General features: G+C 48.9%; 4 protein-coding genes across 15 annotated transcripts in view; 3 read left to right on the top strand and 1 right to left on the bottom strand.

Annotated features, from left to right (window-relative positions):
- Positions 1-16,269: 16,269 nt before the first annotated feature.
- Positions 16,270-59,576, bottom strand: DIPK1C (divergent protein kinase domain 1C). Its single transcript, XM_057698220.1, has 8 exons — positions 59,534-59,576; positions 58,408-59,342; positions 58,210-58,262; positions 54,467-54,528; positions 31,725-32,071; positions 23,535-24,215; positions 20,653-20,817; positions 16,270-16,567 (listed from the first exon to the last, which is right to left on the bottom strand). Exons 1-8 carry the CDS (start codon positions 59,574-59,576, stop codon positions 16,367-16,369), a joined length of 2,487 nt encoding a protein of 828 aa, XP_057554203.1. The 3' UTR covers positions 16,270-16,366.
- CNDP2 (carnosine dipeptidase 2) lies at positions 58,649-74,834 on the top strand. Of its 3 annotated transcripts, none has more exons than XM_057698447.1 (12): positions 58,649-58,705; positions 61,179-61,269; positions 62,394-62,537; positions 66,144-66,306; positions 68,301-68,389; positions 68,944-69,144; positions 69,389-69,473; positions 70,193-70,353; positions 72,161-72,325; positions 73,278-73,419; positions 73,645-73,792; positions 74,181-74,834. In XM_057698447.1, the coding sequence occupies exons 2-12, from the start codon at positions 61,210-61,212 to the stop codon at positions 74,248-74,250; spliced, it is 1,428 nt and encodes a 475-aa protein (XP_057554430.1). In that variant the 5' UTR covers positions 58,649-58,705; positions 61,179-61,209; the 3' UTR covers positions 74,251-74,834. The 3 variants fall into 3 exon arrangements, with proteins under 3 accessions (XP_057554430.1, XP_057554429.1, XP_057554431.1); XM_057698446.1 differs by lacking the exon at positions 58,649-58,705 and adding an exon at positions 59,345-60,797; XM_057698448.1 differs by lacking the exon at positions 58,649-58,705 and adding an exon at positions 59,345-59,766.
- Positions 74,835-76,197: 1,363 nt separating this feature from the next.
- On the top strand, positions 76,198-112,721 carry CNDP1 (carnosine dipeptidase 1). 5 transcript variants are annotated; one of them, XM_057698441.1, is made up of 14 exons: positions 76,198-76,304; positions 77,684-77,745; positions 90,359-90,481; positions 91,641-91,790; positions 92,453-92,615; positions 93,310-93,398; positions 97,177-97,377; positions 99,309-99,393; positions 103,280-103,440; positions 104,527-104,691; positions 106,098-106,239; positions 110,958-111,105; positions 111,291-111,362; positions 111,950-112,721. In XM_057698441.1, exons 1-13 carry the CDS (start codon positions 76,253-76,255, stop codon positions 111,355-111,357), a joined length of 1,608 nt encoding a protein of 535 aa, XP_057554424.1. In that variant the 5' UTR covers positions 76,198-76,252; the 3' UTR covers positions 111,358-111,362; positions 111,950-112,721. The 5 variants fall into 5 exon arrangements, with proteins under 5 accessions (XP_057554424.1, XP_057554425.1, XP_057554426.1 ...); XM_057698442.1 differs by having other exon boundaries at positions 76,207-76,304; positions 77,690-77,745; XM_057698443.1 differs by lacking the exons at positions 76,198-76,304; positions 77,684-77,745 and adding an exon at positions 87,004-87,191.
- A 7,493-nt stretch (positions 112,722-120,214) lies between these two features.
- ZNF407 (zinc finger protein 407) overlaps positions 120,215-140,971 on the top strand; it is a 409,125-nt gene continuing 388,368 nt past the window's right edge. For 4 of the 6 annotated variants that reach the window (XM_057698831.1, XM_057698835.1, XM_057698836.1 and 1 more), the window contains exon 1: positions 120,215-120,474. The gene's annotated coding sequence lies outside the window, so the exon portion shown is untranslated. Of the gene's footprint in view, positions 120,475-120,794; positions 121,282-132,838; positions 132,911-140,971 lie in introns of those variants that run through there. The other 2 variants (XM_057698832.1, XM_057698833.1) reach the window with 2 other exon arrangements.

Below are 140,971 nucleotides of genomic sequence, written 5' to 3' on the forward strand. Positions count from 1 at the left end.
CCTTGGAGTGGGGGTTCATCTGCAGAGGGTGGCGCACACGGCAGAATGAAGGGAAGGTTTGTGGGGGGCGTCCTTCGCCGGCAGACCCTGCCTCTGCTCACTAGTGTAAGGCCGGCCGCCAGCCTCCGTGAAGGACAGCACCAAGAACACTTTGAACAGACCAGTGCCGGCCCGTTTTTAAAGATGTCCCACTGGATTGGTTTTCTCTACCAACATTTGGCGAGCAAACCTAGCTGACCATCAGAATCACACGGGGAAGCTTTAAAAAAGGTCTTGGGGCGGGGGGTAGGATTCCAGAGTCGCTGCCAGAGATTCTGATTTAGAAGGTTTGGGGTGCAGCCTGTGCATTTGCCGTCTTGGAGAGTCTCACGCTCGGCCAGTTTGGGGAAACACTGCTGCGCGTGCCAATGTTCCTTCCTCTGAGAGCATTGCCTCACTCTATTTTTATAGCGAACTGTGCATCTGCTGCTTTCCCAGATCAGATAATATTTAAGAAACCGTTTAGTCACTGCTGAACCCCCTGCCCTTCTAGCGCTCAGGAAGTGTGTGTTGAGTCGCACCCTCCTCCAGAGACCAGATTGCCTCCAGAGGCTGGTGAGGGTCGCGGCAGGGAAACACTTCGTCACGCTCAGCTACGTTCCCTGTTCTTTCGTTTGTCTGGCTCATTCATCCAAGGTGTTTCCTGAGCACCTGTTACTTGCCAGGAACTAGGAGTATGAACGTGAACTAAACACATACAAATCCCTGCCCTTTACTCCACATGGGGCCATCCCATCCCGTCACCACCGGTCTGAAAGGCCCCCTAAAGGGTGACCATTGCGTCTGATTTCTCCTCTCCAGTATGAGGAAACCCAATCCATCCTTTTAAGCTTCGACCATCTTCCAGTCCAGCTCTGACCCCAGGGCACCCCTCAACCTTATGGCTCTTGCCTGCACCCCCTCCAAGTTCCCCTTCTTCCTGCGGGAGCAGGTGGAGCATAGAGGATGTCTGGGGCCGTGAAGCTGCTCTGTGTGATACCGTGAGAGCATATACATATCATTGTACACGTGTCAGCACCCATGGAGTGAACCCTAATGGAAACTGCGGATTTTGGTTATACTGATGAGAGGATGCTGTCTGTCAGTTATAACAAGAGTACCCCTCTGCTGGGGGGATGTTGACCATGGCAGAGACTGTGCTTTTGTGGGGCAGGGATATATGGGAACTCTCTGTCCTTTCTGCTCAGTTTTACTGTGAACTTAAAACTGCTCCGAGAAATAAAGTCTTTTTTTTTTTTTTTTTTTTTGGATGGCATGGCTTGGTGCAGAGCTAGCGTGATGTACCTCAGTGCAGACAAGCTCCAGCAGCTCACACTAACCCACGTTATCCAGCCAGCACTTGGACTTTTTCTAGAGGCAATGCGGATTTTAAAGCAAAAAAATGGTGAGATCATTAGTGGGTTTTAGGAAGATGGTTGAGTGGAGATTCGCTGAGCTAGCAAGGAATCCAGGGACCCATCAGGACTGCGTGGAGCAGGCCTCCCCCTGCCTCACTGCTCCCAGATCATCTCCCTCAGAAACATGCAGGACCAGCAGAACTCCTTCCCAGGCCCAAGGAAAACTCCAGTCTACTTTCTCTTATCCCTGAGTGTTGCCATAACAGATTCTAGGCAACCTCCTTTTGAGAGCCGAGGAAGCACCTTGCCAGTACTGGGTTAATAACATAGGTGGGTTCCACCCATGAGTTAGTGAACTCAGGTAGAGCTGACATGCATGGTGAAGCCCCCATGTAAGACCGGTAGAGATACTTGGCCATCCCCTTAGGAGTGAGGGATAAGCTCCAATCATGCTATTAATACTTCAGGCATCCAGAAAGACTGCTGGTCTTTCTCTATGGCATGCTCCTCTTTGCCTGCTCAAATGTCTGTCTCCACCACTGTTCATTTACTTTTTTAGTTTTTCTTTTCCCAACCAATCTCTTTGTTTAAGTCTCATTGAGTCTTCTGTATTGATTCCCATTTATTTCTTCCAAGGAATCAGAACGTTTAATGTCAATTTCAATTTCCAAACCTGGGAGCAATTGAGAAAAGTGCTTTCTTCAGATCAATACTTCCTCCTGACTTGACATTGAGCTATTAATGATTACTTGGTGTATGATTTCACTGGGAAAAAATAGGAGCCACTAGAACTGCAATCCATGGATATAAAACTAGCTGGTTTTCCCTGAGATAGGTTGTACAGAGAGCCGCAAATGCTCAAAAGAAGCAGAAAGCTACTCTAGTTCACTGCACTCCCATTATCCACGAAGCCTGTTATCACAGCCAGAAATTAGGTCCATTTGGCAACAGCCCCTTCAGGACTTGTTCTGCCAACTGTGTGTGGACATCTCTTTTCCTCCCTGTGATTTCAGAGGGATGTCTTTACTGGCCATGTCAGTGATTTATTCAGCAATTATAAGTTGCAGTCACTTATCGACTTGTTGGGGTCCCTTCTTAGTGGACCGGAAAGGTTTCCCGTGTTTCCACTCTAGGCGTGGAGTTGCGTTATTCCTTCAGGTGTGCCCCCAGGTCCTTCTGCGGCTGCTCCTCCGTGGGCACCCCCTCCATCCTCAGCTCTGTCTCCAGAACTCCCTTCCTACACTTGAGGACACCACACGCTCCTCTCCCAGGCAAAGCAGAGGGAGACGCTGGCCCTCTCCCCTGCCTCTCCGCCCCAGCCCCATTCTGCACACCACCACCTGTGAAGTTGCGGAAGCTTCTTCTGAAGGGTTTAGAACAACAACTAAAGGGAATTACACAGTCGAAGAAGGAGATTTTTAACAGTACAAGGTGGCATCACCTCCACAGGTCCAGGGGAAGAGCAACCTTCACAGGCTAAGACCTCCACAGGCTCACCCCTTCTCTCGCCTGCAGGGCTCCCCCAGCTGCAGAGCCGGCCCGCACCCCAGGGGTACCTGTCCCTCTGCTAGAGTTTGCCTTCAGAACATACCCTGAGGGTGTCATTGATAGAAGAACAGGCTACACTGGCAGTGCCCCTCAGTGGCCCCCTCAAGGTCTCCTCATCCTTTCCTTCCAAACATCAAGCTGGTACCAGCTGGTACAACGTACAGACACACAACCACATGCACACACGCTCCCAAGTTCAACCTCAGGAGCAACAGAGGCAAGTCCAAACAGAGGAATGCAAGCATTTTCCTAAGAACCCCACAGTTTGCAAGGCCGTGCTGCCATCAGAGGGGTGGGTGCATTCCTGCATCTTGTCTTAATGGGATTGCGTACCCCGCACACCCCACACCTTTTCACATTATGCTTCCTCGGGCTGGAGAAATGAGCCCAGTTCTTACAAAGGTGCAGGGGGCTGGGCCATCCTCTTCAGCTGGGGAAGAGGGGAGGGAAGTGGGAGATGGAGGGCGCATGTGATTTGTTCTTTCACATATACAGGGAGGGTTTGCATTTTAAAAGGAAACTTCCGAGATGGGGAGAGGGCTCAGGGAGGACCTCACCCCTGTTGCCCTGACTCTTCTGTGTCTCAGGAACGCCGAGGGCTCTGCAAGCGCGTTGGCTGAAAGCCTCCACCAGCGTTGATGAGGACTTAGCGCCCAACTGTGAAAGGTTTCCAGTTCCCCTGCTGATCTGTCATTTATACCTTCAGTTTCTCTGTGGATTTTGTTTCCCCAAAATAGTACCATTCACTTAATATTTTCATTTCTTCTGAACAAGCTATTTTTTAAGGAAAGAATACCATAAGTACAGCGGATGGATAGATGATAGATAGATATAGACAGATAGATAGATAGATAGATAGATAGATAGATAGATAGATAGATAGATAGATAGATAGATAGATGATAAATAGATATAGATAGATGATAGATATAAATGATGGATGGATCAGTGGATCAATGGATAGCTAAGATAATAACTTCTCTCTCCACATCTAACACATTCCAGCCTTTTCCTTAGAGCAGGCACCTAAATCTTCTGGCTGTTTATTAGTTGAAAATGGGCCTCCCATTTTAATCTTCAGACTCAGCTGAAGAGGAGCCTTAGTGAAGCTGGACAGGAGATGGCTGCATTGACAGCTTCATCAGGGATCTCAGGCCTACATGTTCCCAGGAAAACCCCTGTTAGAATTTATTACGAGCCCATGTGGACCCTGGGAAGCAGCAGCAGGAACATACGGTGCTTCCTGTCCTCCCGTGAGCCCCTCCCATAATGGTCCCCCATGGGGAGGTTCCAGTCCCGGGAAGCCTTGGAAAACAGAGTCACAAAGATGGATCCAAGAACGAAGGTGTGGCCAAGACGCAGATGTGCTGGTGCTCATTTCCAACAGACTCCTGCACACCAGCTAATGCTGGACCCAAACAGATGTGCTTAGTCAGCCCTCTCCCCCGTCCAGAAAGTGTTTCAGAGGTCACTATGGTACAGCCTTTGGGCTTGGAAGGAAATATATTTTCTCAAGAATCTTTAAGCAGAAGAATCAAAAACCAAACCAAAGCAAAATAAGGTATCAAAGGCCCCAAAGATTCTTTTGGTGAATTACCTTCAAAGTTTTACAAACCTGCTTTCTTTGTCTGCCATGTCTGGTTTTTTCTCCCCGAATCTAGAAAATTTTAAGAAAAGGCTTCATGACACCAATGCCCTTGATCAATTATGTTATAGCAGCAATCAGAAATTTGCTCCATCTTTGTGGGGAGAGAGGGATTTTAAAGGGGAGTCATTTATCTCTACTTATATTTAGGTATATAGTCTACTTGTTCCTCCAAAACAAAATAGATTAATTACTTCAGAAAACTGCAAAACAAACAACAAAAAAAGGCAATATCAGGAATCGAATTCCATCCAGTCAACATAGCTGAGTAAATAGTCCCTTGAATTTTAAAGCATTTCAGGAATGAACAGTCAGTTTGAATAATGCAGATTTCTCTCAGACTATGAGCATAGCCTATCATAGATGCTGTGTTTATGTAGGATTGTATTCATAAGTATAAATTCTAAGTTTCAGAAAACTTGAAAGCAACCCCCTTCCGTGGAAACAAGTACCCGCGTACCCCTTATGTTATTCAGATAGGTAGCACATACTCTGAGTGTGAGAGCAGAGTTGCTTTGCTTCCCAACACACAGAACAATTCTGTACTAAGGATCTGAGCAAAAATAACCTTGATTTTTATAGACTTGTATTTTTTTCCAAGGCCTTGGCCCATAATCTTATTAAATTTAACAGTTCAAAATAAGTTTCCCTGGGAAACTTTGAAAACTGACTCTTGGAAAACTTTGAATACCTTGACTTTTAAAACATATTTATTATTAATTTTTTATTACCAAAATTGATTATTACTGGGACTTCCTGATGGCGCAGTGGTTAAGAACCTGCCTGCCGATGTAGGGGACATGGGTTTGAGCCCTGCTCCGGGAAGACCCCACGTGCCTCGGAGCAGCTAAGCCCGTGTGCCACAACTATTGAGCCTGTGCTCTAGAGCCCGTGCGCCACAACTACTAAGCCCATGTGCTGTAGCTACTGAAGCCCACGCACCTAGAGACATGGCTCCACAACAAAAGAAGCCACCACAATGAGGAGCCTATGCACCACAACAAAGAGTAGTTCCTGCTTGCAGTCCCCACTCGCAGCAAGTAGAGAAAGTCTGTATGCAGCAATGAGGAGTCAGTGCAGCCAGTAAATGAATAAAATTAATTTAAAAAAAGATATTATTACCAAAGAAGCAGAAATAATGCAGAAGGCTATAATTGAAGAAGTGAATAATCTCTTCCTCCCACCATCGGGAATAATTGCAATCAGTAATTCTGTGTGTTCACTTTTACAGTTTTAGATGCATATATCTGTATACACGTATATTCTCAAATATACGTATATACACACATGCACACAGATGTGCTCTTTTTTCTTTAACAGAAGTTGAATTGTACGCTAAGAGACTAGATCTTAATTGTTCCCACCACAAAAAATAAATGGTGATTATGTAACATAATAGAAGTGTTAGCTAACACTACGGTGGTGATCACATGCGATATATAAATGCATCGAATCAGCGTGTTGTTTACCTGAAACTTAACGTTATATGACAATTATATTTCAATTTTAAAAATGAAAAAAATTGGATTGTAATCTGCCAGCTGTCCTGCAGCTGGCTGTTGTCCTGTCAGGATCTATCAAGGCCATCTCTGCTGGGTGGTGGAGGGCAGGCCAGGCGGTGAGCACTGCAGGCTCCACCGCGGAGGGAACAGGCCGTGGGGTCACCAGAGGCATTTGCTGCAGACACTGGCCTGAGGACGCGCTCTCTTTCCAGAGGCTGCTGGAAGTTCTCATGCCCCGGTCCAGCTGGGCCCTGCTGTCCCCTGGGCCTGCTCCGGAGCAAGGAAGGGGCACGCATGTGCCCTCAGCAAACCGGTTGTAAATACCCCCAGTGACCCAGATGACTCAGCTTTTAAAGGTACGCATTGTTATGCTATTAAAGAAGAGAGTTTGGCCATTTTCCCTCCAAGAGGCTGCATAAACTACTTCTTTATGGAAAGCAGAGCACTGTGATTTGTTTTCCAGGCTACAGCCTTTCTTGGTGGAGATGCTGCATTTGCTTCACGCCCTGGTCTTCTGGGGTGTTTGCAGCCCTCATGACTCAGGCCAACCATGCTTCAGGCCTTTGCAGATAGCTTTGCCTCTTTGCCCTTTCACCGCTGTCTGTGGTAGCTAAAGCCTCCTGGTCTAAACGATTGTGGCGCCCTCACTAATGAGTAGGGGGGAATCGATTGTTCTTTCAAAGAAGGCATCTCCTCCAGAATTAGACAGAACTCCACCTGTGCTGGGCATCCCCTCCCCCATTTCTCTCAGACTCTTCCAAACAGAGCCTGGGAGTGGGGGGCCCGTCATGTACCCTGTGTTCCCCCCAACACAGAAGCCCGCGGCCGTGCTCCTGCTCCCACTGTCCATCCTTCAGGATCTTTCAAAACCCTCTTGGAGTGGTGATGCTTCTCCACCCCAGAAGAACAAACCGGCAGCCCAGCCCCAGTGCACCACTTGGGGAGGCGCGGCCCTCACCCTGCAACCTTATGCTGCAGCGCCGGGCTATGTGCTTTGTCCTACACCCTGAACTCCCATGGCCACAGTCCCTTCTTACTGACCTGGTACCAGGATCACAACGCCTAATTGTGTCCTGTCCTCGGTGTCCCCCCTCCTGGCCGGAGGGGCAGGGCCGGAAGCAACTGAAGACGCAGTGGTGAGAGGGGCGGTGTTGCACAGCGGCAGCAAGAGAACGCCCCAGGCTTCAGAGAGCGCGGAGAGGCCCCTAGAAGCCCCGCCTCCGCGGGAGAGGACCGAGAACCAGAATCACTTGTCGCTACAGTTATGCACACTGCCTGGGGTTCTTCCTGCCAGCTGAGTCCGGGGGAGCCAGCATCGCACACCGTGGAGCTCTCAGTCCTTGATGTGGGCCAGTCACACCTGGGCCTGTCACTCCTTTGTTTTCTGATGAGAAGGTCGAACCCCGTCATCACAGGAGCAGCATCTGGCAGTGACTGCTGTTCGGTCCGGAAGCTGTGGAGCTGGACAGCCCGGGGCCCAGGCACCTGCCCCATCATGTACGAGCTGCGGGAGTTCAGGCAAGGTATTGGCCTTTCTACGCCCTAGGCTGCAACTCTGGGTTACATGCACATGAGTCATCCATCCCCATTAAATTGAGAGGATTAAGTGACATGGCACATGGGAGGTGTTTACTTAATGCCTGGCCCATAGTTAGCGCTGAAACAACATCAGGCACTGTTGCTGCTATGACGTTTGCTTCCTAAGAACCGATGATGCTGTGAGTGGCTGCAGAGAACTTGGTGATGCCAGTGGGATAAAAGGGGTTAAGCACGCCGGTTGTGAGGGAGCCCGTGTCCTACAGACACACCCCTGGGTCACGCATGCCACTGGGCCGTCCCTGCAGGGCTATTCTGGGGTCTTCACTCTCCGCCAGCCCCCCCCTCCCAGCACAGCCTGGTGGCCGACCCGAGCCTGCATCCTAGACCTCCTAGGAGTTTGGGTTCATCAACAGTGCTCCTAGCGCCCTGTGCACGCTAAACGTCCTGGAGCTGCCGAGAGATTCTGCTGGGCCCCCTGCAAGAAGGGCCCCTGAGAGAAGTTTATTTGCAGTCAGCTCAGAGGCCCCTGGAGCTCTCTGAAGTTGGCCCCACACATGACGTGTAGGTGGGTTTTGATGAAGCATTTTATCTCTGTCCAGTGGAGGCGAAGGTCAAACGACCAGGGTTTTCCGCCTTGGGTGGAATTCAGATTTGACCTCACATGTTGTTTTCTCATCTCTGACATGAGCTCGTTCCAGCCTCAGTGCTGTGGTGAGAGCACTCACGTGTCCAGGGCCCTGCTCTACAGTGTGTGTGTAGGGGGGGCGGGGGGCGGGCACAGGAGTTACTGCCGTGTGCACAGCACCCGCCTGCCGGGTCCACACTGCCTCAGCCGAGCAACCCCAGAGCAGGCCCAAGTCTCAGTGTGCAAACGGAAGTGGTCACACAACATCGCAGTGTGCGTAATGCCACTGACCCCCTGACAATGGTAAATGTTATGTATATTTACCACAAGAAAAAAACCATGGGGTGCATCGACTTGTCAAGTGTGAGACACAGTCCTACTCTTTGCCTCTTTCTTTTTTTTTTTAATAAATTATTTATTTTTGGCTGTGTTGGGTCTTTGTTGCTGCATGTGGGCTTTCTCTAGTTGTGGTGAGCGGGGGCTACTCTTCATTGCAGTGCGCGGGCTTCTCACTGCAGTGGCTCTCCTTGTTGCGGAGCACGGGCTATAGGGGTGTGGGCTTCAGTAGTTGAATGCAAGGACTCAGTAGTTGTGGCTCGCAGGCTCTAGAGCGCAGGCTCAGTAGTTGTGGTACAGAGCTTAGTTGCTCCGTGGCATGTACGATCTTCCTGGACCAGGGATTGAACCCGTGTCCCCTGCATTGACAGGTGGATTCTCAACCACTGCACCACCAGGGAAGCCCACCTCTTTCTTTCTCAAGTGTTGCTATAGAAATTGGCTCCCTTGTAGGAAACCGGGTGGGCAAGGTCCCATGTATGCAGAACTCCACAAAATGTGTGTGAAAGAAATGCAATAAATCAGAATTGCCAGTGAAAGCTTCCTAGTTTCCCTTCTTAGAACTGAAAGCCTCCAATGTTAATACCCACGGAACAAGGGCGCTCTGCAAGAAAGGGGTCAGGAGGCCCCTCAGCGCCCCCCCCCCCCCGCCCCACTGCTGCAGGCACCCTGGTCCCGTGCAGCTGCTCTTGTGGATGTGCTCTCCCCTCGGGAGGAACCCAGCCCTCACCACCCACGGAGAGGCTGCTCCTCACGGGGCAGCCCCCCGGGGCCACCCTGGTCTCTGCACAGCAGGGCACCCACAGGGCCCAGGTCCTGCTGCAACCTGGGGAAAGCCCGGCTTGCAGGGGGTTCAGCCAAACGTTTTCAGAGGAAGTAGCAAAAGTAAAGATGTGGCAGGTGAAGAAGGTAGGCGGGAGTTTTTTAATAGCGAGTCAATGCATTGATTAAAAAAGCACTAATCGGGGGGATTTTGCAGCTTTCTCAGAATGACACAACTCCGTTAGACCTATCCAGCTTCGTCTCCCTGCCTGCAGAGGTCTGTAGGAGGCTAGAGAGGAGAAACGGAAAAGCGATTAGAGAGAAGGAAAGTAGTAGCAAGAATGAAGATTTGAAGTGCCGAGAGTCTGAAGACAGGAGGTCTGGGGAGGACATGCTGCCTTCTGGGCAGGGAGCAGCGTGAGGACAGTGCTGATGAGCAAGCCCAGCGCGCTCTCTCCGCTCTCTGAAGCTGTGTGGTGCCTGCAAGACGTGGTTTGAAGGAAGGTGGGGAGCCGGGCCAGCCAGGTCCTCCCCAGATAAGCAGATAGGTCTAAAACGCCCACAGGTGTGCCCTGCTCAGACAAGGAACAGGACAGAAGGGATGAGGGGCCCTGAGTTTCTCTTCCTCATCATTGGAAAACCAGATCAAAACACCCACAGTCTTCAGAAACGTGAGGGAGGAAACGTGGTCCTGCTGAGAAGGAGGGGAGCAAAAGCATCTTCTTCTTTCATCCCAAGGAAAACCCCCCCGTAGCCACTGGAAATGGCCGTGCAGCTTCCTGAGATGTGCTCTTAACTGTGACAGCTGCTGAGTGTCCTAGACTCTGCTTGCCCCAGACCAGAGACTTCTTTCAGGGCACATGAAGCTTTGGCAACCAAGGTGGAGTGAGAGAGAGTGAATGAGTTAGAATGATCTCAGTGGAGTTGGGGGACCCTTTCTCCATTACCAATCTCACACGGAGTGGGTGACTGCATATTTCCTGTCCGTGCCCTGCGCGAAGGGCATTCTCTTAGGACTGTGAGAGGGAGGGAGCAAGGAGTGGTCAGAAGGGGTGCTTCCCAACAAACTGGGGACACAGTGGCACTTCCTCTGCTAGGACAGCAGCTGAGGGTAGGGCAGCGATGCTCCTGGACCACCAGTCGGGAGTTTGATAAACGGGCTGGTGATGGTTGATGTTAAGGAGTACAGGTTGGAAGGACAGAAGTCGTGCCTTCATGTCTGTCAGTCAGCAGGCCATGATTTTATGTAAAGATGACCCTTTATAGAAAAACCGACTCAATGCGCTGTAGCTCAGAAGAGTAGGCGTCGCAAGGCCACCGGAAGCCAACTGGTAACGGCCTCCACAGTATAGAAAATAGAAGCTGTCCTCAAGTTGTGGGGGGCACCAGAAATCATGGAGGTTGGGGGCAGCCTCAGCCCCAGAAACACTGATGCCAAAGCCGGGAATTTTCACTTTGAAGACGCCTCCAGATAATTCTGGGACAACTCACGGATAATCACTGCTGCACAGCTTCCTGTTAGTCCTTTTTTTTTCAGGTGGAGCTGCCGTGATGGCAAAGTTTCCAAGGTCTCTGCCAGCTCCAAGTTTGTGACCCAGACCCTGCTCTGTGCCAGACTGGGTCCAAAGTAGCATTCTTCCCTCCAAGACAGCTGTTACAGTACGAGTGGCCTTTGTAGACATTGTAACAGTGATGGAATCACGCTGGCAACCAGCGACACTTTCAGCGTGTCTTCTGCGAGCCAGGCCTTACTCTTGACACAAGAGAGAGTTCTTTCAGTTGGAAACTGAAAAGATGAGAGAAAGGCTGACTTTGGGGAGTTTAAAAAACAGCGGTAAGTAGAGATGCTTTCTATGGCTATCCAGGAATGAATGCCTTTCCCGGCTCTGCCAGACCCACAAAGGGCCACATGCAGCAGACCCCAGGGCCCCCACCCCTTTCTGCTCTATCCTTGCTCTTTGGGGAGCCCCCTTCAGCAGCACGGGGCAGAAAGGGATTGATTTAAAGGGGTAAAGTGGATTAAAATGCACATATTTTAAAGGGAAACATTTGCATTTGTGAATTAACCCCCTGCCAAGTTCACAGCCTCTTTTCACCTACTTTATCTCACTCAACTCCCTGAAGAACAATTATGTCACATTTTGCAGGTGAGAAAATGAAGGCAGAGCTCATTGCCTCATCTAAAGTTACACAGCTATTTAGCGTGAGAACCAGAACCTGAACCCCAGGCTTCTGGCTCCACATTCGGGAGCCTTCCAATAAGCACATACTTACTGTAATTCAAACGCCAGGTCAGTTTGTACGTCCTGACACACAGCAATAAAATAAAGCTGGGACTAAAGGGAGAAAATAACTTAAAGTGGCTAAGAGAACATTCACTCCTCTCGTGAAAACCTATCCGGATGACAAGCTGCTTTGGAACAACAACAAAATGTTGCTCATAGTGCTTTTCTCCAGAAAGTTCCCTAAATGTGCTTTGTTTCTTTGCTCTCGAGAAATGTGCTGACCAATCCCCTTGCAGTTGCCAAGGCAGTTGTAATTTCCAGGAAATATATCCCTTTCCATAAAACAGTCGGTAAGTGCTTTAAGTGTGTGCTTTTCATGTGAGTTCATTCTAAACATCAGAACTGACCATTTGTCCTGACTCTTGCTTGATAACTACGGTGCATACCATTCTCCTCCTCTCGGGTTTCTATTGAGGAAAATAAAGGACAAAGCAATCAAGTGAGCCCAAGTACCCCAATGTGGTTTCTTTTTTAAAAAATTTTTATTGGAGTATAGTTGATTTACAATGTTGTGTTAGTTTCTGCTGCATAGCAAAGTGAATCCGTTATACATATACATATATCCACTCTTTTTTAGATTCTTTTCCCATGTAGGTTATTACAGAGTGTTGAGTAGAGTTCCCTGTGCTGTACAGTAGGTCCTTGCTAGTTTTCCATTCTATATGTAGTAGTGTGTATATGTCAGTCCACAGCTAAGTGCCACAGGCATCTCCCTGATCCCTGCACATGGTCCTGGCTACAGTGTCTTTCTGAAGCATTAACGAGCTCAGGGCATTGAGAGCAGACAAAAGCGGCAGGAAAGCAGCTTCGCAAGGAGGGTCCGAGCAGACAGTAGCTGGGAGTCCGCGCTGTCTTCACGGGGATGTGGGGCCTAGGAGGTGAGAGAGAGACTGTTGCCGCAGACAAAGCTCCCACCGGTTCAGACTTACTGGGAGCAGCAGGCTCCTTTCTTCACGGCCAATGACATTCCCAGCAAGTTGCTGCCAGCTCTGCCCACGAGGCACCCTGGGTGCTCAGAGGTAAGTGGAAGTCGGTGACGCTGGCAGTCCCGGCATTGCTCCGCTCACACCCCGGCATGCTCTCTGCCACGCACTTCTGCACTGCTGAGCCCATTGCTCTCAGGCAAGGTCAGGGCAGGGTCAAGGACAAGGTCCAGGGCAGGGACATTCTCTTAGTAAGCTCAGGCTGCTATAACAAAATGCCTTAGACTCGTGGGAAATACAGTGGATGCTGGCAGTTTTGGAAGAGGAAAGAGAGAAAAGCTGAACCCAGACCACGAGGAAGAAGCAAAGAGAAGGGTGGGCGTGTTTCTGAAACCAGGAAACTTCTCCCCAAAGACAGGAAGAAAAACTGGAACTCCTCATCAGTCAGGTGCCCCACCAAGAAACTCAGAGTGGGCCCAGCAAACACATGTGCTCTTACTGTTAGCATTTCTCATGAATCTTCACTTCAGCGATTTGTAAGAGGAATGAATTACAGTCTACTGGAAAAACTCAAAGAGCAGGCTTAAGGCCAAAGTCAAATATCAAGACCTTCAACACAGGTTTCAGAACCCAAAAGGTGGGAGAGATCATGTACGTGATGGAGCCAGAGTGGCATTTGTTCACCTGCACTGCAGGCAGTAGCACAGTACACGTTACCATTTCTTCATACGGTCATTGGTTTCAGAAATGTCCAGCCTAACTCTCCCACCTCAATTGCTCAAAAAACAGCCTCCAAGTCAAGTTTTTAAAATAGCTGCTCTTCCAATAATTTAAATGGACATCATGGGCTTTCATTCTGGGTGTCCCCTGATGGCTGGTGCCTAAACATGGGGGCGGACCCATGGGAGGCAAGCCTAGAGGACTTGGGGGGAGGGGCACATCTGTGAACTGCTTGCTACTCACTTCCTGTGAGGAGGCGAGAACTGAGAGGGTTAGAAACGTTTGTGGCCACTTGGCATTGGCACTGGCGTCCACTCCTCGTGGACCAGCTCAGGTAGCATGCGGTCATAGCATGAGGCCTGAGCTGCCTACAAGTTCTGTGCAGTTAAGGTTTCTCACCTGTAATCCAGCAGGGCATAAAATCTGGAATCATTTCATCAAAAGATAATTGTAACTATAATTTACTAAGATAAATTGTGAAAATTGACTTCTGATGAGGGATTATAGATAAATAAAGCACTTGCTTTAATTTGGATAAAACTTTAAAAATAAATTATTTATTTATTTACTGGCTGTGTTGGGTCTTCATTGCTGTGTGTGGGCTTTCTCTAGCTGCTGCAAGCGGGGGCTACTCTTCGTTGCGGTGTGCAGGCTTCTCAGTGCAGTGGCTTCTTTTGTTGCACAGCACAGCACGAGCTCTAGGTGCGCAAGCTTCAGTAGTTGTGTCACGCAGGCTCAGTAGCTGTGGTGCATGGGCTTAGTTGCTTGGAGGCATGTGGGATCTTCCCAGATCAGGGATCGAAAACCCATGTCCCCTGCACTGGCAAGCGGATTCTTAACCACTGTGCCACCAGGGAAGTCCCTGGATAAAACTTTAAAAGGAATAACCTGTACTTGCTGAGCTTACTTTATTATCTCCTCTTCAAGTCCCATCCACACACCACTGAGCGTGTTTTGTCTACTATGCATGTTATTAAAACAAAACATAGAAATATTTAGGCAGACATTTTCCCCTACAAGTAGGCTGGCTGTTCAATCAGATAAACAAGAAACAATCTCGTCACATTAAAATATTAAATACAGATAATGTTTGTTTATTGTATTATACGAAAGTATTATTTTGCAAGGGTTTGAAAGTTGAAAAAACAAAAACAAAAACTGAACTTCACTACAGTCTAAGAGACACTGCCACAGAGGGAATTCTCCAGGTGGGATGGGAAAGGGGCGTGTGTGTGCGTGTGTGTGTGCACCCGTGCGTGTGTGTGAGGTGAGATGGGTGGTCAGGCACAGGGGAAGGGATAGACTGCTCTTTTCAGCACTAAAACACTATTGTGTTGGGTAATTACATATTGCACAGCCTCCAAGACAAACAAAAACACTGGGTTCCATTCCGGTTGAAGCGAAAAGGAACGTTTTCCCTCTGCGGCCTGGACGGTTAGCTCAGACCAAGGCCAAGGAAGGGCTGTGACCCCAGAGCAACCGCAGGAGACCCATGTGCCCCCACAGTGCAAAAGCCGGCTGCTTGAGGGCACAGCCCGCAAAGCCCCTGCGCCGCCCTCCCTCCCTCGCCCTCTGTTTGACACTGTCTTCATGGGAACCTTTGGCTCAGAAAGAGAACCTGCCCCGAGGGTCCCGAGGATCAGTGGGTCCCTCACCACTGCAGCCACGACCTCGGGTGAGATGAGCCTCCACTTGGTGTACCAAAGCCAATTCTCTTTTCTTTTAGAATCTACTAATCCAGGGCCTGTGCTCAAACTTTAGTCTTAATTTACTTCTACCTCAAACGTGACCATCATGGATTTTTTTCCTCCTGCCAAAGAATACTAGACAGGGTGAGTGGTTCACACATGTGATTAGAGGGGACCCTTGATGAGATGCAGAATCATGTGGGAAATGCCAGCGGTGATGAGGGAGGGGAGAGGGCCTTGCAACCAGAGTGTGAGGAGTCACGGACAGAACTAGGGGGCCTTAGACTACACCCCCCACGCCCCAGCATCCTTCCTCAGGGTGAGCACAGGTGCAGCCCAGTCAGCTACACAGGCAATTCCCCTTTGCCTCCTCAGAAGGGGGCTGGGTAAGGAAAAGAGAAATACTTGGAATTTGTTAATTTGTGACCTTTTAAAACTTCACCTTAATTTGTCTCGTCCTGTTTGTAAACCATCAGCAGAATTCCTTCTCCTCTCTTGGCGTCTTTCTGGGTTTACCTTGAGGGTGGCCTGTGCTTGTTTGCTGAGCGCTCACCGTCCCCGGAATGTGGACTACAACCGTGTCTCCCCTGGGTGGACAGACGTCTGGCCGGCTCCTCAAGGTCCACCTGCCCGACCCGTGGAGTGACCAGCAGGTGGTTTCCTCCCGCTTGGTCTCTGGCAGCAGAGCGGCGGCGGGAATCCACCCACCGGCAGCAATTCTTACAACAGGTGGGGTGGGGCCTGCGGCCGGGCCCTCACAGCAGCGGCAGCGAGGCGCTGGGTCACAGACTGCCGCTGAGCACAGGCCACCTGGCCCCGGCTCGGCCTTGAGGTCACCAAGCAGCAACCCCTGCTCCAGGGAGGATGCACTGGGGTAAGAGAGCGCGTGCTCCCGAAAATCAGATTTTACAATCCGGAACATCCATGCATTCCTCGAAATGAAAAATACTGTAAACTGTGTTTTCACGCGCTCGCCAGTACAAACCACGGCTCCCAGAGATGACACTTGTGTTTTTTATTGTTTTCAATTCCAAAAGGAAGGGGACTCTTCTCTGCCAGCGAGGCCCGCGGTCCCAGCGGACACGCGAGAGAAAGCAGCTTCCCCGGCCGGAGGCGCACACGCCCCCCACACCCACCCGCGCCCACACGTCCACACCCCTGCACGGCTCTCACGGCCACGTGCACACTCACCCTCGCGCGCGCACGCGCGCGCACACCGTGACGCGGGGGCCCTTGCTCCTGCACAGCCGAGCCCCCACCCCCTACCCCCCCCCCCCCCGAGAGCCCGGCCGGGACCCCCTCCCACGTGTCCCTGCCGAAGGGCGGACGCGGGCCGAGGCCAGGATGGGGTCTTGGCAGCGGAGGGCGGAGGCGGCTGCGGGACGGAGCGGCGCCGTGGGCGCGGGGGCCGCGGCTGCTACGGGTCCTCCCGCAGCTCCCGCATCGCGGCCTGCAGCAGGCGCCGCAGCTTGGCGAGCACGCGGGGCGCCGCGCCCGGGGCCCCCGGGGCCGCGCACTCGAGCACCGCCGCCCGCAGCTGCCGCCGCAGCGGGGCCGACACGGCGGGGCCGCCGCGGGCCGAGGAGAACCAGTGGCGGAATATCTTGTCGCAGACGACCTGGGGGAGAGGGGACAGGGGGCCGTCAGCTCAGGCCCGGGGGGTGCCGCCTCCCGCGCCCGTCCTCCCCGGAGGGGCCCCGCCTGGACCCTGACCCGCCCAGCGGGGAGAAGGCCACCCCAGCTGCGGTGGGGACGCTCCGGGTGACACTCAGGTAGGACGGAGGACACTGCTGCAGAAAGTTGCAGGCGGAACCGCTGCGTAAGGAGTGGGCCTTGGGCACGCCGAAGGCTGCCAGCCCCGCGGTCACTGCTCCCCTGAGGGCGCACTTTCTCATCCACAGGTCGGTCACGGTGACAGTCATCGCCACCTGGCAGGGCTGTCCTGAAGGCCACAGGACACTTTGGTGACAAGGGGTATGGGAATGTGATAGAACTTTGAGGCTCACTGAAAAAAAGGTGTATTGGAAGGGAAAGGCTGCAGACTCTTTTAGGGAGCCTTTGAGATGTGTTTAGGAGAAGTAAAAATTAAGCCACTATGTCACGGCCTTTCATTCTTCTTGGATATGAAATTCACTGAGGCTGAAGATCTCTTTAAATTCTCCATTTAAACTCCCTGTCTGTTTTACAGGCTTCGTGGTTTCCTCCCGGTTGAATGGAGCACTGCGTAATTAATATTCTGCTCTGTTTTTCTACATCACACTTTATATTCCTCATTTAACAAAAGCCTCAGTTTTACAGAGCTGCTGTTTCATAGAGGCAAATAATTTTGACTTCTGTTTCCCAACCCCTGCAAGGGTGAGGATTCTATTTAAAAACAAATTATTTCTCTTTTACGTTGATAATACATTTTCAGGTGCAAACATTGAAAATGTCCCAAAAGATAGGCTGTAATCTTAGTCTCCATCCTACTCCTGGCAACCAAACACAGCTCCTGGCTCTGAGAGGCAACCACGCCCCTGAGTGTTCTTCTAGAGAGTTTATACATATACATGCACTTCCCTTTGCTTTTACTTTACACGGATGGGAGTATATTGCACACACTGTTCTATAGCTCCCGTCCCCATTTAACCAAATATCAGAGAGAGCCTTCCAAATCAGCCCTTATAAGGATATTCCATTTGTTTTAATGGCTGTACCTCAAATGCCTATCATAAATTATTTAGCTCATTCCCTATTGATGGAAATTCAGGTTGTTCACTAACTTTTGTTATTATGAAAAATGCGACAATACATATCTTGAAGATATTTCTTTTTCAATTGGCACATGACTAAATTTCTGGAAGTGAAATTTCTGGGCCAAGGGGTATGCACATTTTTTGTTTTGACAGATATTGCCAAATTGACCCCATAAAAGCTGTACCGAGTTACACTCTTATGGCAATGTACAAGAATGCCCTCAACAACACGTTGTCTTTCATCTTTGTCAACTGATGAATAAAAATAGTTTAATTTGTATTGTTCTTCTTATCAGTCAGGTTGAAAGTATTTGTGCTTCCTTTCCACTGGTCAAGTGGATATTCTTTGCCCACATTTCCATCAGATTGTTGACCTTTTTCATATTGATATGTAAATGTTCTTTATATATTAAGGACATTAGCCCCCTGCTTAGATTGGTTTCCTGGGGAGAAGACTGTACGGTGTGGAGGTTTGCATGTGGAGATTTATTGAGGGGTGTTCTCAGGATCCATCTTTCCAAGGAACTAAGGGAGGAGGTAAACTTCTGGTGCCGGGATGGCCTACAGTTTTTCCTTACAGAGCCCAGGGGGCTGGGCTTTGCATTCTCCCCTCCCCACTGACCAGTCACTAGACACTGCCCCTGGGATGTGGGGTAACCGTGGTGAAGAATCGCTGGTGGGCCAAGGGTGATCCTCTGAGTCTCAGCAGCTGGGGGATGACAGCCGCCTCTGTCCTCTACTCTCCTCAACTGTAAGAGCAGTTGCAAATATTTTGCCAGTTTTCTCATTTATCTTTTAAACTTGCTCATATTTTTTGTAACTTTGTTTTGTTTTTGCCATGTGGATTTTTTTTAAGATGGTTAAATATGTCAGTTGTTCCTCTTATAGCCTCTGAGCTTTGTTCTGTACTTAGAAAGGCCTTCCAAACTCTAGGATAATACTTTAAATTCTCCCAGTTTTTTCCTGAAACAGTTAAGATTCTGTTTGTTAGGTGTAAGTATTTGAGCCACCTGGAGTTTAGTTTGATATAAGGAGTGAAACAGGAGTTAACGGGATGCTTGAAACACTCACTTTACCAGCACCATCCACTGTATAACCCAGCTTCCCTCCCGTGGCCTGAGAGGCTGCCTCTGCCACATGCTAAATGCCCATATGTCATTAGGGCTACTTCTGCAGTTTTAAAACATTCTGTTCCTTTGATCTGTCAATCAATTGATGCAGGGCAGGGATTTTTTTTTTGTTTTTGAATAAAAGTTTACGTTAGAAAAGTAATACACACCACTGTAGAAAATTTATAAAATATACGGGAAAAGGAAGAAAACACAAATTCTCTGTAATCCTATCATCCGTAAATAATTGCTTTTGACATTCAGATATCTTTTTTCCCAATCATATACTATTTAACAAAAATGAGAGCATGTGGTGTAAATACCGATTTGTAACTTGCATTTTTTTCATTTAATGAATGCTTCATATTTTCTTCCTTTCTTTCTTCCTTTCTGGCTGCATTGAGTCTTAGTTGCTGCACACGGGCTTTCTCTAGTTTTGGAGAGCAAGCGGGGGCTACTCTTCGTTGTGGTGCACGCGCTTCCCAGTGTGGTGGCTTCTCATTGTGGAGCACGGGCTTTAGGCGCATGGGCTTCAGTAGTTGTGGCACGTGGGCTCAGTGGTTGCTCTGTAGCATGTGGGATCTTCCCAGACCAGGGATCGAACCCATGTCCCCTGCATTGGCAGGTGGATTCTTAACCATTGTGTCACCAGGGAAGTCCCTCTTATATCCTTAAAGGAAGCGTAATTTCTCTCCTAGGTCTTTATTCAAAGGCAGTAATCAGAAAAGGTGCACAAATGAAATTGCTCAGTTGAAGAGAGTGAATATTTCAAACAGTCATGAGCCCTCCAGAGGGATGTAGAATTTTACAATCACGTTAACAATACAGATGCTTATCTAGAGCTGTGTATATAGTAAGGATATAGCCCTAGTCTGCTGTTATGCTGCAGAGGGCCGGCCTTAGTTTCCACTTGTGGTTTGAGGTCACAGGGTCGACACCCGAGTGAAAGCATCTTGTTCCCACAGCTGAAGAAGAACGATTGCAGTGCAGACCCACGGAGGGTATGCGTCCACGTTAAGTTGAAGAGGCTGCGATGGAGAGGCTGCTGGCCCAGGGCCTTGTCTGGCCTGGTCCAGGACCGCCAGGTTAACTACACAGCTGCCAGGCCTCCCCAGGTCAGTCTTCCGTGCTGGCGTGACTCGGCCCCAGGCTCCGGCCACATCGCCAGGTGTGCATCGGGGTTATATGGGCCTTACGGGTTGGGGGACTCTAGGGAGGAAGAGACTGCAGTGGAGGTGAGATGGGGGAGTGGACCAGACAGGAGGATGAAAAAGTAGGACAGCTGAGGCTAGAGCACAGATCAGTGGCGGAGGTGAGCCCAGCTTCCCCGCTGTGACCTCTTCCTGGTGTGATCAACACCTGTGAGCCTAGGCTCACCCACACCCACCTGAGGGCCTGGAGCAGACGGCTTCTGCCCCAAGAAGGGAGCTGTCTTCCCACTGCTGGGGTCTCCAGCCCCACAGCTGGGTCTCCCTCACTCTAGGCCAGATCTGAGAGCCGGGAGCCAGGATGGGTTCCTATTTAGCAGGGGTCTCCTGGACGTGGGACTCATGTGTTTCTCCCTCTGTTAACCACCGGCAGGCCTAACCCCTCGCCTGTGAGGACTGTGGTGTCGCCCAGCCTCTCGGGTTTGGCCAGTTTTCAGGACTGTTTTGTCCTCTTTGCAGTCTTCTCCTTGGCGAATTAGCCTCTGGGTGTGTGTGTGTGTGTGTGTGTGTGTGTGTGTGTGTGTGTGTATGTGTAGATGCAGAAATCAGACCCAGAGAGAACAGGCTCCCCCCCCCCCCCCGAGAGGCCACCCCCCCCACCCCCCGCCGTGAGGCCACGGTCCCCGCCTCCCGGGCAGCAGCCTGGCTCACCTGCAGGTTGCTGTTGGTTCTCTGGGCTCCACACCTGTGCACTCGCAAATCACACTTTGAAAAACAGTCAAAGAAATTGCAGTCTTCATCTCCCGTGCAGTTCTGCTCAAGAATTTCCCTCATTTTAGGCTCAAAAAAGGCCATGTCCACGTCAATAGCCACCACCTGTAATTGAAACAGCACACGGCTATCAAGACCCCCAAGGGCTCAGCACAGAGGGAGCCCTGCAGGGCCCCCACCCCACGCCTGTTTGTGGGTGCAGGTGTCACAGACTTCGGGGGTCACAGAACTCTGCCAGCAGGGAGGAGGAGTCAGGCCAGGCTGGGGACACACAAGCCACCGGCACAGATGGAATCGCAAGGCTTTCACTGCAGAAAGGACCTTTGTGGTCACCAGTGAAAGCCTAGAGTGTGCAACGAGTATCACTTTTCATCTGTAAAAGTTTTCTCAGATTTAAAAGTTGAATCTCTGAAACATCTTCAAGATGAATTGATTCCCCCTCTGTTGCTTTATCACTTTGGTTTCTGATATTCAAGGCTCAGGAACATAAAAACTGTGAGACACAGATCATATATCCCTATGAATATAACCAACAAAAGAAAACTACATTCAAAGGGCAGGTCGAAGGTGTGATGGTGAGACTGGGGGGTGGGGGTACAGACGTCCTCTGTTTAGGGCCTGTCTGTCACCTGAGTCCACTGGTTTCCAATTGCTGGGGGGAAGGGGGAGTAGTGGCAAAGCCAAAGTTCTCAAATTAGGGTCGATACATATGGACCCTGATCCAACAGCATCAAAAACTAAGTCCCACTGTCAGCGTGAAAATGTGATGAGCCCCTGGAATTTCAGATTTATCTTCCTGGCTTCAACCCAAATAGGCTTCAAAACCAGAAGAAGAATAACATCTAAATTATGCAGATTTTCCTCCACCACTTGAATTAAAAGAAAAAAAAAGATGAGCTCAAATCTGAGAAAACCTGGACTCTGCCCAAATCAACAGTGTATAGCTTCAAGGTATTAAAGAGCTATTAGAAGACTTGATGAGGTTGATGGAGTCTGTGGCATTTCACAAGCCTTCACAGGTCACCCTCAGCCTAGCAGCCTTCTCCCTTCGGTGGCATCTCAAAAAAGGGTTCATTTTCTCCTTAATTCTGTGCAAAGTCAGGAGGCACATTCCCAGGTGGTTGTTTCTGTTCTTCCTTCGAGATTGATGCCAGAAGGCAGTAAAGCTTCTTGGGGATTATTGAGTAAAACAGAGGAGGGAAAATAATTTATTTCAAAATATGTGGAGAATAATGAAAATAAAGAACAAGGAACTTTCCCTATTTAAGAGCTTTGCGTAATTACTAATTCAGGCACTGCAAACAGAAATTATCATTTTAATCAATTTTCCTATCTCATTATTTAGCCAAAAGAAATAGCTCATTTCATTATTTATAGTGGTTAATACACTAAAAATATATTAGGCTATGCTAATGAGTCTGTTGTCGCCCATCATTTATTTTGGGGGACTACAAGGCCCTTCTCTTCTTTTGATAGTTCCCGGCCATCTCCCCAGCTTCCCCGGGGCCCCTGGTGGAATATCAGCTCCCTGGTACTCCTATCTTCCAGCTCTGATTGTTGCCTTCTCATCTCCCAGGAAAAGCCAGATTTATTTTCTAATCTTTAGTGTATGCTGTAGAATGGGTTCCAGCAGCTGGAAGCATAATTCTATGCACCTAAAATAAGGACGGTAACAAAATGAACAGGAAAACCTGCATGAGGTTTCTCAGATAATGCCATGAGAATCATAAAATTCTTCCTGCACAAAATTACCTAACTTGCATCGTCTTCAGACTTCCTCCTGGCATCAGACTAGAAAGGACTGATGAGGGTTATTTCGTTCTCCACTGAAAAGTGTGCCTCTAGAGTAGGAAACATCATCTGTTTGAAAAGAGCACTTGCTGGCAGTAGCTGGGGAGCAAGCAGTAAAGATGTTTTCCTAGTTCGTTTGCGACCACTGGACACATTCCCAAGACCTGCAAGGGGGACCTGGAGAAGGTGAATGACTGTGAGTCATCAGTCCTTACATGTCACCTGAGGGACAGCCCTGCTTCCACCTGGGCGACACTGCAACATGGGCCGCAGCGGGCACCCACCTGTTGGTCCCTTAGCTCGCTGGCTCTCACACTGAGCGCACATCAGGATCACCGGGAGGGCCTGCTTGTAAAACGTAGTCGGCCTCGTCCCCCACCCCCACCCGGAGCCTCAGTCCTCCAGCTGTTGCTTCTCTGTGCACACCTGCACTGCCTGGAGTGGGGCGTAGAATTCACCGTCCTTCTGCAGAGCAGTGGGGAGGCTGCCGCGTCCACGTGGGCAGGATTTTCTCTTGTGTGAGGCACCCTGACTCCACTTGTGCCTCTAGAAGTCTCACCCACGGAAGGGAAACTAAATCCTCTCCAGAAGAAAGTATTAGAAAACGTTGCCCGCCATCATAAAGCACGGACAGCCGGAAAACAGCCTCCCCCTACTGAGCCTTTGTAAAAAGCCCCGAGGCCGTCCTTCCTCATCTGAGGCTCCTCATCTCCTGAAGACTGTTTTCTGCACCGTTTTGCTTGCTTTCAGATTAGCCCTAAGAAGGCGCTGGGCTGCTCTGGAGAAACCGCAGCAGCCCTTAAGGAGGACGTAGGCGGCTTTCATCACAGTTCCGCTCCGGGGGTGCCAGGTGCCTCGGTTCTTTAAATTCTCTCCTTCCCACCCGGAAGGTCTGGCAGGTTGGAGGCTGCCCTGGCTGGAAGGTCGCGCGCCCCTGCGGGCTCTCCCGGGGCTCCAGCCACCCCCTGGTTTAGGCCCACCCGGACCAGAGTCGGCCCTCCGCGTGAGAAACGCGCAGCCGGCCTACTCACCGTGAAGTCGCTCCTGATGGCGAAGTTCTCGGGCTTGACGTCGCAGAGGTGCAGGCGGTGGGAGAAGTCGTGCTCGAAGTGGCGGACCATGTCCAGGAAGCTGAGCGCCACGCCGCTGAGCGCGCGCGCCCGGCCGCGGCCCCCGCGGGCCGCGCCGTCCAGGGGGAAGAGGGCCCGGTGGCGCGGGCTGCCGGCCGCCAGGTGCTCCACCGCGTAGAAGTGGCCGCACGAGCCCAGCACGGGCGGCGCGTGCGGGCTGCGGCCTCGCAGCAGGCTGAGCAGGACGAACTCCTCCTGCTGCAGCAGCGCCCACAGGCTGGCCAGCTGGCCCCGCCGCCGGGGGCCCCGCCGCCCCAGCCCCAGCCCCAGCCGCCCCAGGCCGCCCGCCGGCGGCTCCAGGCCCAGCGCGCTCCTGACCTCCCCGGCCGCCAGCAGCAGCAGCTCCGCCTCCGGGACGTCCTGGCCGCCGGCCTCGGGCTGCTCGTCCGGGAGGCCGAGCGGCGGGAGGCTGGGGAAGGCCTCCTGCTTGGACTTGAGGACCACGGGCCGGCCGCGCCAGTCGGCCTGCAGCACCTTCTTGCCCCGCTCGTAGTACAGGCAGCGCCGGTACCGCAGCCGCCCCGCCACGCACAGGTCCTCGCACAGGTCTCCCCCGAGCGCGCCGCCCCGGTAGTCCTGGCACTGCAAGGAAGGGCACCGCCGGTCACGCGGCGGAGGGGCACCGGGCCGGCCCCCGCGCCCCGCAGCCTCCTGACAGCCGCCGAGAGAAGGAACCTTTACGAATGTGAACCACAGGGCGGCTCGGGTCAGACAGGAAGCACGAAGGGAAGGACGTGGCAGCGTCTCAGGTTTGTTACTTTCTCCATCAGGCCCAGGCCTCAGGAAGCGGGTCTCCCGTCCCCCAGCTGGGTGATGCTAGCAGAGGCCTTTTGCACCTGGGCTCAGTTTCCTCCGCTGTCAGTGGTTCTCAGCTCCCAGCCTCCCGTCAGGGTCTCCCAGAGAGCTTTCAACCCCCAGCCACGTACAGGTCAGCCAGACCCCGGGAGGTGGGGCCCTGGCGACCCCACGCATGACCCTTCCTGTGGAACTGCTCCCTGAGCCGTTGGTTTCAACAGGAAGGGGTGTGGCTGTAAGGCCAGCAGGCTCTGGGAGGACTGCGGGCGTTCAGAGAACACACTGCAGGAGACAGGAGTCCGAACAGGCCTAGGGCGGGTGGTGTCAGCGGGGCTGGACCGGGGAGGCGCCGCGGCGCACGCGGAAGGGAAGCCCCGCGGGCTAAATTCTGCAAGTGGAGAGGTGTCGGGTCCTGGGGGTGCTGAGGAAGGCGCTCAGGAGCCCTCAGACGGGGAGTTTCTCCTAAACGTCAAGGCTCTTAGGCCCTCCTGGCACATGAGGGACCTGGTAACCCCCCAACACCACCACACTACAAACATCCCTCCTAAAGATGGCAGTCCAGCCAGGCCCTGCCCTTTAGACCTGCTAGAGGGGGGTTGGGAGACACTGGTGTGAAAGTGATTGAAAGGGAGGATTACTATTCTGTTCTCTTTCTCTTCATCTCTTTCAGGAACCTGAACCTCTGGACCCACTTTTATTAGGGGTTGAGACTATTTTCTAACTCCACCTGTCTCCCCCACAATGCATCTTCCTTCCGCGTGGGCAAAGGCAGGTCGGGTATGTAACCTGTCCAGACTCTCTGGTTGTTCTGTGCTGCTCTGCTTGATCAAACCCCAAGTAGATCACATACAGCTCCTGCAAGTCGGAAAATATACCTCCGATGCCTGGATACGTGAATAATCCCCAAACAAAAACGAAACTCTGAAAACTATAAGTTTTTCATGACTCACCCACCCTCATGGAGTGTCAAACCCAACTGAAAAGATGAGAGGCTATTTATGGTCTGAATGTATTTGACCTGTGACTTTGCATATACTTTGCTGCAGAATTATTAATTAGTAGAATTTGATTATTTGTGCCGCCTCATAGGCCAAACAGAAGGTACATATGTGCTCCACATTACCCAACACCCAAAACAGTGTGAATTCCAAAACAGGCCTGGCCGCAGAGCGTTGGATAAAGGATTGTGGATCTTTATAACACTCTCAGCTAATTGTTCAAAGCATGTGACCAAAATGCTTGTTAAACAGATATAGTCCCAATTCTTAAAACAAGTATCTGGATTTTAGGGACCATTTCAGGCAGTAGCTGGACAACAGCCCAAAAGGCTGAACCCAAGCCATCTGACCTGACCTTACCCCACCCTGCCCCCCAGCTTCCTGCTGAGGGGGCTCCTGCAGGCCGATCCTCCTTTGCTGGCATTAGATCTCAGTATACCGTATTGGGGGGTGCGGCGCCACACTTGCCAAATTCAAAGATGCAAGTGATGGAGACCTGTAGATAAAGTCATGGACCTGATCCTGGAGCTTGGGAACACCCCCTGTTTGCCTGGGGCTGGCTTTCTGTTTGGAAAACAACCATAATGCAGCTGTATTAATGAACACCCAGGAAACTGTTTTAATACACTTGATGCTGTGTACATCTTGCAGTTTAACTTAACACAATTTTGGTCAAATGTGATCCTTCTACTTTTCATCCTCATAGCTCCTTCCAAGGCTTGGGGTCATGAGAAGAGTGTCAAAGGGATCAGACCCTCTGAGTGACTGTCTTTGCTTGAAATTCCTTCCATATCACCTCTTGTAAGAAAGCAGCTGGTTCCGGTTCCTCTGAGACCTTTCAGGATAATCTTAGATGGAAGGGGATGAAAGGGTTAAGTGATTGAGAGACCCAAGAGTAAAAAGATGTGGATGACAGAAATAGTAGGGGGTGCTTATTTTACTAGTTGCAGCTGTTTTTCTACTTTATCTGCTATTTGCAGAGTTTCACATCTCTGTAATAAGCCTGATGAGAAAAGGCCACATTTTTTTTTCTTGAGTGCCTTATAAAGCCCCCAAACCCTGCGTATGATATCCAAAATGGTTTAATTCAATTTCATAATCATTTTTAGAGTCATCAAATTTGTAGTTTAATCAAAGGTGCTTTTGTATAAAGGATGAAACAGAACTGGAAAAGAAAGAAAAGCAGGTGATAGAACTGAATTTGGTAGGAGCAGGTAGGTCCTGAGTGGCCCGAGCTTCAGAATCCCACAGTGCTGAGCGGAAGGGAGAGAGGAGGCCGAGGAGAGATGTGGGGAAGGAGAGACATGGGGCGGGCCCTGTGAAGGTCAACCAAGGTTGTGGGTACAGAGGATCTGGTGTCTCTGAATTCCAGTTCCCTCCCAGTCTTGGTCATTAGAAGGCAAGGGACCTGGGAGGCTTCTTCCTGGAGAGAAGCCCCTGAACCCAGTTTTGAAAGATGAATTGCAAGTCTGTCTAGCAGACCAGGAGGGAGAGGGCAACGAATGACCTGCACAGGGACCTTTAGTTGCAAAGTCGCTTGGGTGTTCAGAGAACCAGACAGCTTGGGAGCGGAGGGCAAGGTTAGAGCAAGCGCCAGTGCGTGAGGGCCTGGGCCGTCCTGCTAAAAACACAACTTGCTGTGTTTCCAGCTGACAAAATGCTTCCCCCTGCAAGGGTCAGATTCCCCTTCCCGGAGAGGCTGCCCCACCTGCCAGTGGGGATGCTTGTCTCCTCTGCCCCAGGTTCCATTAAATAACCCCCGTGAGTTCACCATGCCATCACCCACCCCCACTGGCTCCCCACAGCACGGTGTTTCCTACAAAACTGTACTGTGTCGATGCAATCAAATTCAAATCAAATCTATATGAGATTTGCCCCTGCAAATTTAGAAGGCAATTCCAGACAGGATTTGCAAGGAAATTTGGCATTTGGCCTACTGATTTTGGAAGGGAACGTTAATTTTGGCTGTTTTCTGAAGATCAGCACATTGAGGTATAAGCGTGCCTCCCAGATGGCTGGCTGGAGGCTTGTAGGGAAGCTATGAATCAGGAAGGGCAGGAGGTGGGGCTGGGTGCCCAGAGCCCCTCCGGGCCACCAGCTAATGGAGGTGATGTCCTAGGTTTCTGACCTAACTTTCGGTGCCCCAGGTACCTCGTCTGTCACAGGAGATAGTTTACACTAAAGTGAAGTATACACAAGGGCACTTGGTGCGGAGCTGTCCTTTGTCATCATCCTTTGTGATGAAATCTTTTTGGCAGATTAGTTCCTACTCTTCTGATACAGAATGTACAACCCACCCACCATGGCTCTGCTGCTTCCCAGGTTTCAGTGAGCCTGTACGATCTTTCTGCATGCCTGTGCTTGCTCAGCTCAGAGAAAGACTTAGCTCAGCATTTAAAAACCGGTAAACTTACAGATTACAAGTTTACAAGCTAATTAAAAATTGCCATCATGTTATAGACAAGAGTGAAATTATCTTATTAGCAGCATGTCCTATTGAGGTAGCTAATTTTATAAACTCAACAGAATTCGTTTATATACTTTCACTCCATTTAAAAAATCACTTTCCTCTGAATATAAGGAGGCCCTAACTGCCAGCTTGAGCAGGTAAATTTCTGTACCCAAATGTGTGTGCATACCAAACCACAGGTTTCAGATTTTAAGATAAGCTAGAAAAAAACCAAGTTAACTAAGACTCATTGTAGTTAACTGGCATTTTTTTAAATTAATGAAACTCACAGTGAATTCATATTTCTTATAGATTGTCTGCAAACGTGCAAATGCATACTCCCAGCAGCCCCAGTTCTTGTAGGAAGCATTCTCAGCGGTGGTTACTTAGAACCTCCCTCTCTGGCTTGTAACTCGGATCTCAGGCAAAATCAAAACCTGTCCCCTCTAGTCTGGGAAACTGGTGACAGGATCTCAGAGGTCATGCCTAAGGGCTGGTTTTTCTTTTGTGTTTGTTTTTGTTTTTAAGGAGAATTAAGTTCCTGTGCAGTTAGCAGCATTCATATCTCACGATGGAATTCCTCCACGGAGCAGCTACGCTGTGCATTGCAGGATCGGAGAGCAATTAGCCAGGCCACTCTGCAACCCCTCTTGACCCCTGGACAGCTTAGGAGATAGACATTACAAACATGGCCAAAGCACTCAGGAAAGTAGTCATTCCCTGCTAGAAAATTTTTCTGGGTACGGGCCCTGGATGCTGTAGTCCAACTGGGGCCTTGGGTTTCTCTCAGAGCAAAGGAAGATTAAAAAGAAATCCCAGATGTAGGCAACTAAATTAAGTCACATGAAGACCGAACTAGCTGAAAAGGGACTTAAACCTTCTGAATAACGGAGTCTGTGGGAATCCTTTGAGATGCTTTGAAAGTGATGTGCTATGGAGGGGTTAAGTATGCCCCATTGTTACCTATGGTTTTCAATATTGGAGGAGCCAATTCTGTCCCGGGGCCTTTACTATCAGAAGCACATCCCAGCTCCACGACATAGTAACTGTGTGAATCGGGACAAGTTACTTCACCTCTCTGGGGCTTGGTTTTGCCATCTGTGAAATGGGGGAGTAAAAGCACATACGTCCCAGAGGTTGAGATTAGATGAAATAATATGTGTAAAGCTACTTGGCACAGAGCCTGCCCCGCACGAGCGTCTGTGGGCACCCACCGCACACACCCCACCAGCCTGGGAAGCGCTCTGCCTGCGGAACCGGAAGCCGGGCCTGTACATTTTGGTCAGAACCGATGCTATGCAACCTGGCACAGCCTCCTGACACGGTTCCCTGGGAAAGTGGGGCTCTAGAAACCTCAGAGATGTCTTGATTGTGGGATGTGCTGAAAAGCTGCAATAAAAAGGAGGGCTGCTCTCTGACTAGCAAATTCCAAAGCTGGAAGACGCGGGCTCGACTTTGGAACCATTCCAGTTGGCTCTTCCAATGCTCCCTCTTGAGACTGGAGTATGGTGGGCCCCCTCCAGAGCTGGGGTGAGGCTCTGGGAGCACCAGCTCCCATGTCTCCCAGCTCCTAACCAGCCCCTCAGCTTCCTCCACAGACTCCCGGCAGGCCAGCAGCCGCACCTGCCTGGCGGGAGGGCCCAGCAACTGCTCAGGGGTTCACAGCGCCCTTGGCTCCGCCCCAGAGAAAGGGGCTGCCTCTGGCTCAGCCGCAGCTATTCCTTTGGCGCTCTGGGATTCAGAGTGAAAGCTAATGAGAGTCTGGAGGCCAGTCAGAAAAATCACAGCCAGTTTTATTATTAAGGATAAAAGCCAGGCAGAATGAATCGAAAGGGCCGGGGGAGCCAAGAGACAGAGGCTCGATTCAGTCCTGGGAGGCTCCGGTGCCACAGTGCCAGCCTCTGCGAGGCCGCCAGGGCCCGGCAGAGTCTGGGATGTGGAGACTGGGGTCCCATCCACACCGCAGTGTAGTTTGCGAAAGGGAGCCACGGTGCCGTGTGGGGCTCCGTCAGCAAATCCGCAATGGAGAGGGCAGAAGGGAAAGTCAGGTCCTGAGCAGAGCATGAGAAACAGCAGCCTCAAAGAGGGGGATTCTAAATGACCCTCCCCCAACATCGGGTCACTGAGAGCAGGTCAGACAGACGACATGGTATTGCAAATTGTCCTTTTGGCAACAGGAAAGAGTGCGGGCCTTCAGAGGCAGAACCTATCTCTTCAGATTAAAAAAGACTCTGTATGGCTGCCACAGGAGATATATTGGTTCAGTCTCCAAACAGAATTTTCTAATTTATGAGCTGGGATGCTGGGAAAATTATGATTAGCAATTACTTAAGTTATACTAGACTATTTAATTTCCATGAGGCCTTCTCTCACTTAACCAAAGGTAAAGAAATGAAAAATAGTTTGTTTTTTTATTTTAATCTAAAAGACCATTATATTATTTTTGTAGATGAGTATTTCATCCTGGCCAAACTACTAATTTTTTACTATAATTAGGCAATCGGTCTCCCCAAAACAGAGGGAAAAAAATCTTTATCAGTGAAAGAAATTTTTAGATGAGTTATTGAGAAAGTCAATGAGCTCTTGCAACTTAAAGCTTGATAGAACTTCAGTGTAACAGTGAATAGATTGATAGATGATAGATGAATGACAGATAGGATGGAGGGTCTTGGTGAGTATCTCACCAAGGAGATGATCAATTCATGAGGACACTTCAAACTCAATTAGGGAAAATGATTTGGTTTCGCTTGTCCATTTCACCTCATGTCTTTAGTTCTTCCAATCTCACTTTAAAAAAAAATTTATTTGAAAGCCTTTATGCTACCACGCTTTGAAAACCTAGTCTCAAAAGGTTCACCCATATGTAAGCAATTGGACTGAAAACTTCCCATGCATTTCTTGAAGATTTCTTAGAAAACAGATCACTTTTCACATCAAATACTTAGATGGTAACTATTTTAGGACGTGAATAATCACTTAATCAATGTAACAACAGCTGCTGTTACCTCCATCTTTCTAGGCCTTCCTTTTAGGGATTCCTACTTTTATCCAAATCTCCTAATGCGCAAAATCTTCCGAACCAAACAGAGAGACCAAGGAGGAGCCAACTTTTGGAATCAACAAATGCGCTTCTGGGGCCCAGTGCGCGCAACAGCCTGCAAGCGAAGGCGACTCCTTCTCTTCCTAATTGCCAGGCTCAGCTAAGGAGCGCCTAGACCTTCCCCTGATAGGAGACTGCGGTCGGGACCCCAGGACCAGGGTCCAGCAGCGTCCAAGCCGCCCTCCTCGCGCTCTGCTCGCCTGCACGCGCTCTGTCTTGGGCCCCGCAGACCGCGCCGGGGAGAGCCGCGGCTCTGGGGCGCAGGGAGGCGGGGGCCCTGCTAGCTGTCTGCACCGGGCTCTGCGAGGTGCAGCCCAGGCTGGACTCGGAGCAGCGGCTGAGCGACAGGAGGGGCAGGGGCGTGGTCCCCGCGCGCCCCGAGCCCTCGCCGGCCCGCGCCCCGAGCCCCGCTGTCCGAGTTAGGAGACTGGGAGCAGACCCGCAAACTTTCCTTAGGAGCGCGGGCTGGAGACGGCGGGAGAGCCCTCGGGCAGGCAGACTATCTTGGGACAAAGGACCAATTTGGGCGACATGGGGCAAGACATCCCCGCACGCGCACGTAGGACTCCCGGGCAGAGTCCCACGCTGGAGACCGGGTGGTGCGCGTCGGGCAGTCCACGCACCGTGACCGGACTCCCTCCCCGTGGGTCTACCGCCGCGCCCGAGTCCCCGGTCCCGGGGCCCGCGGAGGGTGTCCCACCCCTGCCCCCGGGGCGCCCGGCGCGGGGCAGTGCGGCGGCGGCACCTACCAGCGCGGCCAGGATGCGCCGGCTCTTCTCGTCGGTGCAGCGCTCGGAGAGGACGCCCGGGTGCGCGCGGAGCAGCAGCGCGGCCGCCAGCACCCAGCCTGCGGTCCACGCGGCGCAGGCCAGCAGCGTGCCCCGCCCGCAGCGCCCGCGCAGCCCGCAGCGCCCGCGCCGGCCCCGCGCGCCCGCCGTCCGCGCCCGCGCCATGGCCAGCCCGCCGCGCCCGTGCCCGCCCCGCGCCCGGCGCCCCGCGCTCGCGTCTGGGCTCCGCGGCTCGGCCGCCGCGCGGGGGAGGGGCAGCGCGAGAGGAGGGGAGGGGAGGGCACCGGGTCGCGGGCGCCCGGCCCGTCCTGGGGGTGGGGTGGGGTGGGGTGCCCCGCGGCCACAACCCGCGCCCGCGCGAGCACAGGGTGTCCGCGCGCAGGAGGCCCTGCTCCACCCGCAGCACCCCGCCACCATTTCCACTTTTCCTTTTTTTGCACCTTTTCCCCAAGAAGACCAGCTCCCTTGTACAGAATCCGCGGAGATTCAGGCTCCCCCCGGTTTAGACTCCTGGCTCCTCTGAAGACACCGCTTTCATTCGGACAAGCTCTCGCTCCTCCTCCGGGCGGCTGCTCAGTGCCCCGCACTCTTTTCTGTGTGCAGACCGCCCCCCCCCCCCCTTTAGACCCCTGGGTGCTCCCAGCTGCAGTTCTGTCCCCCCACCCACTTTTACGCCTCTACTAGGCTCCTCGCTCCTCGGAGTCGGCCCCTACTTGGGTCTCCTCCGAGCACTCCCCGGGGTGAGATGCCGAGTTGGGGGTCCAGGACAGTCTGGAAATGTCGTGGCGACCCCCGCCCGCCCTTCCCAGGCAGCTCCTGAATCCCCCGCCGTCCCCCAGGCTGCCAAAAACTCCAGGGCGTCCTTTTCGGGGGTAAAAAAGCGCCGCACTCTTTAAACGTTTCCCTTACCCCTGGCGAGGAGAAATTGTCCACTGAATGTTTCTAAATCTGTGTTTATGTGTATTTGCAACGTCCTCTGGGGAGCAGGCTTCGCTGCTCAGTCGCAGTCCTTGTATACAGTAGGCGGCAGACTCGGCCTTCAGAGCTGCCCCTGGTTCTTGCCCGCCCTCCGCGACCCCGCCCGGCTGCTCTCCGCTCCCTGAAAGCGTTTCTCCCCTAAGCAGAGAGTCCTGGGCGGGTGAAGTGTCACAGCCGAAGGCCTCTGAAAGCTGCCCCGCCCCGGAGGCTCCTGCATTCACTCAACAAAAGCTTATTCAACGCCTATTGTACAGCCAGCCCATCCCTGTGGGTCAGGCCCTACCTGACCGCCCTGCGCCTGAATTTCACCTGTTCCCACCCCCAGTGAGAGGATAACAGGAGTGACTCTCGCCCTGATGAAGTATCCTGCCATTATCCCCAGGAACTGGCTTCCCAACCTTGTCTATTCTGCAACTGCTGGTTTAGTTTTCAGTTTCATGGCTCACTGGTGAAGTCTCCGGGAATTATGAAACATCCAATTACCAACGCTCAGCCTTAAGGAACAGTTTGGGTACACCGCAACTATTCCCTAACGCAACAGACACTGGGGATTTGGGGAATCACTCTGCTGGTAGCCGTAGTGCCTGTTGGAGTTCCTTCTGTGTGCCCAGTTCTCCAACCTCCACCCTCCACCCCCCACCCCCAGGGCACACCCACCAGAAGAACCACTTGAGAATATTTCCCTAGGCCGGCTGTATCAAAACGTGGTCTCTTCTTTTAAAATAGTTGTGGAGCAAAGGAGGCATCCTAGGACACTGCTTTAAAATCTTGACTTGATGGTGTAAAGTTGATTCCCTTTCCCAAGAACTTTATTGGTGTGGGGGTGGGGGGTGGGGGGTGGGGGGGAGGGCTAGGAAGAGGAATGAGATAAAGAAGTGTTAACACTTATCCTTTAACCCCTAGGAATGAAAACCACAGGGGAAAAGCAGAACATGAAACCAAAATTAACATTGGGATGTGCAAGGTAAGTTCCACTTTCGTAAGTTTTAAAAATACATTAGGAATAATACTTCTTTTGGCGTTTTATACTGAAAAGGATACCAAAGAAAAGAAAACAATGATCCCACAGTAAAGAGAGCCTTTAAACTTTCAGCACTTTTTAATTGAAATATAGTTGACATACATGAGCGTCGTTTTAATACAGAAGTTATAATACTCTCTAGAGCCAAAACAAAATGCTTAGAATACAGAAGCAATGCCGGCTGCCACCCCGTTGTTCAGCTTGCACACTGCACAAAGCCGTGGAGGTGTGGAAGGGACCGAAGTCCACCAGAGCTCAGGCCACCAGGCCCTTTTTCTGGGAACCCGATCTGACCAGAGGGGATGCTTTTCTAAATGATTTGTGCAAAGGGGGCTTTTTTGGAGAGGCCACCTTTACCCTTGGTACTAGATATTCCCCTAGAGCAGCAAACAACTAAACAAATAATTACATTAACAATAGAACATGAAGCTTTGGCTTAACAAGCAAGGAAAAACGAGTTTGGTCTCATCTCCCAGGAGCCCTCGTGCTGGTAGCACCAGAGCCTAATTCCCACTGACCACTGACTGGCAGCTGGGGGGGGGGGGTTGCTGGCAAGGGGCCTCGGGTCAGGATTAGAGGACCGGCAGAGCGGGGAGTGTGGCTTGGCCCAGTGCAGTCTTCACATCAAGTTGATCTGAATAGTCTTTGACTCCTTAAAAAAATTGTATGAAATCCAAGAACCACTTTCCTGGACTCCCTTACCCAAACTATGAAAACTGAAGTCATAACATTAGAAATGGCTTGAGTGCGATGATCCTGCCAGTCATACTCTGTTCACACAGAAATTCACAAAGTAGTTTTTCTTTGTCTTGAAGGAGATGGAAATGTGTCTTTTTATACCCACAGGAGGCAAAAAGTCCTCGGAGCTGATGAAAGGGGCCCGGGGTTCCGGGGCCCTGTACCCACACCCAGGCACCCTCCACAGCCCAGCAGAGGGAGTGAACGCTGCAGGCAGGGTGTGTCTGCTTTAATAAACACTTAGACCAAACTGTATTTGTTCACTGTTTCTCCCATTAGACCAGAGGCTACTTGAGGGTAAGGATATCCCAGCACCTAAGGAGGTATCCCAGCACCTAAGGAGGTATCCCAGCACCAAATCTGGTACCTGAATCAAAGGAGGTCCTTAAAGACCTGCTAAAAAAATGAGTGGAATATGTATCCCTGCTTTTCCTCTGGAAGATCAGAAAACTTTGAGCACCCTGTGGGCTCTTTCTTGAGAAAGTGATTTTATCACATAAATATTTCTTTCTGGTTTCCCAAAGCTAAATGAAGCAGTCCAGACACGTCACAGGGTTAGGAATACGTTTGAACATATCCTTTGGGTTCTGAACTGATCTATTGACAGTTGAATTTGTCACTGAGAACAGAATATGAATATTTTGCTTATAGGCCTTTCCTGGAGGAAAAAGTAAAATTCTATAGTTTCAACTCTGATTATACTAGACAAACAGGTTTATTAGTGCTCAATTCTGCTACATTTCTTTCTGTGAGCTCATAAAGGTATTTTTCTTTCTAAAAGGACTTTCACAACAGTAAGCTTACCTATATTTGTAAAGTACTTGATGTTTTCCCATACCCTAACTCACAATTCTCCCAGCAACCTGGCAGGGTGGATTGAGTGAACGTTGTTGTCTAATATCTCACAGAAACGAGTAATGGCCTTTTTTTTTTTTTTTAATACGATCTGTGAGTGGGAGTGACAGGGCTAGAGGCTGACTCACCTGCTTCTAGGTGTGATATTCTAATGCCTGTTTCCTTGTTGGAATCGCCCACTTTAGAAGTGAGCAGGTGAATGTTCTATACATCTCACAGTCATTTATTGATGTATCCTGCCTCAGGCCAAGGAAGTTTCAAACAGGTATCCATTTTACCAGTCATTTGCAAAATGACAGTGGGAACAGGATTTTAGCTCTCGCCCAGCTTTGCCACAGTCTCTGTTGCCCCGTCCCAGCGGGGTGACCATGTTTGCACAGTGGTCAAATTGTAGGGAAGGGGAGGCCACCTTTTGGAAGGGGGCGAGTTTCTGATCACCTGTGGGGTTATGGGGTGAGGGAGGCTATGCCTGAAGAAAATGAGGGCCAGCCAGACTTCCCTCCGCACTCAAAACATTCCCCCTCAAACTCACCCCACACTTCAGAAAGCTCAGCTGCAGCACCATTGGGGTGTTCCTTTATCCAGGTACTTATCTTGCATTCCTCCGAAGTGAGACCAGCCCCGTTTTAAAGTCAGAGTTCCGTTCGGAAAGGAAGGAGACCAGCCTGGGGCTGGGGTGGAGGATCTGGGTATAAGTCTTACTGGGAGCCTTTCCAACCAGAAGCCTGGGTTCCGAGAGATGAGGAGGCAGGATCTTCGAATGGTTAGAGAAAAAAGTGGGGCTTCTCTTGCAGGTTTGCCTAAAGTCCCAGAATCATCTAGTTCATAAAGTTCAATAACTGCTTTACCCTTGATCTGGCAGAATTAAGAATAGCTGAAGGATACAGGCAACAGTGTCATGTGGGGATTTTCTTTACAGCAGGGTTTATAATAGCAACACCTGGAAGCTACCTCAAGGTGTATCCTAGGGGTTGGGTTTTTAAACCTCAGTCATCCACTGGTGGAACCGTGTGTACCGTCACCAGAGATTGGACATGAAGCCTGTGTTGATAGGAAAGGTGTTATTGGAGAAGTGGTCCTTTTTCCTCACCCCGCACCCTTCTCTTCTCAGCGCACACCCCACGTTTTCTTAGAGAAACACGTCTCACGCTCAGTCCCTGTGGTTTGTCTGGAAATGCAGGGGGCGGGAGGGCTGGTGAGAAAGCCCACTGAGGAAAAGAGAGTGGCAGTCTCCCAACGGCAGGGTTGGTCCAGGGCCCCCAGCAGGCCAGCAGGAGAGAAGAGACTGAATTCTCAGCTTTGGTGGAACCATTGGGAAAGGGGAGGCTTCTTTCTCCTGACAATGCTGGGCTCCGAGGATGTGGGGGCCCAGGGGCCACACAAGGATCTGCTGGCGAATGAGGGCAACCTTGAAAAAGGAGTGGGCTGGGGGACAAGATTCCTCGGGACTTCATGTGAGCGCCTGACTTTTCAATTACCCGACGGATAGATTCCCTTTGTGGCTGAAGTCAACTGGGGTTGGGTTTCTGACATTTACAATGGACAGTCTTGGTCAGTACTCACTCATGATACGTCATTGAGTGAAAAAGCAAGTTTCAGAGCAATATGTTCCATCCTAGTTTTTGAAAGCATACCATATACTTATTTATAGACACAAAAAATCTTGGAAAGAGACATCAAAATGTTTATAGTGTTATCTCTAGCTGGAGGGATGACAGGTGATATTTATTTTATTCTCTTATGTAAATTTTCTACTTTTATGTAAGACAAGAATGCATTATTTGTGTAATGAAAAAGCATTTTTATTTACAGATGAATTAGGGGAAGAGAAACAGACATCAGGGCTCTGAGATCAGTGGCGTCTGGTCTCAAGAGCTGCTGTGACACTGGCTGTCTGAGAGGCAGCCCGTGGCACCCTGGACCACTTGGTAAGGGCTAGTTTGTCTTCTGTGGTCTCTCAGACTTGTTCATTGTTCTGTGATGATGCTAGCATGGTGGGAGCTCACTCACTCGCTCACTAGCTCTGAGCGCCGCTGCTCTGGTGTCACAGATGTTGCTGTGAGTGGCACAGGATCTCAGCCCTCCTTTGCTGGGAGCAGATACTCTACAGCCTGGAACTCCCTGCAGAAGGATCTGCTGTATCTCTGCCCCTCTCTGTTCCCTCTCTGTTCCCTCCTGCCCCCCATGGCCCAGCCCACAGCCCCTCCCCGCCCCGGGATGCTGCCAAAGGACAGGTCTGCGGTTGCCATTGCCAGACCTCTGCTGGTCCCAGGACCACCTGCGAGGCCTTGCACTGCACAAGTACACAGGGACCCCGAAAGGACTGGAGTGGGAGCCCCTGTGGGGGAGGGGCCGTGGGCCGGGCCATGCCATTATAGAGGTTCTCCTCTCATCCTGTCGTCTTCCAGGGGCCAGAGAGACCTCTTGCCATCTGCCCGGAAACTCAGGGACGGCTCCTGCCCCTCCCAACTGCTGCCTGTAAGATGAGGGGACACAATTCCCCCCTTTCTAAGGGCTGGTGGCCTCCTAGATCAGAGACCCTCCACACCTTAGGTGTTCAGATTATAGGATCGTCCTTAGTTTGAACAGATTTATTGAAGCATAATTTACGAACCGTAAAATTTCCTCCATTTTATGTCTACAATTCAGTCATTTTTTAGCGAATTTACAGGGTGGCGCACCCATGGCCACCAGCCAGTTTGGGTACATTTCTGTCATCCCAGAAGCATCTCTCGTGCATCTGCATTTGCTCCCGGTTCCCGCCCCCAGCCCCAGGCCACCCCTAATCTGTCTCCATAGGTTTGCTTTTTTTTGGACTTTCATATAAATAGGATCATACAACCGGTGTCTTTTGCATCTGTCTTCTTTCCCTCAATTTCATGTTTTTGAGGTTCATCCACGCGGTAAGGGTATCGATCGTTCGTTCCTTTTGTATTACTGTGTAGCATCCCATCGTGTGGAGAAGTCACGTGCTGTTATCCAGTCATCAGCTGACGGACATTCAGCTATTGTGAATACTGCTCTTATGAACTTTTATGTACATGTCTTTATGCGAACATATGTTTTTATTTTTCTTGAATCCCTAGGGATGAAATTGCTGGGTCTTATGGTAAATTTACGTCTAACTTAAGAAATGGTCAAACTGTTCCAAAGCGCTTGCCCCATTTTATACTCCCAGCAGCGCTTACACGGATTCCCGTTTCCCCACATCCTTGCCGGCACCCAGTATGCTGGTTATGGTGAATGTAAAGCGGCTTTTCATTGTGACTTTAAAGTGCATTTTCCTCATGAAAGTCGTCAGTTTATTTTTAATGTTCAGAAGCAGCCCCACAAGTCCTGTGGTCGTTCTTTCCTTGTCCTGCGATTAGGTCCTTTGATGACAGAACGGCTTCTCAGGGCCTTCAGTGCAGCTCCTTGTCCTTCTGTCTGGCGTGCCAGTGGTGCTGGTGAAGGTCCGTGAGGTAGAGGCTGGCAGGCACCCGGCGTGAGTCCCTGTACTGTCCTGAACGTGAGACTCTAGAACCACCTGCTGCCGTCTTTGCTGTGCTGTTTTGCTGGTGCCTTTGCTGTGTGTTGAGGTTGGCCTGAAATCTTTGTGCAGAACGAATTACTGTGTTCCTTGCAGGGTTCACCTTGGTCTATAAGCCTCTGGGGTTTCCTAACCACCCACACAGTTGCACTGCATTGTTTGGGACAAACTTTAGGAAATCTCTAACCTTTTTTTGGCCTCCTTCCCTGCATTTTCATTTCAACTCAAGACACAGCTGCTGGTTGGGATTCCCCTGCAGCAGGAGGGGAGAGATGGGAGTGATCACACCTCCTCCCTCTCACCCGGCGACCCTGCTCCAGCCCACGCCGTGTGCGGTGCCATGCGTGCATGGGAGAGATTGGTATCACGCCCATTCCATTCATGTGAAAGCATCTCGGGGTGGGGAACATCATGCGATTTGGCCTTGAGACTCTTACAAAAGGGCTCTTAGAAGAGGGTGACATTCCAGAATTTGTTTCCGTCTTGGCGAATGACATGCCTCTCTGCGGGGAGAGGCGTGCCTGAAACAGTCGGCAGGCTGTTAGGCCGGTCGCCGTCACCAGCAGGTGAAAGCAGAAGACCCTCAGCTCTGGTGGGTCCAGGTCGCTCTAGTCGGGAGAGCCTAATGCCTTTACCAAATACACGTCCTGAAAATACGGATAGTTCTGGAATGAGATTCTTCTCACCAGGTTATTGGATGTCAGCCTACGAGAAGACATCCCCTCTCCCCACTAACCTTGGCCCTCCAAGTGCTGCTGAGAGACAGTGGTGGCCTCGTGAGTGAAAGGATCGCATCACTACATCCAGGTTGTGCCACCTGAGCCCTGCTCTCCCAGCCTTCACCTCCTCAGACATTGTCCACCTCCTCAGAGCCGCGGGCTGGACGCCAGGAATTCAAGATGAAGAGACACTGCTGTCCCCAGTGAGTGGGAGAACAAGGTTTGTAAACCGCCCCCCTCCAGGTGTTCAGACAGCGGCAGGTGGTCCTGGAGGTGAGTCTTGAGGGCTGAGCTGGGGCCACCAGGAATGAAGGTGGATTCGGGGCTCCACAGTAAAGACATGGAGGTGCAGATGGAGGGCCTGGGGAAGGGCCCGTGCAGGAGGGGACAGGATGGCCCGGCAGGCAGCGCATCCCAGGGCATGGCAGTCGGCTTCCTTGTCCAAAAAATAACTCAGCTCCATTGATGTGGGACTGGAGGCAGCCTTTGGGGAGAGGAAGGGCTGGAAGGATGTACGTGAGGCTTGAGAGGGCCAGCTAAGACCTTGAGAGGCCCCCAAAGCACTGAAAGAGTGGTGGTCCCCCCCCCCTCAACTAAATCAGCATAAAAATAACCCTCAGCCATAAGTTAACTGCATGGAAGTCTAACAAATTTAGCTCTCCCCGTGATGAGTATTCCATTGCTTCTCATGAAATATCCAAAATAAAATTAAATACTTTCAATACATCTTTTGAGTTTTCATGCCATGCATGTGTTCTAAGCATGTGCTCACAATCCCTACTGAAAATGCACTCAACGTTATGTGTCCTCAGGGGACTGCAGATGAAAACAACAATGAGCTGTCTCTACACATCTAGTAGAATGGCCAAAATCCAAAACACTGACAAAACCCAATACTGGTGAGCATGTGGAGTAATAGGAACTCTCGTTCACTGCTGGTGGGGATGCAAAATGGTTCCATCCACTTTGCAAGACGGTTTGTCAGTTTCTTAGAAAAGGAGACATATTCTGACCACATGATCCAGCAGTGCACTCCTTGGCATTTACCCAGGGGATTTGCATCCACACAAATACCTGCACGTGGGTGTTCCCAGCAGCTTTAGTCACGATTGCCAGCACGTAGAAGCAACCAAGATGTCCTTCAGTATGGGAATGGATAAATATACCGAAAGGTATATAATTCCCCATTGGAAAACATACTTTTTTATTGTGGTAAAATATATATAACATAAAATTTACCATTTTAACTGTTTTTAAGCTGTATAGCTCAGTGGCATTGAGTACATCCACTTTGTTGTGCAAATAATACCACCATCCATCTCCAGAGATTTTTTTCTTCCTAAACTGAAACTCTGTCCCCACTCAACAATCACCCCTGCTCCCAGTCCCTGGCAGCCACTGCTCTACCCTCTGTCCCTATGAGCTTGACTATTCCAGGTCCCCCATACATGGAATCCTACAGCATCCGTCCTTTTGTGTCAGTCTTACTTCACTGAGAATCATATCCTCAAGGTTCCTCCATGTTGTGGCCTCTGTCAGAATTTCCTGCCTTTTCACGGTGAATCATATACTCTCTTGTTTGGAAAGACCACGTTTTGCTCCTCCATCCATCTGTGCACAGACACCGGGATTGAGTCCACCTTTCGGCTATTGAGAATAACGCTGCCATGAACACGGGTGTACAGACGTCTGCTTGAGTCCCCACTAAAATGCATGATTTTTAATAAAGGAAAATTTCAAGTGATAATAAAAGTGAGCCTTCTGTTGAAGCATAATTGCTTCTGTGAAATCAGAACACGAATTCTCTATAAAGTACAGATTGTGGCTGTTCTGATTGCGACTAACATATACTAGCAATGTTTTTTCTTAAGTTACAGAAACTATATTTTACATGCTTGCCAAGGTACAGGATTGCTCAGGAAGAAAATCTCGTACAACAAGTGCCAGTCAATGCAAATAATCAAATAACTCTGGCCAAAGGGGGAAAACGTTGCCTTTCTTCCTGCGGACCAATTAACTCACCTAATTCCCTCAGAAGCAGGCAGCTTCCACCAGCGTCCCTGGCTCTCTTTCCACTCTCACTGTCAAGGTCTTCTCCTTCTATCACATAATTTTCCCTTATCCACTTGCTCCATGTGCCAAGTGCACTTATCCTTTTGCTTTCATAGACTGCACTTTTCATAGGGAATTTCTGCTCATTTGTCCCTGAGCCTCATCTGCCCCTCACATCACAGTTGTCTTAGACTGTAAATTCCAAGAAAGCAGGGAAGGTACTGATCTCATTTACTTTGAGTTGGGAAGTTGCCTGCGTTTCCTGCTTCTCTCAGCAGGAGTGGATGGTGGATGCTTTGAAGGGAACCAGGGCGGGGAAGGACCAGAGCAGGTCCTGGCCCCAAGACTGCATCCCTCGTGTCAGAGAGGGAACAGATGAGATCATCAGCGTAATGAAAGAGCTTGTCTAGTTCAGAGCAATCAGGAAGCAGATTTCTGGGTATTTTTTCTATAGCATAGAGTGTTTTCAATGCTCCTGGCTCCTGATGGTTTTGGCAATTCTCACAGGTTAGTCACTTTCGGTGCTAAACAATAGCCTATTTTCTAAGTAGTAAAGAGTCTCATCCCGTCTAATGGGAGAGCTCCAGCGTTCATTTACAAATCTCCTCCCTTCTTGGCTGAGGTCAGCCTGGGACCAGAACATCTGCGCTGGGGAGTGGGGGGTTGCAACCTCGTCCTGTATTTCTTAGCGTCCTTCCGCCTACTTGCAGATAATGATGGTTCGATTTCCTCCCTTCCAATCCTTCTATCTTTAATATTTTTTGAACCTCCTGTCAGTGTTGTTTAGAAGTAGTGGTAGTAGTAGGCATCTGTGTCTTACTCCTACATTAATTTTTTCCAGTGACTAAATGGAATATTTTATTTGTATAACTGAAGAAAATGGGTAACTGGTATTGGGAGCTTTAAGGAATTCTACTTTAATGAGGGCCTTGCTGATACTGATCATTGAAAGTACATGGGAATAACCTGTGCAAGTTCTAACTGATCTTAGCTTCTGCTATTTGATTTTTAAACCAACATACAGTGGAACTGACTTTTGTGCGAGCATGTGTACCATTCTATGAATTTTCACACAGGTGTAGGCATGTAACGGTATATACAGAGTAATTCCACCATCCAAAAGACCCCCTCATGCTGCCCTCCCCCTCCACCACATCCCCTGGTAATCACTGAGTCTTGTCCTCTCGAGACTGTCATAGAAGTGGAACCATACAATTTTTTTTAATTAATTAATTTATTTGGCTGTGTTGGGTCTTTGTTGCTGCACACGGGATTCCTCTAGTTGCAGCGGGTGGGGATTACTCTTTGTTGCAGTATGCAGGCTTCTCATTGCAGTGGCTTCTCTCGTTTCAGAGCACGGGCTCTAGGCGAGTGGGCTTCAGTAGTTGCAGCACACAGGCTGAGTAGCTATGGCTCACAGGCTCTAGAGCGCAGGCTCGGTAGTTGTGGCGCACGGGCTTAGTTGCTCCACGGCATGTGGGATCTTCCCAGACCAGGGCTTGAACCCGTGTCCCCTGCATTGGATTCTTAACCACAGCGCCACCAGGGAGGTCCCAGGAACCACATATTTTTGAGACTAGCTTCTTTCACGCAACATAATGCTTTTGAGATTCATGCAAGTAGTTCATGTATCAGGAATTTCTTTTCTTATTGTCGGATTCCATTGTATGAATGTATCACTATTCAGCCATCCACCTGTTGAAGAAGATTTGAGTTGTTTCCAGTTCGGAGTGAATGTAAATAGACCTGCTATGACTAGTCATGCCCAGGTTTTTGTGTGAACATACGTTTTTATTTCTCTAGGAATTTCATACCTAGGAATGGGATTGCTTAACTTTATAAGCGATTGCCAAATTGTCCTCCAAAGTGGCTGTACCATCTCACATCTCCACCAGCAGTGTTGAGAGTTATAGGGGCTCTGCATCTCACTGGGATTTGCTGTTGTGAGTATTCTTTTATTCCAGCCATTGTAACAGGGAGCAAGTCCCTGCCCTCTTGGAATTTACAACCTGAGACAACATTGTTGCGAAGGGGCCTGCTAGGCTTGTAGACAACACACTGTAGCCTTAGTTTGTATGTCCTTAACATCTGATGGTGTGAACATCTTTTCATGTGTTTAATAAAGTGTCTGCTCAAGTCTTTTCCCAATTCTTAACTGAGTTTTCTGACTGTTGAAGTTGAGGGTTCTTCATGTACTCTGGATAAAAGTCCTTTAATGGATACGTGGTGTGTATTTTCTCCCAGTGAGGAACTTGTCTTTTCGTTCTCCTAGCAGCTGATGGCAGCCTTTCAGTTAGTTTTTGAATAAAGCGGAAGGATGGGATCCCTTTTCTGCATATGGGCGTCCAATTGTTCTAACACCATTTTCGAAAAAGATTGTCCTGGTTCCATTGAGCTACTTGTTTGCCATTGTCAGAAATTCACGTGGCCATATTTTTGTGGGTCTAGGTCTAGACTATTCTCTTCCATTGATCTGTGTGCTTATTCCTTTGCCAATATACACTGCTGTGATTACTGTTGTCTTTATAGAAAGTCATAAAATAGGGAAGATTGGAGTGATTCCTCCAACTTTCTGCTTCTTTTCCAGAATTGTCTTGACTGTTCTAATTCTTTTGCCTTTCCATATAAAATTTAAAATTAGGTTGTCTTTATATCCACAAACTAATCCTGCTGGGATCTTGCTCCGAACTGCGTTAAATTTGTGGATTGTTTCGAGAAGATTTGACACCTTTACTATTTTGAGTCTTCCAATCCATGCACACAATATATTTCACCATTTATTTGGAATTCTTTGATTTCTTTCATCACATTTTTAGTTTGCAGTGTACAGATTCTATATTTTCAGCATATAAATCCTGTTGTTTCTAGATTTTGTCGTTTCTAGCTTTACAAGAAATAATTCTATGTTTCCCATTTATTATGATTTATGTTGTAAGTTTTTTATAGATATTCTTTATCAAGTTAAGGTGTCTTTATGAATGGATGTTGAATTTTATCATATGCTTTTTTTCTGCATCTATTGATATGACGATCACTTGATCTCTTGATGTAGTAAATCAAATGTATAGACATGAAAATATTAAAGAACCTTTGAATTCCTATGAATCCAACTTGATCATAGCATGTTATCTTTTTTTAATATGCAGTTAGATTCCGTTAATATTTTATTAGAAGTCTTCATCTATATTCATGAGTAAAATAAGGCTCTAATTTCCCTTTTATGTACTGTTTTTATCTCGTGTTGGTATCAAAATTATACTGGCCTCATAGAAGATTTGGAAGAGTTTCTTCTGGAAGCGTTTGGATAAGTTTGGAATGATCTGTTTCTTGAAAAGTTGGCAGAATTTTTTGGATCTGGTATTCTCTGTGGGAAGATTTTTAATTACTCCTACTTTTCTGTAATACTTACAGGATTATTTGGGCTTTCTATTTTTTCTTGTCACATGTAGTATATTATTATAGTTTCTAATAGCTCCTCCATCTAGTCTTGTCCTCTTTTTCATTTATAACATTATTCATAACTGCTCTTCTTTTTCTTTGAGGAATCTACCAGAAGCTTTAAAGGACCATGTTTGGCTTGATCAGCCTTCTTATAGCTTCATTTTCTAGCTGGCAATATACGGTCTTTTGTTTATTATCTCCCTTTTTAGATTTTTTGGAGTTCTGTTGTTCTTTTCCTAACATCTTTTTTTTTTTTAATTGAACTATAGTTAATTTTTCCTAACTTCTTAACTTTGAAACTTAACTCACTGATTTTTCACTTTCTTCTTTTTAAAAAGATACAAGTATTTAAGGCTATAAATATGTAAATATTTATAGAAATATATAATATACATGTAAAGGCTCTGAAGCATCTTATGCACTGTACTCACAACCTTGCTGGGTTAGATGCCACTTGGTCATGGTGTATAATTCTTTTCACATATTGCTAGATTTGCTTGGCCAGCATTTTGAGGATTCTTGTGTTAAGATACCACAACACAAGATTCTTGTCATCTTGGCCTGGTTTTGGTGTCAGGGTGATACTGGCTTCACAGAAAGATATGGGAAGTATTTCCTCATCTTCTGTTTCTTTGGAAGAGCTATGCAGGACTGATGTTCACTTTTCTTGTATCATGTGGTTGAAATCACCAGTGAAGCCAACTTGGGCTTTTCTTTGTGGGAAGTTTTAAAATTGCTAATTCAATCTCTTTATCTGTTATAGGTATATTCAGATCTTCTGTTTCTTCTACAGTCATTTTCAGTGGTTCCTGCCTAGCTAGGAGTTCATCCATTTGATTTAGGATGTCTAATTGGTTGGCATACAGTTGTTCATAGGATTTCCTTACTGTCCTTTTTATTTCTGTGGAGTTGGTAGTGATGTCCCCTCTTTTTTTTCATGATTTTAATAGCTTACATCATCTCTCTTGCTTTATCTTGGTCAGTCTAGCTAAAGGTTGTTGATTTTACCGGTCTTTCCAAAGAACCAGCTTTTGGTTTTGTTGACTTTCTCTGTTGTTATTCTGTTCTTTATTTCATTTATTTATCCTCTAATCTCTAATTGTCTCCCTTCTTCTGCTTGCCTTGGGTTTTGTTTACTTTTCCTAGAAAAGTAGAAGATTAGGTTGTTGATTGGAGAACTTTTTTCCTTTTTAATATAGGCATCTACAGCAATACATTTCTCTCCAGTCACTGCTTTACGTTTTGGCATGTTATGGGTTTGTTTCAGTTCATCTCCAAGTGAACATAACTCTCTTATGATTTCCTCTGTGACCAATAAGAAGTGTGTTGTTTAACTTCCACATATTTGTGACTTTCCCAAATTGTCTTCACTTATTGGTTTCTTATTTCTTCCCATCGTGGAAGAGAGGTAAGAAATCGTGCCTCAGGTTGTGCACGGCACAACTCCACAGGGTGACTTTCACCCGTATATGGTGGCCTCTGGAGGAAGAGGCCTTAGTGGATGACGACGGTTGTCCTTTGACATTGGGCTTATTTCAGATGCTGATTTCTTTCCTCAAGAGATGCTTCATCTTCAGAGACAACTCCCCCGGGGCTGGGGTCTCTGCCCCACGATTTCCTTGGTTGTCTGACACTCCCTGTGGTGCGCACACCCCATCCTCTGCCCTTGTTCTAGGAGCTCCTCTTCCAGGTGGTTCTCTGGGTAGATTCTCTCTCAACATGATCCAGTAGGGTTCCCTTCTGCAGGGTCCACATCTGGTCCACAGGAAACTTTGGAAACAGATCACTCCTGCCACAGCCACTTCCTCTGGTTTCTCCACTGACGTGAGCAAAGTGAAAAGGAAGAGGCCTGTGGCCAAGCTGGACTCCCCGGGCAGGAACACGGCCCCCACGCTGTCCTCCGGACACTGCAGTGTTGGGCTTTCGAGATGGGTCTTTGATCTGAGCTTGTTCATTTCCCAGGAGACTTTTCCACTAATACCTCACACATGGTGGGAGGCTAAATAATGACCCCCCCCAACACACACACAAAGATGTCCACATCCTTACTCTGGACCCTGGGATGTGACACTCGCCATGGAAAAAGGGGTGATCCTCCCCTTAGGAGGATCTTGAAATGGGAGGTCATCCTGAACTATCCTAGGGCCTGATGCAGTCACAAGAATCCTTGTAAAAGAGGCAAGATGGTCAGAGTCAGAAAAGGAGACCTCATGGTGGAACCAGGTGCTGGTGGGTTGCACTCAAAGAAGGAGGAAGGGCTCACAGGTCAAGGTGGCCTCTAGAAGCTGGAAGAGGCAAGGATGTGGATTCTCCCCTGAAGCTCCCAGAGGAGCCAGCCCTGTTGACACCTTGATTTTAGACTTCTGATCAAAAGACCTGTGAGAGAATGAATTGCTGCTGTTTTAAGGCACTAAGTCTGTGTCGGTTACAATAGCCACGTGAAACTAATGCATGTGTCTCTTCCTTGGAGAACATGAAGTGTAACTATGGTGCTCCTTAAGTGCAGGTGCTAAATGCAAATGGGTTTCGGCTGTCTCCTAGAAACTGTCAACAGACCTGGAAAACGGGAACACTTCAACATTTAGCAGAAAGTCCATCTTGGGGTAATTTAAGGATATGTTCCTCACATCTGTAAAACCAAGTTCCGATTCCCGCTCCTCTTTTTTAGAACCACGGTGAATAGTGGCACTTGAACTGTGAGTGACAGCAACGGTTTACAGTTTGAAAACTTGCAAAATCACCCACGAGCAGATGACGCCTTTGAACCCAGTGCTTTGGTTACCTTGTTCGTGCAATGGGAAACAGGCGCGTTAAAAAGAAAACTTTGTTCGGGGTTCCTGGCAGCATTTAGCAAGGGAACCCCGTATGTACAATAGAAGCTTCAATTGGAAACTTGTTGTCTTTTGTTGCACTGAGGACATTCTTTAACCACCAAACTGAAAACGAAGTTCCTGTTACTGCCGGCCTTATATCCCGGGTCTTAGCAGACCATGATGGCAAACCAAGGACGCACTTCCTTTCTCTCTGTATATGCTATAGTGGCACAGTTCTGCAGTCTGCTTGATGCTATAAACACCCACCTCGTGGTACCCCCGTTACCTCTCAGTGTCCCCAATGGGGTGACTTAGGGCTTTACACTGTCCAGGAGTTGCAGGCAGCCACCCCGCCCCGCCCCGCTGCACAACCTGGCTCTTCCTCAGCTCCAACACCTGGTGCTGTATCGATGGCCCTGCCTGCAGAATCCCTTGGCAAAGCCCTGCCCAGCACCGGGACAGCCATGTCCCCTCTGACATTGGGGGCACAGGAGCCAGGCGGCTGCTGGCCTGGGGGGCAGGCAGGAGAATGGCTCCTCCCCCAGCCCTGCAGCAGCACCTGCCCACGGAACAGCAAGTCCACCCGGTCTGGCCGTCGGCCCGCTCCTCACGGGTGCCCGGAGCCCAGCCACACGTGGCGCCCCCTTCCCCGCGCTCCCACCGGCTCCGAATCCTCACTGGGCTCACAGCTCCTGAGGAAGCAGAGCCTTCCCTGAGCGTCTCCGCAACGGGTCCCCCAGGATGTGTAGCTGAGGGAAGAGACCACCCACGCTCATCTCCCCCACCCATCACCCCCCACGTGGACAGACATCTCCCCACTTCTCCCGAACGGCCTCTCCTGAGAGCACCACCACACGCAGGGGGCAAACAAACTGGGATCCTATCGGCGGCCCTCAACCCGGGAGCCTGGGAGCTTTGGGAGTCTTGGGGCTCAGGTCCCAGCCCCGCCGGCTGCCCGAGAACCTCTGGGAGCCCACAGGGAGACGCCCTGTTTCCTAAGACTTCCAGGGATTTCCACAGGCTGAGATAGTTCTCGCAGATAATCAAGAGGCCAAGTGAAAGTAACAGCAGAACTGCGGGTGCACGTGGCTTCTCCCATTTTATTTTCTGTAACATTAAGTACAGTGAAAAGCTTAATGGATTTTTTAAAATTGACAGCACAACGTAAATTGGGAGGAGACGGCAGAAGCCTCTGGAATGAAGCCCACGTGTCGTCCAAATGGGGATTCCAGCAGCGGCTGGGATCCAGGCCCGGTGGCGGGGGAGGCTGTGGGGTGGTGCAGGGGGCTGGTTGTTGAACATCTTGCCCGGTGGATCTGGGCAGCTCTGTCCTCCCTCGTCAGCCCAGCCTGGGCTGAAACAAACACAGAGCTGTGAATAAAAATTGGGCACAAAAGTGGGTACTTATTTAGAAGGGGCCTGTGGGAGAGGAGCCCTGAACCGTGAACATCACTGATTTCAAGGTAATTAGCTTCTCCGATTAGGCCCAAACATCCCGTCACAATCTGCTCTCCTGGTGCCCATTGGCTGGGCGCGTGCCGCGGTGTCCAGCCTTGGTGTCCAGCCGTGGTTGCCCCCTCGTTGTGATGGCCTGCCTGGTGGCCTTAGCCCTGGGGAGGGACTGGCGTGCTGCACGTTCACTGGATTCTAGACAGCAGGTGGTGAGAGCCTCGTCTTCCAGGAGGAGCGCCCGGACCTGCTCCCGACACACGTGGGGGTGCGGGTGGGGGACGCGCCGTGCGCCCCGCTAACAAACCTCCCAGCTGAGTAAGAACGCCACCTCTGCCGCCGTCCCACCTGCCCTCTGGGCGCCCGGGTGCGCGCAGGACGCGGGGGGTGAACAGGTCTCACCGCCTGGACACGTGCGGCCGCTGTGAGCCCAACAGCCGGGCTTGCTTTGTCCTCCCCTTGCCTCGGCACCTCCTCCCCACTAGGTATTCCTTTTCCGGTTTTCGCCTACTTTTCTTCCTCTTTCTAGTCCTCTTCTTCCTCCTGGAGGTACCGGTAGTGTCAGAAACTGCTCTGCACACTGGGTCGCGGGGTGTCTGTCGGGCTAACTCAGTGGATGGAGACCAGGAGGAGTGGCCTCGGGGAGCCGTCGGGTATGAGGGCAGCTGCGGCTTCCTTGAGGGCGGGGCGCTGCAGGGGCCAGTGTGTGTGCTGTGCGCACAGTGCATGACTGTGAGATACTAGCTCACTGGCCTGGGTAGGGTCCCCCCAGATTCCTGTCCGCCTGGACTCTCAGAGCAGGGCCTTATTTGGAAATACGGTTTTTGCAGGTGTAATTAATGAAGATGAGGTCTTGCTGAATTGACGAGGTGCCCTAAATCCATTAACTGGTTCCCTGTGAGAGGAGGCCACACGGGTACACACGGGGAGAGGCCGTGGGAAGACAGAGGCAGAGACTGGAGGGCTGCAGCTGCGAGCCCGGAAGCTGGAAGGGGCAGGGAAGGAGGCTCCACAGAGCCTTGGGAGGGACCATGTCCCTGCCGAGGCCGTGACGCCTTGATTTCCGCCTTTCAGCCTCCAGAACCAGGAGGCAGCACGTTTCTGTTGTCCGTCAGCTGCCTGGTTTGCTGCAGGAGCCCCGGGCACCTAACATGCACGTGAAGAAATCTCTCTGAGAAACAGTCTCGGGGTGGCTGAGTGCCCGTGCAATGGTGTGAGAGGAAAACCCTACCTATGTTGCTGCCTGAAGGTTTTTGACGTGGCTCTTGTTTCACAGTCAGAGGTAAGACCTAGGAGCAAACGGGCCCAGGAGAGGCAGTGTACAGACGTAACTTAGACGGAAAACGACGCTGTGGGCCAGGCAGCCTTCTGAAACCTTCCTGCGGGCACCAAAGGTGGCAAATATCTCAACGTGAGCAGAAATTTCTGTCACACAACTGGACATTTCCCTGTTCATTTGGTTATTTTGCTTTTCCCAAAGAAGAAACTGAACACTTCAGTCTGGGTTTGCAGATCTGTATTTATAGTTCTCTGTAAAAGCAGAGAATTGTGTCGCAGGTCTCACTCACCTCGCGCCTCCGTCCATCTACTTCTCCAGCTTTGGACCGGTTGTTATCGTTCAAAACACACAGATTTCTTGATATTTGTTGGAACATTAGACCGTTTCAATTTCCCTTTGCTTATCTGGGGGTTTTAAAACTGTTTGTGTTCTGAAACAAGATAGGTTTTGTTGGTGTTTTTGTTTTTGTTTTTCCTCTCACTTAAAAAACAAGCTGAGAAAATAGCCTCGAGCTGCCAATGAAATGTAAACAAATCATGAATTTTTAAAAATCCCCAAGTGCATGCTTTGCTTCTCAAATAAGAAATCAAAAGGTAACTGGAGAGTCAGTCAAAAAAAAAAAAAAGGAAAATGGAAAAAAACCCTTATCACCTAACTGCACTGGCTTAGAAATAGATGAAGATGTAACAAATCGTGGACCACAACCACAAAATAGTACATGTATTTAGAGAATTGTTTTGGCAGAAATCTACTGTGAGTTATTGGTAAAGGGGTATAATTTCTGGAGAGCAAACGTTTCTATTATGTTTCATACTCTATTTTAAATCTGAAGTAATTTGCAACAAGTGGTGTATGCTTTTCATTAGACTCAGCATTTGGATTCTTTTTAAATAATCAGTCCAAGATGGGGAGTGCAGGAGTAGGCTTAAACATTAAAAAGTTTTTTCTTGATTAATTAGTAAATATAATCCTTAAATATTTGGATATTTTAAAAATATAATTGAGAAATGAGTAATAGTATTCTTGCAGCCAAGAGAGATGATATAAACCCAGAAGACATGTCACCAGATTACAGGTGAGTCCCGAAAATTTGTCACCTTATAAAAGATGACAGGGACTTCCCTCGTGGCACAGTGGTTAAGAATCCACCTGCCAATGCAGGGGACTTGAGTTCGATCCCTGGGCCGGGAAGATCCCACATCCCTCGGAGCGACTAAGCCCATGTGCCACAACTGTTGAGCCCGTGAGCCACAACTACTGAGCCTGAGCGCTAGAGCCCATGAGCCACAACTACTGAAGCCCACGCCTAGAGCCCGTGCTCCACAACAAGAGAAGCCACTCAACACAGGTTAAAAAAAAAAAAATGACATATCTCAACATCATTAGTGGCAAAGCTTCAAGATCAGTTTGAAATTCTCACCATGGTGTGGAAATTGACACACATTGTTAGAGTGGAATAGATGCAAAAGACTAAAATACGAAGTAAATCATTTTTATTGAAGTTAGTGTCATAATAAAGGTAGATGTGTAAACAGAGCTCTGGCAGGTACATTTGATAACCCACCCTCCTCATCCCTGGTTCCAGACCCTTCTACCCTGGCATGTTGTGGCTGGGAGACACAGGGTCTCAAAACTCACTCCCTGTGCTGACACGTGGGGTGGGCTGGCCCTGCTTAGGGTGCCTCTTTTAGATCTTCAAGTGTTCTTGAAAATTTCCTTTCATATGATGGGCTGCAGTGACTTCAATTCTCTTTTTCCTCTGTCAGATGTCTGCTTACAAATGCTGTGCCACTCTTTCTCTTTATTGAACAAGAAGTTCATGTTTTTCTCTGAAGTATGAAAAAAACGACTTTGTGAAGTCTGTACTTAAAAATGCCAAATGGTAATTAAAATACTTTTTGAATTGTTTCCACATCTTGGCTCTTGGAGTAATGCTGCAGTGAACATGTGAGTGGAAATATCTCTTCAAGATCCTGATTTCAGTTCTTTTGGGTAAATACCCAGAAGTGGGATTGCTGGATCATATGGTAGTTCTACTTTTAATTTTTTGAGATGTTAAATGTTCACTGACAGATGAATGGATAAAGAAAATGTGGTATATATGTATAACAGAATATTATTCAGCCGTAGAAAAGAAGGCAATCCTATCATGTACAACAAAAGGATGAACCTTGAGGACACTGTGCAAGGGAAAGAAGCCAGCACAGAAGGGCAAACACTGCGTGATTCCACTTAAGTGAGGCATCTAAGTAGTCACACTCATAGACAGAGTAGACTGGTGGTTGCCAGGGGCTGGGGAGGTGTGGGGGTGGGGGGGATGGGAGGATGCAATTCAGTGGGTATAAGGTTTCAGCTATGCAAGATGAATGAGCCCTAGAGATCAACATGGTGCCTGTTTGTGCACTTACAAATCCGTCCAGAGGTTAGACTTCAAATTAAATGTTCTTAATACAGTAAAAAAGGAACTTTTTGGAAATTCTGCCAAAGTTATCTTTTTTGTATATTGAGTCATACTTTTGTTTTTTTTAAAGAAAGGCACATTCACAGATTCCATTGTCTTTCAGGGTTTTGGTGATGCTGTCACAACTGTAGACGGAAGACATCCCACACAGGAAGATGGGGAAGGAAGAGCACTGTAACTTTCCTTCCAGGTCACTATGCCTGTAAGATACCCCTGTTTGAGAGGACCATCGGAGGCAGGGGAGGAAAAAACAAACAAACAAAAAATAGCTTTATCCATCCATTCATTTGTCCACTCACTCTCCGCGTTTAGTGAGCACCTGCTGCGTGCCGGGCACTAGACGGATTCAGGACTTGCAGCCCACGTTCAGCATTCTGTCACTGCACCTTTTTGTTGATATGACACAACTGTGATTTTTCAAAACACTCTTTCCCAAAATGTTATATTGTGAAGATCTCTGTGGCAATCGAGATGGTCAGCAAAACCGTATCTTTGAAAAGGCAGACACTAAAAAAGAAAATTCAGCACTAAACTCACAAGGCCCCTTTTCAGACACACAGCAGCCGAACTCTCTCTCTAGTAAGAAATACATGGCAAAGAACACCTGCCGTAAAACAGAGAACAGACTGTCCTGCGTGCCCGGCCGTGACAGCACAGGGCGGAGCGCCAGCTCTAGAGTCTAAATGTTAACCTCGGTGCATATTTATTCCAGTTCCACGGTGCTTTGTTGACCTTTGTAAAAAGCTCATAAATAGTGGAAACAGCAAAGTCTTACATCGTGAAGCTCTTTCAGGCTCTTTGAACTTGAAAATCTTGGGCATGGTCAACATAGATTTCATTGAATTCGAGAAAACTGCAGGGGTTTTATGAACTCACCCAACTGATGTTCTTACTATCCTCAGAGTTAAGGTGTCACATAATTGTTCCAGGCCAGAGAGCAGGAAACGCTGATTTAGAAAGTGAAGACCAGGGACTTCCCTCGTGGTGCAGTGGTTAAGAATCCTCCTGCCAATGCAGGGGACACGGGTTTGATCCCTGGTCCGGGAAGATCCCACATGCCGAGCAGCAGCTAAGCCCGAGTGCCACAACTACTGAAGCATGCGCACCTAGAGCCCGTGCTCCACAACAAGAGGAGCCACGGCAGTGAGAAGCCCGCGCACCACAATGAAGACCCAATGCAGCCAAATAAATTAATTAACTAAAAACTTAAAAAAAAAAAAAAAAGTGAAGGCCAGGCTCACCTGCAGCTGCTGCAGCTCTAGTTGTTTTTTATTTGGGGGGTGGGGGTGGAGTGGGGAGAGGTAGTCATCAGAATAATGGAGTTTTCTTCCAAGTAGTGACTTAAAAGGCCTCGTTTCCATCTCTTACCTGCGTACTCACGCTTCTCTGCCCAAGGTGGCACCTCCAGGTTCTTGGATGAAAGTACCATCCTGGAAACCATTAAGTCAGGCAGTCAGCACTGAGTCGGGGTAGCTTTTGTCTTAAGGATAAAAGCAGTGCTGTTCCTTCAAATGCAGGGATAGCGTCCCGATCTGACCCCAAATGGGCATGGAACCTCTGTCACTTCTGCCAGAGTCACCAGCGAGCCAGGGCCAGCTGCCCCCAGAGTCCCACTTGCCAAAAGACTCTCTTGTTCTGTGTCCTGCATTCTGGGGAGCAGGCCAGGCAGGGCCCGCGGTCATGCTGCCCTCTCCGCGGTCAAGCACAGGTGGCATCTGTCTCAGGCTCCTGCAGCACAGAGCACCCTCCACCCCGCTGAGCTGGGCCGTCACCCCCTCAGCCAGGTTGGGGTTGCACCAGGTGGGGCACCTGACACAGAGGCGGCCACTGGCCTGGAGGGAACCTGGCCAGGCCTTCTGCCCAGCAGGGGAACTGACTCCTAACGGTGACTTGCTAAACCAATCATTATACTCTCTTTTTGAGAAATTTCAACTTGAGACAAAGAAAATGAATGTTCAGTGTCCTAGTAGAAGCAGAGTCACGCAGTGCAGAAACCAAAGGCACGAGTGCCGTGGACTCCATGGGTAACTGCTGGGTCATCAGGGTGGACACTGGCCATCGAGTGGGTATGGCCCTGCGTGGCACCCAGCAGTCCGTGGGCCACACTCTCTACGAAGCCCCCTCCATCTTAGCACCTGTGTGCTTCTCTCCCCTGGGAGCTAAGGGCCTAACCAGGGGGCTCAGAAGACCCGCTGGGCGTGGTCCTTACCCTGGAGTGATGCGTAACTGTCTGATGGTGACGAGTCAGACAGAACAAAGGAAGATTGTCCTCAGTGGAAGCTGCCCTACCTCTCCCAACTCATTTTCTATCTCATTTTTGAAATATCTTCCTGGGTTGAGAGTAGGAAACCATGCAGGTATTTGTTAAGTAAAAACCCACATGCCCTGCATGTCAGAGCCTTGGCTCTGGAAAGAGGGGTTCTGGGTGGAGACCTCATCCATGGCTCATTGGGAGGATAGAGGACGCTGTGGCTCCTGGATGCTCTACTTGGGGACATGGGGCGGGGGTAAGGCCGGTGAAGTGTGAGTCCTGGTTACGTGGAGCCTGCAGCCCCTACATTTATGCTACTGCTTCCGCTCTGGATCAGACCTTACATCTCCCTGCAATGGGGACGTGAGACCACAGCCTAAATGTGAGAGGAGCTAGACAGTTCACTCTCAGCCTTTGAGTCTCCAAGGGCTGCCTGGTCCCCATCATAAAGAATGGGGGGTGGCATGTGACAGACACACTGAGGGGGACCCACAGAGACCGCTGTGAGCTGAGGCATGTGGAGCAAGGCCGGGTCTGCTGCCCCCTCCTCGCCTCCTCACACTCGGCTCTTTGTGCATCTGACTTGGCAGGCATCCTCTAAGGTGGTGACCTACCACTTCTCTGCATCTGGGTTCGGAAAACAACTGGGTTCTCCAAAGTGGCCTCTGTGCCCAGGAAAATTCTCGGTTTTCCAGGGTGATGGATGCTCCCACGGTCTGTGTGCTCAGTTAAGTTTGGTCAAACAGAACTGCCTGGGAGTCTGAAGGCTAAGCTCTGTGACCATGCTGGGAACTGAAAATCGTGCTGATTGGAAGGAAGCATGAGCGAATGTTGTATCAACGGATGTGCAATCAATGGTAACTTTCACGATGCTGATATTCCCTAAGTTCTCAGAGTAAGTCACATCATTTCTCTTTCTGAAGCATCCAACCTCTGGTCACCCGACCACATAGCTCTTTCTTTGTCTTCTCTCAGTGTCCCTGTTCCTCCAAAAATCTAGCAGACAGAAGAGAAACCTGTTTACTTAGCTCCTTAAACTAAGATCAGATTTGTCAATACCGAGCAATCTGCAAAGCATCCTTTACCCAAGAAGGACTGGATTGCAGCGCCACCTGCTGGACATTTTCAGCTGTGCACCCCCTGGTTTAAATAACAGCTCATTTACTTCATTGCTGCGTAAGGCAGTGGGCTTCACGGAAATACCCGCGGGCACAAGAAGACTTTTAAAGAAGGGTTCAGAAAGTTTTAAGGGAACCAATTCCAGCTGCCCCAATTCCACGTTTTCTCTCTCCGACAGCAAATACACCTGGGAACCTGCTGGCAGAGACACCTGCTGCCCTTTCTGCCTTCCTGCCCTCCTTTACAAGACACTCAGAGCCACACAGGCTGAAGGTTTGTGTCCCCCCCAAAATTCATATGTTGAAACCGGATCCCCAAAGGGATGGTAGTTGGAGGTATTTGGTATTTGGGCCTTTTGGGAGGTGATAAGGTCATGAGGACAGAGCCTTCAAGAATGGGATGTGTCCTTACGAAAGAGACCCCAGAGAACTTTCTGGCATGTGAGGTTACATCGAAGACAGCCTCTGTGAACTAGGAAGTGGGCTCTCCCCAGACACTGAACCTGGTGGCACTTTAATCTTAGACTTCCAGCCTCCAGAACTGTGGGAAATATATTTTTGTTGTTTATAAGCCACCCAGTCTGTGGCATTCTGTTCTAGCAGCCTGAGCAGACCCAGATACTCAATGCCAGGCATCTTTCTAAGGGCTGTATGTTATTAGCTCTTTAAAAGCCAAAATGCTCCAAACAAAGGGACAGTTTGAAATACAATTTGAAAGTATGTTATTGGAGACCGCCTCCTCACTCAAGACCACCTGTCAGTTGCATATTTTGCTTTCTTTCAAGGGGCAGGAGGTAGAAAGTTCCACCTTCCGACAATTAACTTTATATTTCCAAACAGAAGAGTTCTATAAGAAGAGCAAATTTTGCATTTTCTTAACTTTCATTCAGATTTGCAGGACAAACATTTTCATTAACTTTTGCCAAAGGATTATTAGGTACTGTAAATGCACACTCACTTTTTACTTGGACCCAAGCTTCATCTTTGCTTTTATTTATTTCCACCACATGCCCATAAAATTAAAAAAAATGGGTAATGTGTTATGGATTCTATTCTAAATCACTTTTTTTTTGCTGTATTTTTTTTTACCGAATCCTGTCTCATTCCAGCAATAATCTCATTTATAGATAGCCTGAACTAATTTCTTAAAAGCCTAATAGATATGAGTAAAGGATAGATTTCCAATAAATTACTTTAAATAGCTAAAAATTCTTTACCAAAGTATATAATAAATATATAGCCTTTTTTCTTTTTGTCAATCATGTACTACTAATAACTGTAATGAGAATATATCTGGGAAGGAAAAATTTAACACTTGGAACTTTCTAGTTATAGTAAAGTAAATACTAATTTAAACTTTTATACATATTCTGTTGCAGAAAGCGTATGATAGGATCATCAATAAAAGACTCAAGTATAAACATGTTATAGTTTGACAAAGTTCCGCAAGGGATGTGGATGGAAATAGAATTTCTAAGGAAAAACAAGCCCCGTAAAAATTGAGGTCGTTTTAAAGTACGTACAGGGTGTGGGAAACGACATCCCTTGCAACTATGAAACTTGCTATTAAAACAATAACAACAGAGAATATGGCAGGGGTAAAAGTTCTGCCAGATTTTGGGGGAATATTCTAACGGAGGTCACCGCATCCCCAAGGGTCCTTGTGAGGGCTGAAGAGAGAAGCAGTAGATGCTGAGTAAGGAAGTGGCGGGCCCACCGTCCTCACTAAGCCCTAGGATCACTGGACATTGAACACGAAGATGCCTCCCCTCGCAGCAGCAGCGGCGGGGAAGGCCTGGCGAACAAAGGGCCGAAGCGACAGGGAACCGCGACGCCATCCCTCAGGAGCCCGCGGGGACGGGGGCTTTTGATGGAGGGGCTGGGGGTGGGGGCCCCCACTTCGGACCCCCTTGCACTAAAGACCACCTCCTGGACCTCACCGAGGGGGCACCAAGCCGGGGACGGAGGGAGCTCCCCCGGACAGCGGCTCCGGAGCCCCGCCTCCCGGCCTCAGCCCCGCCCCCGTACCGCCCCCGTATCGCGCAATGGAGGGGCGGGGCGACGGCGGGGCGGGGCGACGCCGTCTCCAGCCAGGCCCGGAATTGGCGGACTGCACGGCGACGGGGGCGGGGCGACGCCCGCTCTCCGCGCGAGGTCGGGGGTGGGTGAGTGGGCGGGGCGGCGGTGGGGGCGTGGCCGGGGCACGTGGTGCGGAAGCGGCGCCGCAGCGACGCGCGGGTGAGCGGCCTTCGCGCGCCGCCGGGCGGGGAGGCCCCGGAGGGCGGCGGGAGCGGAGCGGAGGCCGGGGGGGCGCGGATGGCGGGGGCCGGGGGCGCAGGCCCGCGCCGCGCGGGGCCGGCCTGACGGGACAGCGGGGCGTCCGGGCGACCATGCGGCGCGCTCGGGGGCCCGGGCTCTGGGGCGGCGGGGAGGACGCGCGCCGGCCTGTCGCCCCTGCCCGGCGCGGCCGCGGAGAGCGGAGGCCCGGCTCTGCCCGCAGAGCGCTCGGCGGAGGCGTGAGGCTGGCGTCGCGGGGCGGCCCCGTCCGCGCGGAGGGCCGGGAGGGCGCGGCCGGCCGCTCCGAGGCAGCCTGCGCCGCGTCCTCGGGACCCCGGGCCTCGCAGGCGGGGCCTGCGAGCCGCCCCCGCCGCCGGCACGGGCCCCTGGTGCCCACTCGGGGACCGGCCGCTTCCACCCAGGCCTTCGTCCTCCCCGGTGCATGGCCGGGAGCGTGTCTGTAGAACTGTGTGTTTGGCTTGAAGGTCTAGATTGGGCAAGCCAGAGGTTGCCTCCGCCGTGCCCGCGGTGTTTACGCGGGTTTGTGCAGTCTGACGTGTGCCTTGAATCAGGGCAGGGCGGGACGGGGCGCTCAGAGCTGCGGGAGTCGCTGGACGGTGCTGCTGGCTAGTTCCCGGTGCTGCTGTATCCCTTCTTCCGCCCTCGCTAGTTTCCCTGTTGAGGTTGTGTTACTCCCCCAGAGCCTCAGGTTCCAAGAGGGGAGTGAGGCTGGCCTTCCTTTCTAGCCGGTGGTATTTGCTTTTGTTCTCTCCAGCTCAGCGCTTTTACCCTCATAAATGGGGTTCACCAGGGCATATAAAACTGGCCCCATGTAATGGCCTTGGTACGGGCGGCGGGGAAACAGGAACAACCAGAAATGTGAGGGGGGAGGGGCGGGGATGGACCTGGCCTCACCTCTGATGGGTTAGCAGTCCACAGGAGCAGCTGCTTTCTCACCAGCCCTGGCGAGGTGGCCCGCAGAGCTGAACCGTCCGTCTCTGTTTACCCTCCTTTAGTAAAAGGTGCACCTGAAATCGTTACAGCTTTGACCTTAGCTGGGAGGCCATTTAATTGGGCCACAAGGAACATATTATTGGGAACATATTAATGAGAATATATGAGCGTGGGATTTGTGGTATTTAATGACCAGAAACTGAAATGAAAAGTACCTGATGTAGCATATTGTTCTGCTCAACAAATAGGCTTCCTTTTATGGTTAGAAACTTTGACTTATATGCAGTGCCTCTGCATTCAGGGGCCCCAGTCTTTGAGATAAGAGCCTTGGCTGAAACCCTCTGAGTTGGCTGGGAGGTTTGTGTGCTGCTTTGTGAGTGTTGGAAGAGGATGTCCTTATGAACTCACAATGCACTTCCTCGTTCTGCTGCCAGGCTTCATGTCTCAGTGGATTAAGTCTCTCCTCTGTTTAGAAGTCACTTCAGAATCCTATACCAAGAAAAAGATGCTGTTTAACTACAGTGTGTCCACACGCAGGCGCTTATCAGGCTCCAGAACTAGAGATGTAGTGAGGTCTTGTGACTCTGCAGCTGTGGTTCTGAAAGGCTTCCCATCCCTGCGGTGCTGAGTTTGCTCCCTGTCACTAAGCTGTCTTCAGTCACTGCTGAGGTTTGAGTCTTGCTACGTGATGGAATCTGAGCTGTCAGTTACAGGAAGAAGGGAGAACCAATTTTGAAAGCCCCGATTCCGGGCTTTTCTTTGTTTCATGTTGGTTCCAGGTTTTACAGGTGGTGAGTCAAGTAGTCGCCCCCCGCCACCCGGACCTGTAAGGTGGGGCAGGGTGTGTCGGGTCTCGCACAGGAGAAACTGGGTGTTAGAAAAATGCACCTGGAGGCTGGAAGTCTCTATCTTCATCAGGCCCTAGTGGAGTCTCTCAGGTCGTGTTGGCTGTTTCTGGGCCTAGTTTGTCAGTTTTCTTAAAATGAATCGACATCCCTCTCCTTGGGCCGTTTCTCCTGTGTTGTCAGTTTGTGGCACAGAGACAGGATGTGACATTTTTGCTGAGAGCCTTGGAGTGATTGTTTCCTCTGTGGTAACAGTAAGTGATTGTTTCTCTGTGTACTTTAAGAGAGTAAAGTTAAATTAAAAAGAAAAAGTTTTTAAATGCCGGTATATTGGTGCTCCTGGGAAGTACCTGCTTTTAATTTACATCAGGTTGTCTCCAACTCAGGCCCTCCCTTCAGTTACCTGCCATTTTGACACACAATTCTGTGGGCGTTTTCCTTCTGAAAAAAGAATGGTGATAAGCCTGAGCCTCTGACTGCTTTGCAGAGCCGTTGTGTCTGCTGAGGGCACTTCCTGGAGTCCTCGTGACAGCTGCTGGCCATCCAGTGCTGGTCGGGGGGCGGAGCACAGTTTGTGATCCTGAACAGTTGGGCCCTGTCTTGGTGCAGGCCTGACAGTTTCTTCCTCCTTCCAGGAATCTCCAGGGTCTGTGGTCTTGTTGAAAGATGTCGGCCCTCTCCGCCCTGTTCAAGTACGTAGATGAGAACCAGGATCGCTACGTTAAGGTAAGGGGATGTTTATCCCAGTAAACATTCAAGTCCAGTTTAATCACAGGGCACCCAGAGGAACTTTCAGGAAGCCAATATGAATGACACTGTTCTAATCAGGTACTAAAAATACGGTCTAGAGGGAGACGGACAAGTGTCAGTGAGATCTCACTATGTGGAATCTGAGGAAGCTGAGCTCAGAGAAGTGGAGAGGGTCAGACGGTGGTTGTCAGAGACTGGGGACGGGGATGTGGGGAGGTGTTGGCCAAAGGCTACAGACCTCAGTTACTAGATGAATAAGCTCTGGGGTCCTGTGCACCGCGAGATCATAGCTAGCAGTGCTGTGTTGGGTGCTTGCTTGAGTAGATCTTCAGTGTTCTCACCACAAAATAAATAAATAAATAAATAATGTGTATTGTGTAAAGGTCTTTTCCTCTGCTGTCTCATCATAGTATATGTTACTCTTTTGGCTTTTGACACAAACTCTTGATACATGCTTCTAGAAATTTGCAAAGCTAATTCAAGACTTGTTTATTCTCCCTGGTGTACCCCCAAAAAAATAATAATAAAAAAAAAAGACTTGTTTATTCTCGAGGTAGATATAAATTCAAGAACTATTTTTACATTTAGCATGTTTTAAATGATTCGTGATGTTATATATTAATCTGTTTCTTGATGCTAACTTAAAGAATAATGCTTTAAAAATTGCCATTGGTAGACATATATCAGATGAAATCTTTAGAGTTCCCATTCTAAAAATTGTATTTTAAGAACTTGGCCATTGTCAGGGTGATAAATAAGCCAACTTGGACTGTGAAAATATTGGGTATTTTCTGTATCTTTCAGTTGTAATTTTGTCAGATTCAGATATAAACGTGTTTATGGAACTTTGTACATCTTCCACTCACGTCATGCTTAGCGGTTAACGATTTTTCTGTCATGGTGTATAGTTCTTCGTGCAGGGTCAGTACAAACAGTCCTTCTATATCTTAAACGAAAAGCAGAGGCCATGGAGCTCTTCCTCTGCGTCTGGACAGCATGTTCCAAGTGGAGTGGCCACAGGTAGCAAGTGAGCCTGAAGACAGCACACTCGTGGGTCCCTTCCTCCTTCAGTCCCTTCTGTTCATATCATCCACAAACAGAAACTCGCGGAATGGGTGGCCATCCAGAGTGTGTCTGCGTGGCCTGAGAAGAGAGGTGAGATCAGGAGGATGATGGAGGTCGCCGCCGCTGACATCAAACAGCTGGGGGGCTCCGTGGAACTGGTGGACATCGGGAACCAGAAGGTAGGCGGCTGGCGCTCTCTGCGCTGTAGAGTCAAAACGAGCAGGTTTACTGAGGACTCGGCAAGGTCCTGCTTGTCTTTGCTACAGGTGATTTGCTGGTCTTTCAAACAAACAAAGAAAGCCTGATTTGATGCTAGACCATGTGATTTCTTGAGTTGGGTTGGGCAGAGATTTGTTATCTTCCAGGAAGGAGGACTGTTGAGGGTTATTCAAGTGGAAGTTAGCGTGATAGCCACTCTTAGAGGAGCTGACATTCCTTCCCAGAAGTCAGTCGGCCTTCAGACCAGGAAGTTGCACTCTGCCCATTAGATGCAAAACGGATGAAGACTCCCACTCACACCCACTGTGTCCCCGGCGTCCCAGTTGGTAGAAACAGCACTTCTTCATGACTTGGTTCCTGGAAAAGAGCGACTTTATGTCTGGGGCTCGGGGCTCAGTTGCATTTTAATGCAGGAATCTGACAGATTCTAACTGGAATGAACAATCTCACTTTATGGAACGTTATTCTGCTATTTTTGTTTCAGATGACTTCAGTCCTGTGTTAATTACCTGTTTCATGCCATGCATTTTCAAAGTTTGTAATACTCTTATGTTGCAGGGATGACTGGGTTTGGTTTATCTTGGTTCTCTTGCCTGCTGATTTATGGGTCAGATGAAGTCATAGTCCTGGGATCTTAGGTGTGACATTCAGCCCAGTCTACTCTTTTCATAAATGAAAAGACCTGGAGGCCCAGTCGGGCTCTGTCTCCCTGGGAACCAATAATAGGCCCATGGCAAAGGAGATCAAAACCTGGGCCTTCCAATTCCCAGTCCGGTATTGTTTGTGTGAGATTTCTTCAGACCACAGACTTAATAGTTAAGATTACTCAAGTTACGTCACAGCTTCCTAGGACTTTAGCCACTCGTGAGAGGATAAACCAAGTTTCTACTTCTTTTTCTTTTTTTTTAACATTTATTTTTATTTATTTGGCTGCGCCGGGTCTTAGTTGCAGCATGCAAGCTTCTTAGTTGTGGCATATGAACTCTTAGTTGTGACATGTGAACTCTTAGTTGTGGCATGCAAACTCTTAGCTGTGGCATGCAAACTCTTAGTTGTGGCATGCACGTGGGATCTAGTTCCCTGACCAGGAATCAAACCCGGGACCCCTGCATTGGGAGCACAGAGTCTTAGCCACTGGACCACCAGGGAAGTCCCCCAAGTTTCTTTGAGTTATTTTCTGTTAGGAGCATTCTTGACTTGCTTCCTCTCCCTTTTTTCCTAATATGTTTTTAAAAATCTAGGTGGCAAATAATTTTTGAGTTGTTTCATTAAAGTAGATGGATCTATTCTATTTAACATGGATGTTACAGTGCCGTTCTTAAGAAGAGACCTTCCACAGAAGACTAACGTGACCACTCCCCTCTTTGAGTTACACGACACCTATTTTTATCAAGGGAGGAGTTGGCAGCCTTCATCACTGTTGGAGGAGTTCTGCCGAGGTCCTCATGGGATGCAGTCATAGCACATGTGGTCGCCTCTGCCCATCGGTTCATTAGGCAGCAGTGTTCCCTTTTTCTGGGGCGGGTGTGGAGGTGGCTGTCAGCACAGGTACACGCAGAAGCTGGGGCACCTTCAGGCTCTAGGAGGAAAGATGATGTTGGGAGTTCTGGGTCCTGGTGACGCACTTGGAGCCTGGTGTCTGGTGGGTGAGCCTCGGGGGCAGGTGTGACGGTGGGAAGGCTGCTTTTGGGCTCTTGGGGCCTCCCTGCCAGGGCCAGTGTGGGAGCCATCAGGTCTGGTCAGCCTGCAGCCCAGCTGCTGCCCGAGGCCAGTAGATGTGGGAGGCCTGGTCCCCGAGGGCCTGAGCTCCAGACAGAGGAGCTCAGGAAATGGGACAGTCGTGGCTCTTCTGAGCCAGGAAGTGACGGAAGGGCTCCCGGCACCGGTGCCGTGGGTCAGGGACCGGGAGCTGGGCTTGTGTGGTGGCCGTGGGAATGGGTGGAAAGGAGGAGAATTGTGGACTCTGTCACAGACTTGTGCCCAGACAGGTGCTCTGGGAGAGGACCGCGTGTTACCCCTGTGGACACATCACTGTGTGTGTCGCCCAGACCTTATCCTGTGATGTCTGGAGGAGTTGGGGAAATCCAGAGAGAAATTTGCAGATCCCAGCATGAATTTCTATGGGCCCAAAAGGCTTCCTGGAAAATGCTAAGGTATTTCAGAGGAGCTGCCAGGAGTAGAAATTGATTTAGAGAAAATCTGCTGTTTAACTCTCACTTCCCTGTGAGGCAGGCACTGAGCCAGCTGCAACCGCAATGCCCCATGTCGCATGTGACCAGGGCAGAGGCTTGGTTTAAGCAGCGATTCTTTCCCCTGGCGGCTGCGGCCGTCCTCGTGAGTGACGTGGCGGTGACGTGGAGCCCAGGGCTCCGTGTGGGTGGCTGTGGGATCAGCAGGTATTTGTGAGTGGGGGGCACTGGAAAGACAGCTTCGGCATGTACCCTGCCAGCCTGGCACGTCCCTCGGTGGACGTGCACACGTCGAGGTGCCAGTGCTGCTGGGAGTTTGGGGAAGGACGCTGTTACCGGCCCATCACCAGCCTTGGCCTGATTTGCTTATAGGTTTTAGCTGGTGCCCGTTTACCTCTTCATTGTAAACTGTTAGTGTAGCTTCAGGATCAGTTTGGTTTGTGTGGTCTCTTTATTCATCTAAGTTTTCAGAGTGTTTTCTAGTAACTAGACTTACATGTAGGTGTGTGATTGTTCTATTGGAAATAATCTTGCTCCTGCAGCTGAAACACGGGATGTGCTCCTTTCACCTTCCCTGCCATTTGTGGCACATTGCAAGGACCTCAGGTTGTCCTCTTAGAAGTTAGGAACTTGGGGAGGTGGACGGGTGCCAGGTGTCTGGCCCATGGTTTACCATGAAAGGTGGAGATGCTGAGCTGATGTGAACGTTGGAGAAGACCTGAGTTTGATGTGGGGCTTGGTGTTGGTTTGCCTTAATACACCTGCTTTTCTCCTCTAGATAAGGAGAGGGTCCTGTGATGAATATCCGTCCCCCACTCTTACGGGACTGGGAGGCTGGTACGGCCTCTGGGAGGGGCTCCAGAGGAGCACCAGCTACTGTGGCTTGATGCAGTGTGGCCTGCGGCGCGTTGCAGTTCATCAGGCCCTGGGCTACGGCCCTTTCTGGGCCTAACTGTCATCTACTTAACAATCAAAATGTAACGTCTGCTTTAAGCTTACAGTAGTTTTTGTACATTATTTTAGAAAATAGTGAACTAAGTTGCATCCTTAACTCAGCTTTTGTAACATATTGTTATATAAAAGATTTTTTAAAAATCAACCTTTAAAAATTTACCAAGCCGCCTGCAGTTGGTAAACGTAATTCAGTCTCTGTCCTCTGGTGAGACGGCACGTTCCGGGTGGCCTGGCCGTAGACAGTCTCTGTGCTCTGGAGTATGGGAGAGTATGTTGTTAATGAATGACTCAGTTGAACAGTATGGTCTGGAGGGTGGTTGGTGAGAACAGATAAGATGGGCCAGGGCGTGTTGATAATGTCTGCTGTAAACACCACCCTCTTTAAACAAAGGCTGTCCTCCACGGCCCCCTCTCCTCCCCCAGCTCCCTGATGGCTCGGAGATAGCACTTCCGCCCATTTTACTTGGCAAACTGGGCTCCGACCCGCAGAAGAAAACTGTGTGCATTTATGGGCATCTGGACGTGCAGCCGGCAGCCCTGGAAGACGGCTGGGACAGCGAGCCCTTCACCCTGGTGGAGCGAGACGGTAGGGACGCTCCCTGGAGGAAGAGGAGTGCGGCAACATGTGCTTTAGGAAGTGCTCCCATAGCCTCTCGGTGGCTGTCTTTTCCGAACGAGCTGTTTTCACATAAGCTAGAAATTGGGTTCTGGACGTTTCACGCGTGCGCACCCGTCCTTGAAACCTCCAAAACCTTCCTTTCCCCGTGGAGCCAGGTCCCTGTGGCTCTGGGCCTGGTGGCCTTCCGTCTCCTGCTGACACGGTCCCAGGAAGCCCGATCTGAGCTGAGGCAGCGCAGCCCCCGAGCCCTGGGTCTCAGTCTGGCCCCATCGAAGCTGCTTCCTTCAGGGCTAGGGAAGCGCCCGCCTGTCCCCACGCCTGCCACCCTGGCGAGGATGCCAGCGACCGCCCCCGTGAAGCCGTCGAGGGCCCTGGGCCTGGCCCTCCGGCCTTCGTTTCTGAACCTTCACGGTTCCACAGCGCACACAGCCTTTGGCCGCGTGGAGCCGTCCCTTCGTTTGTACCTTGTCTCCTTGGGCGGAGTCCAGACTGTCTTAATTAAAGCCTTTCTTGCAAGACATGCTGAGGTTCTGTGGGCACGTCCCCGGCTCAGGGGTCGTCGGGTCATGACTGCACACAGCAGTCCTCAGAGTGCGCTTGCTGACGTGGGTCCATTCCAGGGCCTGCCTCCCCCGTCTCCTCTGCCCTTTCCCAGGGGCACCCCTCCTGCCCAGTGCTGCCCCGGGAACCCCCGCAGGTTGTCCCTGTCCCACCCCGGCTCTTCCCCCTTGGAAGGCCCTCCCCTGGCCTGCTGGGGCGGGTCCTGCGCCCCCTCCCACCCTGCCCCGCAGTGGCACCTCTCAGGGGCGCCAGCGGTGCCCCCATCTTCTCTCCCCTCCTTGTTCCTCGCCACCCGTGCCACAACCAGCCCTGTCCACCTGCCGCTCAGCCCCTCGCCCACCCCCCGGACGGACACACAGATAGACACACAGGACACATGAAGCTGGAGTGCCCCCCGTGGCCCAGAGAGGCTGCCCAAAAGCACCCAGCGGGGTGCAGGGCTGGCGCGGGCACTCTTGGCCTCTGTCCGCACGGGCCCTGCACAGCCCCGGCTCCCTGTGGTCACTTGGTCAGTGTTTGTCCCCAGAACAAGGGTGCCTCTTACAAGAACTCTTTTGCTTCTGTGAAAAGCAGATTTAGTTTAAAAAAGAAATCCCCAAGGCAGTGACGGCTTTAAGCCCCAGACCACTTTGGGGTGGGTCCGTTTGACCTGCCAAACATTGAAAACAGGCTAAGAGTGAGGAAGGCAGCGAACCGGCCAGGGCAGACGGAGGCCGGAAGAGGCCGCCCGAGCACGCGGTGCCCAGGGTTCTGGCCTCCCTCTGCCCTGGCCTGCCTCGAGCCTTCTGCTGCGCCATGTCCAGAAGGGAGGATCTGGGCTTGTTTCCCAGGTGTCTTTCAAGGTGGCCAGTGCCCAGCCCAGACACCGCTTTGTGTGGGGGCCCAGAGGGGGTGCTCAGAGGGGAGGTGACCAGGTACACCGGGGAGAAGCAACATCCGATCCTTTAGTGTTCAAAGTGAGAGCTCAGGGAAATACGTAACAAAGGTAAGTTTGGTTCTTCGTTACATTCGGGGTCAGCTGGTGGTGGGGAGAAGAGTGTGGTTCTCTGCGGACAGGGGTCCTGCACCCGGCCAGGTGTCCCACCCTCGTTGCTGCCGGCGGGCTGTGAGATTTTAACACACCGGCCGAGCTGCAGCGGGCTGACGGAGCCGGGTCTGCAGCCCGTGCCCGGGGGCGGCGGGGACCTTGGCCGCACCCCCAGGGCTTGCACTTGGATCAAGCAGGTGCTCTGGAAGATCCTAACCGTAGTGTTGGGTGGAGACCCGGGGCTCCTGGCAGAATAGAAGTGGGGCTTCTGATGTGAAGAGTCTTAGGGCCGCGTGGGGTCCTGCTGTGCTGTCGTCAGATGTTCCCTGAGAGACACTCCTTTCTGTGCTGACTCTGCGAATTGCTGTTCCAGGCAGACTGTACGGGAGAGGAGCCACGGATGACAAGGGACCCGTGGCCGGCTGGCTGAACGCCCTGGAAGCCTTCAAGAAAACCAGTCAGGTATGCCGCCCGCCTGGCTGCCCGAGTCACCTCCTGCACCTGCGGGCGCAGAGTGGGACTTTCTGTTCCAGAACAGCCCGCAGGGATCAAAGATCACAGGCCAGGAGACGGCACGCTGCTGCCAAACTGCAGCAGCACTGCTGGCCACGTTCCAGCTCAGAGGGTGTTTTCCAGTTTTAGGAAACGTTGAAGGTGCAGTGGTTTCACAGTTGTCCCAAGGTGACCCTGTTGGTGGCTTGTCAGCAAGGAGGCGAGGGTTCTGGGCGCTGACTGCACCTGGGGAGTGGGCGCTGGCCAGCACGCTCAGGCTGGGAGCTCCTCGCGATGCGTCCTTCTCAGCGTGACGGGCTGCAGCCACGCTCGTGCCTGGTGGCCCAGTGCCTGGGGGCTGAGGGTCTGTGCGGGCCACACACCGCCTGCCCAGTGGTCGGTCTGGAGGAAGTTGGGTACTTGAAATGCGTGATTTCACAACATTTGGTAGCTTCCTGGCTGTTGTTTCTAAGAAGTGAAAGTCTGTGAGTGCTGAGTGCCTGCTCTCACCGTCCCCGTCACAGGAAGTTCCTGTCAACGTCCGCTTCTGTCTGGAGGGCATGGAGGAGTCGGGCTCTGAAGGCCTGGATGCGCTGATCTTCGCCCAGAAGGACGCGTTCTTCAAGGACGTGGACTACGTCTGCATCTCCGACAACTACTGGCTGGGAAAGAACAAGCCCTGCATCACCTACGGGCTCCGGGGCATCTGCTACTTCTTCATTGAGGTCCGTGCAGGGCCGTGCGGGAGCTGCCGGGAGGGCCCACGCGCTCTCCTGTGATTGGCATTGCCAAGAGGATGTTTTGGTGGTTGCCAACGTTTTCTCATGTAGGACGCGCCTTGCTTTGCTTGTTGAGGGAGCAGGTTTTGATTTTGAGAATTGTCGTGTGAATGTTCTGTGCTCCCTTGACTGTCGTTTGGTAAGAACGAGCTCCCGTGAGCAGCCGAGCAGGGTGGCCGTGTGTCCGCAGGTGGAGTGCAGCGACAGGGACCTGCACTCCGGTGTGTACGGCGGCTCGGTGCACGAGGCCATGACCGACCTCATCACGCTGATGGGTGAGCACGGGCTCCGTCACGGTCACCGCTGGGCGACGGGGAGGGCGGTTGGCGTGGGTGCTGCCTCCAGGCTGCGTCGGCGTCCTCTCTCCCCCCACTCCGCGTGCGCTTTAGAAGACCCGCGTGCTTCATTCTGCCTCCCCTGCGTCAGCGCGTCCTCCCTTGTGCGCAGGGCCGCTCCGGTACCCCGCCTGCCCCACCCCGGAGCCACGGCCGTCCTTCCCCGGACACTGCTGTGTCCTCCGTCCCTGGAGGCACACGCTTCGGTCCGGTTGACGTGGCCGCTGGCCGCAGTGGGTCCGCGCGCTCAGCCCTTGGGGAGCGGGGCCCGAGGCCCTCTCGCCTGGCGCGCGGCCCCGCCCACGCGGGCCGAGTCCCGTTTCCTTCCCAGGTGGCGGGGCTGCTGTTCTAGGAGCAGGGTTTCCCTCCTCCGCCTGGGGGCAGGTCGTTTCTTGTGGAATGTGCATTGCAAGGGAACCCAGGGCAGCCTTGGGGTGTCTAGGGCAGGCCTGCGGGAGCCGCTTTGCTCCGTGCGCACCCTGCTCTGTGGCCACCGACGGGTCACCTGACTTCCCTATCTCCGTCTCTTTATCTTAAATGGAAGGTGACCCCTGCTCTCCTCCCCGGGCTGTGATGGGAACGGAGTGACCTGGGAAGCGCAGGTGCTTCGGCAGTGCCCGGGCCACGTGCACACTGAGCGCTCATCCCTGCCCCCCCAGGCTGCCTGATGGACCAGAAGGGGAAGATCCTCGTCCCCGGCATCAGCGAGGCGGTGGCCCCCGTGACGGAGGAGGAGCTGGAGCTCTACGACAAGATCGACTTCGACCTGGAGGAGTACGCCCGGGACGTGGGGGCAGAGACCCTGTTGCACGACGGCAAGGTGCTGCCCGGGCGCCGGTGTGGCCTGTCCACCCTCAGGCTCCCAGTGTCCCGGGGCCCCGGGGAGGAGGCTGAGGTCTGGACAGACTTGGGCGTCCCCCAGACAGTGCAGAAGCCAGAAGGCACCGTGCTCCAGGCTGGGAGGCGGGAGCTCTTGGAACTTGTAGGGAAGTTACTTTATCACCGGCCCAGAGATGGTTTAGCCTTCCTAACAGCACCAGTGCTAGGGCAGAAGCTGTTTCCACAAAATGTTTACTGAACGGTCAGGAGAAGATTGTGTGGTGACTTTTCTCTTAGCATAGTTCCTGGTTTATAAGGTCTGGACGTACGTTCACGTGCAATTTAGCCAAGCTTTAGTTGAATTGCAGCGGCAGGCCCTGGGGATAGAAGAGGAACACGGCCGGGCTTTGCCCTTGAGTGTCACCTCTCTAGGTGACAGATAGGCGGAGAAGCATTAGGGGATGTGTGGAGGCCGCCGTGGGGTGGTCTGCAGCCTGGGAGGGGTGAGGCTCCTCAGACAGGAGCGCCACGAGGCCTGCGGGAGACGGGGGAGCCGAGTAGCGGAGCGGGGCTTAACTGTCCCGCTGTTTGGCGGGGGGGGGCGGGGGGGGGGGGCGGGGGGTGGGCAGCTGGTGGGGCCTGGGATTCGGACTGAAAATGCCTGATGTGAGGGCCTCTGGCCTGCCGAGGGCTTGTGTGCTGTCCTGGAAGACGGCCATGTGACCGGTGTGGAGTAGAGGGATGAGCTGATGAGACCTCGCTGTGGACAGACTGTGGGCAGGGGCTGTACGGGCAAGGGGTGCGGCGGGATAGGAGCTGAGGCCGTGAGGCTGGGGGGCCGCTAGGCTACTGTGGGGGGTGAGGGGGACAGGGAGGTGGGGGAGGGGAGCTCCTCGGGCTCCGGACACATCCGAGAGGACCGAGTGGAGTAAGAACTTCACAGCAGGAGCTGAGAGGGGATCCTCACTGGCAGACGCTGTGACCAGGAGAGACTCGTCCCGGGGAGGACGCGTCTGGGGGAAGTTGGGCTCTGAACACGTTTGCATTTCCCCCGCGCTGCTGCCTTCCGGTAATGACTGCCTTTGCACGAGGTGTCTGCTGTAGCGCTGTGTACGTTCCTTCTGGGCGTCAGTGGGCTCTTTGGTTCACAGACAAGCCCAGAGTTACGTGCTGAGTCGCCGAGGAAGCCCAGGGGTTCAGGTGGCTGCGTGTCCTCCCCTGACGCATCCTGTGCCTCTTCTGGGACGCGAGGGGCATCAGAGGCGCCTTGTCGAGTCGACGCTTAGGAGATGGGGGCTGTTTCGTGCTGGTCCCCTCGGCAGAGGCGAGGCTGCCAGGCTTGTCCGTGGCACTGGCCTAGGAGGAGGTGCACGACCGGGCTTCCCTCCCGGTAGGAGCTACCCCTGCGTCTGCGTCCCGTCAGCCCGGGACCTAGCATGGCCTCTGTCACGTCTCCCCCCTCCTCCTGGCACCCCTGGCTCTGCCGCGGCGCTGATGTCTGGGGCTGTGACCCTCCCTGGGTTCTGTGGGGCCAGCACGCCATGGCTCTTGCGGTCAGTTTTGTGGATCCCAGTGGTGCGGAGCTGCAGGGAGGTGTGGAGAGGACACCTTTGCAGCCGGCCTGAGCATGGCACAGCCCTCTTGGTGGGGTGTTCTAGCAGCTGCCAGAGCACCTGTGGGCCCGGCTCATCTACCAGCTCTGCTGGGGTTGGTCCTGCCTTCCTGTGGGTGTGTGGACCCCAGGGCGGCTGGGCTCCTCCCTGAGCAGACAGTGCTGTCCCCTGACCCACTTGGTCATTTTCCTTCAGAAGGACATCCTGATGCACAGGTGGCGTTACCCGTCCCTCTCCCTCCACGGGATTGAAGGTGCCTTCTCTGGCTCGGGGGCCAAGACTGTGATTCCTCGCAAAGTGATCGGCAAGTTCTCCATCAGGCTCGTGCCAAACATGACTCCTGAACTGGTCAGCGAGCAGGCACGTGGGTCGCTGGGGCGTGGGGAGGGGCTGCCGTGCACCCAGAGACTGTCCCTAGGGCTCCGCATGTGTCCGCCTGCACACCTGCACCTGTATAGCCTTGTAGCTTGGCTCTTGCCAACTCAGCACTTGCTAGAAAAAGCAGTTCAGAAGCTAATCAGAGAGAAAAGCCAAATAAAAAGGCATCACATGTGAGTGACCTTTGTCACTGCTGAGGCATGCTAGAATCTATCTCTGACCTCTGACCTCTTGACCTCATCCTCCGGCTTCAAGGCAAATGCTGACTTTGGCTGAATCTGTTGTGGTGAGAGTCCAAGTCCGAGGTGAGCAGCTGGGGGGCAGAGTCCAGAGGGGAGGGCCCAGAGAGGGCAGCGTCTAGTATCTGAAAGTCAGCCGGGCTTGCGGGGAGCCGCCCTGCCCTCACCCGGGAGGTTTCCTGGGGAGATGGGGTCAGGAGCTTCCTTGTTGGGAGGGAAACAGGGCTGCTCTCCAGGCTAAGGACTGAGATTTTCCCGTCACGAGGTGTCTCTGGATCTGCATCTGGCTCTGGTTTTGCTCTAGATGTGATCATTTTTGTAAAGCAAGTTAAGGAACATTTTCTTTAAAATTGATTTAAATAGTATCATCATATGGGATTTAAATATTAACATCATATGGGAACATCTATGTAAAGGGTGAGTTGCTTGAAATTAAAACATTACCTTTTACTTGCAAATAACTGAATTTTGTTTCTTGATAAAATCCCGTTTTCTGTCATCACAGTTATGGAGATCAGTGTTTAGCAGCAGCAAATGAGACCCACTGCAGACCCGTAGACTCACTGTAGACCCCTCATAGACCCATTGTAGACCCACTGTAGACCCGCCCCCTGGATACTGTTGTGGAGTAGGTCACCAGCAACGGATCAGAGGCCAAGCTTGTTAAGACATTGTCTCTCCTGTCTACGGTTCAGGTTACGAGCTACTTGACCAAGAAGTTTGCTGAACTGCACAGTCCCAACAAGTTCAAGGTGTACATGAGCCACGGCGGGAAGCCCTGGGTATCCGACTTCAACCACCCTCACTACATGGCTGGGAGAAGAGCCCTGAAGACAGGTCAGTCGTCCTCCTTGGGGACTGATAGGCCCCGGCAGATCGTGTGGGCGCGTAGCTGTGTCTGCTGCGTCTCTGCGGGCTGGGCCGTGCCACCTCCGACCTTGGGAGCAGGGCCGCTGTCCCGGGGCTTTCAGGGGCCTGGACTCGGGGTTGCTGAACAGTAGATCAGAGGCAGATCTCTGGCCTCGCAGCCCTGCAGCTTTCTTTTATTCCGTTCTCCCTCAGTGTTTGGTATTGAGCCGGACTTGACCAGGGAAGGTGGCAGCATCCCTGTGACTTTGACGTTTCAGGAGGCCACGGGCAAGAACGTCATGCTCTTGCCCGTGGGGTCAGCTGACGACGGAGCCCACTCCCAGAACGAGAAGCTCAACAGGTGAGGGCAGGAAAGAGGGTCTGTCTTGACTGGGTGGGTCAGTCAGGGACTAAGAGGCAGAGAAGGGCCTTGCTTGGAGGGAGGGGGAGAGGACAGAGCCTCAGGTGTTAGGAAACAAGGCGGAGGCCTCGTATCCAGACAGACGGGGGGGGGGGCGCTGTGGTCCAGGTGCGGCCCTCCACACGAAGTGCCGGCGGAGAGCCGTGCGTTCCGTAGACCAGGACCAGGGCGGGTCCCTGGTGGGGCAGTCAGACTGGACTTGAGAACCGAGGCAAGCAGCAGTGAGGGCCAGCACGCCAGGACGGTGGGAGGTCCGCTCCCGGAAGGAACGCGGCGTGGGCCCGAGCTCGGGACGCCAGCCAGTGTGACGCCTGTTGCTCCCCGTCAGGCGCAACTACATCGAAGGGACCAAGGTGCTGGCCGCCTACCTGCACGAAGTGTCCCAGCTGAAGGACTGAGCGCCGCCCTCCGCCTGCCGCCTCTCCCTGCTCCCGCCGCTCGGGAAAGTGGACGCCCGTCTCCCTCCTTCTCTCTCATCTGATTCTGCAGGCCTCCGGGAGTGGGCGCGAGAGCCCCCGCCTGCCTCGGGGTGGCGTCCCCTGTCCCGGCGGCGATAAAGACGCCGTCCTGGGGGCTCGTGAACGACCCCGGGTGACAGCGGCATCCTCACAGGTGGCCAGCGTCACTTGGTCTCCAGGAAATAGCCGAGGCCTAAAAGCACACGTTCTGTGGACGGTTCTGGTCGCGGTCCACGTAGGCTAAAGAGAGGACCCGGTGCTTCCGGGCCCCCCCTCTGCCCCCAGCGTCAGGGCCGCACGCACCTGGAACGTTGCGTCACGGGCACCTGGTGCCTCGGGGGCCACCCTTTCTGATCCCTTTCTGTCTCGGGCACGTACTGTCCTTTTCTCGAGACCTTGACCATTCCTGGTGTTGCGTATCTTCTCTTTAGTACGGTCCCTCAACACCTAACCCTGACTGGGAGGGGTATCGGCTCTCAACCTGTGTTGCTGAATAAAAAGTGGAAGCGGAGCCTCTGGAGCCGTGGCTGCTGGGGCGCCTCCCTCCGCGGCCCCGCGTCTGTGGAGGCGAGGGGGGTGCTGCGGGGGCTGGCGAGCGGGGGCCGGGCCCGCAACGCCAGCGCCTGTCTCGCGCGCCCCTCCACGTCCCCGCTCCTGCTGCCGAGCCTCGCGAGAGCCAGTCTGGCTGGTTTAAACCAAGTGGTCCGCTGGCCCTGGGGAGGGAGGCGGAGGCCGGAGGAAACGCCCCAGGAGGCGCCCGGCCTTGTTGATGGTGAAGTCCACGTTTATCGTAAAGTCTGTGTGCTGGGCGTCCTGACCCATAGGCCAGGACGGTGGGGACGGGTGCTGTGTATGGCCCTGCGACACCCGACGCGTAGTAGGACGGAGGGGAAGTCACGCTTTCAGCCCAGGGCCCCTCCTTCAGTGCCCGGCTCCTCCTCTGCCCTGGAGTCCCCTCCGTGGTGCCCTCCGCAGCCCTGTGAGCTGCAGCCTCCCGTCTCCTTCCTCACCACCCGTCCTTCTAGTCCTCGGGGAGGCTGCCCTCCAGGGACCAGTCCTTGGAGTCACCTGCTCAGGGTCTGTGCACCTGAACTCTGGTTTCAAGCTAGGGAAGAAGCTTTACTCAGTGCTTGTGAAATGCATTCGTCCCGCTGCCCTTTGGGAGGGGAGGTTGTCCCCAGTTGTGAAATCTGGAACCTGCCCTGGTTGCTGTTCCTTCGCAGCAGGAAACTGAGTGCTAGTAAGAATAGCCTGCCTGGTCTCATTTAGAAAAAGACAGAACCTACCGGGCGGCATTGCTGACCCAGGAGAGAAGGAGCCGAGAGGAGCCCTGGCCTCAAGGAAACCTGAGCGTCTCCGCGTGACCAAGGGAAAGTCTGAGTTCCTGTTGCTCTTGCTCTTTGGCCACGGCACCGGGAAAGGATGGTAGACGTGTCAGGATCCTTAAACCATATGTACTAGCGAGGCCGCTGTGACTGAGATGACACAGGCTTCAAGGTGATGACAGGCTTCTCGGATAGTTTGTCGGGCAGGTGGGGCTCCCTGGCTTCGTGTCAGGGCCGTGGCCTCTGCTCTGGCCTGCAGCCGTAGCCTGTGGGAAGGAGGGACGGGGGAAGACAGGCTTCCTCACTCCCGGGCACCGTCCAGAGTTTACATCTTTCTCGGGTGGCCACACAGCCACTCGTAACTGCGCAGGAGGCAGGACAGCTGTCCGGATGGAGTTCTGTCCCTGCGGGAGAGGAGGACATGCTGGGGAGTCAACCTTTATGTGCGTCTGTTGCCCAATGGTTGTACCATGACCTTTGTGCCAAGGAAAACAGGAAAAACAATGAACATCTGGCATTAGAAAGAGGAAGGACTCAGGGAGCACTTTGTCATTCACTTTTCAGAGAGAATGTTAACATCTGCATCGGCCTCTGGGAGCAGCTGAGTGGGGGTCAGGATGGTGTTCCCAGCCTGCATGCCTTTTCCTTCGCACCGTTTCACATCAAGAGGTGACTGTGGACTGTCTCGAGCTCACGGTGGAGCCAGTGCAGTTTGTTCCTTTCAGGGTCACGTTCAGCATCATAAATTCACTATATTTAGCGGAACCTGTTACCCCACATCATAAGAGAATGGCCCCAAAATGAACTGATGTGTGAAGATACTGTTTGCAGAATTCCTTTGACCTGTGTTCCCTGAAACGGCCTTGCAGGAGAGGCTGGTTCAGTGCACAACTTGAAAGGAACAGTCCTTTAGTAGGAGCTGAGGTTCCTCGGAACAGCAGACAGTCTTAGCCAGACCTAGCCAGGAGGGAACAGTGCGCACATGGACCCGGGGGTTTGGTGGATGTGGTCCTGCAGCTCCAGCCGTTTGTGTGGGAGAGCCCGGGGACTAACCCTGCCCAGGATAGCTGTGACTGCCAGGCCTGGGGCAGTTTGAAAGGTCTCTCCAGGTACTTTGGAGACTCACAGCCTGTTAGAGGTTGAATTGTGCCCCCTGAAACTCCATGTTAAAGTCCTAACCCCTAGTACCTCAGAGCGGGACCAGATTTGGAGATGGGGTCTTTGTAGAGGTCACGTGGGTGGGCCCCCGTCCACCGTGACTGGTGTCCTCATGGAGGGGACCTGTGGACGGGCGGGCACCCAGGGAGGGGCCACGTGGAGGTGGAGGCAGAGGTGGGCAATGTGTTTACAAGACAGGGAATACGGAAGATCTCCCGCAGCCCCTAAAAGCTGAGAGGCCAGGCAGAGATTCTCCCGCCCCCGCCCCTGCCCCCTGCGGGAGGAACCAGCCCTGCCAACGTCCTGATCTTGGACTTCCAGACCCAGAGCTAGGGGAGAATGGGTTTCTGTTGTTTAAGCCGCCTGGTCTGCCATCGTTCCTTACGGCAGCCAGAGCAGACTGACACCCGGCCTGTAACACCAACGCGTTCCAGGGCCACAGCGACAGTGGGGGTGGGGGGAGTGGGGTGGGAGTAGGTGGAGGTGTCACCTGCCAAAGGTACCAGTATTGTGTTCACGGCGCCTCTCTCAGGCCTTCCGGCCTCGGCCGTGTGCACGTGCTCCCTCTCAAAGGTGACGCCCTGCACACACTCCAGGCAAAGCCCTGGGTTGTCACACGTGGCCTGAGCTGGCCTCTGTGGCCTTCAGTAACATCAGATGACTTTCTGACCACGGCCTCATCCGTATCTGTGCATATGAGACACACTGTCTCCCTCTGCTGTCGAATTGAATGAATATCTCTGAAGCATCTTTGTTTTCTGAATGTGAATAGGTCCGCCATTCCAGCATTGTCTTCCCTCTGAGGGGTGGGGGGGAATACTCTGGGGGGGGATATGTAATGTGACCCGCTGAGGGCCTTAGTGAGACCTCCTTTTCCACTTTCCTTTGAGGTCCAGGGGAATTTCTGAGGCCACAGAGCTGCTGCCCAATGGATCCCAAACTAGGAAGAAAGGTGAGTAGGCCCTCCACCGCTCAGAGTGTGGGGGAGCAGAGCAGTAGCCGTCTGCTCACCTAAGGGTGCATGCACCCCACCGGTGAGCTGGGTGACGGAGCAGATCCCCACCTGCACCTGTTCTCAGGTGCTCCCTCTCTCAGCCTGAGCGACATGGCATTTGAAAGTACTTTATCGGTATGCTTCGGATGGCTGTACATTCCAACAAGTAATTAAATGGCATTATTTTCAAGCATTTTATACAGTGCCTGGAAAGCAGCTCCCCTCGGAGAGTGCTGGATCTGGGGTGTGGACGCAAGGCCCAGGCAGGTGGGCTGAACTAGACGTTCAGTAGCACACTTCTCCGTCGTCTTTTTTTCTTCCCACGAAAAACAATTTTCTTATCAAAACTGAGAGCAGAACTTCTAGCTGCTGAGTGCAAAAGGCAGGTACCACTTAGCGGGTGATGTGGAGAAATCTACATGCCCAGGTGCAGTTTGCTGCCCCTTCTTACTAAACTCTGAACTCTGCTCTACTTCCTGTTGTCCCCCCCACCCCCCAAAAAACCCATTAGTGTGAGTAGTTTTGAGGTGGAGGCCCAGGAATCTGCATTTTTGCATCAAGTAATTCAGTAATTTTTAGTATATTCACAGATATACGTGACTGTCAGCACCGTTTATTTTAGGATATTTTTGTCACTTCCAAAAGAAGTCCTGTACTCCTCAGCAGTTGCTTCCCTGTTCCCTGTCCCTGCCCCATCCCTAAGCAACCACTGATCTACTTGCATCTTCTTTAGGGCTGCCTGTGGCAAAAATAAAGCTTAATGATTAAAACAAACTACAAATTCTGTTCTCGAGTCCAGAGGGCAGTCAGTCAAGAAAACCTCTGGCTGTTGGGCTCAAAGCATCTGTAGATGGTGGCGTGAGGGCAGCTCTGACAGATTTCCTGCTTTGCAATTTGAATGGCTCCGGGATGGCACTGGGTGTTCTGGTGAACTTTCTGAGCAGCCCATCCAGCAGCAGCCAGGAAAGTTGTCCACATGGATTCATTGTGGTGATTTCTCTGTAGTTTATATCAGCTCCAGTTTGTAGGGCTTCAGGCAAAGGGCAGTTTTAGTTCTTAGTGACTCCAACTCAGGGTGGGAGAAAATTGGAAATGTTAAAGAGTTGTGCTCGGATATTAGAAGAGCCTAGAAGAGTCCAGTTTATGAGTAGATAACAGAATCTCAAAGACAATGAATAGGGCTTAGATCTGATAATGGGTGCACTATAGTTTTTTATTGAAACATAATTTTCTCTCTACAGTCACCTCCATTTCTATCAAATATAATCACAGGAAGACTAATTTGTAAACTAAGTCTAATCTCATGGCATTTGGCCTGATTATTTGCATAAGTGCAGCAAGAGTAGTGATTGATCGTATAGGCTCTTAAGTCTGCTTTACTGGAACTTTCCATAAGGAATCCCAGATTAGACGTGTAAAAGCTTCTCAAGGCCAGGAAGCCAAGCCAAATGTTGCCACCAGACTTCACCTGCAATACCTAAGATTTGGGTGAATTCATCTCTTTTTGAGGCCTCCAGCATATCTAAAGATTCCTGGGTCTGCCAAAAAGTGTACTTCCTTACTCACCTGTAGGAGTAGGAACTCCATAACAGGGAGCCAGGCTGTTTTCTCAGGGGTCTTTATTGGCTCAGTAAAGTCAGCTTTAATTCCTCACAACTTCTGGTCACATCTGAGTCTATGTATATCATTCTCATATATGGCATCCCAGTCAAGGCCTTGGTAATGAACCAGCATTTTCCGTTTAGTCCTGTTATACAGGGAACAGGTTCTTATTTAGCTTATGCATTTGCATGCATATAGGTGAACTATATTGTCATGAAAATAAGAGTACTCGATAAGAGTATATAAATTCTGGAGGTATGAGCGAGAAAAACATAAATGTTTCAATTCTGTTTACAAAGATACAATTTATCAGATTATTATGTTACAGATAGCTTAAGAGAAAAAAGTTTCCTTAAATCTGGAAACAAAACATTAAAACACTAGCAAAAAGTCACCAAAATTGCAGTCATTCTCATCAGTTCATTCAGTCCCATGTAATGATTTTTGTTTTGCTTAATCTTGGGTTAGAAGATGTAGTGAATCCATCAGCTGTTTCTTTAGCTCTGGAAATCCTTGCTCAGTCCACTGGCGTGGCCTCAAGGTCATTCAAGTGGTGTCATAATGGAGCGTTCTTGCCTGTAGCTGATTATAAATGTTCTCAGAAAAGAATCAAAATAAAACAGTACGGGGGGGGGGAGTCAAGGAAGGGAGGGAATACGGGGATTTGTGTATAAAAACAGATGATTGAACTTGGTGTACCCCCCCCAAAAAATAAAATAAAACAGTAACTCTTTGTGAATGACAAAAGACTTTAAATAGCCACGGTTAAAGATATGGTGAGAGCTTATTTGAACAGGGACTCAGTGGACAAGGAAACTTGGTTATTTCTAAGGCATGACAACTTTTAAAGGTAAAAATTGGAATTATGATGGATTAGGTGGACAGTAAGGACACTGACAAATTTCTAGGCATTTTTATGCAATTTTGAAATACTTACAGTAGTAACATAGACCCATATGAACATAACCTAAAGAAGGTTAAACATCACTTTGATTTGACAATGCTTCTCATGTAATTTAACATATCAAATAAACCTAATTAGTTTCATATCACTATTTTTATAAGGAGAGAGAACAAATCTTTGATATTTTCTGGGGGCCCTTTGGAAAAATCCCAAAGTTGGTTCTAGGTCAAAAAGACTTCATTTAAAATTTGACTTTGGGAAGTTCTCAAATATGTCAACAGGTTGAAGACACTTGATTCAATGTGATCACAAGTCACTGTGAAACAATACTTAGTTATCTCTTTAACCAAAGTGACAAAAAAATTCAAAGGCATGTTCAGAAAGTTACACAGTTATAAAAAGACTTCAGTTCTTTTAATATTGATAAGACTCGGTTTTCTTAAGTAATCAAAGACCTGACTAAGACAACATGAAGTATAGGAAATTATTTTGATAAGTGCAGAATCTTTGTTTTCTAGGGAGATTATTCAGTAGGTAAAGAAAAATCTTTTGCAAGAATCCAAGAAAACCTTGTCCTTTTAACAGAGAAAGAATATAGAATTCTAGTTTTGATTTTAGCTAGCTCTAGCACACAAAGTAATTTTCTCTTTCTCACTTTCTCTTCTCCAACTTTTTATACCTATTTTTTTGTCCTTTATTCTTAAAAAAAAAATGAAACAATCATTAAGTAACCTCTAAAGTAGGACAAAATTATTCTCCTTTTCCCTTAACAAAAACACATCTTCATACCTTTTTTTTTTTTTTACCAAAATCACATCTTGTATTCCTTGCATACTATGTATGAGTTTTTTTCTTTACCCTTTTTATTTCTAGTAGTTTTGTTTACACATACGACTAGAATTCTTAACCCTTAGTAATGAACATCTAGTGAAAACTAGGAGGTAAGCAATCGTGAACCTTCTGTTGTAGGTGAGCCGGTTTACAAACATATCATGTCATAACTTCTAGGGCATATGCTCCCGCATGGTGCGACTTATTTTCAATGTGGCAAAAGAACACATTTCCTACCAGTCTCAAATACCTTTAGTCTCTCTGTAATCAGCCAAAAGTAGATAAATTTAAACATGTATAGAAATATCAGTGTTTTATCTTCTTTAGAAATGATCTGGATATTTAATGATTACCTATCCTTTAACTTAATGTAAATTAAAGGTTTAAGTTTACCAAGATTTTGGAAGCCATTTTTGAGTAGACGTATTTTATGAAACCAAATTCTTGCTTGAGTTGCTGCGGAGGAGTTTGTGGACTGGTGCTTGGAGCCAGGCTCTTGGGGATATTGCGGGAGAGAGAAGACGTGGTGCAAGTCCAGCCTCAGTCCTCTCACATGTGCCCTCTGACCCTGCCAGGGACCTGGCACAGAGCTCCTGCCTGAAGGGAAGTATGGGCACATCGCCCGTGTGATGGAGCCCAGACAAGCTGTTATCCGTTTCGTCTCCCCATCTCGGGGCCCGTGGAGAAGCCCTGGAACCAGGGCATTGAAGCCTAAGGACATCCCCGCCCCCACCCGGCGCACATGATGGGAGGTAACTCCTGCACAACAGGATGTGAGGGGCTTCTGTCCCCAGAGCAGCTCCCCTGCTGGCCACCCCGCAGTAATGCCCCAAGTGTCCGTCTCAATGATGCTTTCAGGCGACTACAGCCCTCCCCACTCAGAAGCGCTCCAGCGGGAGCAGAGGTGCCTTTTGGCACATGCGTAGCACTGAGGAGGACCGCACTCAGCTTCCGGCAGCCAGCAGCACATAATGCTGGGGGTGCTGTCCCTTACTGACCCCAAAAGAATGGGATTCAGAACATGCTGAGGGAATGGGGGCCTCGTGAAAGGAGAGGAGAGTGAGGGGGAGGGACGTGCAGAGAGTGCTCCCCACAGACTGTGGGATAAGGCGGGAGACCCTGGCCCCGTCCAGGAGCAGCTCCAGCACCTGTGCTCCCTGAGTCCATGGTAGTAACAGTTCAGCTTTACGCTCTGCCTGGGGCATCAAGGTACTGCAGGCCAAGGGCCTCTGCAGGAGTGCTGTCCTGGGGTGATCACAGCACCCCTGCCGACCTTGACCTTGGGCAGGACCTCAAGCTCACGGTGCTGGGTCCACAGTTATTAGTAAATCCCATCACCCGGTCCTGGAGGCTGGGGGTACCCAGGATATGGACGTTCAGGCCTTTTAAGGTATAGTGATCAGAGCACACCAGCTTTGAGGAGCGTTTTCTTCCCTTCTTCTCCCCCCTGCTCCCCCCCTATTTGGGAAAGTGTGGTGGGTGGCGTTTCTCAGGGGTCTTCATGTTGAGACTGTTAATTGAGGCTTCGTGTTGAGGCTGGCACTGGGCCAGGCTGTAGAGACCTTGCCTTTCAGGAGATGAATTCATGGTAGGATCCCCGATCAAGATTCAGCATGAGTTCACTCTCACACTCTGCCGTCCACTTCACACAACGCAATTACATGTACTTTAAATGTTTTAATTAAAAAGACATGGACTCAAAAACAGAATAAATAACCCTACTGAACAGAAATAAAACGTACAGTGGTGAGTAGGGGCTGAAGCTGCAGCTGTGCTGGACCCTGGGTCCAAAAGGACCGTGGCATCTGGGAATGAGACTCCTGCAGGGTCCCAGGGACGGGTGAGCCTCTGCGCTGGAGACACAGCCCACGCCCTTCGCACACGGGAAGCGCCAGGTCGCCAGCCTAAGACCTGGTCCCAGGCTGGCGCCCTGCAGCACCAGGGCGAGGTGACCCCAGGTTTCCAGGCACAGATCACGGCAGATCATCCCAGTGGAGCCCACGGGTTAGAATTCCGAGGTGTGTGAGAAAGACCAGCAGTGAGACAGTCCACACGATTACCTGGGAAGCGAGTTTACTGCCCCTGAAGAGCAAACAGCGGGGCTTGCTTTAAAATGGATAGACAGTACATTTAAAATCTTCAAGAGTTAAATGAAGGACTAAGAATAAGAAATTATGAAACAAGTGGGCACACATGAGTCAAGAACAGATGGATATGAAGCGCAACCAGTTAGCAACCCTGAGAATGGAAGCTGGTCACCACCGTGACACAGTAGAGGCTGCCGTCAAAGAGAGAATGAATGAGCCGGGCAGCGGCACTGGGGGATCCACCCAGGAAGCGGAGCACAGAGGCAAAAGGAAGAAACACAGAAAAGCGTAGAGAGCTGGAAGACATATGAGAGGCTGAAAGACTGCAGCTATAGTAGGAGTCCTAGAAAAAGAGGATAAAGGAAATGGTGGAGAAGTCACGTGAGCATCTTAGGGTAGGGGGTCCCCGGAGGAAAAGAAGCAGATGCAGCTTTTTGACACGAGAGGCCATTTTAGCCTTAGCCATCTGGGGATTTGAGCCCAGCCTCATGCTTGGCCTTGAACAGGCCTCAGGAATTAATGGTCTTAAGGGAACCAAAGAGTGTGGGGACCAATGACTGTCCTCAGGCAAGAGAAGTGACCACAGCGAAGGTGGGTGACCCAGTCGTGAAGACTCCCTGCTCTGCTTCAGTGATGAAGGTGAGCCTGAAGCACTCAACCCCCCGATCAACTGGAACCCCACGGAGGGTGATGGTGACCTTTTCTGGCCCTCGTGACCTCAGTCAGCTAAAGCCTGGACTCTGGCGACCTTGGCCCCAACTCTATGCTCAAGCCCCTTCATGAATATGACTGTACCTTTAGCTTAAAACTTCCCCGGTATTGCCGTTCGCGGAGACACGGCTTCGGGAAAGATCCACGGTGTTCTCCTTACTTGTCGCAAGTAATAAATCCTTCCCCCTCCTGCTCTTTGTCATGTTTCTGTCTTTTGGCTCGACACCCGCCAAGAGGTGAACCCAGTTTTCAGATAACAGTAATATTAGAGAATCACTAAGAATTTTACGGAATAAAAAAGACACGTGTGTCTTCAGTTTGAAAATGGACGGTGAGGATTGAGCGAGATGCGTAAACGCATCTGTGAGGCAGACCCATCCCAGTGAGGCTGAGGACGTCGGGGGACAAGAGCGAGCCTGCAGTCACCGTGGGAGGAAGGGGGGCCGCCGCCGGCGAGGATGCTGTGCGCTGCAAGGCGCAGGCTGCAGGTGCCCTGGGGTGCGGACGGGTCCCTGTGAGCAGCCGGTGGGGCTTTGCTCATGAACCTTGGAGGCTGGAGAGGAGCAAAGGTGACCCCAGGCAGGTGGAGCGACGAACAGAGGTCCACTTGCGGGCCTTCAGGGACCGTGGAGATGCTGGAGACTGCCGGGAGGGAAACGTCTGCCCAGATTTCACATTTGCTTTTTCTTATTCAGCTTTACAGCTGGAATCATTTCATTAGTAGACAAATTCTGCATTTTCCACCTAGTGTTGAAGTAGAACTAGTTACATTAGTGAAAATCAGCTACTCTTGGTGTCCTTCAAGACTATGCATGTCATTATTCAGTAAATGCTGGCTGGACCGGGTCTTGTTCTGTGACAGGCACAGCTTAGGCTCTTGGGGACCTGGGACCTAGGAAGACAAAGTCCCAGCTGTCATGCAACTTATGTTCAGGTGAGTCGGATGATAAACATAATTATTAAGTGAGCAAGTAATAGAATATTGGTGACAAGAGACTAAAAGGCAGAGTCGGTGGTCGGATAATGGCCCCAAATCCACGTCCTCCTGGAACCTTCCTTGGTAGGTGGATCTTTGCAGATGTAGTTAATTAAAATCAGGTCCTACTGGATGGGGTGGGTGGTCTCCAAAGCCTACGCCTAGTCCTCCTAAGAAGAGACGGGGACGCACCCAGGAGAAGGGCAGGTGGAGACGGAGGTGCAGGTGGCAGGGATGCTGCCGTGAGCCAGGGATCGCCGGCCCTGCCCCCGAGGGAAGAGCAGGAAGGACCCTCCCCTGGAGCCTTCGGAGGTGGTGCGGCCCTGCTGACACCCTGAGTTCTAACTTTTGGCCTCCAGAACTGTGAGCGTTTGAACTCCTGTTGCGCACCCAGCCCATGCCGCTTGGCTTCAGCAGCTACAGCAAAGTGGTGCAGAGGGATTGGAAAGTTCCTGCCCTGTCCTTGAAACGGCCCTTGTTCTTGAATTTTCACTTGTTGACCTTCTGTCCACACCCCATAGTAGCCGGTGGCACTGATTCAGGAGGAGGCCAAGCCTGAATTCCTCCTTTCCTTTATCCCTGGGACCTCACTTCCCAGTGGTGAAGGTCATAAAGCCCCATGCTTTGAAATCAAAACAAGTCTGTGCCGTGAGCTTCAGCTTTATAAGATAAGATTTAAAGGAGTACCTAGGTAAAAAGTAGACGTGTTCTTTGGTGACAGCTGTGTTGTGGTGCCTTCGTCCTGCTGGCCCAGTCCCTGAGCGCCTCTCCTGACCCCTGAGGCGTCTCTGCTCCTCCCTAGTCCCCCTCCTGCTGCCCTGCGTCTGGGTCTCCCTGCCTCTCGGGTCCCGCTGGCCTCACCCCCCCTCCCCTGCTGCCTCTTGTTCTGCTACCTGATCTCACCTCTCGTGCCCTGAGGTCACTCAGTCACCCCTGCAGCTATTTCAGATTCATTCTGTTAACACTCTTATGCAGAAATCCCTCAAAAGAGATTTAAAAGCAGGAACAGAGGGGGAGCTCTGAGGATCTCAGGTTCAGCCCAGGCTCGGGCTCCTCCGGGCTCCAGGCCAGGCGCGGCACCACCGCCGTGCCATCCACAGCCTCACCGCCGAACCATCGACAGCCTCCCCCCAGCACTGAAGCCCCGGGTTCCCGGCGCCGAATCGGAGCCATGGCCCTGCTCTAAGAGCGACACTGCTCTCACCCTCTCATACCCTTCTCTGTACCGACGTGGTGGATGTGGCCACCTGTCTGCGGGAGAAACGTGAAACTCTGGCGAGTTCATTCCCGCCTTTTCTGGGTGTATTTGTCTTTGTGCTGCTGATGTTTCCAGAAGACAGGGGCACTGGAAGCAGTGCGCCGGGCGGTCCCTCGGGCTGTTGTTTGGAGAGGCCTGGATCCCTGGCCAGATGGGAGGAAATAGTACGATGGAAGAGTCCTTCCCGAGGCGGCCCCGCTTGCTGACAGGCCAGCTTTCTCCTTCCCCGCAGCCTGTGCAGGCAGCCGGCTCCCTCCTCTGCCCGGCAAAGACCACAGGTGGGGAAAGATATGCACCTCTTGCCGTCAGGAGCTGGGTCTTTGGACGAGCCGTCTGCTGCCCAGGATGGAGCATTCTGGAGCTTTGGGCTCTGAAGGGTCGGCTGCTGTGGGAACCAACCTCGAGCCCTTCCTGGCACACGTGATGCTCTGTGCCTGTCTCAGAGCCTGTGCCACCTGCCCCCCCCCCCCCCCCCCCCGCCCTCCGCCGGCCGTCGGCCATCTGGAGGAGCAGAGCCTATTCTCAGCTCTCCCTGCGCCCTAGGGGCTGCCCCTCACCGCCCCCTGCTTCTGGGACCTCTGCCTTCCTGGCTCTGCCGAACCTGTGCTGGTGTCCCAGCCACCCGTGCACGGCGTGCAGGGTCCCCTCTGGGTCTGGGAGGGAGCCTCAGACGTCAGGCCCCACGAGAGGACAGTGGAGACACTGGTGGGTCTCGAGACCTTCTGGGGAGTCCTGCTCCTTGAAGCTGCTTCCTCGGCCCTGGCCTGTGTCCAGGCTGCCCTCTGAACGCCACGCCCTCGCTGGCTCACAGAACTGCGTAATCTCTGCAGGGATCGCTGGGCTCAGTTCAGAGCCTGCAGCGGAATGAACACAAGCCAGAAAAGCCTGATTTTTGGTGCGGAATGATTGTTTTTAATCCTCTCATGGCGAGATAAACTAGGCTAATAAAGCATTTTTCATGTATTATAAAATCCATCAAAGGAGACAGGCAGAGCGACCTCTGTAAAATAATCACACGGGACACCAAAAGGCTTGGTGAGTAGAATTCCCGGCATCCAGGTTGACCCCAGCACTGAAGTTTCTTGTGGGCGGAAGAGGGTTTGGCCGGTGGGCCACTGTGTGTGCCAGGAGAGCCACCCCAGGCTGGTGGGGTGGGAGGCAAGGACGCTGTCATTCTCTATCTTCAGTCTATTCCACATCAGAAACCACCCAGCCTCCGCCTGAGATTCCTGCTCTTCTCATGGCAGGAGATAGAGAGGCCTCATTGGTTGAGGCAGCCCATGGGATTTCAAGGCCACTGTCGGCTAAGCACACAGCTCATCTAACTTTCTCCAATTGTTGGCTGGAGCTGGGAGAGAGCACAGTGACCACAGAGGCCTTGTGCCCTGTGGGAGGTGAGGCTTGAGGAAGTGAAGCTCGTTTGATTGGGAGAAGGACAGGATGGAGGATGGCTATGCTGCAGAGCTGTGGCCTGACTTTGAGAAGTCTGAATGCATTTACCTAAATCAGCTCAGCCCAGGGGCACGTGGAACTTGGGTTCCCAGTCTAAGGACAACCAGCTGGAATTAGCTGGAGCTTCTGGAGCAAGCAGGTTTCCTCTGCGAGGTCCTGCAGCTCATGGCTGGGCCACCGGCCCACCAGGAGGGCACTAAGAACTGGGCTTCTGGCTCCGCTCCCTGACCCCCACCCCCCCACCCTCACCTTGCCTTCTCCAGCGACTGCTCCTTCCTGTGGAGGCCAAGGCCAGGAATACCCTTTCTAAGTCCCCAGGGTTTTGTTGGGTGATTCGTCCAGGGCAAGCATGACTATAACCCAAGAAAACAGAAAGATGAGGAACACGAGAGACTCAGGAGGAGAGCGAAGGATGCCCAGGCGTCCCACCCAGGGTCCTAAAGGTAGAATGGGCGCCCAGAACTGGTCTTGTCCAGCCTGATGGCAAGTGGAGAGGGGAGACGGACAGGAAAAAAGCTCCAGGGGTGAGGGGTGATGTGGTGCAGGCCCTGTGGTCAGGACCACATCCCAGGAGCAAGCTGTTCAGGAAGCGCTCTCGGTCCTCCCAGTCGAGGTTTTCCTTCCTCTCCTGTGGCTTCCTTTTCCTCCTCAAGGTTCCTTTCATATGTTACCGGAGAGGAGCACCAGATAATTTTTTAGTGCAAATCGAATGACTGGCATAACAATAACAGTTTAAATACTAATGTAGAGGGATCGGCTGCACGAGCCTCGCGTCCTGCGGCTGAGGGTCTGCAGGGGCCTTTTCCTCCGGGTCTGCGCAGCGGGGCTCTGGGCCCTGCCCAGCAGGCTCAGCTGCTTGCAGCCTCACTCCCCTCCGCAGGTGAGCTGGGAGCCGCGCGGCGGGCGGGGGATGCTGGGCGGCTCCCCGGCGCCATCTGCTGGACCAAGTGCTTCATCCACTCAGGAGGCGCGTGGCTCGCCTTGACCCTGGTTTTACCGGCGCCTGAGCTTCCTTTACAGACATTTCTCATCCTCAGACGTGTATTGTTGAATGAGTGCTTATATTTATGACTATTATTTTTATAACAACTGTATTGCAGTACAATTCATCTTCCTTACAGTCCACCCAGTTGCAGTGTGCACTGCGATTCAGTGGTTTTTAGTATATTGAGAATCGCCCACTCACTGCCCAGTCACCTTCAGAACATTCTCACCACTGAAAAAGAAGCCCCAACTCATTAGCAGTCATACCCCAATTTCCCCCTAATCCTCCCAGCCCTAGGCAACGGCCAATCTACTTTTGTTTCTCAGGAGTTACCCATTCTGGAGGTTTCACATAATTGGACTGATTCAGTGTATAGTTTTTTGTGTGTCTGGTTTCTTTCACTTAACACACTGTGTTCTGGTTCTTTCCTATTGTGGCAGGTGTCAGTATTTCATTTCTCTTGATGGCCGAGTAATATTCCATTGTGTGTCTATACCACATTTTGTTCATCCAGTCATTCATTGCCGGTCATTTGTTTTGTCTCCGCCATTGGCTCTTAAAAATAATGCAGCTGTAAACATACATGTACAAGTTTTTGTGTGCACATATGTTTTCATTTGTCTTGAGTATATTCCCAGGAGTGGAATTGCTGGGTCATATGGTGACTCTGTTGAATCATTCGAGGAATGTCAGGCTATTTTCCAAAGCGGTTGCACCATTTTACATCCCCACCAACAGTGCGTGAGGGTTCCAATTCCTGCACATCTTCACCAGCTCTTGTTGTCATCTGACTTTTTGATTTTAACCATCCTGAGTGGTGTGAATGGTTGTCACATTGTGGTTAGATTTGCATTTCCCTGGTGGTAATGACGTTGAGCATCTTTTCATGTGCTTGTTGGTCATTTGTATATTTTCTTTGGAGAAATGTCTCTTCAAGTCTTTTGCCCATTTTTTAAACTGGGTCAATTTGTCTTTTATTATTGAGTTGTAAGTCCTTACCTTGGCTCTCTTGGTGCCTGGAATTGGAGGCCAAAGGAAGAGGTAGCCTGAACCTAAGATGTCTCTGAAAAGTAAAGTCTATTTAAAAAATGTTCACAACCAATCCAGAAGGACTAGTTGGTTTCAATGAAGATGGTTAGTTTAGTTCTCAGCCTGGAAGTGCTGCCCTCTCTGGACCCATTGTTCCTGCTCTGCACCCAAACTGGAGCCTGCGGTGTTATTTATCTCAGCGTGGCTTGTTTCTTCTTAAAGTATTCTAACCTCAGGAGCTGATGGAAAGAAACCTCACATTACTGCACAGGACTTTGGACAGTCCTTACAATTTTTTTTTTTTCTAGTAAAGTGGCTAATCACACAAAGAAGTTTTGTTGCTGGTTTTTGTTTTTTGTTTTAATTATCTCACACTTTTCTCTCTTATAAACATTTCCCTTAACACCTGGGATGTAGGGAGCCAACTTAGCTTTACAGGAAGTGCACCCATAGGAAAGATTGTATCACAGGAAAAAACCGAAGACTGTTGCTTTGGTGAGCTTGTTAATTTGGTTTCTGTCTTATTAAAATTCTTTAGCTTTGCAAGTGAAGTGTTTGGGTAAACATATAGCAAAAATATATATTTTCCATTCTACTACCTTGTGTTATTTTAGTTCAAAAGACTGGAAGCAGCTGTGTTGGATAACAGTAACTTTCTTGAATATTTGAAAGGTGGAAAGTACAAAACCTGGTCCTTATTTTAAATCGTACCCCCCGCCCTGTTGCCTGCTCACAGGTGTCATCTCTCCTTGCTTTCCTGCTGCTGGATGGAGGCATGTTCTCACCGTACTCCCCGCCCACTGGGCTGCTAGAGAAGGTCTTCCAGTACATTGATCTCCATCAGGATGAATTTGTACAGGTGAGAGACACGACACCCACAAAATGCTTGGACGGTGCCCTTTGGGAACCTGGGAGAATGGTTATTTGCTGGGGGATGTGGATATTTTTTTTTTTTTTTTTTTTTTGCCTGACAACTTAATTCCATTTAAAATGCCTGACTCCTCATTGAATTAAAATAATAAATGTTGGTTAGATTTGGGCAAGAGAGCCCTCCCAGCCATTCCTCCTAAAAAGGGCATTCCCAGGCTTTCTAGGTGGTGCAGTGGTTAAGAATCCGCCTGCCAATGCAGGCTACATGGGTTCGAGCCCTGCTCTAGGAAGATCCTACATGCCGCGGAGCAACTCAGCCCCGTGCGCCACAACTATTGAGCCCATGTGCTGCAATTACTGAAGCCCACGTGCCTAGAGCCCGTGCTCCGCAACAAGAGAAGCCACGGCAATGATGAGCCCGTGCACCACAACGAAGAGTAGCCCCCACTCACCGCAACTAAAGAAAGCCTGCGCACAGCAAAAAAGACCCAACACAGGCAATAAAATTAATTAATTAATTATTTTTTAAAAAAGGCATTCCCAGCATGTCTGATCTAGGAATGTCTGTTGCGCGATGACCAGCAAGCTCCGTTGAGTTCGTGTTTCCTCTGGACAGTCATCAGCAACTAAGGTGACCCATCCTCCCCTTCAGAGGGGCCCTTGCCGAGACCCTCTCCCGCCCATAAACCTGGCTGAAATGCATCCTCCCCATTCCGTCACCACCTGCTGCAGAAGCTCTAGGTCCAGACAGAGTTCTGCCAAGTTCACGTCAAGGCTGCCTGTTCTGTAGCCCACGTGCAGTATGTACTATACCTCTGCTTCATCCTAACTGACCACATGGCCACCTGTGCGTGGTGTGGGCATGTACTTGGGGGGAGAGACGTGGTGAGGGAAGGCCAGGAGCGGGGGGAGAGGGAGGCTTGGGGAGCAGAGAGCAGCGGGGGTGGCGGTGGGGCTGTACCTGCAGTCCCACCGGGCCCGTCCCATTAACCAGAATCTCTGACCTCCGGGCTCCTGATCACACCTCCAGCTCATCTGCCCGCTCGGTCGCCAGGTCAGATGAGGGCACTCGGGACCTGGGGAGGTGCGTGCCCTTGGACTGGCCGCGGATGACCCCCGTGCTAACCGCCTGTCGCCTGTCCTCGCAGACGCTGAAGGAGTGGGTGGCGGTCGAGAGTGACTCGGTTCAGCCTGTGCCGCGCCTCCGACGACAGCTGCTCAGGATGATGGTCCTGGCCGCCGCGCGGCTCCGGCACCTGGGCGCCCGCGTGGACTTGGTGGAAGCAGGGTCTCAGCAGGTGCGGCCGTGCCCTCCCGCCTCGGAGCTGCCACTGCCCTGGGCATTAGCCAGGCTCCCCTCCATGGTGGCGGGACGGGGCTTGCGTGCCCCGATGCTCAGCAAAAACGCCCTGGCATCGTGGTTCCCAGGGAGGGCAGAAAACTCCCCCTCGTCCCACAGGAGGCCGTAGCCTTGACTCCTTGTCCTGTCGGGACTGGGGGAGGGGGGGAGTGGAGCGGGTGTGCGGAGGCCCCCCACCTGGGCTGTTCACGTCCTTCACGTTTCTCCCAAACGGCCCTTTCCCTGGAGTTCAGAGGCCTCTGTCTCAAAGGACCCAGCCTCTCCTCAGGATCAAGGTCATCAATGCCACTTGGGAGCCAGTGAATCTGTCACCTCCCAGCGTCGCCTGCTTTAGCGTCAGCGAGTCTGATTCTGTCTCCGGGACTGTGTCCACCTGATTGGAGCTGGTTGAGTCTCAGACTCAAAGTTTACTCTTTGTCAATGTGTATCTAAGGAAGGACTTTACTTCTAATAACGTTTTCATTAAAAGTGTCTCATGGTGGCCAATTTAGAGCTGGAAGAGCGATGAGCAGACAGATTATGTGGGCTCTCCAAGGACTCAGGGGTAGAAATAGACTCCTGACGCCATGTCTTTGAATTTTCTCCATTTTCCTCCTGCAGCTGCCTGATGGTCAGACCCTCCCGATACCTCCCATCATCCTGGCTGAACTGGGAGATGATCCCAAGAAGCCCACCGTGTGCTTCTACGGCCACTTGGATGTGCAGCCTGCCAGGCGGGAGGATGGCTGGCTCACGGACCCTTACACGCTGACAGAGGTGGACGGTCAGTCACACCTCGTGCTGGGCTCTTCTGTGGGTGAGGGAGCGCTCACAGGGCTTCAGAGATGGAGATGTGACACTGCCCCGGGCTCCAGTTCTTGCCTGTCGTTGTTAGGAGTGGACAGAACGCTGCCCTCAGGGTCCTCCAATTGGTCCAGTGAGGCTGATTTTCTTTCATTTGTGAAAGAAACTATGAACCTTTGTGCCCCTCGGCAAATTAAGTCTCCACCATGGGAATTCTAGCGTTTCGAGGAAGATTGTTGTGTAGGTCACACATTTTCTTTTTTAAAAACACCAAATGTAATTATGTTTTATAAAGACAAGAAAAAGAAAGGTTAATGGAGACACACATACACCCTTTTTCATTCTCCTGCTAATTGTAAAATCTCAGGGTGAGAGACTATGTTATGTGACATTCTGCAACAAATCCGCGGGTCTGCTTCAATGAACTTGGATAGAATAGCTAATTACTGTTAAGGCCAAAGGGATCTGTATATTTCAAATTAGCTTACATTTTCTGACTAGCATACTATTTGTACATAAGAAATAATACTTTGTGATTTCAGAGCAAGACTTCTCCCTAGAAAAATAGAAAGTACTATTCAAACGATTACCTGTAAAACTACCTTTGATTTTGACTCGCTCAACTTGGCAGAGGTGTCCATGCTTTTCTGAAAATTCTTCCCCCATTTTTAAAGGAAAACTATACGGCCGAGGAACAACAGACAACAAAGGCCCTGTTTTAGCGTGGATCAATGCTGTGAGCACATTCAGAGCCCTGGACGAGGTAGGTGCCAGCTGTGCTTGGGAGCGAGGATGGTGACGGTGATGGTGATGGTGACGGTGGTGGTGATGGTGATGAGGATGATGATGGTGATGATGGTGGTGATGAGGATGATGATGGTGATGATGGTGGTGATGGTGATGGTGATGAGGATGGTGATGGTGACGAGGATGGTGTTGAGGATGGTGATGGTGATGGTGATGAGGATGATGATGGTGATGGTGGTGATGGTGATGGTGATGAGGATGATGATGGTGATGATGGTGGTGATGGTGATGGTGGTGGTGATGGTGATGAGGATGGTGATGGTGATGGTGAGGATGGTGATGGTGGTGGTGATGGTGATGAGGATGGTGATGATGATGGTGGTGGTGATGGTGATGAGGATGGTGATGGTGAGGATGGTGATGAGGATGGTGATGATGGTGGTGATGGTGGTGGTGGTGATGATGATGAGGATGGTGATGAGGATGATGATGGTGATGATAGTGATAAGGATGGTGATGGTGGTGATGGTGATGGTGATGAGGATGGTGATGGTGATGAGGATGATGGTGATGGTGATGATAGCGATGGAGGCAGTGGCTTTGAGCTGCATGATGTCCTTTACTCTTCCCAGCAGTTTTCAGCAGAATGTGTTATAAACACACGTATTTTACAGATAAGGAAAGCGAGGCTCGGGAAAAGAAGGAAACATGCTCAAAGCCACCCAGCTGGTCTGGGGCAGGGTGATACCTTGAGCCTGTGCTGTGGAGCACGTGCAACAATGAAACAAAACAAAAAACATGATGAGCCTGTGGCTGTATCACTATCTGCTGGGACTTATCTTTTTCATCTTCATTTTATTCAGCTTGTCTTTTTTATCTGCAACCTGTCCTTCTTGTCATGAGTATGGTTTTGTTAATAGAGACAGACATACACTATGAGAAATATATTAGCTGATTTGCAAATGACCAAGATAGAGGTCTCTGGGGTGTGATGTTCTGTCTGAATCCTTGAGTTCTTCCGTTCTTGTGGGAAGTGGTTTCAGTAGGTCCAAGGAGGGGTTATGGTGGGGGTGCAGCTTTGAGGGGAGGGCTGCTTTCTCAGGCCACCAACTGTAATCGCTCATGTCATGTGCTCGTGAGGATGGTTTCATCTCGCACTACTCTTTTCTTTTCTGGTAATAAGTGTGCTTAGACTCCAAACAGGATCCAATCTAGCTGTGTGGCCATGAATGGGAGACTTACCCTCTCTGGGCCTCATATTCTGTCCTGTAAAAGTGTGGGTGTTGATATGGGCACCGGCCTCCGACACTGAGTGGTTAGATGGTGTGATTCCATCCCTTTCGTGCAGGAACGGCCCCGCTAGTCAGTGAGCTTGAGGCTGTGCCAGGGAGACCAGGCCCGGGAGTGAGTCCCAGGCCGTTCCAGCCTGGGCTCCACAGAGGATGGGCTCTGTCACCGGGGGTGCAGAAGGAGTCTGTGGGGTCACCTTAAAAACGTGCAGCCTTGCTATCTTTCCCTCATCTTACTTGCGTGGCTGAATTGAATTAAGTGCTTTGGAACACTGGAAGTTTAAGAGCAAGTGGGGCCCGTTTTGGGGGTTCATGGAGGAAAAGGGACATGTCGGCAGTCACAGGGCAAACCCTTGCCGCCACCCCCCTCCCCATGTCTCCAAAGAGGCTCTGGGAGCAGCACTCCCCTTCCGAGACAGAGGGGAGTGAGGTTGGGTGGGCTGTGCCCGTCTGGGGAGGACTGGGTGGGGTCTGTCTCAGGCGCCACGTCCACAGGAGAAACAGGGCAAGTGTAGCAGCCCAGCCGTGCCCGAGGCCCAGACCTTTGATGCTGCTGCTTCCAAATCTTGTTTATCAAGCAGGTCAGGACTGTGCTTTTTTTCTCCTGGAGGCGATGTCATCAGATACCAGGGACTCTCTCTCATGAGTTTGTTGTTTCCTGGGACATAAGCAGAAGAGAGGGGTTTAACTGACCTCGACTCACTGCGTTCTCTTGCGGAGGAAGACAAGCTTAAAGAATCAAGATGTTCTTCCAGGCCCTGTTAACCACCGCAAGGCTGTCCTCTTAGTCATGGCACTACCCTAAAGAAGCCCTTGGTTTCTAGTTCTCTCTCTCTAATTCTCTATTTTCTTTCTTTCCCTTTCCTCCCTTCCTCCCTTCCTCTGTCCATTCCCTGCCTCCCTCATTCTCTCTTTTGTTTTCTGTCCTTTCTTAGGAAGAGGAGAGCAATATTTATAAGAAAGTTTCTACATAAAGGTCAAAATCTGCTTTGCTTTTTAAATTTCAACTCTGAAACTTACATAATCACAAACAAAACATAAGAAATCCCCACTGCCTGTAGACAAATCTGTTCATCTCCCCAAGCCTCTGCCTCCTCATCGGTGATCTAGAAATGATCATTTCTCCCTCCAGGCTTGTTGAGTGGGTTAAATGAGCACAAGTAAAGGTTCTCTGGAGCCTGTGAGTACTAGGCCCTTTATAAGCTCTGGTTTCTTCTTTCCTGGCTCCCTCCCGCCCTCCATGCCCTCTCTTGGTCTTGCTTACAGAGCACTTCAGTGTACATCACCAGGAGGCAGAGCAGGTATTGACACCTGTCTCACGTGGACAGAGACGCGGCTGCCAAGAGGTGGAACTGGTCCCGGGTCCCTGGGTGTCCAGGGACAGAGAAGAGACCAAAGCCCAGGCCTGGCTGCCCGCCCACCTCCCTCCTCCAATGCTTGATAGCTATTGGCTTGTATTTTATTAGTCACATTTTGCCAGAAAATTCTTAGGCTTTCCAGTTACTTCTCAGCAACTATTTTCTAGTTAAATGTTAATAAAGAGCTTTCAAATATTAAGATTTCAGAACTTTAGCTTAACTTGCTAAGACACTAGAAATGTATTCAAGGAATGCATTGAAAAATTCCTTATCCCCAAATGCCCTTAACCAACTGAGTGACCGAAGGTTACTTATTTTCTAATACATAATCCTCCACTCATCCTGCCTTTGTTAATCTGGGGCCAGTCACTCCCACTCATTAGGACTAATTAGTATGTTTGTGCTGCCTCCACTGTGTAGAATCACTTTTCAGGGCTCCCCCCTCATCACCCCTGCACATGCCCTATGCTCCAGGAGAAGCCATTGACCTCTCCTCTCCAAGTGGCTCTCAAAGATATGAAGTTGTAAATTATAAAGTTACAAAAAGATCAAAACCTAATGGGAGAAAGGCACATTGTAAAAATTTTAAAGATGCTCTTGCCTGCCCTAATATTAACTAGAGAAAAATTCAAGTTCCATTTTGCTCTGAGATCAAAGCCTTTGAATACGTTAAAAGGCAGACTGAACTCATAGCTGAGAAATAACAGATACTTGAAATAAAAATTATCCTGAGGCTTAAACATTAGTCAGCCTTTCAAAGGAAAGAATTCTCATTTATCATGCTCAGAATTATGAGGACAGAAAAGAGATTTGTAATTGAGTAACCTTTCTGGAAAAATTCCTTTTAGGGAGAAGGAGGAACGGGCCTGTCAGCGGGGCGCACAGAAGCCCGAAATGTGGACACAGTCTTGTCTTTAGGAATGCCCTGCCCAGGTCCTCTGTCATCAGCGTTAGGTTCATGGTTCACTGGCCATGACCTTGAATTCCCCTTCGCAACCTGAGTTACAGCTCCTCCGTTGTAAACAGAGCTTTGGGGAATATATACATTAACTCAGTGTATTTATGTTACATACAAAGAAACCCTGGGTTTTAAAGGGGAAAGGGGCCCCCTTCTTGGACAGTGAGGTTTGCTCCCCTTTTAATTCAGGATCTCCCCGTGAACATCAAACTCGTCATCGAAGGGATGGAGGAGGCCGGCTCTCTTGCTCTGGAGGAACTTGTCCAGAAAGAAAAGACCGGGTTCTTCTCGAGCGTAGACTACATCGTGATTTCGGATAATCTGTGGATCAGCCGGAGGAAGCCCGCGCTCACCTACGGGACGCGAGGGAACAGCTACTTCACCGTGGAGGTACCTGCCGACAGCAGCCAGTGCAGGCGGGTTCCTGCTGGGATCCTGGCGGGGAGGAGCCAGCAGACACCGACCTGGGTGCGCGGCCGGGGACCACGGGGCCTTGGGATGGGGGAGGGCATGAAGCCCCCGCCGTGGAGGCACGGGCTTTGTGCATGTTTCTGGAGAGAAGATTCGGAGGCGTTCGTGACTCACCAGCCGAAAGGCTCAGGAACTACAGCCGTGGCACCTGGAGGCCGGCCCAGCAGCACCGGGTAGGAGGCCGGCTGCCCGATCGGGGGCCCCGCCCGCCGCGTCTAGGACGGAAGGAGCAGGGGCCCTGGCGGCGGCCCCCGAGCTCCGGCCCCGCCGATGCGCAGCCGCGAGCCCGGCGCCTTCCCTCCGCAGGGAGCGCGGGAATCCCGCGGCGCTGCCCAGCGCCCTGCGCGCGACCCCGAGTTGCGGCCTGACGTTTCCCGTATTGCGGACCCCCTGCCACGGAGCCTGCAGTCTAGAATCGGAAGGTCCTCCTGCGGGAGGCGCTGGGAACCCTGAGGGAAGGGGTGTCCCCGAGGCCAGGACGCGGGAGGGGCCCCCGCTCTCCTGCGAGGGTCCCCGCGGCCCCGCGAGCAGGGGAGCAGGGTGGGGTCGAGGGATGGAGCCGGGGACCATCTCCCCGTCGCCGGCCTCTGTTCCTGCTGCCGAGTCTGCAGAGACGTGTGCTGCAAGGGGTCTCGGGAACAGGTGGGCACGAGGGGTGTCGGGCAGGTGAGGGGGTAGAGTCCCCTGTGCAGCCGCGCCAAGCGGGGGGTGGGGGGAGACGTCGCCGTGCGGGGGGCGCCGTGCGCACTGGGGGTGGGGATGGGGGAGGACGGGAGCACGACAGGTGGGGGATCCTGCGTGGGCCGCGGGACTGACGTCCTCCTAAGGCCAAGAAGAGGGGGAGGGCAGGGTGGGGAGGAGGGGGCCGGGAGGAGAGGCGCTGTGAGCAGGGGGGGGATGCGGCGGCGTGAGGCTTCGGAGGTGGGGCTCTGCGACCCCCAGAGTGCTTTGGGAGTGTCAGTGCCCCACGAGAGAGAGGTCTGAAGCTACAGCGACTAAATGGAAGAGTCATCCAGCAGGGCTGTAAAGACGGCCGGGGCAGGGAGGACCCGCTGGGCAGGAGCGGTGAGAGGGAATGAGTCAAAGAGACTTAAGAAAAGCAAACCCAATCTCTTAGAACCGATTGGACGTAGTGGGCATAGGAGTAATCCAAGATCATCGCCAGGGGAGAGGTTTATAGGGCCGCCGCCTCTGCTTTTGGAAGTGGCAAGCTGGGAGGGAGCAACTGTGGGAGATGTTCCCCTCTAGACCTCCTCAAGCTCGGAAGCTGGGAGCACACCGGAGCGTCATGCACCATAAGCGGAGCTTTAGGTCTGCGCGTAGGTCGAAGGTCAGACCTTCGGGGTTGCGCCTGGAGCACATGGAGGTCGAAAGGACGCCCTGTGGCCTCAAAGCTCTGTGTGATGATCCAGGCATTAAGCTGCGGGGTGAAAAGACAGAAAAGAAGTTCTTAGAGGAGAGGGAGAACTGTCCTGCAGGCAAGAAAAGAACAAGGAGAAGAAAGTTTCTTGGAGAATTTTTCTGGAAAGAGGGCTGAGCAAGAGATGGGGTGAAACCAAGAGGACAACTACATAAACATCAGTCGTTTGGCCAAGGAGGGGCTGGTGGTCTGGGTTCAGTGCTGTTGGGAGCGTGGTTGGGGGCTGAGGTCAGTTTCAGGGGAACCAGTGCAACATGAAGACATGGGGGGGGCAGAAACTCCACGTCGTGTGACAGAAACACAGTGGTGATGACGTCACCTGACCCACCTGAGTCCTGAGGGCCACCTGGGGTGGGTCTGCCACCAGGTGAAAGGTATTGTTGAGCCGCCACGGCAGAAAGCAGCTGCCTTCCCTTTACCTGTCCTGCAGGTGAAGTGCAGAGATCAAGATTTCCACTCGGGCACCTTTGGAGGGATCCTGAATGAACCCATGGCGGATCTGGTCGCGCTTCTCGGTAATGCTTTCTTTCATTTCACTTTTTAAGCATCAAGGAATCTGCTAATGTGGTTCTGTTTGACTCCGTTGTCTCCCCCTTGGTTTGCAGGCCAGCCCTGAATAAGGGCAGAGGGGGGAAAACCATGGTCTTCACTTCCTCCTTGGCTAAGCGTTCCTTAGGCTTATCTCGTCCATGTATTTTCTTTCCATGGACTGAAACCCTTCCTCAATCCACTCCCTCTTCTTTTACTGGATGTTGTGACACATCTGGCCATACTCGAGGACAGCAGCGGGGAGACCCTCCTGGAGAAACATCCAGATGGTGCCCCATCTGCCCGCACCTCTTGGCCTCCTTCCTGCAGGTCCCCGAGGCCCCACGTGGTTCAGAGACGCCAGTGAGTGTGCTCGTTGCCTGTGCCCCTGACCTCCTCCCACGTTGATACAGCTCTGCCTGCAGTCTTGTGTGTGTGTGTCCAGAGGGCCAGCTTGCCCACCTGACTCACCTGTAGCTGTTCCCTGTATCCGGACAGCCCAGCTTCTGGGAGGATCCCGGAAGGCAAGGAAGCTTCATCTTCAGGGCCTCGATGCACAATCCTGGAGGGACACCGCACGTTCACAGTCATAATTTGGTCCTTTTTAAAAAGAGGTTCTCAGGTTACATAAGCCTCAGACCTCACAATACCCGCATTGTTCTCACCTGGCACCCAGGGCGACTTTATGCAAATTTTACAACAAATTTTACAACATGCCCAAAAGCACACCCTCTATGGGGATCAATTAGCAAAAATCTCTCCTTTTTCCACGTTGACATAGCTCAACCTCACACACGGCCGCTGCATCCCATTGGCCTGAGCAGCCGCGGCCAGGAGCCACCAACCCACAGGGCAGATCTGTTGGGAGCTTGCCGCCAGGTCTTCAGTGTCACCTTTATTCTAGCTCTTCCTGCTTCTTCACTGTACAGTTAAATAATTCCATCCATCTATCTATTTATCTGTCTATCTAAAACTCTCCATCCTCTATTTATAATCTACCTATTCAATCTATCATCTATCCTTTACAGACTTCTAGTTTTCCTAAAATACAATTCTTGGACAATATTTTCTGTGCTTGACACTTTTAGACAGAAAACAAGCCATTTTTCTTTAAAGTGTTTAAATTGTTTCCAAACAATTTGGATAGTATGCAAGTTAATGTCCTTTTGCTGGGGGGGTGGGAGATAAAATAATCTCTATTTCATCAGAACTCATCCACCCCCCCCCGGCCCACCCCCCCAACGGCATCACCACATCTTCAGGAGGGCATCTCGATACCCGCCCCCCCCGCCCCTGCTGTGCAGGATTGCCGCACGGCATCCTGGGAGACTGTGGCTTCACCCAGGCATAGCATTCCGTTCAGCCCCTCAAATGCATATGCTCTGCTAGGAAAACTCAGACCAGGGTCATGAGCAGAATGAAAAGCACATGGTTTCACTTTCTTTGATTTTCGAAACAAATCAATTAATCACTCCCCCATCCAGCGCTGGGAAGGCTGCCTCCATCCTGAGAAAACAGAGATTTAAAGCTACATGGAGGACGGGGCCCCAGGGCAGTTCTGTTGGAGCAAACAGTGAGCTGCTCTGATCACAGGCTCATTTGGTCAGGACATCTATCTGAATCATCCCCACCCCCGCTATGGGGTGATGTCTGGCAGCACCAGCTAAACCCACACCACAACACAGACACCAACCATCCTGGCTGCTGCAGTAGCTCAAGTCTCTCCTGTTGTTAGTCTTAACGTTTCAGATACACATCTCGGTTCTCACCACTGACCGTGCCTGCTGCGCCCCCTTGGCTGGCTTGGGGCTCCTCTGCCCACAGCTGATTCTTGACCTGTGTCTTTCCGGCTCCATTATGAGCAGGGTCTGTCTAACGGTGACCTCTGCAGCTCTGTCCCTGCAGACAAGCCCGGCAGCAGAAGTTTAGGGACACACGCTACAGGCGAGACTCAGTGACTGCGTCCCTGGTGGGGCTTTTAAGTTTTGTTTTCATGAGGGTGACAGAGGGTGGCCTATAAATCAGTGACAGCCAGTCCCAGTCATTCAGTGCCCAACTTATTTTTTGACTTGAATTTTACTAATGAGTTTGTATCATTTATTAGATATATGATATATCTTATTGGGCTAAGTGAGGGGGATTCATAACTCAGGACCTGCAGGGAGGCGGATACGCACACAGCGTCGGCAAGTGCTGTCCCCGGATCGCTGTTAGCATGTTGTTTGGAGTTTTTAATGAATGTACGTTGTATAATTTAGTCTTTAATTTGTTCTTTGTAATGAATATTTGTTCTTTAATGGTAGTTGCGTTTCCGTTTGTACCTTATGAGCTGTGGAGCATTTGGTGAAGCAGATTTACAAACCAGAAATGGCCACGTGCATCCTAAAACGCGCTTCCAGCAGGTCTGCTCATGGACGTTATGTGTCGAGCTGGGAGCCAGTGGGATTGTCGTGGTGTCGTCCTGCTGTTCTGTGTCATCACACCCCACGTAGGGGGCCCCTGACTGCTCTCCACAGGGTCATGCTAATCTTATTAATTAGAAGGCAGGGGAAGTCCCGGGGGAGCTGGAGGGGCCTGAGAGGGATGAGGCTGAGAAGCAGAACTGGGAAGACGTCGTTTCACATTTTGTCACCTTGACATCCTCACATCTCAGGGCTTTGCCTTCTGTGATCGCCTCAATGCCATGGGAAGCCCATTACAGTTCACATGACGGCCACCCTGCAGATTTTGGTGGGATGTTTACTTTGTCTTTAGTTCTGTCTGTACAGGCCAAACCACCTGCAGGTCTACTCACAGGGTCACGCTTGTTATTCAGCCCTGTGTGGTCAGAGATGAGCCCTCGTGCTGGAAGGCGGGGTCTTTCGTGCGGGCGGGTGCCCAGCATTCCTGTGGCAGGTGTCCCACAACTAGGTGTGATGCCCCGGCTCTCACAGAGCCCTCTGCCCTGTGCTTTGCGGTTGTCGACTTTAACAGAAAGCTTTGAAAATGCAGTGCTTCATGGTAATTTTCTGACACTCTGAGGTTATGATCATGTGAAGCATGCGGCGTGTGTTTTTATGACGTGTCTTCACTTGAATAAAAGGCCCCAGGTGGACGGAGAGTGACTTTAGCTGCTGCGGAGGCGTTTCTCTCGTTTTATTACTGGTCTACTTGCTGGCTTTGTTGGGCCTTTATAGTAAGTCCTCTCTCAAGAGAGCGAGCTGTATGCGCCCAGTCTCGGCATCTGCTTCCTTTGTAGATGCTCACTGATGAGGTTTCACTCATGGCTGTTAATCCCAAAACTCTTCTAGGAATAAGAGTAGTGGATCTGCCACGCCACTACGAAAGCTCTCGTGGTCATGATGTGTAGCTCATGGACGAGCCCTCAAGGCTGTACGCTTTTGATTAGAGATGAGTATTTATCGTGTTAGTGTGGTGGGTTTAGGGGAGAGAAGTTGGGAAGGAATGATAACTTTGAGTTTCTAAGTTTTGTAAGTATGTGTATTGAAACATTTTTTCTAATGAACACAGTACTTTTAAACTCAGGATAAGATAAAACTAAAAAAAGAACCTTGTTTATGATGTGCAAGTGTACTTGAGAACTTGCATGTAGTGCAGGTAAGTCACACCAAATGTCACCGACCCGTGTGTTTCCATCCCTCTGTGGACAAGGTTAAAACGGGCCTGACTCAGCTGCCTGGTGACCAGCTCCTTCCTCCCCCATCACCTTGGGGCCGTGAGCTGCTGCCACCTGGGCCCACGAGCCTCTGCCGTGGGGTCCAGGGCCAGTCTCGGGCCCGCTGCAACCCCAGGAGGGTCCCCGAAATTCTGCTGCAGGGCCAGGACCCCGCCCATCTGTAACTTCCCCCACCTTTGTGTCCTGCGTCTCTCTAGGCAGCCTGGTGGACGCGTCTGGTCGCATTCTGATCCCTGGAATCTATGACCACGTGGCTCCTGTTACAGAAGAGGAGAAGAGAATGTATGAAGCCATTGAGCTGGACCTTGAGGAGTACCAGAACAGCAGCCAGGTTAAGAAGTTTCTGTTTGACACCAAGGTAGGTCACAGGTTGATGGGTAACCTGAAAGAAGAGCGATGAAAACCTGTTTTCCCAACGCCCAGTTTGTCGTGTGCTGCTGTTCTGCACGGCTTAGAGCTGGGAGTACATGTTAACCAGGGGCAGCCGTCCCTTCACGGCCTTGTCCCCGTGTTCTAGCCCGACTGGTCCTTTTCCTGGGGTCTGTCCGGCACGGGCCTCAGGTGCCTAACCACGGGGCAGTGACTCACTTCATAGCCATGCCTTTCCAAATCAGCTTATGAGACTCAAACCCATGCTGGCCCTCAGCCGGTGAGCTGGGCTTCCTGTCTGTTTAAAGTTTGAGGATAGTCTGAGATAACTTCAGCTCCAAGGCTCCTAACTGTTCATTTTTTTTAGACAAAACTAAGAGTGTTAGGGGCTAATCTGTAAATTGCTACATCCCTGCCTCAGTGTAGTAAATAAACCAAGAGCTGAAAGCAGGCTACTGGTGGATTTACATTTCTTTCTTTCCGGTCTATGTCTCCTCCTCCTTAAACAAACAAATGAAGAACAAACGAGAGAGACCCCCAAACCGCTTGCCTGCTGTGGTGTTGGGTGGCTCTGGCTGGTTCCTTGGGGGACCTCCAGGGGAGAGAGGAGTGCTGAACAGAAGGGGGTTCATCATCACGGAGTGTGTCTCTTCCCTCAGACTAGCTCTCTGGTGGCTGCTGGCTCAAACATCCGCAGATTTCTTCCAAGGTTGCTGGGAAATAAAACGCGTTTATCACATGAGTTATTGTTGCAGTGACTGGGGACAGAAGTTATAACCGAACCCCAGGTTTAGAAAGGGCCCCTTTGCCGCCTGTGAGTGCAGACTTCAGCGCCGCAGCGGTGAGGGGCCTTGTCAGTGGAAGCAGCCGGTGCAGGTGCCGGCGGCAGAGGGTCCCAGGTCCCGGGGGAGAGTCCGCCAGCACTGCTGGTCCCGACATACCTAAGGAAGGTGGTGATTAACGTGTCACGATCAGTGTCACAGGTGTACAGGAACTGGCGACACAAGCGATATACTTCAACTGGGTTTTAGCTAAACATTCCTCTATATAGGAGGATGATTTTGTTTTATTTTAGGAGGACCTTCTCATGCACCTGTGGAGGTACCCATCTCTTTCTATTCATGGGATCGAGGGCGCGTTTGATGAGCCTGGAGCCAAAACAGTCATACCTGGCCGAGTGATAGGGAAATTCTCCATCCGGCTGGTCCCTCACATGAATGTGTCCGTGGTGGAGGAACAGGTGGGTGACGTGCGTGCATTCTCCTGCCCAGTGGCAGCACCGTTCCTGAGCGCCGCACACCGCCGTGTAGCTGGCAGTTCAGCTGTTAGCGCTGAGTATCTTTTTTTTTTTTTTTTCAACGCAAAAGGGACTGGAACAAATGTCAAGGAACTGATAAAATTTTTGTTCAATAAAAATCTCTTTGCTCAATTATATGCAATTACAGTAGTCATGTAAATAACCAGTTGGAGTTGGAGTGATGGGAAATTTTTAAAAATTAAATGGTAGCTGTGAAGGCAAGATTGGTTTTACACCCAGATGGAGAAGCTAACTGCCAACGGCTGGATGGAGCTGGAAAATCTCAAGCCGCAGTCATCAGTTTGTCCGAGATGTCTGAAATCTACACTCTGAAAACAGCCATTTTTATAAAAACGTTATCTGGAGGGAGTACGTGTCTAAATTACCCACCAATCATCAGTTTACCTCAAGTTTAGCAGAAAGTAGACCCTGAATAAATGAGCTCTGGAAGCACCTCATCCCACCCTCTCTATCCCATTGTCCCTCGTCTGCTCGGTGCTGGTTACATCCTAAAACACCCTCCCTCCTTCCCTCCCTCCCTCCCTTTTTGTCCCTCTTTCCACAACATATAAATTCCACAGGGGCAGGACTGTCCTGGTCTTGCTCACAGCTGTGATCCCAACAGTTCCTGCCACAGGACAGCCATTAACATTTGTTGAAGCAAAGATTGGAAGGAATTTTTTTTTTTCTCTTGGCTACGTGGCCTGTGGGATCCCGATTCCCTGACTAAGGATTGATCCTGGGCCCTTGGCAGTGAGAGCTTGGAGTCCCAACCGCTGGGCCGCCAGGGAATTCCCTGGAAGGACCCTTTTAGAGTGTGGAGTTGTTCTTGGAGGGTTTCCCTAGTAGCAGCTGGAACAGAGCCAAGGGAAGAGAAGGACGCTGGTGACACGGCCCCTTCGCAGCTTAGCTTGGAACTGCTCCCACTTTCGGAAATTTCGAAACGCATGGTGGTCCCCAGACAGCCACTTAGGTATTGATAAGTCCAAAAAGAGCCATCAGTCGTCAGATGGAGAAGCTGTATCGTGTTTCATAATTACCAGAATTCATAATAACCAAACGTTAACAGTCAGACACCCTGGCGAGGATGGGGCAGGGTGGGGCTGGGACTGGAGGGTCTGGGGACAGAGGGGGAGTGAGATCTCGTGTTCCTTCCACTGGGTGAAGCTCCCAGTCCTGGAGACCCTGCTCACTCCATACCATCCCTCCAGAAGAACTAAGGTAAAATACAACACTTGGATTTGTTGGGTTGAGATTTCATCAGTTTCTTGATGAAAGACGACTGTATATACATGGTATGAAAAAATAACTTGAAATTTTCTCTTACAACTGAAAATGTTACCTTTTAGGTGAAGCAGCACCTTGAATATATATTCTCCAAAAGAAATAGCTCCAACCAGATGACTGTTTCTATGACACTAGGACTACACCCATGGAGTGCGAATATTAGAGATAATCAGTATCTTGCAGCCAAAAGAGCCATCAAAACAGGTCGGACTTGAGATCTTTTAAGTTGCCAGTTTACAGTGGGGGGTGGTGCCTGGTGGGGCAGTGGCTAAGGCAGACAAGTGTAAAACTTCAGAATCGACTCTTGTTTTTATGTGGGCTGTATTACTACACACAGTGCTCTCTCACGAGTCTTCCCAACAGCCTTTCCCCATTTTACAAATTAAGGCTTGAAGAGATTAAGTAATTTGCCCAGCTATTAGTGGCAAAGCTAGGGTTTAAGCTCATACCAGGAGACTTGAATTTGGGACAAAATGATGGACTTGAAAACCTCTAATACTCATGGAAATGATGACCAACATTTAAAAGCATCCTTTTAAGTGTGCAGCTGAACTGGCATGAAAGTAAAGGAGATCCTCTGAGATTAAAAATGAAGGAGTCCCTCCCATCAGCAAGCATGCACAAGCCTCCTAGATAGCTTCCTCCACAAGAGGACAGACAGCAGTATCAAGCAGTATCAGCAGTATTTCGTCTTTTTGAACTGAAAACCACAGCCACAGAAAGACAGAGAAAATGTAAAAGCAGAGGACTTTGTACCAGATGAAGGGACAGGATAAAACCCCAGAAAAACAACTCAATGAAGAGGAGATAGGCACCCTTCCAGAAAAAGAATTCAGAATAATGATGGTGAAGACGATCCAGGACTTTGAAAAAAGACTGGATGCAAAGATCGAAAAGTTTACCGAAGACCTAGAAGAATTAAAGAGCAAACAGAGATATGCAACACAATAACTGAAATGAAAAATACACTAGAAGGAACCAATACCAGATTAACTGAGGCAGAAGGACGAATAAGTGACCTGGAAGACAGAATGGTGATAATCACTGATGCGGAAAAGAATAAAGAAAAAAGAATGAAAAGAACTGAAGACAGCCTAAGAGGCCTCTGGGGCAATGTTAAATGCACCAACATTCACATTATAGGGGTCCCAGAAGGAGGAGAGAGAGAGAAAGGACCCGAGAAAATACTGGAAGAGATTATAGTTGAAAACTTCCCTGAGTTGGGAAAGGAAATGGCTACCCAAGTCCAGGAAGTGCAGAGAGTCCCAGGCAGGATAAATCCAAGGAGAAACACGCCAAGACATATAGTAGTCAAATTGACAAAAATTAAAGAGAGAGAAAATTTATTAAAAGCAACAAAGGAAAAACAACAAATAACATACAAGGGAACTCCCATTAGGTTAACAGCTGATTTCTCAGCAGAAACTCTGCAAGCCAGAAGGGAGTGGCATGATATATTTCCAGTGATGAAAGGGAAGAACCTACAGCCAAGAATACTCTACCCAGCAAGGATCTCATTCAGATTTGATGGAGACATCAAAAGTTTTACAGACAAGCAACAGCTAAGAGAATTCAGCACCACCAAACCAGCCCTACAACAAATGCTAAAGGAACTTCTCTAAGTGGGAAACATAAGAGAAGAAAAGGACCTACAGAAACAACAACAAAACAATTTAAAAAATGGTAATAGGAACATACATATCAATAATTACCTTAAATGTAAATGGACTAAACGCATCAACCAAAAGACACAGACTGGCTGAATGGATACAAAAACAAGACCCATATATATGCTGTCTACAAGAGACTCACTTCAGACCTAGGAATACATACAGACTGAACGTGAGGGGATGGAAAAAGATATTCCATGCAAATGGAAATCAAAAGAAAGCTGGAGTAGCAATACTCATATCAGATAAAATAGACTTTAAAATAAAAAATGTTACAAGAGACAAGAAAGGACATTACATAAAGATCAAGGGATCCATCCAAGAAGAGGAGATAACAATTATAAATATATATGCACCCAATATAGGAGCACCTCAATACGTAAGGCAAAGGCTAACAACTATGAAAGAGGAAATGCAAGGCAGAAATAGAGACACAGGTGTAGAGAACAAACACATGGACACCAAGTGGGGAAAGCGGGGAGGGTTGGGGGGGAATGAACTGGGAGATTGGGATACCGAATTGTACACTCTAAATATATGCTGTTTACTGTCTGTTAACTGTATCTCAATAAAAGTAAAAAAAAAAAACACACACACACACAAAATGAAGAAGGAGCTAAAGTTTAGTGAGTGAGCAAGCTGATACGGGGCTGCCCTGCGGGGATTTGCTCTTCCTGGTCACAAGGAGGTTTGGGCTTTAATGGTCTCAGGCCACCATGAAGTAGAAAACGAGACTCACTACATAAAGGCAGGGCATTCTCCAAGAGCCATGCTCATCCTGGAGGGGTGTGTGTGTGTGTGTGTGTGTGTAAGCTTGACCGTCCTTGCTTGGGTTTTGGAGGAACACAAAATCTCCCCTGAGGATTTTTAACCATGGGCCCATCTTGACATGGGTTTGGGTCTTTAATTTCTACTGTGTGTAGTCCCTTTCTTCCCAAGCCCGTGCTGGACTGCCTGGCTGGTGCAAGCCCCAAGGCAGGCCACATGAGATTTCCACTGAAGATGCTTCCTGCATATGAGCTTCTTGTATATAATTACAAGACACGTGAGAAACTCAGTTCGGGCCTATCTGACTCTAAAACCCAGTGGTCTTTTCACAACGCCACTCTGCTTCTCCAGAGGTAGGGAATAGCTTCATTTGTAATTTCCTCAGTGCTGCCTGTTTTTACTTCACATATTTCTAAGTCCTGGACAGGGTCTCGTGGTTGGTGAGCAGGGGACACAAGCCTGGCACTGGCTGCCTGGGAAGGAGTAGCCGGTCTTTTCTGCAGCAGGAATGGGACACTGCCAACAATTGCAAAATGGGGGGCTCTCCTAAAAGCAGGGGAATTTTGGGGTCTCTCCAGTCGTTGGATGGGAAGACTCTGACACGTGTTTACATGGACCTACGTGCTATGTTACAGATGGGCCTCGGGCCACGCGCCTAAAGATGCAGGAGCTGGAACAGGGGTTCCGGACATCCTTGGAGCCCTCACTCTATCGTGATTGTCAGTACAGGGACACGGACGTTGTCAGTTACAGGACAAGTCCACGACTTAGAGCCATACTTCTCTGCATAATCATTCCCCCGTCCCAGCTGTAGCAGTGTTTTGCCAATTATGGAGTGAAGAAAAGAGAAAGGGTTAGGAGGATAAAGGAATGCCGCTGAAGAGAGGCACCTAATTGAAACGTCAAATGTCAAGGCCTGACATACTCTTTCAGGAAAGCAGAGGCACCTTGGGGCTGTTTGTGTGCTGAGCCAGTTCTGCTAACAGAGTCCATGGTCTTTACTCACATTCACACCTTGCCCTGTGGATAAGGAAGACCTGGCGTGTTTGCTTTTGCGACTTTGTTTCATTTTTCATTCCTGCTCCATCACCAGCAACTTGCCCTCTAGCCTAGAAGCTCTGAACTCCTCTCTTTCTAGACCCTAGGATATCTGTTAAAACTAATTTCTGGGGCTTCCCTCGTGGTGCGGTGGTTAAGAATCTGCCTGCCAATGCAGGCTACATGGGTTCAATCCCTGCTCCAGGAAGATCCCACATGCCGCGGAGCAACTAAGCCCAAGCGCCACAACTACTGAGCCTGTGCTTTAGAGCCTGTGAGCCACGACTGTTGAGCCCATGTGCTGCAACTACTGAAGCCCATGTGCCTAGAGCCCATGCTCTGCAACAAGAGAAGCCACGGCAACGAGGAGCCCGTGCACCACAGCGAAGAGTAGCCCCTACTCACCGCAGTGCACAGCAAAAAAAAAAAAAAGACCCAACACAGCCGATAAAATAAATAAATATATTTATAAAACCAAAACAAAAAAAAACCAAAAAAAGCTAATTGCTGGGATACCTTGAAAGTTGAGTACAAGCACTGAGACGTTTAGGTGTTAGTTGAGTACAGCTATTTATTTGTATATGGTTACAAACAAAAATCAAAACAAAGAAGTCCCACTTTCCCAATATGTAATTCATGAAGCAGCCATGAAAGTGGGTACACTGTCTTGTGGTGCTTCCGCCAGAATGCATGACCTCTTCCAATTCTGAGAAGGCATCAGACAAACCTAAATTGAGAGACAGTTTACAAAGCAACTGATCAGTACTCTACAGGAAGGTTAAGTTCATGAAAGTCAAATAGAGGCCGAGAACCTGTCACAGACTAGAGGAGACTCAGAGGCAATAACAAAATGCAGTGTGGGATTCTGGATTCAGTCCTGGTATAGAAAAAGGGAAAAAGTAAAATTCCAATCAGGTCTCAGTCTACTTGATAATATTATTCCAATGTTGATTTCCTATTCTTGATCATTGTATAGTAGTTATATGCTACCATTGGGGAAAGTAGAGGATATGTGGGAACTCTGTACTATTTTTGCAACTTTTATGTAAGTATAAGATTAGTTCAAAATACAAATTTAAAAATATTTTTTAAAAGCGGATAATTGTAGGGACTTCCCTGGTGGTCCAGTGGTTAAGACTCCACGCTTCCACTGCAGGGGCTGTGGGTCGGGTCTCTGGTTGGGGGACTAAGATCCAGCATGCTGCGCGGCCGAAAAAAAAGGGTTGAAAGTAGATAACTGTAAAGAAGGCAACCACGGTTTTCTTCTTGACTCTACTGATGATTTTAGAATATAAATTATGGGAAATCAAGAAGCTTGCCTGCCCCAAGTATCAAATTTAATGCTTAAAAAAAGAAGACGACAAAGCAAACACTACAGTTGAGGAGGTTACCGGGGGGTTGTCTTGTCATTATTTTACTCGAACGCCCCCTTTTCCTGTGTTTCAGTGTTTGGGACGGAGCCAGACATGATCCGGGACGGATCGACCATACCCATCGCCCGGACGCTGCAGGCCTCCATCCAGAAGAGTGTGATGATGCTCCCGCTGGGCGCTGCTGACGACGGAGAGCACTCTCAGAACGAGAAAATCAACAGGTCTGCGACGCCTGTGGGCGCTGACCCCTGGTGCGCGAGCCCGGGCTCTTTGTACCGGTGCCCTCCAGACCTGCTGCATACTCCAGATGGAATTTCTATCATCAGCTCTTCCTGCTTAAACTCTAGACAGCCTTCCCTCTGTCGTTTGAATGGGAATAACAGCTTTTCTCTTTGTCTTTTGCTAGGTGGAACTACATAGAGGGATCCAAATTATTTGCTGCCTTTTTCTTCGAGATGGCTAAGCTGCACTAATCATGGTAGGAACCTTCCAGCCTAGGTCTGACCTGCTGACAGATCCCCTCTCACACAACCTTGGGCAGGAACAAAATCTAAATATCCAAAGGAATTTGGTCCCGAAAATAATGTTTTCCTTCCCATTTAAAGTGTCCTTGGACATTTGGACCAGTAATAAAGTATTTCCAAGGTACAGACGTTGGACATGGTTTAAAGTCGCTGTTGCACGCCTTTCTAAAGTCACAGTCACCTCCGACAACTTGATTTACCCAGGTTCTGCTACAGTTGCCCCAGGCTTGGACTCATGCTACCCTTCAGGATGAGGACAAGCCTCTAAGATTCTCTGCTTGCAATTTGATTGGCGTAATCACTCCAGTTTGAGTTCTAGGCCTCTAAGTGCTTGACACATAATCATCCCAGCATGTGACTGTCCATCCTACATCACCCTTGCTTTTACCACCTGTTCCCTTTACCTTGTTGATAAAATGTTGGTCTCTAGCACCACCTACTATGATTTCCCTGTGGGTTCATTTTTAGAGGAGTTACTAAAGCAAGATACCACATTAACCTCTTGCTTCCCCTTCATTTATTTTTCTTGCTTCTTCGAAAGTTCTGGAATGGAAATGATCAATATTCATCAGATCCTTATGCCATCTGGGATTCCTTGTGGGAGGATGAGTAACTGTTTAAATTCCAAGCCTCTTCACCTTTCCAGCAACGGATACCAGCGGACACCCCCCTTGCCCCCCGCCCCCGGCATCCTCTTCTTTCTCCCACCCGTCGGTACAGGCCTGCTGCTCTCTCTTCAACATCTGTGCACACGTAAATCCGCCATAGCAGAATTAATCCTGATAGCATTTCTCTCACTCCGCTGGAATTGTACGCAATGACTACATCTAAATTGCTCAAAGCTTTTAATAACATCAGTTTTAGATAGAGAACTAATCAACCCTGACATCAGTAACACATTCTAAATTTAAAGCCATCAGCTAATGTTGCACTCATTAATCATTTCGGCTAACCATCTTGTTTGGCTTGATTGGATTTGATGGTGTAAACAAACAAAAAAAATGTAATTTTTCTACAGCTGAGTATATGTAAACAAACTGATTTGATCTTTATAAATTATTTAAATCACGTTAACGGAGAAGAATTTAAGGCTTTATAAAAATGTTCTCTTATGATTCTAAATAAAAAACAAGCATAACACATTCCGTTGCTTCATGGGTTCTTATGTCAGTTTTAAAACTTGCTGCACCTCATCTGCTATGGCTGGACCAGAGGGCCAGTAGTTGAGCTTGTCCTGCCCCACCTGTGTCAGAGATATGGGATGCAGCTAAGGCTTTAGCCTTGCAGGGGCATCCAGGAAGGAGCCGCTTTTCCTCTGATGCTAGAGAATATTTACATGCTTTATTTTTTTAAGAACTTTTATTGAGATACAGTTGACATACAATAAACTGCATATATTTAACGTGTACAATTTGATAGTTTTTTATTATTAGTAATGTATATATGGCAATCTCAATCTCCCAATTCATCAAGTCATCCTCCCCACCCCCCCACTTTCCCCACTTGGTGTCCGTGTTTGTCCTCTACATCTGTGGCTCTATTTCTGCCTTGCAAACTGGTTGATTTGTACCATTTTTCTATATCCCATATATATATCTTGTTAATCATGTTAATATACGATATTTGTTTTTCTCTTTCTGACTCACTTCACTCTGCATGACAGACTCTAGGTCCATCCATGCCGCTACAAATGTCCCAGTTTCATTCCTTTTTACCACTGACTAATATTCCATTGTATATATGTACCACATCTTCTTTATCCATTCCTCTGTTGATGGACATTTAGGTTGCTTCCATGTCCTGGCTATTGTAAATAGTGCTGCAATGAACATTGGGGTGCATGTGTCTTTTTGCATTATGGTGTTCTCTGGGTATATGCCCAGCAGTGGGATTGCTGGGTCATATGGTAACCTCCATATTTTTAGTTTTTCAAGGAACCTCCATACTGTTCTCCATTGTGGCTGTATCAATTTACTTTCCCACCAACAGTGCAAGAGCGTTCCCTTTTCTCCACACCCTCTCCAGCGTTTACTGTTTGTAGCTTTTCTGATGATGCCCATTCTAACCGGTGTGAGGTGATACCTCATTGTAGTTTTGATTTGCATTTCTCTAATAATTAGTGATGCTGAGCAGCTTTTCATGTGCCTCGGCCATCCGTATGTCTTCTTTGGAGAAATGCCTATTTAGGTCTCCTGCCCATTTTTTTTACTGGGTTGTTTTTTTGATATTGAGCTGGATGAACTATTTATATATTTTGGAGATTAATCCTTAGTCTGTTGATTTGTTTGCAAATATTTTCTCCCATTCTGAGGGTTGTCTTTTTGTCTTGCTTAGTTTCCTTTCCTATGCAGATTTTGTTTCATTAGGTCCCGCTTATTTATTTTTGTTTTTATTTCCATTTCTCTAGGAGGTGGGCCAAAAAAGATCTTGCTGTGATTTATGTCAAAGAGTGTTCTTCCTATGTTTTCCTCTAGGAGTTTTACAGTGTCTGGCCTTCCATTTAGGTCTTGAATCCATTTTGAGTTTAATTTTGTGTATAGTGTTAGGGATTGTTCTAATTTCATTCTTTTACGTGTAGCTGACCAGTTTTCCCAGCACCATTATTGGGAGAGACTGTCTTTTCTCCATTGTATATCCTTGCCTCCTTTGTCATAGATTAGTTGACCATAGTTTATCTCTGGGCTTTCTATCCTGTTCCATTGATCTATATTTCTGTTTTTGTGCTAGTACCATATTGTCTTGATTGCTGTAGCTTTGTAGTACAGTCTGAAGTCAGGGAGTCTGATTCCTCCCAGCTCCGTTTTTTTCCCTCAAGATTGCTTTGGCTATTCGGGGTCTTTTGTGTCTCCATACAAATTTTAGGATTTTTTGTTCTAGTTCTGTAAAAAATGCCATTGGTAATTTTATAGGGATTGCACTGAATCTGTAAATTGCTTTGGATAGCATAGTCATTTTCACAATGTTGATTCTTCCAATCCAAGAACATGGTGTGTCCCTCTATCTGTTTGTGTCATCTTTGATTTCTTTCATTAGTGTCATAGTTTTCTGAGTACAGGTCTTTTACCTCCTTAGTTAGGTTTATTCCTAGGTATTTTATCCTTTTTGTTGCATTGGTGAATGGGATTGTTTCCTTTTACATGCTGTTTGTTGAGTACTGGCAGGTGTTTGATATTCTTTGCCATTAAGCTTGGTCTGTGCTCACCAAATGATGAATCTTTTGACACTTTGAATTTTGTGGGACCTACCTGGTGTACTTGGCAGAGTTCCCAAGAACTAAATATATAATAAGTTTATGACGCCAATTTGTATTTTTAAAAGGGTGTTCATAGTCAATTAACAAGGCTGGTTAAAATATATTGTAACCACTTCTGAGCTATGTAACATCAGTTTTACCAAGCCACTAAATAAGATTATTCATTCATTGATCTACATTCCTGCTGAATCTCTGAGACCAGCAACGTCTGGTTAATTATTCAGCTACCACCAGGCAAGAAAGGGAGGACAATGAATGAGGTCATTGAGTCTAGGAGATTCCAACCTTGGGATGTCTGAGTGCAGAGCCGCAGTTTTCTGCCTCTCAGGGTCACCACGAGTCTCTCCAGCTCTCCTGAGTCCATCTGGGTTTTCTACCCAGCCCCAAGCCATGTGACTGTCTGGGTTCTGCTGTGATTTGGGAGCCAGAAAGGAAGTATCAATATTTTTCAGGTAGGTTACACTCAGAGGGGTGAGAGAAATCTACCCAGTTATTGGCCAGGAGACCAATTAAAGAAAAATTTTAAAAGCAAGTATTTACACTTCTCTATCTCCGATCTCTTTGTCTTCTGTTTCCCGCTCATCTCTGTCGGGGTCCAGTGAAGTGCACTGCACACAGTAGGTGCTCAATACCGCTTGCTAAAATCTTCTGCTTGGTTCCGCAGCTGCATTTTGCGTCGTCCCCAGCCTGGACTTCTAACTTTATGCTCTTTGCCTCACATTGTTCCTAGCTGAGACTGTCTTGGGGGCAGCTAGTATGGGGAAAAACACGTGAAATGAGTCATGCTGTGGTGCTATCAGCTGGTAACGGCTCCTGTGTATCCTCCCAGGCAGCACTTGTGTTTGCACAGGGGCCGCAACCCAGCAGCCCGAGCCCTACACGGCTCCCTTGAGCGTGTCTCATGTGGCCTTCACATTGTGCTAAGCACTTCTGAACTGGGTGCCAGCATTTCAGAATCAGCAGACCGCACACAAGTGATTTCTCTTGAGCAATCAGAAGATTGGATAACTGACCTGCGGCTCCTGAAGGGTGATGGCCAGTGGGGCCGAGCAGAGGCTGTGCTGAGCACACTGCTTGGCCCGTGGTATGTGCTCAACAAGTTTCTGAGAAGCGGAGTAAGAAGGAAGCTCAAGAATAATGCGATTGTGGACAGCTACTCTCCCTTAAAAACAAGCTTCCAAGCAAATACCATTTTATGATAGGTCCAAGTGACTTTTAAATATGCTATTTTAAATATCTAGTGTTGTATGTATTCAATGCCATCTAGCTATTATTATTTTTTTAAATTTATTTATTTTATTGGCTGTGTTGGGTCTTTTTTGCTGTGTGTGGGCTTTCTTTTAGTTGCGGTGAGTGGGGGCTACTCTTCATTGTGGTGCGCGGGCTCCTTGTTGCCGTGGCTTCTCTTGTTGTGGAGCATGGGCTCTAGGTGTGTGGACTTCACTAGTTGCAGCACATGGGCTCAACAGTTGTGGCTCATGGGCTCTAAAGTGCAGGCTCAATAGTTGTGGCGCACAGGCTTAGTTGCTCTGTGGCATGTGGAATCTTCCTAGAGCAGGATCGAACCCATGTCCCCTGCATTGGCAGGTGGATTCTTAACCACTGCGTCACCTAGGAAGCCCTAGCTATTATTTTAAAATTTTGTTTCAATTCATTTGAATATTAATTTAACACGTAATAGCTAAAGAGTTAATGATTTGAGGTCTTGACCATGTGAGATGAGATAAAATATTTGTTTCTGTGGTAATGTACCTATGGTTAAACCAGAATAATTATGTTACGTGTCTGTAATATCACTGGCATTCATGACAAGCAGTAAAAGTTAAACCAAGGCCTAATACCTGCACACATCATCTCTGGTCTTCCGCTGACCAGCTCTGTAACTGTACATCCTATATTCTGGGCCACTTGCCAAGTAAGAAAGATAATCTCCCTCTTAACTGTGTTGAAACCACTCTCCTCTTTAGGAAGCAAGCTCTTGGAGATAGAGGCTGGGTTGGGTCTATTCTATTCTTTGTTCAGCTGTCCAAAGGCTCAGTCAACCGAAGTACACAGACAGAAATACAGGAGATTTTCTGAAGGAAGGTAATGTATTCTTTTTCTTTCCACCATGATGTGGAAGAGAATAGGTGGTAGGTGTAATAACTATAATTTCTTAACAGTTATGATAAGTAAATAAATGCTTCTGAGCTTTCTTTGATTAGGTAGATAGAAGAGAAAAAAAATTGTCATTATGTGGAAAAATTTTATTTAAAAACATTATTCTAGTGTAATTTCTTATTGAGAATGGAAGAAGATGTCAGAGAAATTATGCCTTTGACTATAATAGAAAATATGAAGTTTTACATCATCTCACCTCCCACACTGAAATTCACCAAAACAGCATTCAAAGAGAACTTAAAGATTTAAAACTCTAGTGTGGGTGGTTAAGTGTTCACCACGTACTCTCACTGTTATTGTAGGTAGGCATGTGAATGCAAGGGCAGAAAATGTTAATTTAAAGGAAATTAGAACTTTAAATGACACTGTTAAAGTAAATTAGTCATAAAGAATGGTTAGTCACCAAAAATGGCCAATGCTTCTTTTCAAATTTTAAATAATTACAATTAAATAAAGGCAGCTAAATTTTACTTAAAACCCCACTTGAAGAACCAGAAGGCAGACTTCAGGGCTCCTACATCAGTGCAAAGCAAGGGGAGGAGGTTCAGGAAAGGAGTCGCTGCGGGGAAGCACCACATTCTGCAAGCTCTGCCGCAGTCTCTGGACGACCTCTGCACTCTGCCCATGGGAGACAGAGTAAAGCCTCTTGGCTAAGGCAGAGGGAGTGAATGTGACTTCAGCTGCTACCGTGACAGGAGAGACAAACTATGGAGTATGAATTCGGCCAAAATAACTTCCTGTTAAAACAAAAACAACAAGCAACCTCTTCAGAAGAACATTATATTACTCAAATATCTAGGATACGACCCAAATTACTGGACATTCAGGAAAAAGGAAAACATGACTCACTCAAGAAAAGAGCAAATTAATGAAGATTAACCCCAAGATGATTCATATGTTGGAATTAGCAGACAAAATGTCAAAGCAGCTATTATAACTTTGCTCAAAGACATAATGGAAAATATGCCTTTAATAAGTGAACAAATAGGAAATCTCAGCAGAGAAATGGAAATTATTGGACAGAACCAAACAGAAATTTTAGAACTAATATCTGAATTAAGAAAAAAAAATCACTAGCTGCTTTTAACAGATGATTGGAGATGACAGAAGAAAGAATCAGCGAACACAGGATAGATCAATAAAAATGATCCAATATGAAGGTCTAAGAGCAAAAGAATGAAAACAAAACAGAGCTTCAGTGAGTCATATATAATACCAAGAGGTGTAATATATATTTAATAGACATTTAAGAGAAAAAGAGAGACTAGGGAAAAGTAACACTATTTTGAGAAATAATGATCCGAGATTTTCCAAATTTGGTGAAACATATATTTATTGGTGTTAAAAGCTCAGAAAAACCCAAACAGAATAAATATTAAGAAAATCATGCCTAGGCACCTCACAATCAGATTTCTGAAAGACAAAAATACAGAGATAATTTTGAAAGTAGCCTGAGAAAAGTGACAAATGACATATAGGAAAACATAAAAGGGAGAAAAGATCTGAATGACCTCTGCTCATCAGGAAAAAATGGAGGCCAGAAGCCATGGAAAGACATCATCTTTAGCAATGATATACATACATTATATATACATTTTCCTAATAAGACACTGAAAAATATAAGTTTTTCCTATATTCTTGGATTCTCAAGAGCACTGCATGACGTGTAGTAGGTGCTTAATGAAGCACAGCTATCATTGCTATTAGTATTATCTAACGGAACAAAGTCGTTTCAATTTTTTTTTTTTAAGTGGGAAAAAGCATTTTAATTCTTTGATAATTGTTATTTTTTTTAATTTTTAATTTTTTTAATTTTTTATTTATTTTTTTTTAAATTATTTTTTTTTGGGGGTACACCAGGTTCAATCATCTGTTTTTATACACATATCCCCATATCGTTTCAATGTTTTAATGACACTAACAGTATTAGACACTGTTACTGTTGCTTAGAAATTTTAGAACCTCTTCTATTTATAGTAACAGAATTTCAGAAGAAGGCAACTTTACCCTAAATAACTCATTTTATACATGAGGAAAATGAGGTCAAGCTGACTTCCTTAAGGTCACTATATGATACAAAGGTCCTGTCTCAGTTAAATAATTATGGGGAACTGGAAAATAAACTCAGATTTTATTTCATTGCTTAAAGAAGAAAGATGAAACGTTAACTAAATTCCGAAGGTAAGAAAGGTAGCAAGCTCAATCTCCTAAAACTCAACAGCACCTGTTCCACATGGAAATTGTGCTAGCTACTGTAATTGCTGAGAAGTTCATCCCCTTGTCATCCATGACTGACACTGTTGAAGTAGCTATTAAAAGATGTACGGTGGACTGGAAAAGGTTGATGCTTGAGTTTGAAGGTTAGTTCCACCTTTACTAGCTGTGTGATCTTAGAATAGTTATTGAACTCTTCTAAATGCAATTTCCTGTTGTGGGTGACAGACACGAGAATTCCTGTGGATTACAAGGAGAAATAAGATAACGTCTAGGGAAACTATTCTGTAATACAGTATTTAAAACGTGATATTCTGATTTAAATAGCACTGCGCTGGAACTGGCCTTGAGAGCTGGTTTGGTTTAGAAAGCCTATCGTTATTATTGCAAGGACATCCTTTAAAAGTTCCATTTACTTAAAAGTATACAAATCCGGTTATTTAAGAGATTTCCCTATACCTACAAGATAAAGCCAAAACTCCTTAGCAAGCTTCATCTTCACCATCCGGTCCCAAGGGGGACGTCGCCGCTCATCTCTGTGTCAGCGCACTTGTCACGCCGTGGCCTTCCTTCCTGGACTGTGAGTCTGCAGAGAAAGGGCGTGGAAGCCTCAGGTCCGCGGACACTCCTGCAAAAGGGGCAGGAGGGGCGCTGGCCACGAGGCCTCGGTCGTGCCTTACTTTTACTTCCCTCCTCACCATTCTTGTGCTGTGCCGTTAACGTGTATCAGAACGGCCCGGCGGGGCCCTTTAACCACCCGGGGCGTCTTCGGCTTTCACTGCCAAACCGGCCAACCACCCCATTCAGCTCCTCTGCCGCCCCGCTGGCGTCACGACTCGGCGCGGGGCTCCCGCGGCCTGGGCCTGCGAGGACCCCTTTCGGGGAGTCGCTCGGCAGATCTCCCGCAACACCCGCAGCTGCGCGCGCGCCTAGCACAGCGGAGAGACCTTGTCCCCTAGACGGGCGCCCACACGCGCCGGGCTCCGCTCGGCCGGCGGAGGCCCAGGGCAGCGGCCTCCCGCTCCGCTCGGCCCTGCGGGTCGAACCCACCCGGCCGTCGAGCCGGACGCGTCCCCGCTTCCCGAGATTGACTTCTTTGGCTTTCCGTTTTCCTCTCTTGGGGAGGGGCGGGACTTCCGGCTGCGTCTCCCAGTGACTTCCGGCAAGAGATGATAACACTGAAAACAGGAGGCGCACAGGTTCGCCGGCCAGTCGGGAGAGAAGAGGGGAACTCAGTGTGGGCTTTACTCATCCAGCTCCAAGATCCTGGCTTTTGGTCGTGATGTCCGGCGCGCAGTCTCTGAGAGAGGCGTCCTGGGAGCCGCCGGAAGTCGCTCCGCGGAGAAGCAGGAAGTCCCTCCCCTTCCTCCCAGAGGGAAGACGGTGAGCCGGAGGAGTCAGTCAGAGGGGCGAGCAGGAGCGATTCCGTCGGCAAACAGGTAAGTTATTCTCTGGCCGGGGCGGGGGCTTTGGAGGCGGGGACCGTCCGGCGTCAGCGCGGGGCCTGGGGGCGGTGGCTTGAGGGCCGGGGCCCGGGCGGCCGGGCGCCGGGCGCCCCGCCGGGGCCCTCCGCGCTGCCTCCGCCCCCCGCCCCCCGCCTCCGCCCCTCCCCGCCCGCCCGCCGGGCCCTCCCGCCGCCGCCGCCGCCGCCGCGACTCCGGCGCCACACGCCCGCCGCCCGCGCGGCCTCGCCGCCGCCCGGCCCCCGCGGGCCCGCCGTCCGCGCGCAGGCCGCGACCCCGCGCGCCCCTGGCCGCCGCCGGGCGGCCCCGGGAGAGGGGCCTTCGCCGAGCCGCCGCGTGCCGGTTCCCTGCGGCCTCTCGCCCCGCTCCCGGCCTCCGCGGGCCGCGCCGCCGCCCCCGTGAAGGACGCGGGCGGGGGCGCTGGTGACCGAGAGCGGCGCGGCCGGTCGCCGGGTGCAGCCGGCCCGCGCTGGGCGGAGACCCCGGCTGCCGCGCGCCGCCCCCCGCCGCCGCGGGCGCCCCTCTTCCCGGCCGGCCGGCGCGTCCCGGGCGTGCGTGCCCGCTGCTGGGGGCGGCCCGGCGCCGGCGGGTGCGGGGAGGTGTGAGCCGCCCGTGTATTTTCCGAGGGGCCCTCTGGAACAGGACGTCTTGGCGGGGGCGGCGTCTGTGGGCACGCGGGTAGGGTCTCCTTATTCTGTAGGCGGTCGTGGCCCTGATGGTGATCGAGGGGTGACTTTGCAGTCTCTGCCCGTGGAACCGGTCACGACATGCACCTGTTCGGCGGTGAGGTCTTAGTCCAGTTGGAACCCCGTCCAGGGAAGGGCACTGATTGCGTATGGATTAGAATATGGTTCGGAGAGCTCATTTGATGTACACAGCAGTCCTGTAGCGTGGGGATTACTCCCTTTTCACCAACTGAGACCCAGATTAAATAACTTGACCAAAGTTATGGTACGGATTCCAGTCTCAAATGTTTGTTGTTTTTCTTCAAGTTCGCTACATGTGACATTACTAATTCCTAGTGTCACCTCTGGAGAACACGAAGGTGGAACTTCCTTGGTAGTGCAGTGGGTAAGACTCTGGGCTCCCAGTGCAGGGGGTCCGAGTTCCATCCCTCGTCGTTGCGGGGCTAGGTCCCGCATGCATGCCACAGCTAAGAAGCCGCAAGCCACCACGAAGATCCCGCGTGCCGCAGCTACGACCCAGCGCAGCCGAAATAAACAAACACACACACACTGAGGCAAGGCCCTCTAGTAGCTGATGTCTTCTAACATGACATGGAAGACAGTTGTGATGATTGCTGATAGCGTAGTTGCTACTGGTGCCTTTTTTGTTTTTAAACTATTTTGGAATCATTTCAGGTTTAAAAAAGCTGCAAGGTAGGACAGAGTTCCACTGGTGTTCAGCAAAGCACGGTGGCTCCACTTAACAAACACTGGCTCCTGCTTCATGCCAGACACCATTCTGGGTGCAGGAGAGAGTAACATATTGCCCTAGATGATTTCAAGGTCCAGTTCAGACAGATACATAAACAAATCTGGTGCCTTTTGCTCAGTGCTCAAATGGAGACATGGAAGCACAGAGGAAATGATCACTGCCCGGTAGGAGTGGTGAGAGTTTGCAGGATACAGCATTTGAGTGAGATCAGAAGGATTAATGCGTATTCACTTGATTGATGGGACATTTCCCCCAACATTCTGATTAGGTTTGTTTTATTAGAGAACTCTTCTAACCTTTATAAAACAGATTCTTCTAATTTGATTCCCATCCCTTTCTCACTAAGACTTATTTCACAGGTATCACAGGTTGTGAGAAGCATCCTAGTTTTTAAATCCATGAACAGAAGGATAAATTAAAGCTGTGTAGTAATGGAAATATCTAGATCTATACAGTTTAAACTTCTTTGATTTTCCTGCTTACTGAATACTTCCTGTGGTCTGATCACACTAAGAGACGTCGTGGAGCACCGTTCTGTTAGATCCCCACACCAGAGGGGACATTTGAGTGTCTCAGCTTGTGCTGCTGTAACAAAACGCCACAGCCTGGGTAGCTGAAACACATTTATTTATCACAGTTCTGGAGGTGGAGAAATTCAAGATCAAGGAGCCGATTCCTGCTGAGGGCCCTTCGTGGCTTGCAGATGGCCACCTTCTTGCTCTGTTCTCACGTGGCAGAGAGCGAGAAAACTCTTCTCTCTTCCTCTTAAAAGGACACTGATCCCATCTTGCGGGCCTCGCCCTCATGACCTCATCTAAACCTACCTTCCAAAGGCCCCGGATCTAAATACTATCACATGGGGGAGTAGGGCTTCAACATTTAAATTTGGGGCGGGGTGTGGGGGTTGAGGGGCGGGAATTACAGTTCAACCTGTAGCGTAGATTTCTTGGAATGTTTGTTATGTGGAATTCGTCCAAAATAGACTTGATATAGAACTAAATATGAAGCTATAGAATTCGAGTTTATATGGCGTTCACTAAAGCAAAGTTAACAGTTTTATTTAAAATAATAAATATGGTTGAGAGACCGTTGATGAAAGGAAGAAATTTTAATTGTTTCATTTTGATGAAAGAGAAATATGTGAAATACTGTGTGATTCTCTTTTCACTTTTAGGCCTCATAGAGTTGTCACATTTTAGAGGGAGTAAGGACTGTGGCAGTGATCTGTTTCATTCCCTCCTGTCTGGTGGGGCGGCTGAGCCCCACAGAAGCTAAATGACAAACCAGTCTCAGAATTAGTGGCAGGACAAGGATTAGAATCAGACCTCCTGCCTTATAGGCCAGTCTTTCCGCTCTTTGAAGCATCAGTGGTTCTCACATTTAAGGTGCATCAGAGTCATCTGGGGGCTTGTGAAAACGCAGGTGCTGGGCATCACGTCGGGGCTCGGATTCAGCAGGTCTGCCCCGGGACTGGGAATTCACACTTCTGACAGGTGTCTGGTTGATGTTGCAGCTGCTGGCTCTGAGGCCACACTCTGGGAGCCCTGGCCTCATGTGATACTGCCTTTGATTTCTTAATAAGAGGAAAGCAAGTAAACCTCTGCAGGTTTTACAAGCCTAACCTTTTCCCTGCTACTCAGAGAATCAAGTTTTTAAATTTTGTATTACAAACAGTAATGCACAAACAACATATGATTAGATGAAAAATAAAAAGGACTAGAAATGGAGTATTTCTCAGAGGGAGTTATTTTGGCATTTTGGGAGATGATTTTAGCAGTCAGAGCCACTTACTGTTGAAGCTATGAGAGCCCTCAGTCTTACCAACATTTGCACTGAGAAGGGCGTCCAGGTTGATGGATGGATTGTATGGGAGTGAAAAGTTACTTCCAGCTTTGTTTTTCTATGCTTTTTTTCTGTTGTTTTGTATACTAAAATATTCTTTTCTCATATATCAAAATCTTGTCAGGCTCAAACACAGTTACATGCCAATAATGAATGTTGAATAAATGTAAGTTGAATTGAATTAAAAAAGAGTGAGGGAGAAAATAAGGCGGGTCTTTTATCTGGAAAGTTACTCTGCTCTCTAGATCATCCCAGTCGTGGACTTTTACTGAATAATTGCCATTTACTCCAGTTTAAGCCTTATTTGCAATTACTGGGATGGTTTGGCACAGTTAGAGGAAGTAGCGTACTGTTATGTTAGAGTTAACGAGTGATCCCTGTACCTTTTTATCTTTCATCTTAAATGATATTTAAAAACTTTTTACTGTGAAATAATTTTGGAATTACAAAAAACATTTCAAAAATAGTCCAGAGAGTTCTGTATACCTCCAGCCAGTTCCCTTTGTTAGCGTCTTATGTAACCATAGCGCAGTTACTGAAACCAGGTGATTGATAACAGTTAATCTAAAGACTTGATGAGAGTTTCACCACTGATGTCCTTTTTCTGGTCCAGCATCTGGTCCAGCATCCCGTACTACACTTAGTTATCAAGCCTCTGTAGTCTCGTCCAATCTGTGACAATTCCTTTTACACTTATAGTCCACGCCTTGATACTTTTGAAGAGTACTGGTCAGTTATTTTGTAGAATGTTAGTGGGTTTGAATTTGTGTTGTATTCTTTCAAGATTAAATTGAGGGTTAGGCATTTTTGGCAAGGATACCACAAGGGTGAAGTTTGCTTGGGGTGCAGCATATTGGAATGTAGGTGATGTAGATATGTCTTATCTGTGGTGAATATTAACTTTGACCTCTTGAATGAGGTGGTCTGACATCTTTCTGTGCTCTAAGGTTAAACATTTTCTCTTTGTAATTAATGACTCTCCTAACTTTGACTGATTTTGGTGCAGAAGTTTAAAATGAATGAACATCTCATGTTAGAATCCTTTGAGCCTGACCCTATCTGTGGGAGATTTCTTGGGGGGCTTCATTACTATTTGCTAGACTCAAACATAGCAGGGAAGGGTAAAGTTGTCGCTGTTGGAAGAACAGTTATTTGCTCAAGAACTTGTACTTTATCTTGGTCAGTATTCGTCTTGAATTGGCAACAGTGGAGGCTGTTTGTCGGAACTGTTCTGCTGTGGCTCTGCGATCTGTCTCACACATGTCTTCCCGCGCACGACTTTCCATGGTTGTGCTGCTTTTCTTAGAATTCCCCCTGGAGCATTTTTGTAGAAGATGGACGCACTTCAGTTCATCACAAGGCAGTTGCTCCTGGTACCCCACCGCTTACCCCCTTGCTGGCCCAGGGAGCAGGGGGCATGTGTTCTCCTTGCTGATGGAATTGCTGGCTGTATGACACATGTATACGTATAAATCGTCTCTGTTTTCGAAATGTGTGTACCTTTAATATCCCATCCCGAGTCAGTTGGAAGATACATACCTGTTTGTCTCCTCCCAGTGCCTGTAACTCCTGGGAGGCAGGGAACAGATCTCTTTTTGTTTACCTAGTAACTTGCTTGGTACCTAGCACATAGGGGCACTCCATAAATATTTCTGAGTAATTGAATATTATATGTGCATTTTGTTAACTGTTTTTATGAGTTACCGGAATTCTGTGAACATTTTCCCACATCAGTACAGCTCTGTAATCTGCACAGTGTTCCAGTATGTGGACGTGCCACAGCAGTTTCATCTTTAACTGATACCTCTTCACTGGCTATTAGGTTGTTCCGTTTTTTCTAGTGTAAAGAGTTCCATGGTGCATATCCTTAAACACATATTTTGTCCAGTTATTTCTTTAAGGTAAATTCTGTAGAGTCATTGGTAGCTCAAAGAAGCTACACATTTTAAGGTTTCTGATACATAAATTGTGAAATTACACTTTAGAAAGGTTGTATAGGTTTATACCCCAACCAGTACTATGGAGAATGCACATTTTCCCACACTTTCCCCAATGCTTAACTCTTTTTTTTTTCTTTTTTTAAAGAATAGGACAATATCGAGGTTTTGGGGGTATTTTTAAGGATTATTCCTGGAGTGTAGTGGGTGGGGATCATATTCTGACTAATTAGCTAAAACTTTCCAAGTTTTCTTGTTGAAAATTTCCAGTTTTTTGTTTGCCTCAATGAGAGTAGAATAAAACTCAATAAAGCCATGATGAACACCTAACCAATATTTCACTTGGGGCACTTTTTGTGTATAGTTATTCTTGGCTGTACCTGTGGCCCTTACCAAACAGGAAACTTCTTAGTAGTGGATACATTTCTAATTCACATCATTCACCAAAATCAACTGCAAGTCAATTAAAGCCTTATATATAGAAGGCAAGACTGAAACTTTTAGAAGACAGTGTAGGGCAATAGTTGTATATTACTCTGTTAGAGGGAGGAGTTTCTTAGATCATAGGTGGTGCAAACCATAAAGGAAAAGATTGCTATGTTTGACAACATTGATATTGACAACTTTTGTTTATTAAAAGAAATCATCAAGAAAGTGAACAGAGAAGTCACAAGTGAGAATAGATCTTTTCAGTACATATTACTGATAAAAGTTTAGTGTCCGGAAAGGTGAACAACTACAAATCTGTAACAATAGAAAAATGGGCAAAGGACCTGAATAGGCATTTCACAGAAGCGGAAACCTGAATGCAGAGATGCTGAACTTCATTAGTAATTGGAGAAGTACAGATTAGGAGCAACATGGTATGTAGTTTGGTACAGGGTAGTTTGGCAACAATGTAAAGTTTCGTACAGGGTAGTTTGGCAACAATGTAAAAATCTGACAGTATCTGCTATTTAGGAGGATAGGAAGCATTCTAGGGAATGCTAAGTGGGAGTGTAAATTGGTACAGAAATTTTGGAATTAACAAGTAAAGTTAAAGAAGCATGTATCCTTTGACCCAGTAATTCCACTCCTTTTTCTTTATTCTGGTGTCACTTCTAGGTCCCAGCATCTCCTGGGAACTTGTTAGAAATGCAAGTGTTTGGGCCCATCCTAGACCTACTGAGTCAGAAACTTCGGGGATGGGCCAGCTTTCTCTTTTAGCAAGCCCTCCCGGTGATTTGATGCATGCTAAAATGAGCAAAGCGCTGCCCCAGAGAAACTCATATCCAACAGTGACTGGAGACGTGTACAGGAATGCTCACACTTGCACTCTTTGTAAAAGGCAAACCCTGGAGGCCACAGTCATCACAGGAGAATGGATAATTTGCACCGTGTTCCTGTAGGGAAGTACTGTGCAGTAGTGAAACCCAGTGGACTTCAGTCACATGTGTCACCGAGGTATCAGGAACATCAACTTGAGGGAAAAAAAGCTACTTGCAGAAGAGTGCATCTAGTATTTTTCCATTTTTCTTTTTTAAATTTAGAAACATGCAAAAACAAAATTGCATATTGTGAGGAATACAGATATGGTAAAGTAGTAAAGAAAACAGGTAAATTATAAACAGAAAATTCAAGCTAGTGGGTGGCTCAGTAATGAGGGAAGGTGATAGGCACACTGAGAGGGACTTCAAAGACAAGAGTTTAGTTTTCTAAAACTGTGATCTGTACTTAAGTTTCTGTTATTTTAAGCTTAATATCTTTGTACATATTAAAATTATTTTCATACCTACCAAATTGTTTTAAAAACAAACTTCCTTTTTGTGGTGTCTCTCTACACAGGGACTGTTCAGTTTGTATGAAAAAAATATGATGGGGGTGATGATGCTCAAGATACATTCGTGTAGGATTATGATGTAACAGTACTCTCAGGAGCAGAGATATCAGGAAGAAGGTTGGTTTTGAGGGTAAGGAGTGTTAATACTTGCGGAGTGCTTACCTGGTGCAGCACTGTGCAAGCACACTGCGTGCTGAGTTTACACTCATTAGCTGAGGATTGAGCCTCCCGGTGACCCCAGGGTGTCAGATCACTACTGCCCCATGTCACGGAGGAGGGGAGGTTCTGTGGCACATCGGGAAGAGATGGAGGCCATCTGTGACTCTGTCAGAGAAGGTCAGAGGAAGAAAGTCGTAGACAAAGCAGAGTTGAGTCCCACAGTATTGGAGTTACAGAAAAAAGTCAAAGTAGGAATGGGAGTAGAGAGGAGAACTGGTGAAGGGTGTATTCATCCCCGTTTTCCAAGTTGCTTTATTTTGTTAGGTTTGTTTTTAATCCAGTGTACCTGACTTTATCATTCTAGCAAAGGACCAGTCTAGAAAGCAGAAAAATAATTGTACAGTAAAACCTTGGTTTGCGAGTATAATTCCTTCTGGAAACATGCTTGTAATCCAAAGTACTTGTATATCAAAGTGAATTTCCCCATAAGAAATAATGGAAACTCAGATGATTCGTTCCACAACCCAAAAATATTCCTATGAAAATGATTTCAATATAGTAATATAATACAAAATAATAAAGAAAATACAAAATATAAAGAAAAATAAACAAATTAACCTGTACTTACCTTTTAAAACCTTCGTGGCTGCTGTGAGGGAGACGAGAGAGGAGGGTTATTGTATATGAGGACTTTCACTCTCACTAATGGAATCACTGCTATCTGTTGGCTCAATGGAATCTTTTTCTTTTCATGCAGCTTTAACAGGGAACCTGTCCAATGACACTTGCTTTTGCCTCCTTTTGAAGATTTCGGGGAAATGAGACATTGCATTGTTGTTAAACAGATTCATCGCTTGCACCGCTACAGCCTTATTCGGGTGGTGCTTTTGTACAAAATTTTGCACTGTTTCCCACATGTTACACATCTCCCTCATTTGAAGCGAGGGATTCCTCCGCCTTTTTCTCCTCCTCAGCAGACAAGATCTCCCCCAAAACCTCTTGCTATTGCTCGCGATGCAGATCCATCACAGGTCGTCAGTGGTCAGCTCCACTGGCTCAGTTGTGATCATGTGACGTTCGGCGTCACGTACTACTTGTACTGCAAGACATTGCCCGTTTATCAAGTTAAAATTTATTAGAAATGTGTGCTCGTCTTGCAGAACACTCGCAGAACAAGTTACTCACAATCCAAGATTCTACTGTATTTTGTTTTTAGTTCTAAGGATTGCATCTTCCAGTTCATTAGGAAGTGGTAGTACCATGCCATAGGATTTAGGAAATCATGCTTCTTTGCTTAGGTTGCTAAAAAGGGCACTTTTGGGAAATCTACCTTTGCCTATTTTTTTTTTTTCTCTAGCCTTTGATAAAATTTTTTGGAATGTCATAAGTATCCCATATTATGAGGACTATTTTTTAAATAAACATTACTTATGCTGTACACCTTATTTTAATCTGTCATGGTGTCAGTCAGTCCTTGAAATGAGCAAGTATTGGAAAAAATAAAAAGATGGTTCTAGAAGCCCTAAGTCAAATTACATGTCCTTTGGAGCCAAATAGCTCTACTATTTTTGTTTGATACTCAGAGTGCTAGATGTATCTAAAGCAGGGCAACTATCAAGCATTTGTAATTAGATAATATCTTACTTCCTAGCAGAGTCACCCCTCACCAAGAAGTTGACAGCCCACGAGTAGGAGGTGTGCATTTCAGACACACACAGTGCCTGTCGCACATCCCTGATGGGCAAATGTAGAACATAGGCTTTTTCAGATGGATTTTAGGTACTTCGTCTCTTCTCGTTTCAGCTGTATTTTGCTAAAGCTAGATAATCTGTCTTAATTCTCAGTGCTTTTCAGTGTGTTTGATGTTCATACCTCTGTTTTCTCTTATATGTTGTACTTTTTAGCTTTTATTAAAAAACAAAATAGCTTTAAATAAAAATGAGTAAGGTAATAAGAAGCCTTGGGGAAAGACATTGCTTAACACAGTTGGAATAATACCAGGTTACATCGTCCAGTGTAACCAAAGCCTAGCTTGCTTGTCGGTTGCTAAATATCATGGAAACTGTGTGTTTTAAGCCTAGAATAAGCAACAAACCACTTCTTTCCAAGTGTACAATTCACTTGTGGATTATGGTGAATTAGGGATCAGAATTTATATATAATTACTGGATCATTTATAGAATGAGGAATCACAGTTATAGGAGTATATAAAATTATAAAACTGTTAGAATTTAAACTAAGATGTTAAGGTGTAATGTGCGTTTAAAACTAAGGTGTAATGTATGTTTAAAAATAGCCTAGCAAGTTTAGATCATTCAAGTAGAGGTAGTAGAAATTATAGTCTTTCAGAAAATGAGATCAACTTGTTTTCATTAAGAATCTTCAGGGTCCATAATCTGGTTTCCCGTAGGGGTGGTGTTTAAACGCTAGGGTTTCGGGGTGGTAGATTGAAGCAGTGTTTGCTGAAAGTCACGTTCAGAATAATATTGTGTGGCCAATTATTATGCAGACAAATGAGTTTGGAATCTGGTGTGACGGCAGTACAACTATTGAGCGCAGTACATTTTTCTCTTTCCTGTTTCACCTTTCTTTCTCCCCCTTACCCTCTCCTGCTCTGCACCTCAGCTCTGTCTGGTAAATGTACGTTAAGTACATGTTGGCTTTTTTGAGGTTAGGAGAACTTTTATCCAGTGGGTCCCATCTGGCTCATCAGAATCAACCAGGCAGCTCTTCAGAACTGCAGGCTTAGTCCCCACCCCAGACTTTCTTAATCAGAATCTCTCCACGTGTAGGCCAGAGGGATTCATGTTTTGATGATGAGCTAAATTTGCCAATGACTGATGTTGTCTGTAAGTCCCTTGTTTTACAAATGTGGAAGTAATAGCTTTAAGTATGCTCTTCAAAGTCTTATAAAGACTAAAAGCCTTCATTAATGGTAGAATGACAAGTGTGATAATTTCTGGATTGGTTTGAGGCAGAGATGGCTAGCTGTCCACCTAAATCAGTTCTTCCCTTCCGCAAGGGAGAGTTGCATAACTGCAGGTGACATTTTTCAGATTTCCTTGCAGTGAAGCAGGAATGAGGGGAAGTGGGAGATGCTGCTGTTGAGCTGAGGCTTTTATAGAAGCAAGTGCCCTGCCTCTCTCATGCTGGCTTTCCTCTTCTGTCAGCTGGATGCAGAGAATGAGGAAGCTCTGAGGCTGAGCATCAGCATGGAAAGAGCCAGGATCTCTGAATCAGCTGGGAACAGACTGCCTGCTGACCTGTGACCTGGAACACCTGCCCTGGGAGTTTGCAGGCGCAAGATAGGAACTTGTGTTTGAGCCATTTTCAAGTCCACTTGTTATAGCAGTTATGGTGTTAGGGTGTTAACTTCTTGTTTGGGTGAGATTGTAGCCCCTGAACTCAGGAAAGGCAGGTTATGAATATGTAGAAAATTAGTATTCTGCAGTTTTTCTTTTCTACGTATATAATTCTCTTACCTATTCCTCAGAATGTGAAAGTGTAGTATTACAGAGTTAGGCCATTTGATTAGGCCCCAGTGTTTTCTTAGAGGTAGAATCTGAGGGGGCCAGTACTCAGGTGTGAATATTAATAAGTGAAGACTTGTGAGGCCAGCTGCGAAGGGTTGCCAGCAATGGGAAGGGAGTGATTTTCAGAACACTCATATTTACTGATGAATTTAGAGCTGAGAATTCTTATCTACTTTATGGATTTCTTAGAATTTATATAATTAAAAATTAGTAAATTGAATAAGGTATGAATATAGAGTTTTCCATACTTTAGTCATTTATTTACTCTTTCATTGTTTTTGCTATATTTTATTCCACGGTATTTTATCTCACCTTTTTTTTTTTTTAAACTTAGCCTTGTTATAAGAACTAATATATGTGGAGTCATAGGTCGGTATTTTTTTTTTTTCCTAATACACATGCTAATAATACACACTTATTTAAAATCCTTACTTGTGGTACATAATTTTATTTAAAACACCAGCAGTGCATTTCTGTTCACATGGTGAATACTATTTTAGTGTCTTCAGTGCTTAATCCATAACATTCTTTCTTATCTGTCTGTCTGTCTATTTATTTATTTAGTTTTGGCCACGCTGAGTGCCTTGCGGGATCTCAGTTTCCCAATCAGAGATTGATCCCTTGGTCAGGGCAGTGAAAGCGCCGAATCCTAACCACTAGGCAACCAGGGAACTCCCCATAACATTCTAATAGAAGTAAATGCAGTCACCTGGAAACCAGCAGCCCAGCTATGTCTAATGGGACTTTGGGTATAACGCTATAGACTATCAGTACTCTTTTTGCTACTGGAAATACTCATTAGCATCTTAAAATGTAATCGCATTAGAGAGCCAATTCCAGAAACCTCAGTTCCAGTTCAAGGGAAAATCCTATTCCTCTAGAACCACTCTCAGTTTAAAATCTGTGTCGTCAGGGTTCTCTAGAGAAAGAGAACCAGTAGGACACATACACATATGTGTGAGAGGAGATTGTTGGCAGGAGTTGGCTGGCGTGGATATTGGAGGCCTGAAGTCCCGCCTTCTTCTCCTGCAGGCTAAAGGAACAGGGACGTTGCTGATGTAATTCAGTCTGAGTTTTATGGTTCAAAAACCCGGAGTGCTAATGTCTGAGGGCAGCAGAAAGTGGACGTCCCGACTCAAGGAACCGAAGCGAATTTGCCCTTCCTCTACCTGTCCACCGTGTTGTTCTGTTCAGGCCCTCAACAGATTGGACGTTGCCAGCCCACACTGGTGAGGGTGGATCTTCAGTCTACCATTCAAATGCTTATCCCTTCCAGAAAAACCCTCACAGATGTGCCCGGAAAAAATATTTTAGCAGCTCTCTGTGCATCCCCTAGCCCCACACATACGGTCACCCATCGCAGTACTTGTGGTCAGCTGAGCTAGAATGCCCTCAGTGGCACGTTTTGCTGCCACCATAGGATCCAGTCTGAGAACACACATCACGCTTAGTTGTCATGTTTCCTTACCCTCCTTTAATCTGAAACATTTCTGTAGTCTGTCTTTGTCTTTTATGACATTGACATTTGTGAAGAATGCAGTCCTCCCCACTTTTTTTTTTATCTTCATGTAAAACATTCCTCACTTCGTGTTTCTGCTGTTTCCTCTCGATTAGCTGCAGGTGCCGCATTCTCAGCTGCCGTGATGCACAGGTGTCCTGTCCTCCTCAGGGTGTTATATCTGCAGGTATCCCGTGTCTGCCTTCAGTGAGGATGTTAATTTTGATCACCCCGGCAAGGATTTATGCACTGTACGATGACTGGATTTTTTTTTCTTACCCTTGCACCAAATAAGCAGTGTGTAGTGAGATGGTTTAATGCCCTTCAGACATTCTGCACATCAAAGGTACCCCTAGAATTGGCGTCCGTTGATCGTTCTTGTCTGATACAATCTTTGTCAGTGTGGTTTTCTGTCCTCTCACGCCCTCAGCATTTACCAGCTGGCCCTCAGCGTTCTGCTACAACCTTTGCCCTTTCAGTCCATCGATTTGTCCTTCTGTCTGCCTGTCTAGCTATCTGTCTCCCAGTCATCAATACGGACTTATTTATTCCTACTTTTAATGGTTTAATGGTACTTTATTGTGGTGCCCAAATTGTCCCAGATTTGGTCAGTGGGAGACTCTTCAAGCTGACTCCTTTGTCACAACATTTTTTAAAAGCATTTCTCCCCACTTTGTGACGTAATAAGATGCTCCCGGCTCATTGCGTACTACCGTGCCCCAGGTCTAGCCCTGCCATTCCCTGAGGAGCCCAGGTTCTGTTTAGTGGGGATGGTACTGGAGGCCAAGATGTGGGGGCCAGGTGTGCTCGTGTTACTCTCCTTTCTTAAGTTTAATGGGCAGTCTAATGGCCGTAGGGAAATTTCTTGGTGGCCCTGGGTGTTTGACCAAAATTAGACCTCAAACATCTCTGACTTTTACAAGTCACCCCCTAAATATCCTTTTATTTGTGGTATTTTGATTCTCAGTTTAGTCCAAGAACCGCAATCATAAATGTATTTCTACCTGAAGGCTTGCTCTTCCTTTCTTGAGAGGAGTCATCATTTTCCATTACTTACCATGTGTAGAGACTGTTTTTAAACTTCCGCCTTTGTTTTCCCCCCAAGTAATATATTTAGGAAAGCATATAGAAAGGAGCCAGGAAGAAGAAAAAATTACCTATCATTTCATCACCCAAAGGAAAATAAAAACTATAAACCTTATTAGATAAATGGACTTGGTTAGAACTATATCCATTTTTAAAATTTAATCCTGAAGTTTTTTCTAAATAAACTTTCTTAGCACTGAGATCTTCAATACCTAATAGTTTATATTCCAAATATCTTGAGGCTTGATAATTTTATATCGTGTGTTAGCTTATTGACATTTGGAATTTCATTTTTCTAGATTTCTTCCAAAATCAGTAGTTTTAAGTCTTTTTTCCCTGCAGTTCTTTGATTAGCCGTTGTATTAGTCCATCTCTTTAGTGGCCCTGACCATCTTTCTAAGCAAGAACAGCGTGGAATGTGTCTTTAGCTGTTTTTAAAGTTATTTTTCCTCCATTTTTATGTTTTGGAAATAGCCTTCTCTTCATATTTTTCCTGCTGGAATAAAAAACAAATCCATTCTTTTTTCTACTGGTTGACTGTTCAACATTTTTTTTTTTTTACTGTCAGTGAGGGATTTTCTCATGGAATTTAGAAATCTTAGTCTTTCTTTCTCACTTTCCAAGTGAGGAAACTGAGGCTCTGAAAAGTTAAATGTTTGCCATATGTCCTGCAGCTTATTGTTGGAATAGTTGGGCCTCTTTACTTGCACCTTAATGTTCCTTTTCACTAGCGTTTAACGTTTTCAGTGTAAATGCATTGTGTTTCTTTAATTTTTTCCTCCCAGTTCCCTTCCCTTCCTCAGCATTCCTGTGCTATGTGCTTCATTCTCTTGCCTTTTGAAAAAGATTAAAGGAAAATTTAAGTAAAGTATACTAACTTTTATTATGGAATGCTTTTTTTATGGCTGCATTATAAATTCTTGAAAATAAAGGGTCTAATGGAAACACTTAATGAGGAAGTAGGGGCTCTATCACATGTATCCCCCCCCTTTTTTTTAGTGAATAGACCGTTTAAACTAAATTAAGTAAAGGGTATAAATTCTGTTGTTGCAGTTTTAATATTTCATGACTGATTTTATAGATGAAATTATATTTTACAATAAATAGGAAGAAGAATTTATACAGCCTGTTCTATTTGATGTGTAACAGCAAATCCCATTTCTCTGTAGCTGTAAAGAAAATTCATTATAATGTCTTTAGTTGTAAGAGGTGGTTTCATTGTGATTGGTTACATTGATAATAAAACAACCTTTTCACATAGCATAAGATACAAATGATCCTATGTGTCTGCTTTTAATGGCATTGAATTTTTTTCATTTTCTGCTTTACTCATAGAATCTTCATTCCTTTTATTGTTTTCCTCTTCCAATAAGAATTTCCTTTCTTAAAAAAAATCAAAACAATTAGAAATACTAGCAAAACAATTGATTTTAAAAATACTTTTTGAAAGGAGATGTATTAAATTTTAACTTTTTAATAAAATCTTTCATAGTACAAAAGGTACATTTTTTAGAGATGGTTGATATAAGGTAGTCATAAAATTAACTTTATTATGGGATCAATTAATGTATTTGGAAAATATTACTTGAAGTGTAGGAAGACTTTTTAAAAAGAAATAGCTAGGTAAGAAGGCTGAGCTAATTTTACGCTTTATTTTTGTCCTGTGATTTGTTGATTTTCTTTTGGTATTAGTACATCTTCACAAGCAGTGCTGGAAAGGCTGCAGTCTTTGCTGATAAAGGGATGATGATCTGCTTACTCTGTTACGGTTACCGTGGTTTGATCCCTCCTAGTGTGAATTTTAGTGATTGTTTTAGGTCTAACTTAAGCACTGAAGAAATAGTCTAATCTTTAACTTGCACACCGAATCAAATTGGGTATTTGAAATAGACCACGGGTACCCCTGGAATAGAAACAATATTCTAACTTGAGTGAGAATTTCTTTCTTTTCTCCATCTGATAGTTTTACTTTTCTCTGACCATTTGGGTTTAGGAGCACATAGTTCTAGCCTGCTTGTCTTCAGTGTGTCCTCGGACTGGCTGGGGAAGGTTCTTTTTAGGGTTAAGCTAGACATGGCATGAGGGATGCTTTGGAGGCAAAAGTTAATCAGGTACAGGTCCTGTGGCCAGAGACCCCTACATCTCCTGAGCTTGGATGCCTTCTGCTAGGGGAAGGTGAGGGAGTTATGCAGTCTGTGGGGCCAAAATGATTGTGGCTCGTTCAGCCCCAATGATCTGTGGCTGTCCATGTGTTTACTGCATGGGCCACCTCCTCAGGTTTGGGGAATGTTAGATTGTAGGCTGCTATCAACCCAAGTCTAGGTGGAAAGGAACTCATGGCTGCCATTAGCTCTGAGGCAGGTCGCTTGCTAGAAATGATACTAGGGCCTATAAGAATGAAAACCCTCCTCCAAAATGAGCAGGTCTTTCAGAAATATTAAGGCTTTTCTTTTATTCCATACAAATCTAAATTTAAAGCTGCACCTCACGTCTTTAGTAACTCGATTTTATTATACCACTTTTTCATTGTAAGCTGTATGAGATCTGATTTTGGTAGTGGGAGAGGCATGAGTGTAAATGTCAGTTTCTTAAGTTCTAAAATCTTACAGAAGTTTGATAGGAATTCTGCCCTTGATATACATTTCAGAGTATGCTTCACTTAACATTTATTGACCTCCTCCTGTGTAGCTTAATACTATTGTGCTAGTTCAGAAGATTCTTGTTAAAGGTTGGAGCATATAGGAAAGGAAGTTATATATAAAATATATATAAAGCAAGGGTGAACCTGAGCCGTACCTATTCCTGGCAAGGTATAAAGAGAGAGAACGGCATTACATTAGTAGTCTAGTGCTATAAAACAAATTATGTGAAAATAGGGGCTGAAAGCCAGTTTCTGCGGGTCTGGGACTTGGGAGTGGGCTTATCTGGGTGGCTCTGCTTCCAGGTGTCTCCTGTGGCTGCATCATCTGAAGGCTCGGCTGGGGCTGGAGGAGCTGCGCCCGACGGACAGCTCACTCTCGGCCACATGGCTGTTGGCACAAGTCCCCAGTTCCTCTCTGGCTCTTGATAGGAGGCTTCAGTTCCCCTCCCGCCCCACACACACAGGCTGCAGAAGTGTCCTCCTGACAGGGCTCCTGCATCCCCAGACAGAGTGTGGCAAGGGACGGAGCACACTGGGAGCACAGTGCCCCTTAGGAAGTCGTACACCCTCACTTCCTCTAGTTTCTGTCCCTTCCAGGCAGGTCATCAAGGCCAGCCCACACCAAGGGGAGGGGATTAGCTCCACCCTTTAAAGAGAGTGTCAGAGAATTTTGTGGACTCATTTTAAACCCCATAGACATTTTTCTGGATGGGGAAAAGTACAAGTTTACAAACATAACTGAGGAAAGCATTGCAGCCAGCTCTTGGGACAGTCAGGAGGCGGGTTTTAGTGTACCCAGGTGTTCACGTGCTAGTCCCATTGCGAATAAACCACAGCTATATTATGCATCCGTTTGTGATAAATTGCCTCCAGTGTTAACTAGTAAGTGGTTTTTAGGGTGTTATGTTATAGTCTTGTTATGGAAGATGTTACTCAACTTGTAAGCATTGTCTTAGAACCGTGAATTTTTTTGGTAGGATCAGATACTTCGTTTTGTGGTCTCTGTTAGGAATAGATGTTTCCGACCGGAGAGTTTGGTGAGAGGAGGGTTACTTAAGGGAAAGCACCCTTTAGTTACCCTCAGGTTATGCACGTGGTGTTGGTAAAGACAACTGATCTTTCAGGTTTTCTCGTTCACAGACTACATACGGACGTGGTGGTACTCTATTGTTAGTGATAGTATAATGGTAAGAGACATATTTCCAATAACAAGTCCAGCTGAAATGGTAGGTTAAGAAACAGATCTGAGTGGTCAGCTAATTTCCCTTTACTCTCGTCTCAGCTGTCGCCATCGCACGTTATGATAGGCTTGTAGGGTGTTTGACCTGCCCTACCTTGACCTTCCAGGCCCAAAGGGAAAGGGTGAAAGACCATCAGGAGTTTCTGTGTACACACCTGCTGTGCCACATGTGTCCCCTGCTGTGATTTCACTCCTGGCCTCGTGCCAATGCGGGCGAACTTCACAGTGCTTGCACCAGTCTAGGAAGGATGAGGTCAGTCTAGGAAGGATGAGGGTGAGCTGGCCTGGGATGGAGGGAGGGAGAGGTTGTTTCCTGTGTAGGTGGCTTCGTCATACTGGTGAGAGAGTGTGTCTGTGAGTGTGTGAGAGACAGAGCTCAGGCTCACTTACTGTACACTCAGCACGAAAGAGGAACGGGATGAGGAGAGCCATGAAGTCGAGATTCAGTGAGTAAGAAGTGGAACGAAAGGGGAGAACATGAAGGGGAAAATTCCAGGCATGCTGCCCACAGTAAGGTCAGCTAGCATGTGACATGGTCGAGTAACTGGTGTGTTTCTCTTCTGAAATACTTTCTTAAAAATGCTGAAAAAAACTTCCTGTGAGAAATGGCCACCAGGTGTCATCAGAAGGCTGCTATTAATTTGTTTTATTATTGTTCTTAAAAAGTATACGTGTTTTGATTTCTTTCTTGCACTGTTTTTTTTTTTTTTTTTTAAAATTCATAGCAGAGACTATTTCAGTCAGAGCTGGGACTTTCTTTTGGGGAAGTTTCTTGGCGAGCTAATAATTTTTTATAGATAAAATTGAAGATCACTATATATAACTTATTTTATTTTTTCTTAGTTAAGGAACAACGACTAGTTGAGAATTTGGATGAGAAGAGAAACTATACATAGAATTTCCTATTTGAAAATCTTTGGCATAGTGAGGTTGTGTGTTGAATGGTAATTGATGAATTTGTTTAGGAACCATACGCTTTAAGAAGATTTGGTTGAATAATATGTCTCTTCATTTTAGTCTAAGTACCTGCTAAGTCTTCCGAATTTTGAAACATTACTGTGGAAAGAAATTGGGGGCTCATTGTTTTCTCCAGTGGGTACAAGTACCAGGACCTTCAGAAAGAACAGGGGTTCTGCCTTGCTTACTTTGAGGGTTGACAGTGAGTCCCCTGCTTGTTCTATTGTTTTGCTTTGTTCATGGAGAATTAAAGGTGCTTTCAGGTATATGGTAGGCTTTCCATAAGTGTTGAGCAAATGAATTAAATCTGCCTCCAGAAAAGAGTCCTTGAACTTTCCCAATTGGGTGATTTTTTAAATTCTGCTATAATAACCTAATAACCTTTTTAAAAAAAATTAATTAATTTAATTTTATTTTTGGCTGCATTGGGTCTTTGTTGCTGCGTGCAGGCATTCTCTAGTTGTGGCGAGCGGGGGCTATTCTTTGTTGTGGTGCTCGGACTTCTCATTGTGGTGGCTCCTCTTGTTGTGGAGCATGGGCTCTAGGCACGCAGGCTTCAGTAGTTGCAGCACATGGGCTCGGTAGTTGTGGCTCATGGGCCTTGTTGCTCTGCAGCATGTGGGCTCTTCCCAGACCAGGGATGGAACCCGTGTCCCTGGCATTGGCAGGAGAATTCTTAACCACTGCGCCACCAGGGAAGCCCCCTAATAACCTTTCTGATGAAGATTTTTCTTTTTAAGCTTTTATAAGCTTCCTCATTTCCATTTAATCCCGTGTAGATCAGTTTAAGATACTTACTAAATCTCTTTGCACTCTTGCTTACTGATGTCACTCTAGTTCAGGCCTTATAACTTAAACTATTAGAATGGGCTCTTTCTGCCTCTAGACTTTCTCTACCTGTGATATGTCCTGCATACTGGAACATGACTCTTTGTGAAGCAGTGCTGTGTTTTGGTGACTCCCCACTGACACTACTAAGTAAGTTCCAGCTCTTCATTCAGAGCCTCCTGTGATGTGGTAGTTGGTCATCTGCCTGGGTTTTAAGCTGCCTCACAGTAGAAAGCTGTCTGCACTGTTGACAGCCTCACATGCTTGTTGGGTGAGTTTTGTGGCTTCGCTAATCCCTTTTTTCTACTTGCAATATTTAAGTGTTCCTACTTGCCCCGTCAACAAAAGCAAAAAACAGTTTCAGCTTCCTGGGGTGTAGCTCAGGTGATATTTCTTTTAGCCAAATAGTCTACTTGGCAGTGTAGTCTCGTTTACATTGCTAAGTCCTTAGTTTATATCACACGTGTGGTCATACGTGGCCTTGTATGAGAGTCCCTTTCCATATATGTCACATGGCTCCTAATAGGATATGAGCCTGCTGAGGGCAAAGGATGTGTTTGTATCCTTGTAGTTCATTTCATATTCTAGGCAACTCAGTATATATTTGTTGAATGTTTCTTGTTCTTTCTTGGTATAATGAGATGCGGAATTATTTCATTAATTTAAAAAGTCAGTTGGGAAATAACAAATGTAGAAATGCTTTCTCCTTTTGTTTTAGAATTTTTGCAGCCATTATATAGAATATAATAAAGAGCCTCATTATTTTGCTTCTGCATATTAATGTAGCCATTCTTTTGTATCCAAAAGTGTGTGCATCAGGTGCCATCTGTGGAACATTAACTCTGAGTAGGTGTGCGCGCGCGAGGCTTCCCTGGGTTGATGTTTGTGTGTTCTGTACGTGCACGCTTGCTAGTGTCTGTAGTGACGGGGGTGTAGCTGAGGGCCACAGTGGTGTCAGAAGAGGAGGAGGGGAAAGGACTCATTATCGAAAGGAATTCACACCATTTTAGACTAAGCGTTAAACATTTTTTAAACATAATTCCAGACGTATACGTGTGCAAATGCGTAGAATATTGACAGAATAGTGTATTGAACCCCCATGTAACTGTCACTCAGCTTTCAGCATGGTCGGTACATAGCCTTCACTAGGCCCTTTTCCTGGGCTGTTTTGAAGTGTGTCTCAGACATTTTCATTTCATCAATAAATACTTAGATAGGAGGCATTTCTTATTTCACAATATTTGTTCATTCTGGTACCTGCTATGTACTTGGAATTGTTCTAGGCTCTTGGGACATGTGAGTGGATAAAATAAACCAGGTGCTTACGTTCTAGCTCAGGAGACAGAATGCAAGCTAGACACATAAATAGCCAGAACGAGGAAAAAACCGATTTCATCAAAATTTAAAACTTCTGCTTATCAAAAGACATTTATAAAATGGAAAGGGAAAACATATTTGTAAACCATGTATCTGACAAACGATTTATATCCAGAACA

The sequence above is a fragment of the Hippopotamus amphibius genome, chromosome 11 (genome assembly GCF_030028045.1).
Source record: "Hippopotamus amphibius kiboko isolate mHipAmp2 chromosome 11, mHipAmp2.hap2, whole genome shotgun sequence".
Classification (NCBI taxonomy): Eukaryota; Metazoa; Chordata; class Mammalia; order Artiodactyla; family Hippopotamidae; genus Hippopotamus; species Hippopotamus amphibius.

Coding starts and splice junctions, on each gene's coding strand:
- DIPK1C (XM_057698220.1), bottom strand. CDS start 59,576: ATGGGGCCAGTTTTATATGCCCTGGTGAACCCCATTTATGAGG. Junction 32,072..54,466: donor AGAGAAGCGTGAGTACGCAG/GTAAGAGATGGA, acceptor CCCCACCCCCAG/GACGGGCCGGGCGCCCGCGA. Junction 16,568..20,652: donor GAACCAACAGCAACCTGCAG/GTGAGCCAGGCT, acceptor CCTCTCCCCCAG/GTCGTCTGCGACAAGATATT.
- CNDP2 (XM_057698447.1), top strand. CDS start 61,210: ATGTCGGCCCTCTCCGCCCTGTTCAAGTACGTAGATGAGAACCAGGAT. Junction 61,270..62,393: donor ACCAGGATCGCTACGTTAAG/GTAAGGGGATGT, acceptor ATCCACAAACAG/AAACTCGCGGAATGGGTGGC. Junction 66,307..68,300: donor CACCCTGGTGGAGCGAGACG/GTAGGGACGCTC, acceptor TTGCTGTTCCAG/GCAGACTGTACGGGAGAGGA.
- CNDP1 (XM_057698441.1), top strand. CDS start 76,253: ATGGTGTTCCCAGCCTGCATGCCTTTTCCTTCGCACCGTTTCACATCA. Junction 91,791..92,452: donor TGGAAGCAGGGTCTCAGCAG/GTGCGGCCGTGC, acceptor TTCCTCCTGCAG/CTGCCTGATGGTCAGACCCT. Junction 97,378..99,308: donor ACAGCTACTTCACCGTGGAG/GTACCTGCCGAC, acceptor CCTGTCCTGCAG/GTGAAGTGCAGAGATCAAGA.